Genomic DNA, 140,546 nt, shown 5'->3' on the forward strand with positions numbered 1-140,546 from the left:
TGACCTTTTATGCCATACTATACTATGATGTTGTTTGTCATTTTATGCCATACTATACTATGATGTTTTTTTGCATTTTTATGCCTTTCTACACTATGTCGTTGTATTTCTTGCCATACTATGATGTTTTGATAACCTTTTACGCCATAATATACTACGATGTTTTTTTGACCTTTTATGCCATACTATACTATGCCGTTTTTTGGCATTTTTCTGCCATACTATACTATGACGTTTTTTGGTATTTTTATGCCTTTCTATACCATGTCGTTGTATTCCTTGCCATACTATGACGTTTTTGTGCCCTTTTATGCCATAATATACTATGATGTTTTTTTGACCTTTTATGCCATACTATACTATGACGTTTTTTGGCATTTTTCTGCCATACTATACTATGATGTTTTTTTGCATTTTTATGCCTTTCTACACTATGTCGTTGTATTTCTTGCCATACTATGATGTTTTGATAACCTTTTACGCCATAATATACTATGATGTTTTTTTGACCTTTTATGCCATACTATACTATGACGTTTTTTGGCATTTTTATGCCTTTCTACACTATGTCGTTGTATTCGCTGCCATGTTATGACGTTTTTGTGCCCTTTTATGCCATAATATACTATGATGTTTTTTTGACCTTTTATGCCATACTATACTATGACGTTTTTTAACATTTTTCTGCCATAATATATTATGATGTTTTTTGGCATTTTTATGCCTTTCTACACTAAGTCGTTGTATTCCTTGCCATACTATGACGTTTTAGTGCCCTTTCATGCCATAATATACTATGATGTTTTTTTGACGTTTTATGCCATACTATACTATGACGTTTTTTGGCATTTTTATGCCTTTCTACACTATATCGTTGTATTCCTTGCCATACTATGACGTTTTTGTGACCTTTTATGCCATACTATACTATGACGTTTTTTGGCATTTTTATACCATACTATACTATGACGTTTTTTGGCATTTTTATGCCTTTCTACACTATGTCGTTGTATTCCCTGCTATACTATAACGTTTTTGTGACCTTTTATGCCATAATATACTATGATGTTTTTTTGACCTTTTATGCCATACTATACTATGACGTTTTTTAACATTTTTATGACATACTATATTATGATGTTTTTTGGCATTTTTATGCCTTTCTACACTAAGTCGTTGTATTCCTTGCCATACTACGACGTTTTTTTGACATTTTATGCCATACTATACTATGATTTCAAATAAAAATAAACAATCCTGAAACCATTTTCTAAAAACTTGCCAGCTTTCAGAAACACGACTGGAGAATTTGGAGGAAAAAAAAACAACACTGACACTGATGAGCGACATATTTCTCTATTAATCCTCATGAAATCTTTACAAAATTGACATTTACAGGGTCATCAGTGCTAACCATAGAGCAAAATCAAAAAGTATTGTACTCTTCTGAAGTCGTAGCAAAAGGTAACAGTCTTTTACATCAGTCTCATTATTTACAGCCTTGACACCTGGACTACAAACAGATGACAGAAACAAATGCACAATGCTTCTGAGACACGCATTACTACAGATGTGTACAGACATGATAATGGGTGGAACAAGCAGATAATAAACATCATTTGCTTATGAAGACAGTCTGATGGCAACGTGACAGGAAGTTGATAAAAACTGGAAAGGCATTTCTCAGCCAGTGTGGTTTAGAGTTTTTGGCTAAGGGAAAGATGAGTTACCTGCAGAGTTTAAGGCCAGTTTCACTATGTTCTTATGCTCATTACAAGATCATTTTAAGTGCAGAGAAAAATAATACAGTCTGACGGGACAGTCAGAGGCAGACAAGGACAGTTCTTTTTTTTCGTCTTGTCATTTCTTCGCCTTGCCTTTCCCCTTGCCTTTCCCTTTGCCCTTCCCAGACTCTTCTTTCTTCTCTGTCTTTGACTCCTTGGTGGCCTTGGCCTTCTTCTGCTGCAAAGAGCAACAAAAGATAGACGAGATATAAACTGAGAAACATAAAGAACACAATGTGGGTTTCAGTTTGCACATGCTTATCGCAGTTGGAATGTTCTTACCTTGATCATAGCGTCAGCTTTGAGACCTTCTCCTTCATCCTCAGACTCCTGAACTCCGTTGTCCATGTCATCTCCTCCCAGCTCTGATTCCCCACCACCTCCACCACGGCGGCCCTTCTTCACAGCTTGCAGGGAGTACGGCGTCAGGTGAACTTCTTTGTTGTATGCACGCGTGAAAGCTGCTTTGACCTGGGAGGATAGTAACAGCATAGATGTCAAAATTCACTGCTTGTTGAACATCAAACAGGGAAGAGATAAAGTCAGTGTATTTTATTTTCTGACGTGCGTTAGAAGGCGTAGGATTTGTTGAACGCAGATGATTACAAACATGATCATCACAAATACTAAAACACAAAGGGGAGTTCAACACTGTGGAAATCAGCATCAGACAGTGCCGGTATCACACTCTGTAATCTTTGCATCTTACACCGCGATACATGCAGCTGTTCATTGTCATATCTTGGGTTACTTTTTGTGAGTTGTTATGATCTGTCTATATTTTGTGATGCTGATTCTGTGTACTGAGCATTTTCTTCTTCCATTTTGTACCAAAAACAAATTCCAAGAACTCTATCACATGGCCTTTAACATAGGGCTGCAACAGAAAATAATTTTCATTATGGATTAATCTGCTAATTATTTTTTTGACAAATTGATGAATCATTCTGTCATATCTGAAAATAGTGACAAATGCCTGTTATAATTTCCATCAGCCCAAGGTGATCTATTCAAAAGTCTTGTTTTTTTTGACCAACAGTACACTTAGATATTCAGTTTATTATCATATATGACAGAAAAGTATCAAATCCTTACATTTAATAAGCTGAAACCGGCAAATGCCAAACAAAGAAAAAACTATAATGATTATTTAAGTGATCAATTAGTCAATGGATTGATGCAGCTTTACTGCCAGCCAACCAAAAAGGCCCAAACTAACTATGGTATCATTCCTTACATTTCATTTTTAACCACTGTTTCAAAGCAAATCACTAGACTCCAAACTATACCCGACCCCCACCTCCTCCTAACCTTAGAGTCCAGTTTGGAATAGGGGTCAGGCTGTCCACCCCAGACGCTGATCTCCATGATGCTGTCCACGTCCTCCTTTATCAGCTGGTAGTCATTCAGCAGCTGCACAGCTTGACCGGCACCCTCTGCTCCGTGCCTCTGAAGTGGGCTCAGCAGCGCCTGCCTTAGGTAGTGCAGGTAGTCCAGGTTCACCGCCTGTCTGCTGCTGAACGTCCTGCAGGAGCCAAACAAGTTAAACATTCCGTGTGATTTTGTGATTGATGAACTGTAAAAAGTTTCTTTTTAAAAAAAAAAAAAAAAAAAAGGTTCTACTCACTTTAAACTCATGTGTGAGGCCAGCTCCTGAACAATACGGGAATGTTTACTGGTGGAGGAATTCTTGCCAAGCCAGCTGGGGAATGTGGGGAACTGACTCATGTAGCCTCTCATGAGCTCGCCTGGTAACACACTGGCATAGATGGCCTACGAACACAGAGCAGCACAATGATGAAGCTCTGGTGCCCCAACGCATAAGCTTGTGTCCACTTAAATGCCATTGCAAGGTCATTAGGTCAGTGCAAGAATAAATTTGTGATAAGGTGCAAGTGTGTATTTACAATAATGTTATATTATATTACTTTTAGTGTTTGCTTTAAAAAAAAAAAAAAAAAAAAGCCAGTTTAAAAAAAGTAAATGCCAGACGTCACATATCAATCTCACACATAATAAAGAAGAGCAAATATAATGACAAGCTGTACTTAGAGTATGTACTGTTGTGCATTGAAAAAGAGCCTATTTCAGAGGCCTTTGATTACTCGATTATGTCAAATTACTGTTATCAAAAATATGCCATTCCTCCGCAGTGTTCCTGTAAAGCATCAGAGACAAAAATGCAAACAGCTGCAAGTTATGGGGACCCCAAAACTGCAACTACACTTCAGAGCTACGGCGGCAATGTAGATACCACATGGAGACTGGTTTTAATGGTTCCAGACTTGTGAAAAGCTTTTCAGCCACATTATTCAGTCGTCTGTTTCGTGCCTGTTTGACAGGAGAGATACACTTTTATTGTAAATCAAAATCGTGTTGTGCCTGAATGCATCCTGTGTTAGAGGGTGGAGTCGGATGAAAAATTTAGAAAAGATGTTCAGGTTCGTTCTCATAGGCCATTTGACGGTCATTTACAAGGTGCTTACCCCAGGGTAAACAGGCAAGCTGTAATCATGGTAACAACAACTGCGTGACAGGGTAACACAAACTCAGTGTCTCAGCTTACACTAACGGCGTCAGGCTCGGTTCGGGTTTGGACATAAAAACACAGAATGCCTGTCAGAATGGGGCCAAGCTCATGTACAACTCTCTCAGACTTGGGTCAGGTTGGTCTTGACAGAAATATGCAGCCTGCACTGCACTCTATCCTGTGTAGACACTGATGGAGGACTGAAGCTGCTGCTGCTGCTAACGTGCTGCCTTCACTACACCGCCTGTGTAGACATGCGTCTGTTGTCTTCTTTTCAGTAACAAACAACTAGCATAGGCAGTTCCACTGCAAACCTTCTGCTCACTGTCACCATCGCTCTCCACCACAGTGAATAAAAGAATTAAAACAATTACTTTGGCTTTCAATAACTGTTCACCACTACTCTCCTACTGAGTGGTGAAACAAGGCCAACTGTTCCATCACCATTCTATATCAGTAAGTGAATGAAACAATGTCATGTTTCCTTTGGGGGACATAAAAAAAGCACAGTGTGGCCTGATAATGAACAACACAACCATCTACTTTAATGTTAAAATATACATCGGTCCTCACACCAGAAAATGGTATAGGAAATGGATAATTTCCCCTTAACCTCTTTTGTTTATATGTGTGCATGTGTGCGTGTGCGTGCATGCGTGCGTGTTACCTGGGTAGGCAGCAGTGACCAGTTCTGCCCAGAGCGGATCCGTCTGTCCACCAGGTCTCCGTCAGAGATGGAGTCCGCTGTCTTGCTGAGCAACACCAGGTGGGACTTCAGATCTCCACTGTGGCAAGAGACAGACAAGAAAATGCAGGAACATTAAAGGAATAGTTCATAATTTTTGTGAAATATGATCATTTGTCCTCAGGTGGAAGCAGCTGGCCTCCCTCACCCAGCAGCCGCTGGACGGACATGCAGGTAGTTCTCTTGGACGAAGAGTGGTGATAGCGAGTAGTCGTGGAAGAAGAGGTCAGACTTGTCGATGAGGCTCATGTGGGCAGTCTCCTCCCCCTTGGTAAACACCTTCCTGCAAACGTCAAATGGCCCCAGTTTCATGTCCTTGCGAGCTCTGGCTGCGTCAGACTTGCACTGGTCATACGTCATCACCTTGTCTTTAGCTGACCACATGCTCAGGTTGTGGATCACCTGGAGAAAAAACAGCAAGCATGGTTAGAGGGCAGACTGAGGAGTTAAAACCTCGGTATAAATGGACTTTTATGGTACTTTGTCGTTGTTACCTGTCGGACATCCTGATTAGAAGCAAGGATAATTTCATTAAGAGCTGGGGGTGGGATCTTAATTCCTTCTTTGAAAGCGATGGACATCATGGCTCCCTGAAAAATTGAAAAGGAAAGGGAGAGGGAAAAGAAATCATGCAAACATCAAAGTGTAAGGAGACACCTGATCCCAACTGTCTGTATTAATAAGTATCTTTAAAAAAAACAGTATTATTTTATAGCCTGTTTTAAGATATTATCCAATTGCTTACCACCAGTCATTAAATACACTACTTGGATTCACTCAGCGTTAGTGTCTTGTATCAAGTTTTAGGCGTTTTATTTGAATTTACTAACAGAGGTTGGACAGAATGTGTGTGTGTGTGTGTGTGTGTGTGTGTGTGTGTTTACCTTTATCTGTTCCACTCGCGGCCTCTGGAAGCGCAGATCGAAGCAGTAGTTGGCCAGTGACCTGATCTTCTGGTGGTTACGATCGTTGCACATGCAGATGATGGGAATCTTTGAACTTCTGATCAGGCCGATCATCTCCTTCAGGAGGCAGGAGATCAGGGGTTAGTATCAAGAACTCATGGTGGAGCTTAAGGGCAGCTGGAGTGGACTTATTATCAGACTGAATTTCTATTTTGTGTCACTTCATTATTCAGTCTGACATTTTGCTAATGTTAGTCGTTTTCTAGACAGAGTTTGGAGAGAATTTTGCAGTAAACGATCAATAGCAAGTGATGTATCCATCTCCTAGCTGTTGCTAGGAGAAGGTAACTTTAATAAAACATCCTGATTACAGAGTTGTTATTTCTGGAAATGGACAAAATTCTGGTCGAACTATCATAAAAATATGTTTATTTACCTGGATTCCTCCTCGGTCCTCATTGCCAGCCATGCCATCAACCTCATCCATGATCAGGACGTGTTTAGTGCTCACAGTCTGAGACGTGCCTGCAAAACACACACACCAACAGTTACATACACCACATAGCGTACACTTGAATGAATCACATGTTGCGTTAATTCTCCAGGAGAAAGGAATTTAACCTCTGCCTGAAAAAAACACCTGAACAAGACAAATTTCTGCAAATGTTTACATTTCAGCAGCAGACTGAAACACTAAGACAGTAGATGTGATGTGCTATAGTCAAAGTACTGTCAGTATTGTTTTTGCTCCCTTAAAAAACTTGGGGAAAATATTAGCACACTGCATCACAGGAACAAGATGATGCTTTGCAGGAGTAGCAGCCAAGTAGCAGCTTCACAATAAAAACCTTTCCATGAAAATTGTTTTTCTTGTGAAACAAGCATAAAAATGTAGTTACAGTCAGTGGAGTAGAATAGCTCAGTGAAAAATTAAATGTTTAAATCTGTAAAATTTAGCAGATAATACAGTGATTAAAAATGTACATGAACCAATGTTTGTTTATTGCACAGTTATCCATCCATACCACTGTATTTTGGAAAAATAGCTTGTCATTTTTATGTGCATTTGTATCTATAAAGGCTGATGTGGGTTCAAATTTGAAATGGACAGAAACACAGAGAGAGGGACCACCTTTGTAAAAGTTCTCGATGCTGGTGTTGTTAAGTGACTCTGCGACGACTTCCTTCAGACTGTTTTTGCTACGAGTACAGCTGGCATTCATCTCCACATAGCTGAAGCCCAACTCCTACAGGCCGACACACACGCACCACATGCACACACGCACAGACACAGAGTTAAAAGGAGGCTGAGGTCAGAGCAAAAAAAATTCTAAGGTTAAAACATTATTTGACATAGCTTGGAGTAATGGCTGCAGCAATACTTCAAAAGCACTAAAATGTGGATGTTTCCAGACTGACCTCACAGACCAGGGCAGCAGTGGTGGTCTTCCCAACCCCCGGAGGACCAGAGAGCAGAGCAGCTTTAAATCCTGATCCATCATCTTTCCCTCCTCCAAACTTACCAAACCTTGCTAATGTGCATTAAAAAAAAAAACAGCACAAAGCACATAGTCTTTAGCACAGGTACATTTTTCAGGGCTAAACTCATTGAAACAAATTGAGTTCTTGTTTTTAGTTTGTATCATTGATACAAACAAAGATAAACTGCTAATCTGCTACCTGCTGGTTTGGAAGCAGTGCTCTGGTTCTTGTGCCAGTTCTTCAGCCAGCGCAGCAGCTTATTGGCACAACTCTGGTCACCCTGCTGGCCAATCACAGTCTTCAGAGAGTGTGGGCGGTACTTGTCCACCCACAGCAGACTGGCATCCTCCCCGGTCGGTGATGGGGAAGATGATGAACAGGTGGAGGAGGATGAAAGGCCCAGCCCCCTCCTGGCCGTGTGACCTGAGCCTCTCCCAGGTGGAGTGCTGCCAGCTCCAGTCTTGCCACCATAACCTTGTGCCAGGCCGGTCTTTGACGGGCTCGGGGTATGAGGGGACCTGGAATTACCCTTGGAGGGAGATATCTTCTGGGCTTTGGGGGTGCTCTTTGAAGTCCGGCTGGGTGGAGTCCTGGTCTTTGAGGCTTTGCTCTAATTGACAGAGGGGTAACAAGAAAACATCCCAAAAACAGTTACAGCACATCTGAATAAAATCCATCCATACATGTAGAGGTGAAATAATTAGTCATTTGATGAAATCACAGGAAAATGATAACATGATCAAAGCAACCATTTTCAATAATTGATTAATCTTTTAAGTCATTTTTCAAGCAAAAAATTCACTGGTTTCTGTTTTAAGTTTTACTTTACCATCTGTTGGGTTCAAATTTTGACACCACAACTTAAATTACCCTGTAGACAGCATGATACACTATATTTCAGTAGATACTCTGAGTGCTGACCTCAGCCTCTGCAGCAATCTCATACTTGGACTTCTTTCCTGGTTTGGTTCTGATCAGCTCCAACAGACCATCCTCATCCAGGATCTTGGTACCAAGACTCTCCGCCTGAGCAGAGTGGGACAACAGACTATAAAGCCAAGCTCTAACAGTGTATTTGGAGGCAGGAAAATGAAACAAAGTCTTAAACTGGTGTGATTGCTGCTGCTTGTGTATTTCTATTACTCTATTATCCGAGTCAGAAACCATAGATGCTATATAAATTATTCATATATCAATATGCGTGTAATTTCTTGCAGTTTGCTGCCTTTTAACAATATTTGCATATATTTGCACACTAATGTTCTAGTAACGAAAACCACAACATTTGAAAATTAGTAATTGCTGTGAGTTTTTAAGTTTTAAAAACCCTATACACATCCACTGTATTTCCAACAGGTCACTTGTGTTCAGTAGAAACTAGATTCAGATTACAAAAACACTCAGTATTGCATATAGTGACTGTGAGAAAGCTTATTATTATGGCATGTACATCTTATCAGTTACATACTGTGAAGTATTAAAGCCTAATGTAGAGATATTTTACGCTCCCGTTCACTCCCATTGCATCTTTAAGTCAGTCAAGATATTAAGGTTGATTAGTTTTCATATGATTATAAAGTCATTAACTAGAATTACCGCCTTGCAGTTGTAAGCCTCCGTCACCCAGCCAAGTTGCAGGCATGTTCACAATCTCCCTTTCCTGTGTTTCAGCATTGAATAATGGCCAGAAGTACATATGTTACAGTGAAGTTGACCTTTGACCATTTCGATATAAAATATTGTCACTTCATTATTCTGTCTTATTAGACATTTGTGTTAAATTGTGTCATAATTAGTGCGTGAATTCATGGGGTTATGGCCAAAAACGTGTTTTGTGAGGTCACAGTGACCTTTGAGCACTAATCAGTATTAATAATTCTGATCAGCTCATCTCTGAGTCCAAATGAAAGTTTGTGCCAAATTAAAAATCAAAAATTAGAAATTTCCTCAAGACGTTACTGAGATAGAGTTCACAAGAACGGGACGTACGTATGTACATACATATGGACGGACATGGATACCTCTGGCTGTCACTGGCAGGGAGGCATACAAAAATCATGCCAGTCAGTATCAGTGCTCACAGCAATCACACACATTTTCTTGAGGAAATTAATTTGTTTGTTGAAGCCAGGTTGGTCACCTTCTCCAGCTTCGAGACTCCGCTGTCCCTGCCCTGCACCACATAAGTGGTCTTTTTGCTGACGTTGCCCGTCACTTTGCCTCCATAGCGCTCGATGAGGGATTTGGCGTCATCTCTCTCCATGGACTCCAGGACCCCCGTCAACACAAACACACAACCCTCCAGACAGTTCTCTGCTCCCTGGAAAACACACACAATATACAGTCAGAGATTAAGACCGAGACAAAGACGGTGGTCAGCAGCTTTTCTGAAGGTTGATGTGTGTGTTGTTACCTGCGGGATTTCCTTGGAGCCCAGAGCTCGTGGTCCATCTCTGTTGAGGTAGTTTCTGTAAGCTGAAGAGTTGACTTTCTTCTTCTCAGGGTCATCAGGACTCGTGTTTGTGCTCTGATGAGAGACGGAGAGGAGGACATTTAACTTGCTCTTTTAATTGTTTTAATGTGTACTTGTGTAGATTTTCACTACGTGTTTTTGTGTTTAGTATTTTATCCCTAGTTTCTGTTTCAGTGCTGCACAGCCAATTGGCCTTTGGGGAAAAATGAACTGATTTATTGATAGATTATGTCCATTATGATCTGGATATGATACATTTCAGCTGTCAGACAAGGCATCTGCAAAACTCACCTCTGGTTTCTTGGGAGAAGTTTTAAGTGCAGTGGGTGTTGTTCCCGTTTTGGGTGTGAACTTCATGTCTGAGCTCGACGAAGTGAGGGGCTCCTTTCTGGGAGAGGTTTTAATTTTTGTGGGTGAAATGGGGGTTTTGCCCTTTGTCCCTACATCTTTCTCTTCATCCTTTTTCTTCATCATGGCCAGTTTGGAGCTGGCTTTGGCAGGGGCAGGGCTCTTCTTAGGAGACGGACTGATCACATCCTCCGACACGCTGCGGTTGGTCTTTGTGAGGCTGCTTGTGCTGCCAGCAGCAGAGTCTGTGCAGCTCTTTTTGGGAATTGTGGCAGGTGCTTGTTTTTCATCAGAGCCTTTACGAGCCTGGATGAGGACACACACAAATTTATATTTAACAACCACTAACATCAGTAGTGAGTTTGCCTTTTAATCATTGTGTTCTTTACCTTCTTTGCCTGTGGCTCCTCGTCCAGCATGGCCAGTGTTTTGGCAAACTCCTCGTCCTCATGGACCTGCTTTTCCATCTGAGTGAAGTCAGAAGAAGAAAGCGAAAGCATGAGAATAGAAAAGCAGAGGCCAAGTTCAATGACAATTAGCAGCAGCAGTGAGAAGATTTTTTCTTTCAAGTATTCAAGCAAACATTATATCCCCATTTAGAATTTCAGGATTCCTCTAAATGATTCATGACAACTTTTATCCCTTCACAAACATTATCAGGCTTGGGAAACACGGACTCCTCCAGCCATCATACTCCAACAGGCAGACACAAAGGGTCATTTTTAATTAGACAGTAATAATACTTCTTTTCATTATCAATTAATCTGCACATTATTTTTTTCAGGTTAATCATTCTGTCTATAAGTTGGTGAAAATTTGATCAAAGTCCAAAGTGACTTCATCAAATAACTTTTTTTAACCAACAGTCGAAAAAGCACAAGAACTGGTTCAATGAACAAGCAGCTGTTATGCCGATCAACCTACCTCCATGTCCTCTTCCATTTGCAGCTGTCTGGCGATTTCCTCATCACTGATCAGATCATCTGTGTCCTGAGTTGGCTGTGGAGGAGATGAGTTTTTACAAAGTCAGTTGGTTGTAAAATAATGATTCATTTAAAACAGTAATGAAAGACTGACAAAAGCGGCTCAATAGGGAATCAGTGGGTAACACTCAGAGACAGTCATGACCTTGATTGTTTTGGATATAGAAGCAGTGCATTATCATTTGTCTGTACTCACAGCCTTTCGTTTGGTGCTGGCCACCAGCTTCTTGTCTGAGCGCTGAATGGTCCCTCTACCGAAGTAGTCAAATACTGAGGTGGGGGTTTTTTTGGGCTGAGGGGGTGGAGCTGATTTAGGGGTGACAGGTTTGGGAGGAGACTTCACCCCAGTTTTCCCTTGTGTGGAGAAGGGCTTGACAGGAGTCTCGGCCCCTGAACGAGGACTCCCTGCATCTGACTTTGTCGGTTTGGACGTGTCGTTCTTCTTGGTCTTGGAGACCTTCTTCAAGGATTGAAAGTTGTCACTGTCCGAGTCTACAATCAAAAAAGAGAAATACCCTATTAGAACAGAGCTTTTCCTAAATGAACCACACATCATTCCTCAACTTTAACACTCTTGAGTCTCCCCAGTTTTTAACATGAATATTTGAATGCTTTTATTTTGTTCATTCCAATTCTTTACCTATTCATTTTCATTTAAAAGCTGTTTGAAATTTCTCTGTAGTGATCGTCATTTTTATTTTTATATGTGTGCTAGAAATAAGATGGTGGATTTGACAACAGTAAGTAAATATCCATAGAAAGGACAGAAAAATCATGAGTGGAGATGTATCTAAGAAGATAGATTTTCTTTTAAGTTAGCCAGGAAAATACGAGAAGTAATCAGAACAGCTCCAGCATGTACAATAAGTCTGAAATGTGATGACAAACCATCACCTGTTTCAGAGACATACTGCACAGGATCTTTTTTGGGAGGTGTTGATGTCTTGCTGGTTTTCTGTTTCTCTTTGGGGGATTTCTTTGACTTCTTCACGGGCTCCTCCTCCGAGTCTGGACAGAAAGACAAAGACGAGTGGTGAAGAAAAGATACAGGGACAATGAAGAGCAACGTGTCAAGCTGATGCTGGTGTAAATCATCGCTGATGAAAAAATAGTCCAGTATGTGGACTTCACTTGAAGTATCAGCTTTTTTTTTTCCAAAAACAAATCTCTGACAATCTTTAAAAACTCAAGAGATAGTTCAACAGCACTTCCATGTGTTTTAAGGTTTTTTCCAGTATCCTCAAAGACTGTTCAAACCATCTGGATGAAAAACATAGTCATAAGGGGAATTATGTAGCAGCTCGAAGTCACACTTACCTGACTCTATAACTGCATGCTTCTTTCTTTTTTTCTCACTATCCTTGCGCTTCTCGTCAGTTTTGGGGCTTTTGACCTAAACATCATAAACCAAATTTAACCCTGATCAATACAACAATGAAACAGAGGAATCCTTATACAATAAGGAAGGCAGAACATAACAATGATGCAAAAGTTATCTCACGATGCGGGAGTTAATAGGAAAGTTTAAGGATACTTTAATGACAATATGGAGCAATGGATTGTCAAAGTGCTAGAAATCTGAGTTAAAGCCTTAACCTGTTAGTTTGGTGAAATCTTTATTTTTTTGAAGATAAAATATACATATAATTTCTCCATCCAGACAACAACAGACCTCGTCTAGCTTAAAAAAAACCTACATTTATACTTATCAGACCTGGACCTCCAGACAAGTCCAGACTAGACTGTTATAGAGTGTAAAGACTGTTCAAAACACAATATGCATTATAGATTTGTGGCAGTGTCATAAGTTAATATTATTTCCTTGCCTTCTTGGTCTCTTTCTTTTTCTGTTTTACCACCTCATCTGGAGACTGAGGCTTCTTCTTCTTCTTCTTCTCCTCCTCTGCCTTCAGGTTTCCATTGGGGGCTGGTTTCTGCACCGCAGCCTTCCCTGCAGTCGGTGCAAAGAACCGCCTGATGTCCTGTGTGCACACAGACAACATGTATGAGAAGTTCTCCATGAAATCAAGCACACAGCCAACCGTGTCCATGTGTTTACATTTTGAGGGTTTCACTTTGTGGCGTGGGTTGAGGAGGAAAACGTATAGTATTAAATGAACACACCAGCAGATAAATATCAACACGAACGAAGACGATCATTATGTGTTCATGGCTAAACTTAAAATAACAGGTTGATAAGTCTATCCTCTTTAGCTGCAGCTAACCCCGCGCAGCGTCGTTTTCACTTTAATTAACCTTCTACACATGTACGGCTCACTGTCAGAGCTGTGGCGTAGTATTAAAATCTGTAACGTACCATTGTGAAGACGTTTTTGTCGCAGCTTTAGTTTCAGGTTATTTTTTTAGAAAAGTCGGACAATCCTGTTTGCAGCCGCTTGGCGCGAAGCGGGACTCTGTGGTCGCCCGGAGATGACGAACAACCGGGAGTTGGTCTGTGTGCGCGCTGTGCGTCATGTGCGTCACTTAGCGTGTGATTTGTTTTTTAATAAATGCAATAAAATAAGGAATCTCCAGATCAGTAAATGTGTCATTGTCACTCGGTGTCATATATTACCAAGGAGTTGCAATGTATACACGCACATATACATATATACATTAATAAATGCACATTTATTATTAGAGATAATGATATATGGAATAAACTGTACAGTAACAGCCACATAAACCGTGAACTATGAGTTGAACTATGTTACATATCCTGCAAAAAAGCATATTGGTTTTCTATTCTGGGCGATATACAGTAGAAAATAGCCTTGCTGTATTCAAAACAAAAACTAGACAACTATAGATTATGTTTATGATTTTTTTCTATCAATAGGAAATGGGAATTAAAGTGCAGATTGGTGTATTTGATGTGATGATGTCTCTTGTGAAGTTGTATCTTGTGGTTAGTGCAATACAAGTGAATTAGTGAGTTATTGTTGAACTCAAGCAATATGGCACTGAGAAAACTTTCACTGATTAATTCTCTTTCATTCACCAAGTGAGCATGACCTCACTAGAGAGTTCGACGTGTTGGCTGGTGCAAACTTGACTGACTCCTGTGTGTTTGGTGTTTAAAGGTGGCAAATGCTGGGACGCAGATACTGGAAACATGTGCCAGGACATCCTAATGATTTCTGAGATGACACAGAGGCATTTGTTACCATCAAACACACCTTACACATAAGATACTGTAACTGTTCAATGACTTGTACACGCCAAGAGGCTCACAATGACAAAGTTGACATGCTGATGTTTGGCAGGTGAAATGTTTTGGCCATTCTCACATGCACCAGGTGTGTTGTCATGAACCAAAGTATTGGACAAATTCGTATTTTGACCCGATGATGTGCTTACATGAAAAATCATCCTGAAAACTTGAACGTCTATCATTTGAACGTCAAGACAATCTGTGCAATGGCAGTCAAGACTTCTGAAACATTTTAATTTAAAACCAAAATGTCAACCTCATAATGGGGCTAGAAGAAAGGTCAGGGAACCACCAAAGTAGGGAGAATACAGGGGCCACATATGTCTGTACAAAATTTAATGGCAATCCATTCATTAATTTTTGAGATGTTAGACCAAAGTGGTGGACAACTGACCAACATTGCCATTTCTAAAGCAAAAAACAAAAACACTCCCAATTACAACCCTGTCTTAAAGAAATCACATTTGAATTAGACTTTGTAGTTTATTTTTTGAGCTGTGTGACACTGCTCTGAACTTTGGGGGGAAGCTGCACTGCTGCCAGCGAGTAAAATGACATTCAATTTGTTTGAACATTTATCTACTGCAGCTACTACAGACAATCACTAGAGAGATGGGACTGAACTGTTGTTCACAAAGTATTGATGGTATGTAGCCTTGTTGATATAACCTCATAGTAAAATAACACAAGCAGAAGAGAGGGGACACTGGGATTAGAAGGAGTTAAATCTGACTGAAGACTGGCCATGAAGATGGTCAGCTGCAATTTACTTGGCCTTAAAAGTTGTCAATGAAAAAAGTTAATTATAATTATATTGTTTTACATTTGATCCATAAAAAGGGTGAAATACTTTTAGGAAACAATCATAAATGTTCCCATTTATTCACATGTACATGTCTAGGACACTACAAATGTGAACAGCAGCAAAGCAACAGGTTAATATCAGTTACCCTAACTTGTGATTCTAGGCTGCAGATTCAGTTTCCTTTGTTCACCATTTAACTATAATTTTGTATTAATAGTTTTGAGTTGATGTCACTGTTGTTCCATTTATATATTATCTTGCATTTTTATTCTTACAAAACTAATTTCACAAGTGCCGTTTTAATTAAACCCACTTTGACCTGCAGCAGAGCAAGTCAAATAAAGAAAGGTGACAAACAACCAGGAGAGATAAATTGGAAAAGTTGGTAATTTATTGGTCATAAGAGAACATGGTGAATATTTATTCGACTTCTGGCTCCACCACAGTGGTCTTCTCGCTGATGTAGATGCCATCCAGGAACTTCCTGATGTCTTTCTTTCTGACCGTGGTGGCCTGTTGGATCAAGGCCGCTGAAAAACAGAAGAGCCCAGTGTGAGGGGAGAAGAATGATCACATGCAGCAAACGGGCCTGCATGACATGAGCACCATTTAAGATGAGATAATTTCTTCAGATAATAAAAACAAGACTTATCAACTTAGATTTTAGATGCATGCTGTGGTTGATGTTGAACTAAACATCAAAAACAACAGGGCATCTTTCAGAGAAATAGGGCTGGGCAATAGTTTAATATTTGTAATCAGACAAATAATCAGACACTTGCTGACTCTTCTCAAATGTGAGGATTCAACACTGTTATATGAGAGCCAACTGAATGTCTACGTTTTGGATTGATGGTCATTCAAAAAAACATACATTTTTCTTTGGGAAATTAGAAAAAAATAATTTCACCATCTGATGGAAAACAGGATCAGCATATTGTTTTTAATCATATTGCCCTGCCCTAAAATCAAAATAGAAACAGTTTCTTTGAAAAACCAAGAAGTTAGAGCCACAACACTTTGCATAACTTGAAATTGCAGACATCTCTGGAACAGAAAAGAAAAGAAAGAAAAGAAACATGCCTTTACAATGACAGAGTGTAAGGACCATGGAAGGAAGGAAAAGAAAAGAGGGCTCCCCTGTAGGCTACAAGGGAGAGTTCGACGGCATTGTCTAACCTCTACGACTGCAGATGTAACTTTTACTGATCCGGTTCCACTACTGTTCCCTTCTCAGACACGTAAATACCGTCCAAGAACTTTCTGATATCCTTATTTTTGACTGTGGTTGCCTGTTGGATCAGAGCAGCTGGAACAGAGAGAAGTTGGGGCGATGAGCAGCACATCACAACACACAGGGATCACAATAATTACAGAGGGTTGAGGAGAGAGACTGTCAGTTTTGTTGTTTAGGCTCTGTAACCCAGTATACTGAATTTAAAATGAAACAACTAAGGTTTAATATGCAGCTTTAATGTAAGGCTATTTATAAGGAATAATTGTAATTAAAGTATATCATGTTTTGTATTTTAGAGTCAGTTGTACTCAGTTTCTTTCCTGGTGATGCTCTGCCAGGCTTCTACAGCACATTCACTCACTGCTTGTTGAAATACACAGGTTACAGTCAAGACATTAGGTTTTGGTCTTTGTTCAGGATCATTGTGCTGCTGTTTTCTCACTTCCTACACTGTTGACCTACAGCACCTATAAAGCTGAAAGTCAGCACTTCATCCACAAAGCAACTGTTGTATTTTAAGACCAATGTGCTGGAGTACAGAGCCAACAACAAGGAAACATGTCACTGTCCTACTTACAAACAGTACCGTTCTGTATACCAGTGGACATGGGGGGGGGTCTACATCAGTTGTCAGGGTGAAGGTGTTGGATTCTTACAGTGAAGTCTTACTGACTGGGTAAGAGAAACTGAACTGAGATCCACTGATGGCATGTTCGTACAATATGTTCCAATGTAGAGAATAAAACTTAAGTAAGTAGCTCAACCAGGGATCCAGGATCCCAGCCCCCAAGAGGCTGCGAGGTACATCTGAGGCTTTGAGATGATTAACAATTTTGTTCAGTGGAATTTTCAAATTTTTTTTTTGGACATTTATCATTAGTTTTTCCTGGTGAAATGATTATTATTATTATTATAAACTGTCACACACCAGAAATGTTTAGGAACCACTGACTTCTGATAAACACTAATACTGCTGGAATTAACTTAAATTTTACATCATGAACACCAGATCACAATTTTCTACATCATTTTTTATGTCTCCTGTCATAAAACCAGAAAAGTAAAACTCAGTTCAGGGGAATAATCTTTTCTGTAGAACAAAAGGGGGGAGGACTATACATGAAATCAGGATCTGACAGGATTAATTACTACACCATGGGACTGATGTGAAATCACTCTGCCAATCACATGCCACCAAGTTCATCATTTGTTTGATAAAACTGAAATTATTTCAGGTAACCTGCTTGAAGAACATTGATAATCTGCAGCATTCTACTGAATGTGGGCTCAAATATTGGGAAGGATATCAACAGGGGATAGTGCCGCAAATCATTCTTGTTCTAATGTGCAGATAAATTATTGTGCCATGTAGAACAGCTGCTGAGAAAAAAGATGAACAACGTACATGAGTTTGACACCAGCTCAACGTCGTTGCCCTCCAGCACCAGCTCGTCCTTCTGGGCAGCTGAGACTGAGCAGACCACACCTGAGATAAGGACAGGAAAAATGATTGTCACATGTGATCAAACCAATTATAGGAAGTGGAACAATGGACATATACAGCGCAATTTTCAAGCCAAAAACAAAAAATAAGTTGCTCAAAGACACCTCCACATGTTGACAGGATGCCCTGAGGATCTAACTGCAAACCCTCAAAATCTTAGCCACAGCCACCACAAAGAACTGACTCAATGGAGCATTGTAATTAATGACTTCTCAAGTATTTAATTCTAGACCTGAAACAATTAATTGGATTACTGAACAAAATATTATATTAAATTTATGTCACCACTTCTTAGAAAATCACACCTTACAGAAAACACTAGTAGTTTTGATAAGAATGCATCTAAGTTCCAAAACTACAATATTACTATAACTGGCACTCACCAGGCCTCATTCTGACACGGCGGATGTACTTCTCTCCCAGGAAGTTCCTGATCTCCACCAGAGTGCCAGTCTCCTGAATGACAACGTTGATGGGGAAATGGGCGTACACGGAGCGCATTTTGTACCGGAAACCCTGCAGTCAGAGGACAGGGAGTCACTGAGACGGACTGTAAAGGCTAACAAAATAAACTGTTCAACAAAAGCCAACATGATTTTTACAGCTACACAGCAGAAATCATGACTACAAAATTATACTAACTTCACCATCAAGGCTGGGTACAGAGATTATTATACCAGTTTGACACTGGTCACAGTCAATAACTCAAGACTCCATCAGAGAAGTTGAACTGAAATCTCACCAAAGTGACTCCCTTGATCATGTTCTGGACGTGGCTGCAGATGGTGCGCACTGTGGCCAGCTCCTTCCTGTTTCCCCACCATTTATCCACACGAAGCTGAGGAGGACAGCACAGCAACTCATGTCACTTTCATTAAACTGGACTAGTGCTGATACAGTTAATCTGTTCGTCCATTAACAAAAATTGTTAGCAATTTCATTCATTATTTAATCAGTGATTTGTCAAGCAATAAAGACACTTTTGAATTTTCTGCTTTTTTCCCCCCTTAAGTCTTTGTAATTTGAATTGTATTTGAGTTTTACTGGTCAGGAATGGAAGGACGACAGCGACATCTCTGGGATGTGACGATGGATATTTAACAAGTTACTGCCATTTTTTTTTAATTATCAAGTTTTATTTAACAAAATATTCATGTTTCAATCTATATTTATCAGACTGTTAACCCATTACAATAGAATGGATCAATAAGCTGAGAATTTCAGAATCAAGTAACTTCTTTCTAAACAACACTTTTGAAAAACACCATCTACCTGCCACTCTGCTCAAGTTAAGAAAATGTTAAGCTCACTTTAGCGGTCATTTGTCTTTTAAAATAGCTGATTATTAGCTACTTGGGCAGAGCAGAAATAAGCTGCTAGCACAACATATAATTAATCTTTAGGTTGATATAATTAACCTGTCAAGTAGATCTAGAGCAACAGTACATTTGGAGTTGTGTTTCTGGAGACCTGGCAAATCTAAGCTCAGTTTTCACTCTTCAGCGTTTATGTCTCCAATCAACTCCTGAGGAAAATATCAGGCTCTTTAGCTCCGACATGCTCTACTGTTTTCACCAGCTAGTGTGTGTGACGGCTCTTTGGTGCTGGACAGGTGTACAGTGGGTTATAAGAACTTTTTTTACACTGAAAAGAGCTGCCTGCTGCATCCAAAAACAATGCTATGAGAGTTGCAGGCCGGACAACTAAACAATGAGCTGAAAGTCACTATAACGCTGCATAAAGCCAAGGACAGCTGCTGATTCAGGTGATGATTCTTTGTAGGTTTGTCACTACATGGGATCCCTTTAACATGGACACTGTTAATCTAAAGTAGAGTATTTTTCCAAGTGCACTGTATTTTCATGAAATCTGCCTTCTTGCTCTTACCTTCTTCTGTTTCTTGCCCAGCAGGCTGAGCTCCAGGTTGATGTGGTTGAACTCCCTGACGAGTTTGCCACGGGGGCCCTTGACAATCACTGTCCGCCCCTTCAACCTAATCTCGACTGCACCACCACACAGGAGCAATGAGTTAAAAAAAAACAAACAAACAGACAAAATGGATGAGAAGCCACTCTCCATACAAGTTATAGAGATTATAAACAAACTTTTAGGATCATCACGATTGACTTCATAGATGACCAGTTTCTTACCATTGTCGGGGATGTCGACAGTCTGACTGCTGAGAATGGTCTTCATTCTGTAAAGAGACAGACAGTGTGTTTAATGCTCTGAAGCCCCTTACATCTCACATGTACCAACTGTCTTATCTTATAAGCTATACAGTGTGAGGTCAGGTTACAGCGTGCAGGCAGGTTATGCAGGGGTGGAGTGGCATGTTAAACACCTGACAGCTAGAATATATAGCGTGATCTCGTGTTTACAGATTTCTGATAGAAATGTGCTCAGTGTCAAACTGAATGCAGCCGAGCCACACTGCGAGAACTCAACTAGCGCTAATGCTAACGTGGAGCTACCGAACGTAGTCAGACCGGTGTTTCACGTGTTATTACTACACAGTTAAACTTCTCTCAACACGTTAGTGGCCGTAAATGACAACTGGAGCCACCCGAAGGTCATCTTATATAAATAATATTGTTCAACAAGCTGAGGCCTCAGCAGCGTCAGGCCTGAAAACAGACAGCGGAAAACTACTAATATATTTCCTCACAAATCTTCAAGTAAAGCCAAAATACAGCCTGTGTTGTGAACCACAACGCTCTCTGTGACTGACGATTTGAAATTAAAACAAAAATATGTTTAATTGCCACAGATGGAGTTAGATAAAACTCCGTGAACAATTTCTTGGATATCCTCACCTCGCCGGTAGCAGAGGAAAGGAAGAAGGAAGGACGTCACGACGCTGTTGTAGAGCACGTACGCGTCGTCATCAGGCATTACCAGACGATCTTAGTGTTGATCACAAATTGACGAAGTATGGATACACAATACTCCCGTCAAAAGTGTGGCTAAACACTTTAGAGGTAAAACTGGCAGCAAATACCAACTATAGACGCAGTTAATTTTTTTCTAGTTATTAGCAGCATTTTCTTCCACTTACCTGTGCCGCGTTCAGGTCATATCGGAAAAACTGCAAGCTCAGTGCGATCTTTAGTCTTCAGGAGATATCCTGATTTTTTTTGTTTTTTTGTTTGAGCTGTCACCTATGTTTTGTCTGCAACTTTTATGCTGCTGTTTTTGTTGTTTTTAACCGTAAGACGTATGGATATCGATTAACTCGGAGGTTTTCATATTTTCCTACTCTGCAGACATTACGTGAATATAACACCAGACCAAAGCAGCCGTTCGTCCAGGGTTTGTGGCTAATGACAAGTCGCCTGCTAACTAAAGTCATGGCGTTGCTGAAACAAAGTTGCTGCGTTGCTGGTCGTTTCTCCACAAACCACCTGTGGCTGAGTCCCAGATGCATCCCACATGTGAGTATTGCCACTCGGACATTGTCCAGTTCACGAACAGCGATGGTGTGGGTGATCTGTTAACGGGATCCGTCGGAGGTGAAGCCTGTGTCACGGGCCTTGACGTACAACCTGCAGTGGTGTATGTTTTGCAGCTAAGCTGCAGTGACTGTTCACATCAAAATAAGTGGCCGTGAACATTATGACCGTGTGTGAATTTAAGAAAAGACTCAGTAAAGTTGAGATACCAGAACTAACCCCCCGGTCCTGCCTCTACAGGTTTATACCAGCAGTCTATCAACTGTGGCCAAATCCTCCCCAGACCGGGCTGACAGAAAGAAGGAGCTTCTGAGCGACGACGGGCCTGATCTGCAAGACTTTATTTCAGGAGATCTGTCTGAGAAAAGCAAGTGGGCTGAGTACAGAGGCGCCCTGAAGAGACAGAAGGGAGAGAGGTAAGACAGAAGAGACATTGCAGCTGTGGTAAACAGGAGAGAGACAGTCGGGATTTTCAGCTCTTGCAGGTTCAAGAAAACCGTCTGTGAAGTGCGGTATGTTTGTTATCAGAAGGGTTCAAAGACCAGATCAGACTAAACCTTATCCCAGACTGTGTTGAGCTGAATCAACATGAAGGTTAAGTGTCCTTGAAGTCATAGTTTTAAGAGAAATAGTTGAAGGCGGGATATAAAACAGGATATAACATTACATTGATGCAATCGTTTATAAGCAAGCAGACAAAGTTTTACCGCTCCATTTGGCATCTTGTTTCTAGATCATCATTGTTATTTTAATTATTAAGTTGGACTCCTTCATGTCAGTATGGATACACAAGATTTTTTAATCAGTGTAAAAAAAAATCCTCATTGATTTACATGATTTTGAGGTTACATTACCATCTGATTATCGTATCCTTAAATATTTTTTCAGTTGAATTTCTGCAAAAGTTACCGTACCACAATGCGAAGGGACATATACTATGATAGCAGATGTCATCCACACATACATTGCACATTTACTGAATAGCTCTGTTATATCAATACAGGCTACGGCTTCCTCCTTGGCTCAAGACAGAGATCCCCATTGGAAAGAACTACAACAGGCTGAAGAACACACTGAGAAACCTCAACCTGCACACTGTAAGTTTCATATCTGTGAGTGCATGGATGTCAGTGTTGTCTAATTGGTGTGCACAGACATATTGAGACGTCTCAAATATGACCTTGGTATACGAGAGGCCAGGCGATTTATGGTACCACTGCTTATGTGTTACTGTTACAAAACTACTTGCCTTTTGAATACTGTTAACAATTTAGATATTGTTTGTCCACAGGGTATCTGCCGGTCTTGAAACGTGGGTTTTGTAGTTGTTTAGTCTGTCTTTTGTTCGTTTTGTCATTTTACACCCTGGGTCTAAAAGCCCAGTTCTTGGGCATTTGAAGATGTGTTTCTCTTGTCTTTGTCCTCAGGTGTGTGAGGAGGCCAGGTGTCCAAACATTGGGGAATGCTGGGGAGGAGGAGAATACGCAACGGCCACAGCCACCATCATGGTCAGTCTCCTGGCGAACTGTGACTCTTTGATGTGCAGCTGAATTCACTGCCAGTTATGGATTAACCTCTGATTTTCAACAAAGGAGCACTTTGATATCGTTTTCTGTACACTTGCTCTCTCTCTGTATACAGCTGATGGGAGACACATGTACCCGTGGATGCAGGTTCTGCTCGGTAAAGACGGCCCGTAAACCCCCACCTTTGGACCCAGACGAGCCATACAATACAGCCAAGGCCATCGCTGCCTGGGGGCTGGACTACGTGGTTCTCACCTCAGTTGACAGAGATGGTAATGACCTCCTATAACAGTGTATCCTCCCAACTCTTCCCTACTGTTACTGCTACTTTACATCATTGGCAGCAAAGAAACCTCTCTCAAAGCTGGAAGATAAACTGATGTAAAATTATTATGTATTCTGGACTTTTCTTAGCAAAGTAAACTCAGAGCTTCAGTCCATCTCTTTCCACACTCTTTTCCAACACACCATGCTTTATGTACAAATGTTTTTTTTTTGTTTTTTTTTGCCAACAATATCTTCATCAGGATGGAATCTGAGGTTGTTTCTGATTTCTTTAGATCTGTCAGTCACATGACTTATAAATCAGTGTAAATACCAACTATTCAGAAACATTAGTTATTTTCCCACAGATTTTAAATAAAGTTCACAAAAAATACAAATGTCTACAAATTCAAAATAATGGCAATAATGGCCTGTTCTAATGCCAGTTTTTCCTTTTTGTGCAGATATTGCTGACGGAGGGGCAGAGCACTTTGCTAAGACTGTCTCTAACCTGAAGGAGAGGTAAAGTGTCCCATCCCTTTTGGATATATTGGGAGTTTGTGTCTTAATATTTGTGCAAAATTAATAAATAAGCACCTTTGTCATCCTCATCCAGAAATTCTCAGATCCTGGTTGAATGTCTGACCCCTGATTTTCGTGGTGACCTAACAGCTGTAGAGAAGATCGCACTGTCTGGGTTAGATGTGTATGCCCACAATGTGGAGACAGTGCGTGAGCTGCAAAGGTACTTAGACTCAACATATTGCTTCTGTATTTTACCAGCTTGTAGTTTCTGTGTTTTTATAACATAATAATGCACAAAGTTAGAGGCTAAGAATCTATTTTCTGTTGAAAGTCTTAATGCCTTAAATTCATCAGATGTTCAGGCTGATATTAGTGAAATTAATCAAATTCATTCGATTAATGACAACAACAAACAGTTTCAATGAATTGTCTTTTGGTATCCTCCAGAGATGTTTCAAGAAAGATAAAAAATAATCTGCTCAGCAATATTATTTGTGTCTGATAGGTTTTTTCTCCAAAAAGTTGAGTGAACTAGTTAAAAAAAATCCTTAAAATGAGATCTGCTCTTTTTCCCTCATTGTAATATCCAGAATTTATGAAATTTATGAATATGCGAATATTGTTCATTTCAAAAGTTTAACTACTAGAGACGATATTTCCTACTGAAAAGTCCGTTCTCAGTGTATGTGAAATAGAGGCTTGAAGGTTCCATGTCGCAGTTGTTTAAGTTGCATCTTGACCGCAACTGGCTCCAAATTTGTTTTGATGTCACAAAATCATCTCATACGCATCCTGTTAAACAAATGAAAACAAACTCTGCACAAACCTGAGTCTGCACAGTGAAGATCAATGTATCCAAAGTATCTGTCATCAAGCCCAGCTGGTAAAAAATATTGTTAATATTTTCAAGATAGTCTTTTGTGTAGTTGTTTTAGTCTGTGTATAAATAAAAAGTTATAGTGTTGGTTACAGCTCTGCCACAAGAGGGACGTCTGTCACATAGAAGGAAGAAGGTAATACACACTACGACCAGCAGGTGGCACATCAGAGCCATTTCCCTGCTGTTAGTATAAATACTAGATGAACTGCAGAAGTGGAAACCCAGAGAAGACATTGTAGTGGTTTGGTAATCTTGGTATATGTTATCAGTGTAGGGATATACAGGATATTTACCTTTTGGATGATTTATTTCAATGGCTCAGGATGTTGTTCTGTCCCATCTCTTTCCAGGCATGTGCGTGACCCCAGAGCGAACTTTGACCAGTCTCTGAGTGTCCTGAAGCACGCTAAAAAAGTCAAACCCACTGTGCTTACCAAGACTTCCATCATGCTGGGACTGGGGGAGACTGACCAACAGATACGCGACACCTTGACCGGTGTGTACTTTCACTAGTCACACACACAGACACACTTAAAACATTCTGACGTAAACTACAATGATTTCCTGATCGCGCTGTTGTGCTGATGTTGCAGAGCTGCGAGAGGCAGGAGTGGACTGTCTAACACTTGGGCAGTACATGCAGCCCACTAAACGCCACCTGAAGGTAAGCTCCTTATTCTCTGTATGGGATTCTCCATTTACTACGGCAGCAGGGAAAAAGCACTTTTAGTAAAATGACAACACGTGTTTTGGTTTAGGTGGAAGAATACGTCACTCCAGAGAGGTTCGCCCACTGGGAGAAAGTTGGGAATGATATGGGCTTTGTTTACACAGCCAGTGGGCCACTGGTGCGATCCTCCTACAAAGCAGGTGAGAAACTTTACATAGCACATATACCATACATGTACAAGTCATAGAGAGCCCAGTCCAGTGCCATAAAGGACTACCTTATTCAAAATCCATTTTATTCTAGCTGAAACTCATTACTAAGATTGAGGCAGCAGCATAAAAGGTCAATTTCCCCAAACTGGAAAAAAAACCTTTCTTAACCCACAGTGACATCTAGACATGCAGATAGTTTGAGTTTTTTTGCTCAGGTTTTGAGATTGAGACCACGCTGAGGTCTGATACTCAAGACTACCATTCGTTATACTGATGTAGAGAGAAAAGGTGCAAAATACAAGAAGACTAAATTTGTACATTTTTCTAAACCAAATCCATCAGTTTTTTCCAAATTATTTATTTTAAGTTTTATTTTGAAAGGTGATACAGGGGTGTGGGGAGGGTGTGGGGAAAGAGGCATAGACATTATGATTTTCTGATTTCTTTGGGAAGTAATTATTGTACTGAATAATAACTATAATAGTAACTATAAAATGAAAAGTCTCACTACGATAACACTAGCCTTAAGTTGTTGAACTGAGAGGACATACGATTCATGTAAAACTAAAAAGTATGAGTCTAGAAGGACAAAATTGATCAGTTTTTTTTCTTTTTACAGGCGAGTTCTTCCTGAAGAATCTACTTGAGAAGAGAAAAGCAGAAGTCACTATAGCAGAATAAAAACCAGCAGCTTCTACAGTCTGCCCTGCATATTACCTTCATATATACTTTTAACTACACGCATTTAGTTACAAAATCAGCTTTACACTTGCAGCGGCACAATGCATTGTTGTAAACCATAGCACAGGAAACACATTTATCATAATGAGTAGGAACAACCTGTGCAGTTAAAAAGAAGCAGGTGGCAGTAAATAAGGGTACGGCAGTGAGTTGTTACTGTCTACCTGTGGCAACCCAGAGGTCTCCTGTACATTTTAGAAGGAGATCAAAGGGAACAAAGCAGTAAGAGGTCTGCAGATATGTAGATAACCAGGGTGCAGACTGTGTCCACGTGACCCTGCCAGGAGAAAATACAACCTGGTGTGAGCGGTAGCTGTAATTTGCCATCTCTGCACCTCAGGGGCCCCTAAATTACACCCACCATCAACTCCCTCCCCCTCAGGGGCCATGGACTTCAAGTAAAGAGCTACTGACCTTTCACAGCGAGCACTCTGTTTATGAGTGCTTTGATGTCTGCAGTTTCAGGACCAATGATTTAATCAAGCAAGAGGGGTTTTTTGCTGTTGGTTTGAGGATTCTTGCAGCAACTCAGAGGTAAAATTACATGATACTATAACAAATCTATACCTGCTAAGGACTCCCTTTAAAATTTCTATTTTATTACACTAGGAAAAAGAACAAGTAGAGCCCAAATTGGCCTCTCGTCAGGTACGTCATATCAAAAGAGCGACTTTTGACACATCTGTATCTAAAGAAGAGGTCATTTGGGCTCAAACAGTGCTTATTCTAATGTACTAAAATTTAATTTTACACCTGGACAAGAAAGATGTATTTATTTTGCACACTGACTGTTTAGACAAAACAAATCTTTAAAATGTACATTTATATTTAAAGAATTAAACCTCCTCAGTCTACATTTGCTGGTTTTCACTTCTGTCAGTTTTTTAAAAATCAGTTTAGAAGGAACAACACACCCAAATTAAGGACACACATCACATTTTATTGCATTGGCCCTATTAGTAAACAGTCACTGATACAGAGGACACATATTGATTAACATACAGTAAGATGATTTATAAAAATATTTTAAAATATAGTATAAAAATTTGCAATTTAGCAATAATACTTGATTATATAGTAAATACTGTAAGAAAGTAGACTAACACTAACTAGTGTTCCTTTAAAACTGACTGCAACAGACTGAGCACATACACTAACTGCATCTGAAATGTTTGGTTCATAAAGGCTATTTAACATGAAATGTATAAAATGAACTGTTGCTGGAATGATTTATCACTGAATTTCTTCCACACAATTTCGTACCGAAGGCTTAACAAACCTTCTCCCCTTGAGCAGTAGGCGTGTACTCACGTTTCACCAACAATAAAAAGGTTGAGAGAGGAATGTGGTGTGTGTGTGTGTGTGTGTGACTGGTGAGGTCAAGTGAGGTTTAGACTTTGGCTTTCTTGGTGGGAGGTTCAGTGGCACTGATGCGAGGACAAACAGCTGCCGGGGTGTAGGGGATTCTTGTTGCTGTCACCTTCTTACCGATGGTCTCGATCTGTGGAGAGAAAACGTTGGACGGTGAATGGCAGATGTTACTTGTGGCAGTCAGTTCATCAGCTGACGTTTTTTTATATGAGAAGCGTGTGTGTGTGTGTGTTAGTGAGTGAGGTGTGTTTTCTGTCTTCTTACATGGAAGCCAATGTTCTGGAGGTGAGGGTGGAGGTGGTCCAGCACTCTGCGACCATCAAATATAAAGGCTGGCTTCAGCATTTTCTTATAGATCTTCTCGTAGTCCAGTTCCTATGGTGGAATTAAGGGGGTGTGACTTTGAAATTCATGCTCCCAGATTCCTCCAAGATGAAGCAATTCATAACATGAAAAAAATAAGTTATTCTGACCTTAAACATGTCCCATTCAGTGCAGATGACCAGTGCATGTGCACTCTGGCAAGCCTCATAAGGGTCTGAGGTTACAGTCACCAGCTCCGACACTAAGAAAATATCCAAAACAAATGAGTGAAATGTTTGAATTCTGAACATCAAACAGTGTAGTATCTACTAAATCAATTACTGAGCATTTATAAGCCGAGTGTCTGATTTTACATTACATTTACACAGCAGTTAAAATGTATTAGGAAAAACTGGCAATTACTTGGGTTTTGCTGATTTCAATTTCTGGAATTTCTTCTTAAAATACATAATAATACATAATGTTAATCAATCAAAATAAGTTCTATCTAAGGTTGTAACTAAGTTATTGGCGTTTGGTCAATAAAACAGAAAATAGTAAAAAAGATAAAACCAAAGGACACTGAATTTACTATCATAGAAGGCTCAGAAAATATTCAGCATTTAACAAACTGTTTAAGCATTTTTGATTACAATTATTTAGACAATTGACAATTACCAAATAAATGACAATGGCTCTTTTGTCAGTCACCTTTAGCAATGCTTATCCTTACTAGTGCATACTCTCTCCAAGTTGTGCAGGGTATTTTAAGGTTGTTTCACACAGTTCATAGTTGTCCATGACTTTTATTTCTATATATTGTTTTATATATTTACCAATATATTGTTTACCAAATTTGAATATTTTTGTTGCTGAATATGTTTGATATGGCAAAAGGGTAAAATTGGTTATTTTTATGCCTTTTAATTTGTGGTAGTGATTAAGCTTATTTTCTGGGAGAAAAGAGTGTTGCAAGCGGGTGGTGGGGATGGTACTGGAAGTGGCCTAAGGGATTTAAGACACTGACCATGTAATCACAACTTTCAAGTCCAGTCTATGTTGCATGCCTTTCACTCTCTTTCTATTCTCTCACCTCCTGTAAACTCTCTGCTCTATCTTATGTAATAAAGACAAAAAAATCTTAAAAAAAAAAGAGGCTTTGCAAGCCTTTCAGAGCTGCTTTGAACCTTTGTTAACACACACACACACACACACCTCTTTCTGGGTTGTCCTCTGAGATGCTGGGCTGGGAGAGGTCATGAATGATTTGTTCTTTAAGAACTTTGGGGTCGTAGATGAACAGCTTGGCTCCCTCATCCATCAGATACTTGGAGATGTAGATACTGGATGACTCCCTGGAGTTGCGACACGAACACACGCTCTAGTAAGGTAAGTGTTGACCTGACCGGGGCCATAGTTCACCACGTGTGCGCATTAAAATGTGATCAACTGTGACTGCATGTTTTGTATGTACAAAGGGTATATACAAGGGTTGACAGGGCTCTAGAGGCCTTTCATCCAAACAATGCCAAGTTAATGAATAAACTGACAAAGCTGATATGGAAGAAATATCAAAGACAAACAAATAACCTATAGATTACAAACATCTACAAGGGTGTGAGAAGGCAATGTAAAAAAACAAACAACATGAAAATAGGCTCACCTTGTGTCACCTGTATCTTTTTTGAAGGAGAAGCCAAGCAGAGCAATCTTTTTGCCAGTAACAGTGTTGAAGAGGCAATCAATAATCCTACAGGCAAACCGCCGCCTCTGGTACTCATTCATGTCTATCACCTGAGAAAAACATAGACAGACATTGAAAATAAGGTGAATACAGATAGAAAAGACCTCCAGAAAAGTCAAGGTGCTAGCCTGTGTAGTTCTCACCTGCTGCCAGTAGGAGGCGACCTCAGGCAGGTTGAGGGCCTCGCACAGATACACCAGATTCAGCACGTCCTTCTGGAAACAGCTTCCACCAAAACCTGGTCAGTGTTACAGAGGCACATATATGAAAGACAAAAATGTACCAATCTCTTTACATAGAAGCTCACTTGAAACATCTTATGGCCACTCCTCTTACCCACGCTGGCTTTGAGAAACTTGCTGCCTATTCTCTGGTCCATGCCAATTGCCTTGGCAACCTCCTCCACGTCAGCTCCGGTGGCCTCACACAGAGCACTGATACTGTTGATGCTGCTGATTCGCTGTGCCAGGAAGGCATTGGCTGCCTACATACACAGACACACACACCATGTTTTTTTTTTTTAGATTGTACAACACTAAAATACAAGAGCCCACTCAAAGGAACACTCATTTAGAGCTGCAATGATTAGGTGAGTAATCAACAGAGAAAAAAAAACAGGCAACTATTAAGACAACCGATTCATAGTTTCAGTCGTTCTTCAAGCAAAAATGTGAGATGTGATGCATGAATGTGAGAATTTTCTTTGTTATATATAGAGCTGCAACAATAAGTTGTGAGATTTTGCTGTTTTTCTTGGTTTTGCATAATAAAAAACAAAACGTTTTATCAGTTTGATTGGCAAAACAAGGCATTTGAAGACATACTGTGACAGTCAATTTTAATTGTTGGTATTATTGTTGTTTTATAAACCAAATGATTAACTGATTGACTGAGAAGATAATTGTTACTTACAGCCATACTCATATATGATAGTAAGATGATTATCTTTTGGTTTTGCATTGTTGGTAGGATAAAACAAGCAATTTAAATCTGTCATCTTAGGGTCTGAGAAATTAATGGGCATTGTATAATAAAACTGACTTTATTGACAACAAGATGATGGAGTAATGGAGACAATAACCAGAAAATTAACTGATAAAATAATCCTTAGTTATAATCCTACACTCACCAGTTTGGACAGCTCGGATGACCATGTGTTGGTGGTGATGATTCGTGCTTTGGGAACCCAGTGTTCATAGACGGCACACAGAGCTCTGATTGCTCTATAACCTTCAGCTGTTTCATCTCCACCAATCAAGACACGGTCTGGCTCCTTCAGATCCCGCACCGCTGTTCCCTCTGCAAGGAACTCTGGGTTGGACAACACCTAAAGCAGCAACACGTCTTTAGAAACATGCGACAACAGATCAGAGAGAGTTTTGTACATGTAATAATACACACTTGTAGGTTGAGGCTGGGCTTGGTGTTGGCATCAAATATCCGTCGAATGCTTTCAGCAGCTCGAACTGGGACAGTGCTTTTCTCTGTGACAATCTTGTAGCCATCAGACACCTCAACAATCCGCCGAGCACACGCCTCGATGAACTTGAGGTCAGCCGCACGACCCTTCCCCATCCCATAGGTCTTTGTTGGGGTGTTCACCTGTGGAGCAGGTGCAACCAATGGTGTGTTAGAAATGTCAGATTTATTTCTTTAGCTATCCAAACAGCAGAAACAGTGTTGCCATGTGTTGTCAGGGGGAACCGATGAACTCACAGAGATAAAGACGAGGTCAGCTTCCCTGATGGCTGAGTCTATATCCGTTGAGAAAAACAAATTTCTCCCTCTGCATGATTCAACCACCTCTTTCAGACCCGGCTGAAATGAGAGGAAGTGGGAAAACGAGAAATGGAGGGTGTGTCAGTGGATGCGTAGGAAAAAACATGGCATGGTTACAAGTATAATACAAGTTCACAATGACTTGTCACCAATTTCCATTTAGACTAGTTATTCATGATGACGCAATACCTCGTGGTTGTGGTTGACGTAGAGAAGTTACGAAACAGTCTGGAACTAATTTATGTTTCATTTTAGCCCACGATGGAGTAATACAGTACAAAAACAGTGGCTTTGCCTAGCAACATCTACTTTTTCAACAAGTTTAAATAATGAAGCAACAGTTATTTCATAGATGTCAAAGGTGAGATAAGAATGTAGGGGAAACACACATGGCATATCAGTGCTCCTAGAAAATTATGACTCATGCCTTGATAAAGTTTCACAAGAAATTACACATTCCGCTGCTATAATACCTTTAACTCTGATTTTTTTTTTGATAATAACATTTAAATGCTACCTCATATATGGGCAGAGTGTCTGAGTTCCAGGCTTTGATGCGGGACTCATTGACATCCACGACAGTCACTGTGATCTCTGGACACATCTGGGCGATCACACTGCATGTTGGACCTCCTACATATCCAGCACCAATGCAACAGATCCTTTTTATCTGAAACATCTGGAAATGTAAAGACAGGATAAAAAAAATAACATAAAGCACTCGAAACACAACTTTTTATTGGGCTGATTTAATCCTAAAGCCAAGGCTGCATCAGAAAAGTTAGTTTAGTTTCTTTCAATATACCGTAACTATTCTCAGTCAACAGTTCTCATTTTGAATAGTTCTGCTCAAATCAGTTAACATGGTTCTTCTTTTACCTTGCCAAGCTTTTAGAGCTTTTAAGATTAGTCGATTTATCATTTTGTCAGGTGTTGATATTTTAATAATTGATTAACTGAAAGATTTGCTGCCTTTCTGTGTCTTATATGACTTTTAATTTCATATCTTTAGGTTTTTTAATGTTAGTTGATCAAAAGCAATTTAAACACATTACCTTTGCGATTTAGAAATGTCTGATTGTGAAAACAATTAGCACATGAACTGATATTGTTTTCAATATCAGTTCATGTGCTAATTGCTTGCTGATTTATGTGATTGATATTGATTAGTTACAGCCCTAGGCTACACTGTACAGAGTATGTTCATTCTGTCCATATACACCCAGTTGCCAGTTCATTAGGTACACCTGGCCAAAACTAACCCAATACAACAGAACCAACATAAATCCTGCCTTAATGAAGGTTATATTGTTCAGTTTGTGTGAAGTGTTGATTAAACTTTATGATAATTGCGGAAGCTGTAGTTTGTCTTGCTGTGTTCAGCAACAATTATACATTATTCAAAGAAGAGTTTCTGTTATTTAGGCTACACTAATTGATATGAATAGGGTGGACAAAATGATAGAAACATCCGTCAGTATAAAAGTACGACATCACCACAAACGACACACTACAAAATTGACCATAAAGTTGAATCAACACCTCTTTCTCTTCCTCTAACATCATAATCTTCATGGTAGGAGGATTTATTGCAGGGCTACTGTTTTAGACTGCATTCATTTTAACTAGGTGTTCCTAATAAACTGCCAACTGAGTGTATTTCACTTTGCTAATAACTGTCTCGACATCATGAATTTAAGCTACATGGAGCTGATTTACTACAACATGCAAAGCTCTATCAGAAAAGTTGAGCTTGGTTTCTTTCTAACAATGTGGTTTTCCCTTCGTCCTGTTCAGGTGAAATAGCTGACCGGTGCTGCATAGTACCAGTCGTACCGTTACAGCCTGGTAGAAGATAAAGAGCCTTTCATTGCAGCTCAGCCACGTCTAACACAGATGAAAAACGACCTTTTATCCCATGTACCTTTCAGCTAGTTCACGTTAGCTGTGCTACAGAGCAAGAGTCACTGCTTGTAGAGTAACATTACACATGCACAATATCACAATTAAGATAGTATACCTAATTTTTCTTAACGCGGCAAAGGCGAACTCATCACAAGAAACAAATGAATGGACGACTGTGTTGAATCAGCTAGCTATCTTAGCTAGCAACTGTTAGCTAACGGTACATTACCTTTGCCAACTCGACAATCAGTAACTTCAGGAAAGCGCAGATTTTGTTTTCTCCTGTCTTCAATGTGCCTTGTCGAGACAAACGCGGAGTCCGGCGCTGCTGTTCTGTTCCACACTGTAGACGTCTTTAACTAGAGGTAAACCACCGCCCGACGAACAAGTAACTCCTCTTACAACTTTTTAAAGCACCACCTTCCACCGGCCTACACTGAGGCACTTCTGTCAGGGACAACCACATTCTCCATAACACCGAGGAACAGAAGAGGTGCTTCCGGAGTGGTATTTCAAAGTAAAAGCAAAGAATTATTCCGCCTTTCTTGATATAAATGGGTTACATACTACTACTTTTATTAGATACACCTATCCAGCCCTGCAATAAAGGTTATAAAGTTCAGTTTTGCTGATACCATCTCAGAGAGGTGCTGATACAGTAGTCATTTTTGAAAATCAACACCTCTCTATGGGGCCCCTTTACCCCCCATCTTCTGAATATGGACCATGCCACCCTTAAGTTCCCATTAGAGGGAAATAAGTATTTTAAATCTGTGTAAGAACAATAGTTAGCTGTGGATATGAACTCTGATATAGGTTTTGCTTTCTGTAACATTTCCTCCTGTTCATCCTAGCCATGAACACGTTTCTTCTTAAAGTGATTTCAATGTGAGACATGGTAGACAAAATTTCCAGTCCAGTACTTTTTAGTATTTAATTCCCTCCTGTTTCCCTGTTGAGCTGCAGAAGTGTGATAACAACAAAAAGAGGACATTTTATACTAGAAAGGCTCGAACTTTGGTACATATCCACCTTAATAAACTAATATGGATAGCTGAAGCCTCACATTAGCCTCTGATAAACTCCTTGAAAACATGACTTAGGATTCTGTCTCCATACCTTATATTCAAAGTGTATCAGGAGGGGATTGTTTAATGGCCAGTATGAACAGTTTCTGTTTCAGTGTTTATATGGACAGCTGACAATTCATTTGAAAATGTGAAACTATTCTTTAAGTCTAGAGCAACTGTGCTGGAACAACACCTTTGGGATGAAATTTTACATTTCAACATGCATTGTTTTCATTAGAGTCAAACAACACTGGCATGGATGTGAACATTTCCAAGCTTTGTGGGAGTCTTTTACTGAATAATGGAGTAGGAGCAGACCCAATAGCAGGTCACAAACAAATGCCCTGACAGCACTCATTCCTTAGGATTCAATGTATTTAAGCTGTAAATTGAAAATGCTTCTCTCTATTGAAAAGTGTCATCCCAATGCTGAGAGGGAGAATTTTAGTTTATTGTGTTGTTGCATCACCTAAGACATTATTAAAGACATTTTTTAAATCTTCAATGTTCAGTAGCTCAACAAAAAGCACTGACAGAGAAGTCAGCGGACCTTCTACATCAACGTGCTTGCTGCGTAACATTCTCATGTACAACATGGTAATAACGTACCAACACATTTGTAAAAAGGGTTGTGATATTGCAAGCAATCACGTTAGGTTTCCTTTCATATTGATATGTCACCCTGTCACATATAAATTACATTGTACCACTTTTCTAAACATACTGTAACATTTCATCAAAAAGCATAAAACATAAACTTGCACTAGATCTGCTGGCTAATACAAAACCCTGACAAAAATATAAAATTTAACAGGTTTCATCAACTATGTTTAAATGCATACTTTTGATACAACATACAGTACAAAACTTGTAACTTAAACTGTAACATAGCACCCAGATAGTCAAGCGATGCTATGTCACATTTCAAATGTTATTTTCGAAATGGTATTGTTTTATTAGGAGGGCTCCACGGTGGAGGAGGACTGTCTCTGAGAATTGCTTTTATACGCCTTTCTTCTCTTTGTCTCTTTTGTTCTAGATCTTTTCTTGCCTGTTGGGAAAAAGAAAATCAATAATAAGAACTAGAAACATTTACAAACACCACCACCATAAGCACCTCTGAGTACTGCCCGATCTAAGAGAACTGTCAGCATTATGTAAGAAGTCACCGTCAAGAGCTCACAACGCAGGCTGGTGGGGACTTCTTATGAAACCATCTTCCCCAAAAACAAATGAACAAGCAGAAGCACCTTGGGTACCATTAATCATTGGTATCCCATGTCATTGCACTTACCAACCAGTTTTCATACATCTCTAAGGCCATTTTATCTTGCTCTTCTTTCATGTATTGTTGTTCCTCTGCCTTATTTTTGATTTCTTTGCGCTCCATCATGACTTTATCATGGAGATCATCTTTCTTCTTTTCACACCTTAATCATTTCAAGAAAAAGGTAACAACAGATTTAGAAGAGGGTTACTTCACTTTTCTTGTTTTTATCATAGAGGTTTGGTGATGACACATCGCTAAACATCGGACTTTGGCTGCCATCTAGTGGCTGATCATTTTCACACCCAAACTGATTTGAGTGTAATGGGTTAGTACTATTTTTGACCCTGTAAACGCTGGGATGTTTACTTTCAGAACCCAATAAAAATGTTTAAAATCAAGAAAAATAAAGTGATGCAATCAACAAAAGTGCTATCTCTCTATTAAAACGTTGAATATTTCATCACTCTTTAAATGAGAGAAATAAATAATAAATGAAAAAGTAAGGCATTTACACTCACCAGTTAGAGAAGGCTGATTTGCTCTCTCTCTTTCTTTCCTCCTCCTTTTCTTGCTTTTTTAGCTTCAGTTTATTTTCCGCTTCTTTCTGTTTTCTGCACTTATCTTTGAGTAGATGATCATGCTCATGTTTCCATTTTTCAAATACCTGTAATGGTTATTAAATTATTAATTAACTTTCCTCCTACACACACAAAGGCTTGTTATATATTTCAGAGTAATACACAATTGATCAGTGACATACCTGTTTAGCAGACTGCCTTTTTTCTTCTTTCTCTTCACTCGCTCTCTGCTCTTTTCTGATCATATCTTCCTTTTCTTTGGATTTTGCTTTGAGACTTTCTCCTTTCTTTTCTTTCCAAGCCTCATATGATGCAACAGCATCTTCCTTTTTAGCTTCTTCATCCTGTTTATTTTCAGAAACATGGTGAAGATATATCTTTAACCAACACGTGTTTCTTGTAATCTTTAGACATGGTATGTTCTGTACTGTACTGTAATTCCTGTCTACAAAATTGATTATTCACCCTTTTCTTTTTTTCTTTGAGGATTTCCTCTTTCTTCTTCAGTTTCATGTTCTCTCTTGACTTTTCCTTTTTCTTTTTAAGCCATTCCTGGTAAGAGTGGACAAGGATTTTTGTTGACTGAGAATGCAGTGTAGATGCTAGAATGCCCTCTATTGACATAAATAATCAGTGTGCAAAACTTGCACATATCTTTCTTGTGGAGGAGTCTAAAAAAACTGTAACTGTGATTTCTGGCCACCTGGACTCGCAAGACTGTTAAATGTTCCCTTTAAATTTTTTATTTTAGTATATCAGTAAGTACAATGTTTTGAACCCAAATTCTGTACCTGATACATGAGAGTAATGTAATAAAACCTGAGAATAATGTGATAAAATAGAAATTATAAAGGGGGTTTTTAACAGGATCTAGTCCTTGGATAGCAGAAATCACAGTCTACTTGCAAATATCGACAGTATACTCTATATTTCCTATATACCTGTACTGTAAAGGTATAAGCTAAGGGAAACTGCACCAATTCTGTAATGTTCTTCAGCATATAACATAGAACACAGAAAAAACATGTCTTATTTTAGACTCTTACATGTGCGTTCCTCCTCCATATTGTTTACATTCAACATACTACTAAAAAAGAAAACACCGGCTTGTTATCACACTGACCTGGTAAATGGCAGCTCTGAGTGCATCTGCTGCTTGTGGCTGAGACTCTTGTAGTGACACCTTACGGTCCAGAACTTTGAGAGTTCCCAAATACCTTGATTCCACGTTTCTTGAGCATGCACTCTGAGATCTATGGGTGGTCTTTGAGTGAGAACTTGAAGTCCTAATTCAAATAAAATAAAATGATGGTGATTCAAGTTATTATCCTGTTTTATCCACGAGGATCTGTGCTGCTACTGGTCTAGCTTGGAGAGAATTACCTACCTGGTGTCAAATGACTTTTCCTGGGTGTGAGAGAGTTGAGCAACAGAATGATCTGAGTGATCTCCTGAGCCTTCCTGAAAGAAAACAATGAACAGATTTTATGAAACTAAAAATAATACGAACAAGAGGCAGAGTATATCTTATATGAGGCTAACTAAAAGGTCAAAGGATAGCATGAAGAATGTCTTACATGAAATTCTTCAAATGATGTAGAGTACTTTCTCCCATGCTCTTTGCTGTCATCAGAAATAAAGTCATCTGAAATGAGAAATCAAATATCAAGAGGATTAATTGGTTGAATATACAATTAAAAAGAATAATGTTATTGTGCTGAACATGCCAATTATTACCTCTGGATCCAGAATCAACCGTAGACTTGGTGAAAGGCTGTGACTGGTCACTCCTATATGTAGAGGATTTGCTGAGGCTATATGAAACTGTGTGATCCCCGTCTGTCCACTACAATCAAATAACATAACAAATGTGCTCTTCTAGGAAAACCATTCTGAAATATAAAATGCAGAATAACCAAGCAATGACACACACTTGTGGACTGCAGCTCCTCATGGCGGTGTTGCTGGATGTGTCAATGGAGAAGGGAATGGATGCAGAGGAAGTCTGGGGCCTGCTGAGATCCTGAGACTCAGTATCTTCAGCCAGCTTCTCTGCAGCGTGAAGGTTCAATCCCAGAGTCCGTTGTCTTGGTTTGGGTCTGGGTGGCTCCATCTCAGTAGCACTGTCTGAATAATAACATAATTTGTGGAAATATACTTACATTCAAAATTAGGACTGATAGTTAGAAGCATGAATTGTAAAACAGTGTAAACAGACCTGCTGCTGGCACATGTTTGAGGTCTGATCCTGATAGGTGCGGACTCTGGGAGTTTTCTTCCATAACATGGTTGCTCTTCTCCTCAGGACCTGGAGTTTCTGTCACACTGCTGTCAGATGGTAAAGGCAAAGACATGTCCAGAAGGGCATCATCTGAGGTTTGGTATGACAGAGATTTACTTGAGCTCTCTCTTGTGATTTGGGGATCAACAGACTCCACAACACTGTTTTTAAATTGTGTGTCATCTTCGCTGACATTTGTGGAGTGTTGTGAGGAAGATGATTTGGTGTAATTATCGTGTCCACCAATGGAGGACTCTGGTCGCTTGTTTTCACGCGACTCTGATGCCGTTGTGTCTTCTGAGGGTGAGTGGATTCTTTGGGTTTTTAGGAATGAAACTTTCTTTGTTCTCCCGTGTTTTCCTTCATCATCTGAAAGCTGAAAGTCGTTGATTTTGGCTTTACTCTTGCCAGCCTTAAATGCATCAGTCCTCTTCTTTCTTGATTTGAGGAGTTCATTCAAGAAATCTGTGAAATATAGAAATTTAGTAAATGAAAAAAACAGACCTAGAGGTACAACAATTAGTCAATTAATTAATTAGCTGATCGATAGAAAATGAATTGGCAATGTACAAATATTTTAATAATAGTTTTAGTCATCTTTAAAGAAAAAACATCAACATTTGGTGGTTGCAGCCGCCAGGATAGACTGGATATTTTTGGGTTTTGGACTGTTGGTCGGACAAAACAAGACATTGGATGACATCACCTTAGCCACTGGGAAATTTTTTACAGGCATCTCCGCCTATATTTTGACATTTTAATAGTATAAGATATATTAGAGGTATATGAGAAAATAATCATCATATCAATTGGTAATGACATCAATTGTTAGTTGCAGCCCGAAGATAGAGCCATCCATTAAACTGATGTATTTACAGGAAGTTGACAAAACAATTGTGACTGAAAATCCTCTTGCTAGCTTTTTTCTCGAGCTTTCAACTGCATCACAACATCCCTCTCAAAGCAGGTGCTTGCTGGCCAACTGAGCAAATTCCATCCACTGAGCAAGACTGAGAGATGTGGTTGGAAACTACAGACGTATATGAGTAGTAGACTGACAATGAGTTAAGATTTCTTAGTCACACAATTCCATCAGGGAGGTGTCTGGTTGGTCCCAAATTCATTCTGCAGCATGACAACAATCCCAACCATACAACTAGAGTCATAAAGAACTATCTTCAAATACTAGAGGAACAAGTAGATCTGCAACAGATGGTCTGGCCCCCACAGAGCCTTGAACTCAACGTCATGGAGCCAGTCTGGGATCACATGAAGAGACAGAAGACTCTGAGACGGCCTAAATCCACAGAGGAGCTGTGGCAAATTTTCCAAAATGTTTGGAACAACCTACCTGCAAAGTACCTTTGAGAAGTAACTTTGTGCAAGTACACCTGGGGGAATTGGTATTGTTTTAAGGGAAAAGGGTGGTTACTTTTCCACAGCATTGTAAGTACCCCCTAGGGTACAAAGAATGATTCATAGCTGCTTAAAAGGGAGAGACAATAAAGCACCCTAAATCTCGATCTTGTGTACGAACCAGTGTTGTATAGATATTTTGATGTTCTGCCATCTTACCATCGTCATCCTCATTGAAGTCATCAGAGTAAGAGTAGTGATCTGTTTTCGTTTTGCTTGCCCTGGCAGAGACAGCAGCCTGAAGTTCATCCTACAAAGACATAATTTCAGATTGACATGACACCTCATAAAAAGCTCTTCAGAAGGCTATCGGTTTAACTACTCCACTCACTTCATCATTTCGCTTTTGGTAGGATATCCAGAGTACATGCAATATTTTTTTCTTACCTGAAATGTTGTTCTTTTCGATGTTTTCGGGCTTTTCGTGTAAGCCAGTGTGCTGAACCGCTGGTTTGACATCCTCAAAACTATAAACACGTTCCTCTGGTAGCGCTTACTGACATTAGCATGCTAGCTATTGTTCGTTAAGTTCATTGTAACAAGTAGACAGCTACTCGAGCTTCCCGTGCTACCATTGTGGTTATATCGCCATTGTGTAAAGTCTGATTGCCACATGATTATCGTCTGGTTCATTACATACCATACAGCTACATAAAAGGTGTTATCGAAAGGCACACTCACATAGCTACAGCGTGCTAGCTAACTTGTTGATGGTAACCCAGGGAAACCCGCTTCCACACTGCGCATGCTCAAAGAATACCAAAACAGATTGGACTTGGAGCGGCTGAGTGACATGACCATGGATGTATTATAAGAATATAATATAAATATAATAAGTTCTTATAATACATCTATGGAAATTACTCATGCAAAATGGCCGAGGTTAGTATAATTTATATCATTATGTAGTAATTATTTATGCATTAATATGTACTTGTGTACCCTCCCCGTTTTATTTTCTTGGTATTACATCATAATTTATTTGTTGATTATGTTTTATATAATTAATTTGAATCTGCACAGTTACTAAAGTTACTGTTAGTTGTAGTTGTGTAAAGGAATCAAGTAGCAGAAAATGGAAACACTCAAGAAAGGTAGGAGTTCCTCAAAGTTGTGCTTTAATATAGTACTTGAGTAAATGTACTTAGTCACTTTTCCTTACAGGCCCACACAGAGCAAAGGAGTGAAGTTATCCTCAGTCTCGCATGAATACACCAGTGTATTATACTGACATTTTCAGGTCCTCTACTTAAATAAAAGTGGAAATACCACAATTCTCCATTACAAGTGTTCAAAATTTTTCTAAAAGTATAGCGGTATCAACAGTTATGTGCAAATTCAATAATTAAGTATCAAAAGTAAAGGTTTTGCAGAAGAATGGCTCCTATCAGAATTAATAGTATGTGCTGCATTAGTGGATCACTACTACTGATAAATGAGTAATAGTAATGATAATGTGTAAAAAATCATTCTATTTTTATGACCATCACACATTTTGTATGTAAAAGCTTAATCTGCACAGTAATATAGGTATACAATGAATGTAGCGGAGTAAAAAGCAAAATATATTCCTAAAAATCTAGTGAAGTATAAAGAAGCTTAAAATGGAAACACTGTACACTAACATTACAAATTTTCCTGGTTAAAGTTCACCACTGTATATATATATATATAATATATTCTTATATTGCTTTGACAAAAAATGAATAAAATACTAAGTAAGTAATTCAGCAGCAGCTGTGTGTGATAAGTTCCAGCCAGAAAAAGAACTCTTTTTCACTAACAACACTACAAGTGTGTATATATGCTTGAGTGAACTGAGGAATACAAGCTTCAAACAAAACAGAACCAGGCAGTAAGACTGAATTCTTTTTATTTTTTGTTTTGTTATAGGAAAAGTGCATAGTTGAAGCCCTTTTACTCTTAAACAGTAACAGTGTAAATCGAGGTCTCCTGTGGTACCAGATAGTCCCGCTGTTCATCTCAACCATCTAACATGGCTTCCCCTTCATTATTTACAACTACTTATGATTTACTGAATATTTTCCTTCTCATATCTCCTCCCTGCCATATCCTTTGCAAGTCTAGTAAGATGTATTAAAAAAAATTGAGGACATTTGCTGATATGGAAATGAAGAGTAGCCAGCCACTGAAGACAGTTGGTATGAACTCAGCCCACAGTTGTTGCAGATCATATCCTTCAATTGTACAACTAATCCAAGTAATTTCTGAAATCACAGATACCTTGGAAAGTAACACAAGACCAAGATGCACTTTAATAACCATGTTTCCTTCACAGGGGCATGACAAAGATCTTGACAAAATACAGTCAGTGACTAGAAAAAGAGGAAACCCTTTGTCTTAAGTGTTGATTCCCCTCTGTAATTCTGAGGCTGTAGTTTGTGTTGCTGTTGCACTGTTATAAATATGCACCCACATTTACATACAAGTATCTTTCACCACTGGGGTTTCTATTTTTCTGTTCACTAACTGCATTTCAACCTTTAATGTAGCTGAAACACCTATAAAACTGTTTACATTTAAAATCAATCACATATTTAGCAGAGCTCCGAATCAACTGAGTTAACAAATATAAGAAAATAACCCTTTGATGTAAACCATGCTAATAATAAGGAAACATCACAAAATTTCTACTGCAGATGATTCCATCGTCCTTTCCCCAACATAAATCTAAAAATAAAAATGACCTCCAATATTGCTGTTCTTTCACAAAACGTTGTTCTCTATCAGTACTGAGAACGGACCCATTAAACTACACTGGCACTGTTTGAAAATGCACCTTTTCATTTCTTTCCTTTTCATTGGTTTGACATTAGTTGTGAAGTATAAACTTTGGATTGCTCCCGTTAATCACAGACTGCTGTGATTCTCAGTAAGAGAAGAACAGGCCCCCATCCCCACAAGGCCACCATTTTTAGACGGTAATCAGTACAACACACCTTCAAAATGAAATAACATACCACAACAAAAGTGCTAATAAAATATGATTCTCAACTACTAATAAGTCAGTATACAATGACCATTTTCTTCTTTTAACCACAAAATAATTACAGTACACAGAATCACCTTAATATGATTAAAACGTATTTTGTTTGTGCCAAGTATACTGTTTTACTGTTTTTACTGTTTTATGACCAGACCTATTTAACCCTGTTTACCTGCAGTTTGTTTCTTTTGAATCATTTAAAGAGACTCTTGACTGAGGGGGATTGTTATCTCTGTTATGTGCATCAAATATTATGTTCACATTTTATACAATAACCCATAACTTATTGGAAATTTATTGCCCTCTTCATCACTTATATTACAGGAACCAAACCATCTGATACTTAAAGTGGATGTAATCAATATTCTTATGATAAAAATGTATCAAATGGCAATGTGAAAACAATGTGAAGACAATGTGAAGACAATGTGAAAGGGGTTGCTGGTAGTGATGAACATACACAGAATTATCACCTGAAATCAGCAGCTCCAGTCAACTTTACAGAGTTTTATAGCAAGTTCCAGCTCATTGTTTAGCTGTCTGGCTAAAAACCTTATTGTTTTGGTTCACTCTCACCGCTCTCATAGTGTTGTTTTCTGTTTTCAGAGAAAAGCTCTAAAACCCCACTATGCACTACCTGCTCAGCACCATTTAGCATTTAGCAGCTAAAGAGCCTGACATTGCCCTCAGGAGTTAGTATAGACCAAAAACAGAGCTAAAAGAAAAGTGAAAATTAGGCCTATATTCATCAAGTGGATACAAACAGGACTCCATGTGAATGAGTGCTAATGTTGCTCCATGACTGCTGGATGTGTAAATAAGCAACCGTTTGCCATATGAACATTATAGGGTGATAATATGTCATTGTTGAGCTCACAACCTGTTTTTGAGTTGGCAAATAAAATCAGTTTAAGGGACAGGCATGTTATTGGAAATATAGTTTATAGTATATTAGAGATCTGAGTATTTGTTGGCTCAGGAGAATATGTAATCTGGATGTAAACACATAAGATTGATTAACTGCATCAAAATCAACATGCCATATTATCGTGCATGAAATACTAACTCAGACTTCAATTTAAGCAAATAAATCTATTGAAGTCTGTCATTGTGCTGGTTTAAATATGCTATTAAAAGTGATATGACATAATTACTATCACTGTTTAGACTTGTAACTTTAAAGTGGAAAGAGAGGAATGTTTTAAAGAGTCTGAAGAACCTGCCACCCTTCATTACTCAGCAAAAACCAGAACAACAATTTAACTGCCCAAAAACTTCTCTGCTGCCCCTCTCCCTTCTCCCCCAACCCATGTGAAACATTCCTTCAATTTGAGCTCATGTCTGAGTTTCTGAAGATCTGTCTGCACCAGAGCTGCAAAAAGGAACTAACTCAGAATGATGCCACACCTCTGGATTAAAGATGTGATGAAACACAACACAGAAACCCAACTGATGCATTAACACACTGATATTGTTGGCTAATATTATCGGTCAGAACTGGCTTATCACAGGTACATTATATCACCATATATGTTGGCAGATATGCAAAACCAAGGTTTTTTTGTTTTGTTTTTTGTTTTTTTTGTTTTTTAAAGATGTGTTTTTTGTGGTTATTATGAAATTTCCTGTCAAAAATGACCAAAGCTGGAGCAGAGGCAGAATAACTGCCACCATTGTTCATGTTGTGTGTTTGTGTCAAAAAATTAATATTGATCATTATATCATCTAATGTTTTTCAACACTCAAATGTCATATATCCATTGGCATCATCAATCCATTATCAGTTGGGCTCTAGTAACAAGAATCAAAGACAGATCTACCCAACAAAGATGTGTTATTAGAAAAAGAAAATAAAGCAAAAGATATTTGTATGAAGGTTGACAGGGAGATGACGCTGTCTTGGTCATAGTTACTAGCTAACTGTGCAGCTCCAGTCAGAGCAGGTGGAGGAGTGCTGGTAGAGTGGCTCCTCTGCTAGTCAACAGGAGGTGCTGGGGGCTCTCTTCCATCGCTCTGTAACCCAAGACAGGAAGATATTTAGTCTGTCAAATAAAAACAACTGAGCTATATTTGCAGACAGATTATCCAGTATGATTATATCAGTATGAAAGTGATGTCACTACTTTTAAAAAAAAAATAGCAACTGTAAAATACTCGATTGAATATATTTAAAATGGTTTCTAGCTGTAATGCACAGCATGAAAAAGTAATTTTTTCTGATTACATATTTATTTGCAGTTGCCAGCACTTGCATGCTCTGCAGTATAAGGTGTGCACAAAGTTTTTTACTACTTAGGCATTCATATACCAATACATGCACGCACGCACGCACGCACACACTAAATAGTTTTAAACAAAATAAATATTTATAAATTTGGGCATATGAATGCACTTCTTATTTGAACATTTCAGTGTTTCGTCATGGAAACAAGGCAGTAAAAAGTTCAAACTTTACAAGACATATTACTAATAACTAGCATACACCAATTTAAGTCACCATTATTTACCATAGCTGATAATGTGGCTTATATCTTTTAATTTATATTTTTTTTATCCAGTGTTAATATAAATCAAATAGAATTTTGTTTTTGCATTTGAACAAAATTCCACAAATTATCTTTTATTTAATTTCATGAGAAGCAGATTTCCATTCCCTCCTACATTGTGAGTCATTGTCCATGAGATGCTTTAAGTGCCAGGCAAACCAAAGTGGAGCAGTGACTACATGTGAGATGACATTGTTTGTGATATGAAATATGTGCGGTAAGTACTGACATTGTGGGGTCCAGTGGGTTTGCCTGTGGGACGGGGACCCCTGAGACTGGAGGGGCGCAGCAGGAACAGGACCAGAGCCACCACCACCCATCCCATCAGAACCATGGGAAGGGTCAGGTCACCTCCTCCGCCCACTTGCCCGCTGGGACCTGGCACTGAACACAAGCACATCTTGGTCACATATACAATCTACACTAGTATTTCTGATTTGCGAACATGTTTGAGTGCGGCAATGCGTCCGCATGCTATGACACAATATGAAAAAAGATAAGGTCTAATGTGAACTAAGTGAAGAAGTAGTCATACATACATTCTTGAGGGCACTCTGTGTCTGTGCAGTAGGACTGAGATTGCCTCAGCTGTAAAAGAAATTGCAGAAGAAATAAAGTAGATGTAACAGAGAAAAAGAGTAGGAAAAATAATATCATTAATTCTCCCACTCTGACTTTAATGACTGCATTATTTACTCTGGTTACCACTGCCCTCATCTGGGGAGACAGAGAAACACTGCTAGAGACACTGCCAATAAAACTTTGTGAGTTCCTTATTACATCAGGTGTGCAAACACATGACCCCCTCACCGCTTAATATTATCAACGGCACGTATTCACATGTGGATGGCGCTAAGCAACCAGCTGAGTTTGCCTGCTTTCTAAAATATACTGTAGCTTTCTGACTAAAAATGCTGTGCAAATTCTTTCATTATTTGGACAACACCCTTTCCTGCTGCTAGCAAATCAGAAAACCCTCAGGGTGGCTTAAGCTCTGAGCCAACTGCAGCTTGCCATGCAAGTTACACCTGTGCACAAAGAGCCAATGAGGTCACCGGAAAAGTGACACACATAACTACAAGCTGTAATCTTTGATACCCTCAGAAACTCATTTTAGCTAAACAACACTTTCCATTAAGAGGAGCAAGAGGATATTTCCAAGCACAATGCAAACCTGACAACAGACAGTGCAACAGAGTGAAATGTCTCTGCGTGGCAGAGCTGATAGGTTCTCAAGATAAACACTGAGCAGGAACCAGGATATGTTGCCTCAGTGTCACTCGGTGGCTTTTCATTTCCTTCTCCCCTGCTTTTCTAGAGACTTTCAATTACCTGACAGTTGTTAATCTCTTTGCTTCCTTCTCTTGACTTCAGCAGGAGATATTTTCATTTCACACTGCAAACTTGGAAATACTTTGACCTGTCCCTGCACCTTATTTCTGTCACAATGAAGTCTGCCACTCAAATTTCCAACTGACATTTCAATTACTTACCAGGTTGATGAGGCGCCTCATAGCATACTCTTGGGTGCAGATGCACTCACAAGGGTCAAAGCCTCCCTCTGCCATTTCTCACCGGACAGTGTTGTCCACCTTGGATCAAAACAAAAGTACTGTATTGAACTAAGACACACATGAACATGAGAGAGAAACCTAATGCTGCCTGTTGTTAGTGCTGTGCTCTATTGTTGTTTCACAAGCACACACGTATTAAGGGAGGAGACTGTTCAGTTAGGACAGTCAGCAGGCTCTGCGGCTTCATGTAGTACAGATTTAAAGAAATCATAAATCTCATTGTTGAGATTTATGTGCAGACATTACATTTTCCATTTAAAAAATAAAATATATAATGTACAATATAGGGAATTTTGTACTGTTCTGTCTTTGCACTATTTTACACCCGTTTGTTTCTGTCTTAGTGGTGTTATCTTTTCGCACTTTATGTTGACTTCCTTGTCTACACTGTTAAACATAGTACCATTTGTCTCTGGGAAATTAAATGTCTTCCCTTATCTGTCCTTGCATATGGATGCATTAACAATAAAATTGTCTTGAGTATTAAGTCATGGTTTATACATAACCTTAAAAATCTTTTTCATCTTTGTTCTGCACTTTCTTGTTATTTACTGGCCAATGTACAGTGCTGTGCACTTATCCATCACACAGTTCCAGTTACAGTCAGGGTTATAAAGAACTATCTTCAAAGACAAGAGTAAGAAGAAGCCCTGCAACAGATGATCTGGCCCCCACAGAGCCTTGATCTCAACATCATGGGGTCAGTCTGAGATCACATGAAGAGACAACAACCTACCTGCCAAGTACCTTTGAAAAGTATCTGTGTGCAAGTGCACCTGGGAGAATTGGTGCTGTTTTAAAAAGGAAAAATGTGGTCACGCCAAAGATAGATTTAATTTAGGTTTTTCTGTTTACTGCACTTTGTATGAAGTTAACTATTCATGGTATTGTTTTTGAAAGCATTGTCACTTTACTTATGGTGCCTCAAACATTTGCACAGGTCAGTGTGTGGACGGACTGACTGATCACTGTTTCTACATAACCTTAAACACATCTTTAGTATTTCTGCTCTGAAGCTTATTATTATTATTATTTTGACCAACGATTATACCCACAGCAATATATAAGCAATAAGCCTATCTCGTCCGATATATCAGTCCGGCCACTTTATCTGTTTAGCTGAACAAGTAAAAAAAAGTCAAACATGTTTTAATCAATGTAAGTATCGCAGTTTCTTCAGTATATTTCTATGGTCAGTGTTCGTACAATGGAGTATCGACCCCAAAATGCTAAAAATGTAAACTGCACAAAAAACACACATGACATGCATAGGTTGATCTTATATACATTTTGACCCAGTTACAGACAGTTGTAGTTGCTATATACACATGTACACGTTATATTTTCCGTGGGTGGCCGCCTGCATATTTCTAGAATGACGAACAAACCAAGTGCCAGTTTAACTCGACCCTGCAGAAATCCAGTCAAAGGCAGCTATAATCACTTCTTAAGAACCAACTCCGGGGTTTTACATCTTACTCTCGAACGAATTCAGCCAACGTTAGACTAGCTGCTTGCTAACCTAGCTAGAGAAAACTCACAGCCATGTCCTTTTCATGAACATATGATTGGAGACAGATGTGGCTGCGAGCGGCACCGAAACCCAAATCACTTACTTGAGCTTCGTCGATGTTCGGAAAACGTCTCCTGTTGTTGAAAGGGTCTGGGAGGTGGAGGTGCTGCTGCTCCTGCTGTTGCACTGTTGCACTCCAACGACACCGTTAAATCGCAGACATGTCAACCGACCGTCTGTGTTTTGTTTAATACACGTGAACCAGCCAGCTATTCTTCACGACGCACATCCGGGACCTTCTCCGGTAGGCGGGTTAAACGTTTCTTATTGGGCCAGAAGTTTGATGAGCGGGCCTTTGGACCAATCACAGTAAGGAACAATTAGAACGTCTGCATAGTAAACAAACAGTGCAGCTGTCTGTCATCATACATAGGCAAATAAAGACTTCTAACATCTGTACAGCTGTTTAACCACATATACAATGGTGGGATGTAACTGAACTCATATCGACGGTGAGTCAAACTCTATGTATAAATTAATAAATGGTTATACCAAATTCTGTAGTTGTAAGTGTTAATAAGCTGTTTATAAATGGATTTCGGTCCAGATGTCATGCAGCCCTTTACCAGAACTGTTCAAAGTCCATTAGAGGGACCCACTGTTTTGTTTTTTAACTCAACATTATTTATATAGCAACTTTCATACGAACGTGTAGTCCAAAGTGCTTCACAGAGCAGGATTAAAACAACCACCACACTACACTAAACAAACACAACAACCACACAACACACACACACACCACACACACACACCACACACACAACACACAACACCTATAAAAATGATTATGTAAGATTAAAAATTTACTACCATAAAACAGTAGAATGATGAATAAAAGTCAATAAAAATAAAATAAACACAAGGTATAAAAGTCAATCAAAAAAAATCAATAAGAAATTAAAAACGGAAGCAAAAGTTACAATATTACTCTGAATTAACATTACTCCAATTTAACATTACTCTAAATTAAAAAAAAAAAAAAAAAAAGGATTAAAGGATAGGTTTTTAATTTATTTTTGAAAATACCAAAAGAACTTGCTGTTCTAATATCCACAATTTGGGGATAAACAAAAATAAAAAGCAGTTTCACCAGTATTTTTATGGAACACATTTAAAAACACAGTGACTATCACTGTCAAATAAATATATAATAAGATTGTTTTGATGAAAGTTTCTGACATTAAACTGTTGTAATGCATTTTGGCTGCATCTTCCTTAATTTATTCAATTTTTTGCAATTATATTTTCACAACCATCTGCCAGCCTGTTTATCAGTCAGTGCAATAACATGTGATGGTTAATAAACATTTCCGTACCATGTAAAATGAGAAATGGTTTACACAATTTCATATGAGAACTTGCTTTATTTTAACAATTATTTTTCGTGCGATGGACATTAGTTTCTTAATGACATATGATAGCTCCTTATTTCAAATAAACACACTACCTTGTCAGGGCAAAGGTATATATTTTACCTCATGGTATGGAAGCCTAATTAAATGTAGTAATACCGCCATGTAAAAACACTATTACAACTAAAAGTTCAACATTTTACTAAGGAAAAGTACAGAGATATCAAGAGCATATTGTGTTGTATCAAAAGTACATACAAATCAGAACAGTCATTCAGAGTTTTACTATATTATATTATTGGATCACTTATCTATTAATGTGTAAGTAGCATTATAATGTATCATCTCAAGGAGGAGATAATTCTGTTGGGTAGTTGTATCATATTTTCCACTGGAATGGTCTCACTAAATAATTAAAGACCTAAAGACAAGAAGAGATGTGCCATGCTGGAGGAGGATTTTCCACAATCTGGCAACCCAAAAGTTGTTATTATTAATGGTTTCTAACTAGTCTATACAGCAGAAGGAAATGACCATTAACACTGAATAAAGTCATTTATTACAGCTTATAACTTTACAAATGGTGCCGTATCAGAGAGTGGTACACGTCTGTCATATTTGTTTACATTTATTTTTCTTACTAATTCTAATTCATAAAACCATAAATAAAATGCCCACAACAGATCACAGTCAGAATGAAAATACTGAGTGTTAACAGTGCTAGAAATCAGATGTGTTCAGCACATGATGAGAAATGTCCTGAAGGCGAGTTTGAAAAGAACATAAACCCATGTTACTCTACCCCCGGAGCTCATTAATGAAAGTTCCAGCTTGTACTGTATTTAGCCGCACTGTGTGTGCATGTTCTGGACTGACTGACTGACGCTGTCCGCTGGCAGGCAGGCAGGCAGTCCAACAGCAACGGTGAGCTGCCTCTGAAGTGAAAAGAAGCGGTAGACGGTGAAAGTGAAAGGAGGGCTACATAACTGTGAAAAGCACCGCGCACGCAGTCCCCATACAGACAGACAACACAGGGAGAGAGGCCCCGGGTCTAACGCTTCCAGGCAGCAGCAGCAGCTCAGCGGACACAGCCATGGCTAACATCGCGGTTCAAAGGATCAAGCGGGAGTTCAAAGAAGTTCTCAAAAGCGAAGAGGTGCGGTAACGTTACTGGCTTTTTTAGTTTTTTAGTCAAGTGCAGCTCCTTCTTTGTTATTGTTTCAACTCTATTGCAACGTAAAGTGTCAGCAGACCTAAATTACCTTTGCTAACGTCGGGTCCCAGTCCTGTGTAGCAGTAGGTCAGGCCTCAGCAGGAGAACTTCAGCTATAGCTTTAGCTTGATTATCAGTGTCTGGCCGAAGCACTCTGGTTATGTCAGGTGGGTGTGTTCAGGAAACACCGGGGATCCAGTTTGACAGGCCCTCTGTTCCTAACAAGCAGTACCGCATACCTTTGGCTAATTACCTAGCTAAAATAAACCTGGCTTATATGGGCTACAGCACACGCCTCACTCGCGACACGGTAGCTGTCTATTAACGTCAATTTAGTTACTGTCAGCATGGTTGAGCAGCCTTTAGCCTGCTAACGTTATTTTGACACCTCCTCTACAGTTAGCATTAGCTTGTGGTGTTGTGCTATAATGTTCACCAAGTTTACAAACTTATCAAACGTTAATCAGCTGTTGGTTTCAATGCAGAGGGGTTGTGGATACTAAAAGTGTGTGTTTTGTCTGCTAAGCCTCGTTTTTGTGGGTTTGTAGTTAACTTTTGCTAGCTTGGCTCTACTAGCAAGCTATCTGTGTTGCTAACGTAAGTGTCCTAACGCTTCCTGCGAAACTCTGTAACAGACTGTTATTTCTTCATACAGAAAATGGCAATTGCTTTGTCTTAAGCAGCCAACATGTCTGTCGCTCCACATTTGTGTGTGATTTCATACTTGACAGAGATATGTCAGGACTCAGGCTGAGACCTGTGAGTCCATAAATACCAGGGTATTTCATTGTGTCCCTCTCATTTGTCCCAACTTCTAGACAAGTAAAAACCAGATAAAAGTAGATTTGGTGGATGAGAACTTCACAGAGTTGAGGGGGGAGATAGCAGGTCCTCCAGACACACCATATGAAGGTACTGCCACATGCCTTATGACCGATATTTGCTACAAGACTTTCCTGTTATGAATTCTCATTCTAAAACATTTTTTATTGTTTTTCTTTCTTTTTACAGGTGGCAGGTATCAGCTTGAAATAAAAATCCCAGAAACCTATCCTTTTAACCCACCAAAGGTATATGCTTCAGTATCATTGATGTGGTCCTCTGTAAAATGAAGTACTTGCTATATGTCCTTTGCCTCTTTCTCTCACTCCTGCCTTTACATGCACACTATTATCCTGGTCAGCATAATGGTTTTGGAGAAAAAGTTATATTCACACTTCATAAAGCTTGATATCTTAATCTGTTTTTGAAAAACTTAAATATGCTAATTGAGGTACTCTCAAAGAAAACAGGATACTCTGGCTTGTAAACATCTTATTCAGGTTTCTGATTGCTGTCTGCCATTTGCGCAAGTTTGTAACTCCACTGAAACAATTGTTTGTTGGTGGAAGAAATACTATAGTAATAAATTATACAGAGACAATCTGAGAGTCTGATACTAACAATGTGGATGCTAAGCAGTATTGTTTCTCCAGTCTTAGGGAATTACTGTTGATCCAATGGAGAAACCAAATCAATCAGAGCCCGGCAATAGAAAATGAAACTGTGATTTATCCTGCACTGTAGAGGGAACCCCGAAGGGACAGAACAGATGGTGTCTGAGATCTTGAGGACTGAAAATCAGGATACCGCTGTGCATATACATGTACCCAATGTAACTAACACTAACCATTACCTCACTATTATTATCTAGATAACCTCTCCCATCTGTCTTTCTTAGGTACGTTTCATCACTAAGATCTGGCACCCTAATATCAGTTCTGTGACAGGAGCAATATGTCTGGACATTTTAAAAGACCAGTGGTGAGTGAGATGTGTTTGATCCTTCTGACCTATAGTGCTCAGTGTTCCAGCGTTTACATAAGTGAAAAACCCAACTTTTGATCTGTGTCACCCAGGGCAGCTGCTATGACACTGCGGACAGTGTTATTGTCTCTACAGGCTCTCCTTGCTGCAGCAGAACCAGACGATCCACAGGATGCAGTAGTAGCCAACCAGGTGAGAGAGACATTTTGTGTTGTTTGATACAGTAATACTGCCCAGCACAGCAGGAGTACAACGAGGGAGCTTTTTGTAGGATCATATTTCAGTAACAATGTCTGGTGCTGTCATTTTTTGCCAGTGTTGTTCTGTGGACAATTCAAGGCATTAAAACACAGTCTGTCTCTCTCTGTACTTTGGTGGAAATCTGAAAATAAAGAGTTGACACATGACCGAGTTGTCTTTGTGTCTTTTAATAAGAACTTTGCAAAGGATCAGTGTACAACAGATTGTAATTGCAAACTGATGTCGAACAAAGAATGTACATGCACTTTATAGAGGAAAGAATAGAGGAGGCAGCGTCAGGATGTGTGTGTGTACAATTCTGGGTACCATCAAAACTGTCAAACTGTCAAGGAAGAAGCTGCATTTTTAAGGAGAAGCAACTCCTTAGTTCGTACCAGACAGCAGCAGATAAGGAGCATACATGTGAGGATAGATTTATGTCCTAGGTCATATAAAGTCAGGTCATGAGAAATACAAAACCAGGTCATACAAAGTATAAAAAATTTGATTTTTCTATCACAGTACCTTCACTTGTTGCTGTTTTTTTTTTAATATATATATATTTAACCATGCTCACTGAGCTCTCTCTCTCTCTCTCTCTCTCTCTCTCTCTGCATCCTCAGTATAAGCAGAACCCAGAAATGTTCAAACAGACCGCGAGGCTGTGGTCTCACGTCTATGCTGGAGCTCCTGTCTCCAGTCCTGACTACACACGTAAAATAGACAAACTCTGTGCCATGGGCTTTGATAAGGTCAGAAGCACTCTTTTTTCTTTTTTTTGTTGCACTGTAACATTCATATATTGACCATGGTGTAGGAGGGGAGAATTTTGGGGGGCAGTGTTGGTTTGGCAGTAGAGATTAGATCAGTTGATTGTCAGAAAATTAATAAGCAACAGTTTTGATAGAACTTTAGTTTTGACTGATTTTTTTCTGACTTTAACTGAAGCATTTGAGTGTAAACTTTGATGGTAAACATATGATAGTAAGTGAATATTTTTGGGTTTTGGACCATTGTTTGAAAGTCACTTTGGACTTTCAACTTTTTTTGATAGTTTTCTGACATTTTATAGACTGAGCTACTTAATAGAAGTGTTAGTTGCTACCATATTTGATAGCATGCTAGTCAGAGTGAACAAGGCCTTGTGTAAGCTCATTTAAGTAAATATCAAAGGAATTACTCATAACGAGGCACAATTTATTCAGACTTAATTACCATGGAAAGCATTTCTTTCACTTGTATCATAAGGTTCACACAGTTGATGGTCATGAGAGCATGCAACTTATTTCCTTTCAAATTGTTCTTTCAGTTTTTTTATGAGCCTGACATTTGCAAATGACACAGAGGTTACAATAATTCTTAAATTCTTGTTTCCCCTCATACAGAATGCAGTAATAGCGGCCTTGTCTTCAAAATCCTGGGATGTGGAAACAGCGACAGAGCTGCTCCTCAGCAACTGAGAGCCAGCCAGGTGTGAGGATCCCAAACCGACTCCCTTCATCACAACATCAGCTCCTCCCCCGGCACATTCCGCCTTTGCCTTTTGTTACACAGACAACACCCCATTCACCACAGCAGTCGGAGTCTTCTTTTTATAACAAAATTTATTTGCTACAAACCTAACACCGGTAGCACCACAATCGCCAATATGCACACTACACTGTTGCCTGTCTGATCCCATGCCGAGTCTCACGAAATCAAAAAAGTTTATCCTTGTAATAAGCCCTGAAAACTTTGTCATGCATCTTGTTTTCCATGCCTTTTAATCATATTGGCTCTGAAACTTTTTTCACAAATTCGTGTTCCTTATTATTGCTAAGAATCAAATGTAACTGCCAATTCCTGGTGGATTTTCCAGGGTAAAATTTGAAAGGAAATCCTGCACACTGCTCTCACAGCACATCACCATTTACTCTTTCAGCAGCGAGTTGGACCTTGTGTTAGATTATTATCTCTCGTATGGACATTTAATACGTTAAAGGTTGTAATTTACGTTTACTTGACGGGATAGTGTTCTGTATGAGCAGTGTAACGGATTTTTCCTGAACAGTTTAATCAGAGATGCTTCAATCATCAGCAGATGTTTGGATGTACAAAAGTTTTTCTTTCTGTCTGTAGAAGTAGAAAAGATCACACAGACATCCTCAGACATCCGCACACATGCACAGAAGAAAAAGGTTATCTGTAAATAGATGCGTGTAAATTTGAAAATACAATGGGGATATACTTTTTTTCTTACATGGCATTGTAAAACAAATTATTTTAAATATAAACTATGCCTAGTTTACAACAATATGGAAGAGATATCTTTTTATGCTTTTGTGACCCATGAGAACTCCCTCTGAATGTCCTGTTGTGTTTTCTCTTTAAGATTGTTGTTTAGAGGTGGCACAGCCAACATCCTGGCCTTAAAGGCACAGAAGGTGACAGCCAGCTCTGGCCCGTGAAGTTCATTACATGCCACCTTCTCTGCTACACCACCACCCAACCTTTTCATGTGTCTTTTATTGTCCTTGCATGTTCTACGCTGCCTTTATATTTTGTTTGGCTAAATGATGTGGTGATGGGGGTGTCTGTTCGATTCAACATCCCTTCAGACTTGTGGAGCCCGCAAGACTCTCTAATGTATGGAAAGAGACACCTGGAACTTCTGCTCGGCAAACCACTCAAGCACACCCAGTTTGGCGTGAAATCAGTAGGGAACCAAAGCCTTTTCTGTTGATTTTACGAGTATGTCGCTGGAAAATTTTCTCCTCTCTGAACAGATTTGTCTGGCACACCTCAAGATGAAATGAGTGTTTCTGAAAGTTATTAAGGATTTGAGTTTGCAATGCAGTGGTTGTATTTATTTATTTTTTTTTTGTACTCATTTCAGAGCAATCATTTTCAACAATAGGCACAGATTAAGGATTTGCTCACCCTCTCAGTCCTGAGGGGAAGCTTTATCACTGCAGTGGTGCAGCAGTACTCAATCAAAACTTTGGCCATATATACAGGTAATATAGGTGATGTCCTATATTCCCAGACATGCTTTACTATACAGCCAAATAAAGTGCTCATTGAGGTTGTCTTTGAATGATGTCTTCTGAGTTGTTAAAGAGGCTGGAACTCCTCTGTTAATCTATAAAGCAGATAGCAGGCCTGTATAGTGTTTTCACACATTTTGATTTGAGGTACATGGACTGTAAAGAAATGCTTAGTATATAGAGCAGTGGGGTGTTGGCGCATCCTCACACATGGCCTTTCTTTTTTTTTTTTTTAAAAAAAAGAAGAAAAGAAACAATCTTCCTTTTGCTTGCCCACCAGCTCAGTCCCCACCAATACAGTGGCATATTACAGTACTACATGGAGTAATCATGCAACCATCTCTGCTGACATTGAACGAGTTTCCAGCCAGAGCCAAAAAAAAAAAAAGTTCATAGTTAGGGGATAGAATGCACACACTATCTCCTTTACTTGTAAATAGTCAGGTCCTTGATAATGAGCCATCTCATTATCACTAGAGTGCACCATTGATGGCTGGATCTATATTTTGTAAGAAAAAGAAAGGACAAAAAAAGGAAAGAGGCCCCCCTCCTCCCCGTCTTCCTGGTGTTCTCACTATGTACAATATTGCACGATGATGAAGCATTAAAAAAAAAGACAAAAAAAAAAACGGGGCTGTTGCATCTCAGTTTCTCCATTTGGATTGAGACTTATTTTCCTCTTTTGTTTCCTTGGAAGCAAGCATCAGCAGTATAAAAAGCATGGTTATTTATTGTGACAGTGTCATGTTTCTTTGATTAAAAAACTGGAAAATCAAGTTTGCTTGTGTTGTGCCTCTTGCTTCCACAAGTGCAGCACTTCAACAACATGGTGCTCAAGACAAATGCGCTACACAATAACATCTAAAAGCATTTATTTTCTGGAAAAAAAAATTAAATATGATCATGAGAATAGGCATACTTTAACTACATCAAAAATAAGTTGTCATCAACAAAACCTGCAAAGTTTCCACTCACTCAATGCCTAACACCAGGCTTTAACCCAACAGAAAACTGACAAAAGTACAAAAAATATTTCATTGTAAAAGATGAACAAAAACCTTGAACACATACTTGTATAGTAATATATCATTTATGCATTCCAAAGTACTGTTACATACTTCAGCAGTAAAAAAACAAAAAGGTAATTCAAACCCAGCTCGGTTTCAGAGCCCCTGACCAGTCTAGGGGATGAGGAGGCAAACAGAGCTTGGAACACAGTATTCAGAAAAGTTTGACAGCTTAAATTTGTCCATGAATACACTGGAAATGAATCAAAAGGCCTTCAAAAGCATTACAGGTGGCAGTTAAGAAGCCACTGAAAGTTTCTACCTGGCCTTGTAACGCTATAACCAAACTAAAGCACCTAAACATACCAAAGTTAGAAACCTAAACATACCAAAGTTTATAAAATTTTGGTGCCGGTACATCTGTTTAATGTATCGATGTTCCCATATCTTAGCCATTTGCTGCTATTTTTAACTGTCTTGGATATTTAAAAAGTTTAACTGGAAAGTTGCACATGGTTATTTACAAAATACAACTGTGTTAAGTAAAACGGGTGAACTCAAATAAAACTATTGTGCAACAGAAGACACAAGGAGGAAGAGGTCAGGAGACATACGGTAGGATTTTTCCCAGGGAATTTAATAAGCAACAATCATAATCAGATTAAAATGTTTGTAAAATGTCCATCCTGTTTTTTTTTTCTTAAAAACAGCTCCACAAAAGAAGCAAAGAGCAACAAACACAAAGGAAAAAAATAACATGTTTTTTGAGTAAGACCTACATACAATGAGCTTCAAATCATGACTACAAGGTGTTCAAAACCTTCTAGGATGTCAGTGGTGTGTGTGTGAGTGTGTGTATGTGTGTATGCATCCTTTATGTGTGTGTTTTACGAAAGGTCCATAATGTGTCCAGGAAAGCTTTAAGAGTCAGAGGAGCATGTGCGTAGGGTTGGGAAGGTTATGAGGAGGAGTCTGGCCCATTCTCTACAGTCTGGATTTCACCTTCACCGGTTTTCTCTTTACCTGAAAGACAATAAGGTTTGAACTCAGCGTTGGTCTCGGTGATTTAAAAGACCATGTCAACAAAGAGAGTTTGCAGGTAAAACAAACTAAATAAAATGTGTTACTTAATAAGCTTTTGAGGAGTTAGTGTATTTCTAAAAATGGAAACGCAAACTCAGTGTAGTATTGGGGGGGTTGATTGACACATACAAGACGCAAGAGCTTGTAGCTGTAGTGAGATTCTGTGTTTAGAGACATCCTGGACTAAACCACCTCCCTGCCAGTCTGCCTACGTTCTCTCCACTGTTGTGTTCTCCCTGCCTGCCAAAGGGAACTCTACTCCATGTGGACTTCGTATCTCCCTGGCTATTTGTGTTGAACCTGGCTGCACAGCTGGTCTGTCCTTGGGTGAGGGGGTATCTCTCTCTGTCCCTCCTGCCACAGATAACACCCCCCAGGCTGGACTCTATCTCAGTGTCCCCTTCGCTCCTGGCGACTGTCCCTACATCTCTCCCTGTCTCCTCTCCAGGCTCCCTCCTCCTCACTTTTTCCTTCTCTCTGCTCACAAACGGCCCCCACTGAGAAAAAAGTTGACACTTGAAGGACAGTGGGACTCCTGTGTAACCACAGGATTAAGTTATGTTCATTACCTATTGATTAAAAAGACACAAACTGGGACTAAAAAGTTAAAAGCACCACTCTGAAGCCTTTCCGTTTGGCCTTTCAGTTTTCTCTAGTCTATTATTTATCCGCTAATATGGACTACTTTACTTTATGTCATGCCTGTTCTTTCCTCAGCTCCTTTTTTCACTCTTACCTCTGTAAGTCAATCTGTCTCTTTGTCCCTTCATCATTCTGCGGCTGCTGTTTTGACATCTTGATGTTGATTGACTCTGCAGACGGGTTGGAGTTGGGGTCAGCTGCTCTCTTCCTGCCTCTGCCAGCTCCACCTCCTGTTGGTGCCGCTGCTCCCTCTTTTTCAGCCGCTACAGGAGCGGCTGCTGTTTTAGGCGGACGGCCACGTCGCTTGACAGGCGACGCTTCTGTCCCGGCATCAGGGGTCACATTTTGACTTGGCTCCTCCTGAGAGACAGTGGCAAAAAGCTCAGTCAAGACAACACAGCTTTAAGCTTGAGTATGTGTAGTTCCACTTCCCATCTGGTTCTCCTTTCTGAACTTACTTTCTTCACCTCGTCATTCTTGATCACTGGGTTCTCGTTGTTTTCCTGCGCTCTGCTCTCTGATGGCTCGGTGGCAACATTGCTGTTACTACAAGACAAATTTAAAAATCACTCAGTTGAAATATACATTATTCTCTGTTTATGTGTACATGGGAGTGAGTGCTTGATTACCTGTTCTTGTTGATGGTTGAGGAGCTCAGTGGAGAGGAGTTGGTGCTGGTGTTACTCGCTGTGTCTGAGGCTGGGGTGGTCTTGGTGAAGAGCCGTCTTCCCGGTACTGTCAGAGGCTTGTTCACAGCTCCCAACACTGGAGCTGTTTTAGGCTGCTTAAAGAAAAGGAAGGAGTGGTGAGGTGTAATGATGGGGCTTCAATATATCACTCAAGTCTATATTAATGCTCTACATGTAGCCCTCTCTCAGACATGATCTTTATACCTGTATAATACAAATGTTGTCATATGAATATTTGAACAGTCAAAATAAAATGATAAGATATATTTTCCCTTCTTTAGCTTGACATTATAATGTACTCCAGTTTCGCAAATTAATGCTAAAAAGGTGGTGGTGCCATCTTGTATTCCAGCCCTCCACCCACTCTTAAAACAAACCTTCTAATATTCAAACATTACAAACTCTGACACGGATTGCTCAGCACTCTCCTGACAGTATGATACTGTTTACAGTGGTTATAAAAGCATGACGTGTTTTGTATTTACCTTTCCAGTGAGCAGCATTTGTCTCATGTCTGCCAACAGATACTCTTTATCATTTTTGAAGTCCTGTTGAAATAAATTACAACAGAAAATTTTATTAGTATAAACTGCTAAACCACAAATTTCAACTACAAAGGTCATGATTCTGGCTTTAATCCTCAAAGCGTGTGCCCGTATTCATCCAACACTGAGTGGATTTAAGTGTTGCTTAAGAAGAGTTTGAAATGTTCGGTGTTGTGGGGCCACTCTCTCCAGAAGGAGAAGCAAAGGTTGTATTTATGTTTCTTTTGAACAAGATTCAATACATTATGATTACACATATGATTGTGTGTGTGTTTGAGTCTGTGTATTGCCTTGTCCTGTATGAGGAAGAACTTGGAAGGTAAGACGGGGTCTTTCGGAGAATCCAGGTGACATGCGGTGCTCTTGTTGGCGATCACGAAGAGAGCAACATCACAGACAATATACAGCTTCTGTAGCCACAACAACACAAGAAACAGGACAATAGTTTGTGCTTCCTTTCTTTTTAGAAATAATACCTACCATTAACATAAAACTCTTCACATTTTCAACAGCCTTCTGACCCTGTGTACGCTCACATGCATAGCCATTTTCATGTTGGCTCTTTCACTGATTTAGGGTCGTGTTTTATCCCTTTTTTGTTTTAATTTATTCATGAATAAAAACATGTGTTAGTGTGTACCTCATTGGCCTTGGCATCATCAGGACACTGTGCGTCCTTGGTCTGTTTGATGTTCTCTACCATCTTTCTAAGAAAGGCATGACTGTTGTTCTCATTCTTGGTCATCAGCACTTCCAGCATGAACCACAGGCACCTACACAACACAAGCACGCACACAACAACACGTTGTATATCACAGTTGTAATCACTATCACTTGATTATTTGTGCATCTTTATTGTTATGAATCTAAAACGTTCTTATAAAAATTGAAAAATTAGGTTACTTTTTAAAAGACAAATTCTCAGCTGTATTCTGGGAGTCAGGGACAGTGTAGGCCACAAAACCAAAACACAGTATGTCAACACTCACTCTTTGATGTCTTTGAGCTGTTCATATTCATGTGGTTTTGTGAAGTCTGGGTCATGGGCCAGCAGGTGGATCATATAGGGAACGACATACTCAGGAAGGAGGGAGACAAGTTTTTCTGAGGGGAGACAGAGAATACCTAATTTTAATGTCCATAAGTATGTTTCCATCCAGTCATCCTTATGTGTCTGAATTATTGTGAGCTGAATATGAAACCGTGACATGCCAACAGATTCAGGGTTAAAAAAAGTACTTAAAGAAAGCTTGTCCTAGATATAGCACTTTAAACCTTAGCAAACTTAGCTTAGCAAATTAATGACATACATGCGACTTCAATATAAACTGGTATAACTTCTGTTCCACTGGAGGGATGAGAAATCTACGTGGAGCAATAAAGAGACTAGCATTCCTCAAAATTATATATGAAATAAATTCAAATGACATACTTCCATCATATTTTTATTTGTTCGAGGTTTGACTGATGCTCTTTTAATGCAGTTGTTTAATGACCTCTGACTAGAGAATGAGCTTAGCTTAAGTCTTCGCTGGCGTCCAATAAAGACCATGTTAAAAACTTCAGAGATGTTGTGTTTATGCTCTATAAAATGAGAACAGTGTGTAATCATGGAGCACCAACCCTGAGCAAGTGGGTTTTGTTTGATGTACTCTCTGCGGACGGAGATGTTTTTGAGGAGGCACTGTCGGGCGTGGGCGCGGCGCTCCTTCACTGGGTCCTTGGCACACAGGGCGAAGACAGCCAGGTACTCCAGTGGCAGCATCAGTTTGACAAGAGCCAGGTGCAACTTCTGAGCAAAGATCTGACGAACCTGGTAGCACTCATCCTGTAAGCAGGAGGGGAGAAACGTAGTGTTAAAAGAAACTCAAATAATGTAAAGACTAATGTGGATGTTTTCTTCCCATTAGGCCTGGAAAAAAAGGATTTAAAGTTGAGACTGACATTGATAACAAGGCCGCAGAGTTGAAATTGTTCAGGTGTGATGATGTCATGGTAACAGGGCTCCTGGGCCAACTTCATTATGGCTCCACCTGCGGCCAGCCTCAACCGAGACATGTCTGATTTACTACAAGAAGGAAGGAAAAAGCAAAGGGAAGAAGGAAAAATTAAAAATTAGAATACATTTATAACTCACAAATCTGTTCCCTAAGTGTAAATTTCAATTTGTAATAAATCAATAAACTTTATGGACACCAGCTTGTTTTTTTCCTAAGGAGCTGTTGCCTGTAATGTAACTCCTGAAGCGCCATGTTTTAGAATAAATGAAAACTATTGTTCGGGGATATTGTAGTCACACACAGAGGCCTGCATCTAAAGTTTGCCATTTTTGAAATCTCCCACATTAGCTCTAACAGCTCTACTCTGACCCAGCACAGTGACCTTCAACCCAGGAGCTACCTGATCTTCTTCTGCTCTGTGAGGTCTCCCTCGCTGACCAGCATGGCTGACAGCAGGCGCAGGGTGGAGTTTGCTGACTTGGATTGGTTGTTCTTCATTCCTAGTAACCAACGCACCAGCAGCTTGATGGCCTGTACCTGTGGAAACAGGAAGAGCATGAATAACTAGATACAGCGGGGCCCCTTCATCTCGTACAATCAGTCTTCTTTTATTTTTAAAACACAACCACCACCACACAAATTGGGAACCTTTGTCATCAACACTAGATCGTCCATGTGCATTCATGAAGTAAAAACGAATAATCAGATTGGACTAAAGTGAAATGTGGAAAGCAACATGTTTGCATCTTACCTTAGCTAGAACCTCAGGTGAGACTTCCTCATCAGTGGTCCACAGCTTGCCATTCTTGTTTCCCACTGACTGGAGAGACAAAGGGATATGACACACATCTTCATCTTCTTTTATTTTTAAAACACAACCACCACCACACAAATTGGGAACCTTTGTCATCAACACTAGATCGTCCATGTGCATTCATGAAGTAAAAACGAATAATCAGATTGGACTAAAGTGAAATGTGGAAAGCAACATGTTTGCATCTTACCTTAGCTAGAACCTCAGGTGAGACTTCCTCATCAGTGGTCCACAGCTTGCCATTCTTGTTTCCCACTGACTGGAGAGACAAAGGGATATGACACACATCTTCACTCTTTTCTTTGCTTATACACATGTTTACAACAATCCACTGTTTATTCATGGCTGGGCATATTTGTTAAAGGTTGTAGTTTATAAACTGTCTCCATGACATTGCTATGAAAATAGAAATACAATACCAAGTGAGTGATTATATATGCATGTTAACATGTGTCTACTTTGGAGCAAAGATTGATCTACTCATACTCTGTCATTCATGAGCAAGTCCTTCACGATGAAGTTAGCCACAATGGACTTCATTGGTGAGGCAAACTGATCTGGGGCCAGCATGGAGATGTGGCCCAATGACACAAGGGGAGTGATAAGCTGTTCCGGGACGTCTGCGTTCAGACTACGTGACAGAGGCTGGAGGTGAAACAAAACACAAAAAAATGTCACTGCAATAAATGATATACACGGTGGAAAAAGAGGAGACAAGATCATAATGTACAATGCAAGTTGGCATAAATAAAAACATTCAAAAACACTATCTTCCATCTATAACACAAGGGAGATCCTTGCAGGTTCAGTAAGTTGGGAAATGGTCTCCTACCTCAAAAATCTGTGCCAGTTGCACTTCCTTGTTGTTAAAGATGGCATGGATACAGTGGACAGCCTGCTTGGCCTGGTGAGGTGTGCCCCGCTTAGCTTTCTGATGGAGGATGGGAATCAGGGTCCTGATGGACACAGACGATATTAAAAGACTTACACAAAGCAGACTCTTAATTCAGTCTACATCTGGACTGGTGTGGACCCAGCTGCTTTCACTGTACAGTTGTCATAGTGGAACACAATTCTCCTCATCTGTAGTTATATAGACAGACTCCTTAATAGATCAAAAAGAAACCTGTAAGTCAAAGTCTGATTAGACACTGCCCTAGAGAGATGTTCAACACAGGCACATTGTATAGTCTCATCATTTGCACATATTCACTTCATATTCATTTCTCTTACGATCTTATCTGTTGTAACTCCGTCTCGATCTTTTGCCCAGTGTTTCTGAAAATCTGGATGGCTGCCTCTGCCACTTTATCATCCTCCATCTTCAAACACTGGAGCAGAGACTCGTAGGTCTCTGCTGAGTGGAACGCTGTGGGGTGGGTGAACGATAGGACCTAGGAGGAATAAAATAGGGTAGATATAATTTACTCTCTTAAATTTATTCATAAAATCACTTATCCAGAAATATGTAATCCAGCCTTAAAAGACAGTAGCAGTGTTTCTTTTATGTTAAAGCCACCCCATTTACTACAAATCATGCACTTTGCAATATGAAAATGAACTTGTGCAGACTTGAAAGCTCCATGCTTGGTCCATGTCATGTACCTTAAGGAGCTCCAGGCCTGAGCGGATGGCTGTATCAGGGGTAACGCCCTCCTCATCATCATCAGCTGTGCCCTCAATGGACTTGTTAAGCAGCTTCACCAGAGCACTAAAACAAAACATTGTAAATTATTACCATCCTTATATTAACCTTATCTAAAACTGTGTGTTTTCAGACAAAATGAAGCACTTTTAGGTATCCTAGGACAACATAGTGGCAAGAATTAAACATTAAAAAAACCTGTTACGCTGCGTAACTTAAGCACTAGGAGTCATTCAGTTCGAGTGCTTCCTTTCTCATGGTGTTTTTCCATAAAGCAGAAAGGGTTAAATACGTGCCCTCACTGAGGCTTGCAGTTACACCTCACCCCCACTAGGTGTCTCAGTGAATGAGAAAAGCCTGGAAATGGTATTACACAATAGCACAGACACAGAGTACATGAAGCAATTCATCAGATAGGGGAACACACACTACTGGTTGTCCTGTGTTCCGGTGTATTGTACAAAAAGCCACTTAAATCTCATGAAACAGGATTTACAATGTAACTTCATGCCTTTCAATTATAATAATTTGGGATTAGAATTTAGCCTTGAACATGTGCAAATATTTTTGATTTGTTGTGAAATTTAGAGAATAAGACCAGACCAAAATACTTGGTGTGCTGAAAGCACTGAGAATTTTTCTGACCTGATGGCCTCAGAGTCGATGTGGACAGGAGCGATGCGCTCCAGCAGGAACTTAACCATCTCCAGGAAGGGGTTGGTGGGCTGTTTGGGGAACGTCAACTTCCGAGTGATCTCCCTCTGCACAAAGCACAAACAGCAATACCGTTAATACCAACATTCATGGATTTGTGCTTGTATATGTGCATGAGGTTTTTATTCCTACATCTGTGACAATCTTCACGTTTGATCATATCACAGTTTCATATTAATCTAATTAAAATTCAAACACATGAGGACGACAGGTACATCCGTTATTGTTTCTTATCTCTGTACCGGGTTCATGATTAACACACTTTACCATGAGAGGTGATCTCACCAAGTCTTTTATAATAATTACATGATAGCAGATTAACATTATGAGAATAAAAACAAACTAATGTCATTTTCTATGTGACCACAACTTGAAAACACAGAAAAATTAACTATTTTCAGTTTGTAACACAACTTCTCTTTCTCTGAACAACTACATAGTCCCCTGGGATTTAAACCTGCACTGATTAATTTCTGAATTAGGTCAAAAACAAACTCACAGCACTGAGCCTAATCATGTTTTTGTGGATGATGTGTATGCAATGTTAACACTTGTGTGTATGTGTTAAAAAGAAAAGATTGGCTGTCAGTCTGTGAGTGAGTGTATACGCTAGATAGACAAGTGTTCAGTGTCCTCTCACCACACAGATCTCGGCCTGTTTGCAGGAGCAGGTCGGACTGATGAGCATCTCCAGCTGGACCCTGAGCTTCTCGTCCTCCCCGAGAACCTGGTTGAACTTCTTCATGAAGTCCTGGGCCTTTCCTGCATCTGGCAGGTTCTCTGGAAACACCGAGCAGGGTTAGGATTAAGTGTTAAGATTAAAGTAATGAGGATGCCACTCACATAATTAGGAAGAATTAACCTTTACCAATTTAAAGAAGTGACAGAGTGCAAGAGTTGAAAAGTTGTTTGTGTTAGTGTGTTTCCAACTTACTGGCAATACTCATCAGCTTTCCAAACATGGCTGTGTTATTGGCCTCAGACTACCAAGGGGAAAGAGACAGAAACTAGTCATAGATATGTTGAGACATTTGCTTCAAAAGACATGGAGGAGATGGTCAGTTTTGTGTAATTGAGTGAGGTTGTCAGCGCACCACTGGCAGCTTGTGGAGGTCCAGCAGCTCTTTGACGAGGCCTCTGAGCATGTTCTGACACTTCCACATCTCATTCAGAGCCCTGAAAGCAAAGATCAATGACAAAAAGAAAAACAGGAGAAACAAGTGAGACGTGGCGTTATGCAGTCTTTATATGTACTTGTTGACCCGTTAGTGTCATGTTTGAGTTCATGCTGTTTAAATGAAACTGAGTCGGGTTTTATGCCATAGAGCAGTTTGGTGTTTTATAAAAAATATAATACATTTACAGCAAATATACATTGAAACAAACAGGCCAGTATTTTTGTGTACAACCTAAAATGTGTAGCTGTGTGTGTGTTGAGGGGTGTTGATACTGCAGGTTTACTGACTTGACAGCATTTGTGTCCAGGCAGGCATACAGGTAGTACAGACATTTCATCTTCTCTTCTGTGTCAAGACTGTGAGGCACCATGTACTGGGCGAAGATCTTCTCTACTAATAATCTGTAGAGAGGAGGAGAGAGCTCATAGTGAATTATGTAAAAACAGAGAATGAAACAAGTAAAGATTCTACATTAATTTCATTGCACAAATAAACATGAAATTTATCAAGATCAATAAAGATTTGCATCTTGTATCACCAATGTTAACTGGTCTACTTCAACGCTTTGTCTCTTTCATACTGGCTGCTCATAGAGGAAGAAGATTTACTACATATCAGATGCAAGGTCCCTGTACTATTGGCTGTTTCTCTAAAAGTTAACGCTGTTTCTAATGGCAACAGCCACAAAGTGCATGCTGAACAACAGAAACAATCATCCATCTATACATGCAGTTGAGCTGATATGTACAGTATGAATGTTCTCACTTGTCATCAATGCTGTTCTGATAGTATATGTGCAGCAGCTTGTCCTTGATCCAGCTGATCTTCTGGGCAGACTCCTTCCCGGCCTCATGGTGCAGACAGTATTTCTTATAAAGCTGAGCCAGGCCCATCATGGCCTCCTTACGCACACGCCACTATAAGAGGAGGGAGAACAGGGAAAAAACAGATCAGGCAGGACAGTATTAAATTAAGATGAGGAAAGTCAATTTACTTGTCTTGTTTTATGAAATAAGTAATCTGGTGTTGGGCGGAAATTCCTGTAGTGTTTGTACTCTCAGACAAAAGCAGGTTCTAACCTAATGAGAATCTACATGTTAATGTGGGTGAGATGTGATTATGGCCTCAGAAATTTTATTTTCCATGTCTCCAAGGTCCATGACTGATGACAACCAGAATGAAGCAACATAATATTTGTAAACTGCTTCACTACTACCCAAAATGCCATCTGAATCATTTCCTACATGGCTATAATAATATCTGCACCACTCAGCCACCATGTGAGTGCACAGTCGCCTCACCCTCTTGTCCAGAGTCCTTTCCCGTACAAAGCCCAACAGCTGATCATTGACCAAGTTGAGGTCTTTCTTTCCGGCGTTAATGATGGTGACAATGACATCATGGCGGATGGCTTCCTCTGGGTCATGGGAACGCACCTTCAAATACTCTGAAAGACAAGTAACCACAATATTGTTCAGAGAATGATGTGAAAGAAAGGACTGAATTAAAAGGGGAGAGCAAGAGTGAAGAAGGCACAGTGAGTCAGAAAAACAAAAACACACAAAACCTACCTGTCAGGTCTCTGGCCAGGTCTGGGTGGTTCATGAGGCAGTGGCTGGCAAATTTTACACACTCTAGCCTCACTGGAACATGGATGTCATTGAACCTGGAGAAAAAAACATCAGTTACACATCTAATAAATTCAACTGAATTATGCATCATACTTTGAGAAAGCAAGTGAGTGATCAATGAAATGCAAAAAAAAAAGGGTCTAAAAGAAACTAAGCAATTGTTGTACTAGGAATACTACTCTTCATTTACTTGCTCCTTTTGTGAATATACACACTCCCTGCAACTGATTATGAGGGTTACCATGGTTTATCTCAACCAATGCTCCATTAAGGAAACATCTTGTTTTGTTGGCTGACAGAATTTTCAGCTTTTCTTCACTGGGATTCTTTCTGTTGCGATTTTCGCCACCTTTTTGTCCACTAAATGATATTGAATTCAGATCCGAGTCCAGCGCTGACTTTTACTTTTCAAATCAAAATTTGTGTAATTCACTACACACCATTCACTCCTTAAGATAACTTGAGAAAGATGCCTCGCGAATTAGCAAATCATCTCCAGATATCAAAACTCCACGGGGGGAGATTCCTACTCTGGCTCCATGAGTTTACCAACCCTTGAAAATTACAATGATGGGGTCTTTACAGAAAAATATTTTATATATCTTCAGAAAAATCTAATGTGTATTCAAAAAGATATAATAAAGACATATATAGTTATAACATATCTTCTCACTTTTCTTTTAATTTATTGTCCTGTTAGAACTGGCTCATCTTTAAGCATCTCTATGTGTTTGTGTGTATATGTGTAACTCACCGTCCCAAGAAGCACTGCCACAGTGGTCTGTTCTGTGAGGCCAGCTCTGAGTCTTTGGCCCCAAACAACTTAGCTAGCAACCGTACAACAGCTAGACGCTCCTCGCCATCATTGCTCTGCAAACAACAAAATTGGCAAACTGTCAACCACCTTCATACAGTCTGAGATGAGGTGTTTAGGGTCAAGTGTGTGTGTGTGTGTGTGTGTGTGTGTGTTGTATTTACCTTAAGTTTGAACTCCAACTGTGGCATGACAGAGGTAAGCAGCATAGGGTCGATGGCAAACAGTTCCTGGATAAGGTCAAAGACGTGCTCTGACAGGTCGCTGACAGATGACTTACCCATCACCAAAACCTGATTGAAGAACTGAGGCAGGAAAAAAAAAAAACAGGCAGTATTAGATAAAGACTTAGTTTGAACAAGACACAAGACAGATACAGAAAGTTGTTCGTGTTGACAGATTCTGAGGACAAGAGTAAGAGAAACAAAAACAAACAGTCAAACTGAGAATAGATAACTGAGACGTGGAGGGAAAATAAACACAGTGGAGTGCAGGATGCTACTCACGTTTGCGATGCACGTCTCTATGGTCTGGACGGTCCTCTTAAGTAGAGTCTTGGCAAGATCGTACGCTTGCTTGTTCAAATTCTGTTCCAAGGAAAGTTAAAACACTGATTAGTTCGTTCAATTATGCACATTGTACTCTTTCACATTCAAAGATGTAAAGAATTTCCAAGTGTTTGTTGCATGACATCAGCTAACAGTGCAAATATGCAAGGTTCATTGTTGTCATTTTTCTAAACAGACAGCTGTGTTTCTTGCTCCAAAAACACACTGTTCAGTCATAAGGGTTCTCAGCTCACGCTAGGTTCCTATTAACAGAAAGCAAAGAAAATGCCTCAAACATGTTGTTGATGTTCTGCCTCACACAAAGTATTATAATATCAAAATGATCTCGTGTGCTGAACACTGGAATTTTATAATCTCATTTTAATCCAGAGTTTTTTGCTTGTTTTGTAATATTCAAAATACATTTTTGAAAATTAAAAAAGAGAAAAATACAAATATGACCATGAAGATTACTCTAAACAATGCAAAATTAACACAAAGAAATAATATAATTTGTGTATGTGTGTGCGTGCGTGTGTTATGCTCTAGCTGACCTTGTGTGCAGGGATGAGGTTAATGAGGATGGTATCCAGGAGCTCCTGTGTGACTCCATCTCCCTCCATGATGATAGAACTCATCAGGTCCATCATGTGCATCTGAACCTTCTGGTTATGGCTGTTACTGTGGACAGAGGAACAGAGAGACTGAGACACAGATATTCTGCCCTTGAGTGTTACCTGATGAAACCAGGAAGAACAAAAAGAAAAGAAAAACAAAATGAACGATAAATTAAAAATAAAGAACTGTTTATTGTTTTTTTTATAACCCCGTCCTACACATGGTGTTAAAAACAGTACTAGTGGTAATAGAAAAGATCATAGACACTAGGACTGGCCGATAATCGTAAAGTAACCGAAAACAACAGTTTTACGCTCTAACTGACCTAATTTTAGTCCTATCAATATCTTTGATAAATTCCATTCCTTCATACAGGCTGCCACCAAAGTACAAAGAATCTCAAGGGTCGAGTCTTCCATCAGAGGTTAAGTGATGTAATTAACCAAGCATGTCCCCTATAACACAAAGGTTAGCCCCAAGGTTAGCTACAACTGTGCCCTGGCACTATAGAGGCACCGTGCCCCCGACCACAGTCTGGAGGCTGAATAAGGTCATTTCAGATGCAGCACTATATTATACAAGCATGTGTTAAAATAATGTAATTCCATGTCGTAAAAGTCTTCATGTTTCATGGTAAGATGTTAAGACATGTTAATATCAGGTTTCAAAAAGGAGCAAGTGACAGTTTCAAGGGCTACCAGAGGCAGAGGGAAGATCTGATAAACAAGGATATTTCAGAATGTAGAAGGAAAATAATGTGAAGGTGCAAGCTATGAAGAGGAAAAGACAAAAAGGACACAGCAGGAGGTAACAGGGGCCTTACTTGATGACAGAGAAGAGTGTTTTGAAAAGCTGGATGAAGATCTCATTGCAGTCCTCCAGTTCAAAGCATATGTTGTATGACTTCACCCATGCCAGGTTCTATGGAGATGCATGAGAAAAATCCACAAAAATGAGATTCTTTCATCAGTGGTCAATAATTCAACAGCATGCTTTCTCTTTGAACTACAATCAATAAAACACAAGGAGGACAGCAACTAATTATTATTTTCATTAGCGATGAATATGCTGATTTTTTCTTTGATTAATTGATGAATTGTTTGGCCTGTAAATGTCAAAAACCTGTGAAATAGTGCCAATGACAAATTCACAGAGCCCTAGGTGACGTCTTGAAAGGCATACACTTTACTTTGATATATGACAAATAGAAGCAGCAAATCCTGCCATTTGAGAAGATGAAACCTGAGAACTTTTAGCAATGAATTGTTTTTTTGCTTGAAAAATGACTGAAACAATTGATTGATTTTCACAATAGCCTTACTTCCAGCAGGTAGAAGTATCTGTTGAACTGAGGGCTCTTCGTGTCCTCTAGCCCCTTTAGTTGCCTGGTGATGAACAGGAAAATGTCCTGGAGAAAAGACAGGAAAAAAACTTGAGCATATAAGTTAATTGTTTTTTATGTTGAATATTGGTGATAGCTCAAAAAAGAAAGCTCTTAACACAGCAGATTAGTTCAGAGGAAGCGGTGACAAAGCTGATCTCTCTGGTTTTGTAGGAAACGCTTGTTAGATGTGGATAGCACCTTGACACTGTAATCTTGCTGCAAATTCATTTTGCAAATATTTGTCATGAGTTCAGACCAAAACGCTACAATGAAACCATTTTTAAGCAAATTGAAGATTAATGACTTAGAGAGGCAGTCAGGGCCTTCTTCCCTCACATATTATATAAAATTATTTGGGACAGGTGAACGTTAACTTCCAACTAGTTGAACACACTTTTACCTAAGAATTAGTACAGACAGTGACTTAGATTAACCAACAACAGCAAAGAATTGTATTTGGTCATGTTAGCGTAAATTAACTGCAGCTCATAAAATAAAAAAATTCATTTCAACTGGTGTAATCAGCAAATCCGCGAAGCTTGGGCTACTTTTGAACACCATTTCTTTGGGGTTAGTGCTTAGTCAGCTCCTAACCTTGAGTTTGTCGTGGGAGGTGTAGGGAGCCTCGGGAGCATAGATCCTGAAGATGTCAGCCAGACAGCAGGCCACCAGTAGCCGTACATCTTTATTGGGGTTCCTGAGGAAGAACTCTGAGGCGAGGTGGAGCGCCAGGCTGAGATACTGCTGCTTCTCCTCTTCAGAGTCTTGATCCATGTCCATGTAGGTCTTCACCACCATCTGTCAAACAGAGTGACAAGAGAAGAGATAAAAATTAAAATTAGAATTACTAAGGTGAAATGTTTGGCAGCTCTGCCTCAAGAAAATCAAGTTGTCCAGTGTCCTTCGTGTGAAGGAATTCTCTTACTTTTCAGCTTCTTTCCTTATTTTGTAGGCATCACTAACACTGAAAGAGTTCAGATCACAATGACCACACATTGTTAGACACTGGTTCAATGTCTAGCTTCTTCTTTAGCCATCTTTATCCTCCATACTTATGTTAACCTAGGTCTTATAGATCTTATACAATGTAGGGAGAAGCACAACTTAGTAGTACAGTAGCACTTAGTAAGTATAAGTGAAGAAGGACAAAAAGAAGAACACACGTAACAATGGTTAGATAAGGACATGTGACATCTGGGTTACATATGCCCTGCTGGACAAGACATCTTCAGAAATTGGAGTGGCATTACTCTGATTCACAGGCTGGCTTTGTATTGCTCATAATTTTCTTCTTTGCACCAATTTTATAATAAATACTTCTGTCTGAGACATTTGAACTCCTGGTGATCATCTTTTTCTTCAGCTCACAAGATTTCAACCCCACATAGTGTTTTGTAAATTGCCTGTTGAGAAAGAAGTATCTGTGGAAAACTGTTGTGGCAAAAGGTTTGGACTAGATCTGGACAACATCTTTGTCTCTAACATGAAATACTGAAATTACTTTAGGTGGAACCTGTCACTTGAAAAAAGGGGCAAACAACTATTTTTTTTAACCCACAGAGGCTTTACCCGTATTGCTGGCTCGCAGGAATTGTAACTGTTAGTTTCTTTTTAATCATTTTGTTTAACCAAACCCTCCAGAAACATAGCTAGCCTTTTTATAGTGGCCACAGTTGGAATAGCAGGTCATTACATGAACATTGTAAAAATAATGGTTGAAAAATCAAAAATTAAGTTTTCTGAGCGTCACAATTCCCCTGAAAAATGACTTTAGTTTATCACAGCCACTAAATCCAATAAAAACAAAATCTCAAACACTTTATTATTACAATATTAACTAGCTCTAGTCAGATAAACAATATTTGCATATTGAAAAAATATTGGGATTGGCACTACTCGCTTTAGGTACCAGATACTTCTTTTTCCACTGCAGATAATACCCTCTCAATGCGGCATCGTTATTATAGCGATGATACAAAAAGCTAAGGTGATGTCATCTTCAACACAATACACCCATTACCAATGGTACTTCAATATGTACCTCTTTTTGGTGTAGCCTCAGCTCATTTGGAACCTGGTGATACCTAACAAAATATCAGGTACTAGGTACTATCCACAACTTTTGTCCGAAGGAAAACCACATCAAATACTAAATAGTTCCATACACCAGCTTTGGCCTATTTTTCCCCCACAAGTCGCAGCTGAACTGTTGCTGCACTCTCACTTGCTGCCAATCCATGTGTTGTTGTTATCGTTTTCTGTGCCTGCCTCCTTCTTCTCTTCAAGTTTGATGTCAGACTAGAACTTATAGGGCTATTATACTGCCCTTGTCAGTCCTGGAAGAATCAAATGTACAGTACCAACATTTTCGGTACCTATGCTACTGTGGAAAAACAAGAACCATAACCTTTTGAGAATTTTCTGCATCAACTTGTCACCGAAGAATCTGTGACTTTTAGAGGGTTAAATCACCAAAATAAAGGATTTTTAATTAATTCTTCTTTTTTTTTTATTAGCCTTTGCCCATTTCAATTATCTCATAGCAAACAAATAATGTTAAAATTATAGGATTTGTTTTTCCAGTTTAAGCATGAATGCTAATATATGAGGAGGTTGTATACACACCAATCTTATAAAACACCTTAGTTCTTCTGGATAGGAACTAGGACACTGTGCTTTAACCTACCATTTCCTCTACGAGAATGTGTGTGTGTGTATATGAAACAGAGCAGTGGAGCTCACGAACAGCCAGGCAGCCAGCTGGGGTGGGGGATGGGCCAACGCTCCAGCAACCTGCAGAGCACCACACTCACTCCTACACACACACACACACTCTCCCTAACCCTCTGCTGGTCTTACCAGAAACAGTCACAGCCCAGCCGGTAAAGACTCTCTACAGAGACGAGTGTATGGGCCTTTTGACCTGCAGAGTGTGCGCGTGTCTCTGAACCCTACATTTATTGCAGTTTATTTGGACAGTATTTTAGCTCTGTCTGAAAATATAAGTGTTTTCAAATATAAGATGTTTTCAAATGGCTGATGATGCAAAGACTGAGGCTCTTCAACAGTTGTGCTTTTTCTGCACGATGTTAGATCGAAATTAACCCACAATTTAACCGTTTAATTCACGCAGGCAGCTTTGATAGCATCTAATAAACTGTAAAGCGACAACCATTTCCTTCCACAGGGAGAAGTCAAAAACATGCCCCCTCCCCTTCTTCATGTCTTTCAAACAGGTTAGCAAGGATATTGAACCCTTCGGCTCTGTTCAAACAGACACTGGAAAAAATGCAGCTCCTCATTCATTTCAATATGACCAGCACAGAGGAGTGCTGGCACAGCAGGCTAGGGAAAAAAGCAAGACCTGGCTCAAATTTTGCCACAATGCAATGTAGTGTTGTATTTGGCAACGCTGCTTGTGGGCTAATTGAATACATGCAAGCAGGTACTCCTGGTAGATTACTTTGGTTAATACACAGGGCAATTCTCTTGTTTACCAGGCAATCATCACCACGGAGGATAAAATTGTTACTGTGATGACTTTCCAGAATTGTAAATCTTTTCCCCTTAATATAAATATCTGAGCAGAGATATGGCACCTGGTACAAAACTTACTGATCTGTTACTCAAACCTCCTGGATTGTATTTCATTGTTTAGCCGGTAACCAAAGCAATAAACCACACCACCAGAGACACTTGCGCTTTTGAACACAGGGCTGTTTGTTCAGAGCAACATGCAATCACTATAAAAGTATCTAAAATAATATGAAACTGAATTAGATTGTATACACACAAGTCTTAGTCTTAAGGGAATATTTCAACATGTTGTGAAATACCATCATGAAAAGATTGATACCACTTTCATATCTGTACAGTAAATATGAAGCTACACCCAGTGGCTTGTTGGCTTGGCATAGCATAAACACTGAAAAGAGGGGCAAACAGCTATTCTGGTTCCGTTTAAAAAGTTACAAAATATTTCTACCAGCACTAATTAACCAAGAGGGGGTTATGTGGGGCACCATGTCTTGGCTGGGTGGGGGTATTTCCCAAAATACTGAAAGCTAAAGGAACTGTTTTTCCTCTGAGAAATAAATGCGGTTTGAAACAGCCATCTCTACAATATAGTCAGATCAAGCGGATGTTGTGTCCTGATTCTGCATCCTCCCTTCTTTCCCTGAACACAGAGGTTTTCTTTGATAAATCAAAGAAAACATGACCAGTCTGTGCTGGTAAAAATACTTTGCCACTGGGTAGGCCTAGTTAGCTATTACCCTTTCAACACAATAAACATCCTTATTTAGCCTATTTCACCAACAATGTGAAGTCTGATGATGTTAACAGTTCATATCTGTGTACATGCCTGAAACAATCTTTACAATATCATTATTCGAATTTAGGGCTGGAATGACTGTTACTCACTGTACACTTCTATCATGATCCAAAACAACTACCTCATTACAATAAATGCAGTTCTACAAAACCCAATGTACACAAACTCATTAAGATAGTTATGCAAAGAGCATTACATTTACCATCTTTATTTACTGAATTATTAAGTGGAAGTAGATGTTCATGTACACAATCATCAGTGATTCTGTATAGTGGTGGGAATCTCTGCCTAGGGACAACAGATGTAAATTAGCCACTAGATAAAGCTGGTGCATTTACTTTAATCGTGTGCTATCCCTGCAAAAATAAACAATAAAGATAAATTTCGCCTGAGTTCTGATTTGTGGTGTCCAGAATTGATTCAGAGTTGATACTCGATTCACAACTGATTCTTGATTGAATAAATAGAAAGGTGGACACTGCTTCCAGGAACTTATTCCACTGAAATGCAAGATGACACATAACTGGCAGTTAAGTCAACTCGTCTTGAAGAAGGTCATTTTGAAATGAAACCGGCTACAAATTGAGTTATTTTCATCACCTGAAGAGTTTCACAAAGTGCAGTAGTGTGTATTGGTTAGTCACAAATACTTCACCTTGCTCTTGGTCTGGCTGACTAAGAAAATGTTCCTACAGTGGCCATGATGGGTGCATATTATCAAATGTTATTAAATGTAATTTTTTCCCCCAAAGTAAATACATCCTTATTTTTTAGAATTGGTTCAGGAAAACCCCCCAAAATAACCCTTTAACGGAAAAAATGATAGAAACCTTAGATGAGCAACAGAGGAACGATCCCTCTTCCAGGCAGAATGCAATAGATCTTGTGTGTACAGAATACAGCAACATAGTAGATTTATAGTACGGACAACCAGAATGACAATATAAATAGCTTGTAAACACACGTGAGGAACATGATATTGAAATATGTCAAGAAACTTCCAGGTGCAGCAAAACAGACCTGAGCCATATTCAAAAGAGCAGTCTTTAGTCTTTCGACAAAAACATCAATTCAATTTCAGTGAGTAGAGAAAAAGTTGGAATTAATTACAGGATGAGATATCCATTTCTCATTCGTTTATTCTTTAATGCTTAACACAGACTCAGCCTGTTAGTTACACTCTCACAAACACATTGACCTGTCTGTCATAGTGAGGCAGGCCATTGGGAGTACTAGGACAAATCCTGCCACATCAGTGGGCTGGTGGACTGTGAAAAAAAAAAAAAAAAAAAAAAACCTTCTACCGTCTCTGTCTATCTCTCTTTACCAGCTCTCTCTGTGTGCCTATCATTCTGGCCATTCTGGCAATTAAAATATTTGCAGCCGAGCACCATACATAGAGCATTGTCTAATTATCAATTTGGTGGTCATCTACCACCACAAACAGAATCTAATTCTGTGGGAGACACTGCATTCTACATATTGCAGCACACAAAGTGGACAAAGCTCTGTCTAAAAGGAAAGAAAGAGATTAAATGGAGTGTTGCATCTGATGAAAGCCAAAGAAAAGTCAAAGCAAAGTTTTTTGTTAACAACAACAATGCAAGTCCCAGACTCCATATAACTCTTCCTTAACTTAATGCAAGCAATCCAGGCACAAGGCCAACACAACAGAGGGCAGGGTGAGGCTCATAATGAATGAACAGTCTCTACAAAACAGACCTGTGGTGCGAAGACTATGCTTACAAATACACTGATAACAAAGCAGCTCGGACATATATTCTCATAAACATTAATATTCAAATATAAGAAAGACCTAGTTGTTACATTAATGAAAGCTGTGACAAGCCTGGTGCTATACGTACTCCCTCCGAAATCAAAACATGCAATGCCACATGTGCAATGAAGTTCTTTTGTCAATTTTTTGACCTATTGCAGGTATTAGACTAAACTATAGAATTACTTGTATTAGTGGCTGACTGTAGATTAAAATAACTGGGGATGTCAAAGTTGATCAAATAAGCTGCCTACTCACTATTTGCTCTCCTGGTGGTACAACACCAATCTTAAATCCCTTCCACAAAACGATCAGCTACATAACTGCACATGTAATTAGTCCCAGTTTTTCTAACTTTCAAACAACACACCGCAGAGATTTAATGTATCTGTAAACATCTACATAGGCAACAACACAGTCAACAACCTGCTATTCAGCACATTTGTCCATCGTGTTAAGACCAAGGGCTGTATACTTTATGGTTACTATGTAACACTATAAATACAGTTCTAGGATGTCAGGAGACAATTTCTGTATTGGTGTAGTAAACAATCTAATGCGATTATGAAGAGTCACAGGATCCCATAAACACAGACAGACACACACCAACTTTGAAACTGCTGTGAGGGTTTGAAGTGCTGTTTGAAGGGGAAGGGTTGGATATCAGCATGCACTCTGAGAAAGTTTAAACCCCTTGTCTGAAGTGGTTATAATCAATACCTCTATAAAAGCAATGATGACAGTGTGAAAAATCACTTGTAGTGATGAACCTACAGAACCTATTATCACTGGAATCTACAGCTCCTTTACTGCTGTGGTTCACTCTCACTGCTCTTACAGTGTTGTTTTCAGACATAGCAGGCAGCAGCCAGAACCAAACAGAAGACAGTCACAGTTAAAAAGGCCCGATGCCTGCCTTAGGAGTTGGTAGAGACCAAAAACAGAGCACAGGAGAGTGAATATTGGACTATATTTGCCAGAAGCCCAGAAACATGACTTCAAATTAATAATAATATTTCTCTGTAACTCATGAATGTGTGAATGAGTAACTGTTTGCTAACAAGTTTGCCATGTCAACTTAAATGTGATGATATGTCAATGTGGTATTGACACTGTTTCCACTTCCCAAGTGGCCAAAAAAATAAATTCTGATATAAGAAGTGGTGAGTGATAGGGTGATAATGTTGAAATCGATATTGCAGTATTGTACGTATTTTCCCAATACGGAAATATATCGCAGTATGACAAATCTAACAAAATCCAATATAAACTTATTCAACATGTTCACTGAACCGAGTTCCACTGTTATGTATTACACAAGATAAAACTCATTAAATACCTAAGACAACAACTTCAAAAACTAAAATTTAGATGGACTGTATTGATGTTGTGACTACTACCCAATCTTACCTTACAGTGAACTTGGGCATGGACGACAGCTTACTCCAAAATTGCAACAAAACTGACAAACAGACCAGTGCCTCTTTGTATGTTTTGCATTTCCCCAGTTTGCTTTTACGAGTTAAGATTCAAATTTGAGGGCATGCACTTATCATATAATGCATATTTTGAACATTTTAATATTGAACATGCTGGTATACTACATTTAGTCCTCCTCTGACTACTTGAGTCCAGTTGATATTCAAAACTGTCAACAAAATCTCAGTTATCTGTTCCATTAGTGCAGCTGTTTTCTTCAATCTCCTTTAAACATGAGTCACTGTTTTGTTCCCTTACAGTAAAAATAGCTTCAGTATGTAATGTTTGCTTTTCTTGTGTTCAGATTTTGGGATCATCCCATTTTTCCAAGCTTGAGGGGAAGGGTTGGAAACGTTGGAGCCATCAGCACTTCTGAACAATACTATCTCCTGCTTTGCATCATGTCACACTGAAGCTCAACATAATCATAATACTCTGTGATGAAATGATGAGTGTTGTGGTACAGATTGAGAGGACAGAGGATTGGGAAAACAGTCTGCCATAAGTGAGAGGTCTCTTGTTACTTAATATCCAGTAGTTTGCAAAGTTAGAAGAGTCTTGGCATTGTGCCAGGGGCTGGACATTGATACATGAGGATAGGACTTGCAGCAAAAGTATCTTGGCAGCAAGAAACCCCAACAACATACCTTCAATCGCTTGACCACCTCATCGTTGCTGATTTTGTCCGTAATCTCTTTTACTCCTGGAGGATAGACGATCTTTCCGTCCCCCGCCGGTTTCTGCTGTTGCGGGAACTCCATGCTTGTTGATGTATGATCCACACGGTCTTCTACTGGCCTCTATGGGTCAGAAAACAAAAGTTCAACACAACCATGCTACCGCACTTACCAAAAACCTCGTTTTAACCATGATTCTTATTTGCTAATCATCCATTTTCCCAGTTAAAATTGACAAAACCGTGCGTGTATGTTAAACGATATCCTAGTCCAGAGAACTTTTCAAACAGAAAGCCAACATTAAACCAACACTGTGCATATTATTAGCTTGCATGCTAAAATGCCCCAGCTAAACATCAGCTCCATATTTCCCGTAAATTTCTCACCAAACACCGTGTAGCTACAGAAACAAGCTAAACTGCTATTTCGGTAACCTTACAGCTTGTTGCTGGAAACCCACTTTAAAAACAGCAGGGGACCCGCCGGTGTGTGGCTACTGTCATACAGGTTATCAAACGAGCTAGCTACTTGCAGTGCAAACATCATTGGCTAGCGCCTAGCATTTTGCGGGAAGGAAGTCGTGTTAGCAGCGAGTGGCTAATACACGTTAGCCGCTCAAGCTAACTGGTTAGCCTACTTTGCTAGCCTAGGCCGCAAACTACTCAGGTACCCATCACATCTCCAGCTACAGACAATCACAGAGGAAGTGAAGTACCCAATCATCTCTGCCTCAAATAGCTCTGCTCGTGGTCAGTTCCTGTGGTTTCCGACAAATGCAACTACTTTGTGAAGTTTAAAAATGAAGCTTATTTACTTGTTACTGTCTTTTTTCAACTTCAACGCATCGCTCCGTACTGCCGCTAGTTCACAGGCGAAGAAGGGCTGCTGCTACCGTCGCCCTGAGCCCTCCTGTCTCACCACTAACTTGCCCCCACGAAGGATTTTGAACACCCTAACAAATGCAGAATGCATCTGTTTTCAAATATACAACTACGGCTAAAACCCCCAGGATATTTGCCAAGCGATTCCTCGTTAGTATTTACCTCTCAAGTGGGCCGTTTTAATTCATTAGTCTGACACAGGTTGGGTTTAGTTTTCGGCACAAAGCTCTCTGTCCGTTCAGTCAGTGCTGTCTGTGTGAAGGCTGGGTGCAGAGCGCCCCCCTCGGTCCCACAGGAGTACTGCACCACCAAATACATGGCGGGAGTCAGGCAAAAACAGCTCCCTTCAACTTTCTGTTTGTTCACCACAACGTGGGGTTTATTCTTAAATTATCGCCCTGTCACCCCCACCACCCCACTACTAATATTAATCATCATCATTATTATCATCACCAGGATTGTAGTAGTTGTTACCAGTGCAAAGTTTTATTTCAAAGGGCTGAACTGATAGTCTTCAAACACTTATTACTCCTAGCTATACTTTTACTCGCATTACTACTTGTTATTACCGCTAATACTACTATAACTGCTAGTGGCAGTGACAAATTTAGCACCTTAACTTTCTAAATGAAATAGTAAATTGGAGAGAGTAGTGACACCTAGTGGTCAACTGGCAATTAACTGAAAAAGTGATTCAACTTTAAAGCAGGTGATCTACTTTTGTTTTAGAGTTGAGTTGATTTATAGCAACGACCCTGACAAACTGGTATTTTATCATTTACTACCATCTGACACGATACAATATTCATTTTATTATATGCATCAGTGATAATAGGGTCTAGCTGAACTGAAAAATGGACTAAGTTCCAAAAGTCAGGTAGAGAATTAGAAAAAAAGACAGAAAGAAAATAAGATATGGCTGAGGTGAGGCGTCACTGTATTGGTCATAACTCTATTCGTAATTTCAAAGAAGTACAGTAATATGTGTTCCATGTCGTCCCTTTAGATGGGTGTTGATCTATCACGAATAATAATCCAGTATAATAGTTTATAACACATTCACAATAACAGGCGGCATGTGGCTGCATATGAGTACTTTTACTTTTGATACTTTACGTTTTGCTCATAGTATAGATAGGTATTTTTAATTGTTACGTTGCTTATTAGATTACCTCCAGACGTGTTTCTCAAGACATATAAAAATATTCTTTGAATAATAATTTGTGTTGTAGTTTTTTTTTCTACAAACAGTTACCTAGTTAAAAAAAAAAAATCTAAAATTCCATCTTATCCTTCTTTATTGTAAAATGTACAATATATGACTATGCAGATATATTTCATTTCAGAACTTTTAACCCTCCTGCTGTCCATTCACAGTGTTTGTACACTGGAAGCTTCAAGTGTCCACTTCTAGTGTTAACTGCATTTGGAAATACCTCAGTGTGCACGGCGAAGATTAAACGTCCAAGACACGTTTTTGAGTGAAAGCGGAACCACTGTTCAATCCTCAGCAGTTAGACATTTTAAGAAAAGCCAAGGACCATGCGTTTTATTTTGAAATCACAATCTGGATTTCCGGTGTTAAGGTCCGTGTTAGAGTTGGCACAGTTTATGTTTTCCAATGTATTTCCACCACTTGGAGTGCTGTTAGTTATCATAACCTTGAGTTGCTGTACTTTCACACTCTAGCCGATACGACAGTAGCATGTTATCAGCTCCGGTCCACCCTTTTGTAGCTCAGCGGCTACTTAGTTAGCTCCGTGTAGCTGCTAATGAGAGCAACCGGCGGTGACACCTGGGCCACGGAATGCCTCGGAGAAAGAAAAACGGCCAAAGCCCAGCCAGAGTTCCCGGCGGGCCGTCAGAGGGGGGAAGCCTCGGCCATAACGCGGGTTACCGACTACCTCAGGGATCTGACGGTGCCATGGCGAACAACTTTCCATCCAGCGACTCGCTCTCCAGCTCCGCAAAAGAGAATATCGTTAAGAGCATGCAGGAGATGTTCTCACACCTGGACCCCGACGTTATATACATCGTGCTGTCCGAGTGTGATTTTAAAGGTACCACAAAACACGGAAACCAGGCTGTCCGACCTGCGCATGTGACTTTTGGGAATGCTATTTTGGTTAACCAGTTAGCTTGGTAGCTTGTTAGCAGTGTGTTTCTGACAGGGTTGAAGCATTTTACTACGAGATTACTTCACAGTGGAGGTCCCATGTGTAGGCCTATTATTGACAGTACCTGCAGTCATGTAAAACTGCACCAACCCGCTCATCTTCTTCCACCTGTTGTGCGTGTTCAGATCAGATATGGGAAGGCCAGCCCCTGCATTCCCAGTACGTTTGAATGACAGATACTTTGTACTTCGTGTACTTTGGTAACTAATTTTAACATCTATAAGTGAGACCATGTGCTTCTCAAAGCAGGAAAAATGGAATTAGTCAAGACCAAACCAAACCCATGAATATATGTACAAGGCATTTTCCAGACACTAGTTGAAGCTGTCCACGCTGCGGACTGACCTAATATTTATACAGAATAAGATTGTTCCAGAGTCTGGGGGGCACAACAGGAAACATTTAACCAAGGTGCAGTCAAAAGTGCTCTAAAACTTAGTTTTGATTTCTCAGGAGAGAAATATTAAGTGAGTTACACTTCTCCTGTCTTATAAATGCATAATGTATTAATCTTGTCCTTAAAGACACAGTAATAGCATGAATATTTATTTCAATTTGAGTATTTTATTCACAAACCCTTGTACTATGTCATGCCCTGAGGTTTCTGTTTTTGGTTTTGTTCTATGTGAGGGGACCAGTCCAAATTCCTATCAACTGCATTAAAATGGCAATCAAGAAAGAGTCATGAATTGTAAAGATTAAATATTGTAAAATTGAATCTTACTCTCTTCTTTTTTTTCTTGGCGTTTTTGTTTTTTCTGTTTGTGTTTTAGTTGAAAATGCAATGGACTCCCTGTTGGAGCTGTCTGTGGCTGCTGAAGTTGCAGCCCCTATCCCCTCTCCTGTCTCTGGCTTTGAGCGCACTGCTGCAGCCTTGCTCAGCCCTGGACACTTCTCTGAGCCTAGACCAGTCCCAGACTCCTCCAAACCATCACAGCAGCCCTCCTCTCCTCCCTCTGCCAGCCTCCTGACCGAGGAGCTGGACCTGCTAGTTGACCAGGAGCTAGAGACACTGACCACGCAGAAAGATGATAAGGAAGAGCACCACAGCAGCCAGTATTATTCTGCTGGTGCATCCCTTTCCTCTTTCCTGCCACCACCGTTTCCAAAGCAGCCCCTTCCTGAGCTACTTCAGTCTAGTTTGAAGCCTAGATCTAGAGGGCCCTCTGCTGAGCAAGCATGCCCAGAGGGACGCTTGTTAGAGCATATGTCTGGAGCCTCCTCTCCACTGGACCAGCTCAGCTCTTGGGATGATGAGACCTCTGAGAGGCAACAGTCAGTGGTGGATTTCACACATCTGTTGATAGAGACACCTGCAGACAAGCCGAAACCTCCTTTGGACCTTGCAGCTTCAGGACGTCCCTCGGCTTTCCAGGTGTATAAAAAGAAAGACTCATCACACAGTCTTTCAGAAGGGGCTGGGGTCATGCCCTCTGATGCGATAGTTGGAGGAGCAAGATCTAAGGTGAGCATGTTGAATCGGGAGCCACTTGGCTACATTTCATCACCCTGGAACCTGGAGGCACCAGTGTTTTCTCCCCGTATCCATGGAAACCAGGGGCCAACCTTCATTACCCCTGTGGCTCAAACGCCTTCCAACTGGCCCAGGCAATCCAGGCATACCTCTCCCTGGATGAGCCATGCTCCTGTCAGTCAAGCGCCTCTCAAACCTTCGGCAACTATTCCAAAGTCCTGGGCCCTGCCTGCTGCTCCACAGTTTCCTGGCCGGTACAGCAGACTTCATTTGGAAGGGAAGGTGCTCGTGCTGCTTCGTGGTGCTCCGGGATCTGGCAAGTCAACCAAGGCAAGGTAAGAATGTTGGGATAATCTAAATAGCGAAACACCAGGCTCTATAGTAATGTGTGTTGTTTAGAAGTATAGTCTGCAGTGGTATTACAGCTACAGCCGGCAGAGTGGAGACTAGGTTGTGTGTCAGTAATGCCAGAATATTGAGAAATAAATGAATAATTCACTAATTTTCTTGGCTTGTTAAGATTTATTTTTTAGGATTGATTTTTAAATTTAATTATTACATACAAGTAACATGGCCAGGGACCTCTTACCAGTGGGAGGGGCTCAATGTCTTACAAGAGCAGTGTGATGAAGGCTGTCTAACTGAAGGTGATTACTCTTTGGATTTTTATATCACTCTGAAACAGCCTCCCACAAAGTCTTTGGCTTTTTCTTGAACATTTATATTTTGTGGGCTTTACACTTATCACAATTGTGAGCAGTGATAATTTGATCAGATTTGTCAGTAGTGAATAACCAAAAGTATTACAAAAGTAATATTTAGTCAAGATTTCAGAGTCATAAATTTAAAAACAGTGTTGCAGCCGCTGTAGCTCAAGAGCCATGGACTTATATTTCAGCAGTCACAACCTGTGATCCATCACTTGAAACTCGTCTTTGTGTGTGTGTCTCTCTGTAGAGCCTTGTTAGAGCATAACCCAGGTGGAGTCATACTGAGCACTGATGACTATTTCACTCGCCATGGAGAATATCAGTTTGACCCCACTGCTCTGGGGGAGGCCCACGAGTGGAACCATAACCAAGGTTAAGAATACACACAAGCACATACACACATATATACACATGCACGCACGCACACAGTTTTGATAAGAAGTGATGCAGCCGTAGCAACATTCCTGTTCAACCTCTTTAAAGATATTTTTTTATCTCTATAATTGATTGCTAAATTTCCAAATACCATCTGTTTGACCCCACTTGTACTAAAAAAAAAAACAAATGTTTTTTTTCTCCTGTGTTGTCTCTTATGCAAACGTTATCCCATAGCCAAGGAAGCTTTTGAGAGGGGCACTAACCCCATCATCATTGACAATACCAACATGCAAGGCTGGGAGATGAAACCTTATGTGGTTCAGGTCAGTCAGCTTGCCAGCAATTCATCCAGTACTGTAACAAAGCTCATGTGAATAAATTTGCTGTTGGACTAATTGCTCTGGAAAAGAGCTTATCTATCAAATTCATGATACTGTAATTGTGTTAGGAAGTGCTCAGACCGACATTAGCCCTGCTTGAAAAAACACAGCCTTCTCATTAATTTAACAGAGCCACTCAGGCAATGTAACAGGATGCCAACGCAGGGGGCTCTGGCAAAACCATGCAGAGTCATCGTGCAAAAAGATGAATCTGGCTCAGCAACACAAGCCTCTTTTAAACAGATATCCTGCTATATTGCATTTAAAAGGAACTGGCATTATGCCTGCAATGCTTGTTTACCCTGAACCAAACAAAGCCAGTATAATGCTGCCTCAGTGTGTGATCTTACACAGCCGTAGATCCAGCTCCGTGACTACTTTTCTACCAATGCAGTTCGGGGGCTGGTTCAGAGCAGGTGCCTACCCTTGAACCAGTTGTTCACGTTTTGACAGCCAAAGAACTGGCTCTCAGCCAAGCAAAATGCTTCAAGAGTGGCACCAACACTTTGAAGAACCGCTTACAACAGGGGCCGGGGTCAGGATTATCGTGCCCAACAAGACCAAAAAAAACTTTGTGAGCTTCAACATGGATGTGAAATTGAAGCAAAACACAACAGACGTGATTGTTGTTGTTGTTATGCTTAGTACTAGTGTTGCTGGTCACGTTGGTGGAAAGGGGGCATTCCCACTGTGAACATCCCACAAAACACTGCAGTGGCTAAACAAATACATGCAAAGTAATCTTGGTAGATTACTTCATAATTTCAATGTTATATTTCTACCATTTACCTTATTATCATCTCAACAAAAAACGAAATACTTACTGTCTTGATAACTTAACTTTCGAGGAATGTTGCTGAACATTGTTCACATAACTTTGCTATGAACAGCAAAAAATGATTGGTGATCATATCTGTTCTAGGCGCTGAAACATGGATATAAAGTGCTGTTCCAAGAGCCAGACACCTGGTGGAAGAACAAACCCAGAGAACTAGAGAGGTGAGAAAGAGAGGAATTACAGTAGTATCTGTTTTTAATCTAAAATGTTAATATAATTTTTTTGTTTAGAACATAAAGTTTATGCATTCCTGTTTTTGTGTCCTTAATCTATTTGTTTCTGTGTGTCTATGTGCACGTGCAGACGCACAACACATAACGTGCCAGGGGAAACAATTCGCCGCATGCTTAATGGTTACGAGCGCTTTGTCACAGTTCAGTCTATTATGGGTTCACATATGCCTGAGAGGAAACAGCGCCTCATTCTGGAGAACAGGTGCTCACAGTGAGTTTACCGAACAAACATCTGTTCTGATACAGCTCAAATTGCATTCATTTGACAATTATATTGTTAAAAGAAATGAAAGTGCATTTTTATGCACATGTAGTAATAATAATAATAATAATAATTCTCAAAATATCCTTGATGTATCTTGCATAATGTTTATTTGTTCCAATTCAATTATATATTTCTAAGAAATTATTGTCCACTATGGACCAATATATCGCACAGCTCTCGTCAATTATGGTAACTACCATTTATACCTCTTTTTTTCTCTAGGCTGGTCTCCTCTGAAACACCTTGTCCTGATCTGGTAGGCCAGCATGGATTAACTGAGGCGTGTAAGAAATCACGCCCTCAGCTGTTTTCCTCTCTCCCTGACGTGTCAGCTATTGGTCAAACTAGTGAGGTGGGAAAGTTGGAAGACGGCACACACAAATCCACTGAGTCACTCAATTTCCAGCCTACTGGAAGACCCACGGAAAACCCTGAAATTTCTGATGGGGATGATGACATGGATTTGGGGGAGTTAGATTCTGAGTTGGATGCTCAGTTACAGCTCAATCATTCAGAGGTAGATCAGAGAATCCCCGATTGTATTGTAGAATCGGTGATGAACGAAGATCACCATGGGGATGAAATACCTGTGGCTTTCTGTGAGTCTATTGGACAGAGGGTGAGGAGAGAGAGGCCAAGCAGGAGGTCAGGTTTTGACAGGATGGAGCCTGCAGATCTGGTGAAAGATGCTAACCAATCAGAGAGCGAGGCAAAAGAGAAAGAAAAGACAAATGAGGAGGAAGCAGGAGGAAGGGATGAGGAAGAAAAGGGAATGCCTAAAATGTTGGATTTTGAAGGGGATTGGCCTTCTGAAGGGTCCCTCCAGCAGCGACAGGTGAGGAGAAGAGAAAGGCATAAAGAAGCAAATGGGAAGGAAGATGACGGTGTGTCTCAAGAAGTTAACGAAAATAAAATGACGGCTCAGCCTGGACCCGATGTAACAGAGTTTCAGAAGGTTCTCGATCTCATTCAGACAGGTGTTGGTGCCATTCAGACCGGTTCTTCCTGTTCTTCCTCCCTTTCCCTCAGCTCTGGAGAGGAATTACCGAAAGAAGAGGAGACAGGTGGCAGGTTTGAGGAATCCTGTGGCAGTAAATCTAACAGTGAAGAGAGAGAGCAAAACATGAACAGGGTTAACAACAGCAGAGGTGAATTACCTGACTGTGTGCTAGACTGGAAGGCAGCTGACTCTTGTAGGGACAGGGAATCGAAAATTGATAATTGGGAGGAACTTAAAACTGAAAAAGAAGTGAGCAGTACACATCCTCTCTCAGCTATCTCTGCTTATTCATTAGGTATGTCCGAAGCTGTACTGGAAAGCCACAGTACTGAGGGGGAGGTTGGTATGGAGTCTGGTGTTATGGACACTAATAGCTGCGGAGAGGATGGAAGAGAAACTAGAACTGAGGCTGATGGCAGCCACATTAGTGAGGTGTGTCAGAGTCCTATGTGTGAAGGCTCTATGGAAGCAGAAGGCAGTGCTTTCAGTGGAGGCAGTCAGGAGAGAAAGCAGCGTCAGGGTCGCAGATCGGGGAAGCAGTGCAGGTTAGCCCTCACCTTCACTCAAAACTGCCCTGGTAGTTCACTGAATATTCTTGATTCCCCCACTACCACAGCTGAAAACATAGACAGTTGTCAGAATAGCTTTAACACAGATGTCGAACCTAGCTTTAATCCTAACTGTAACACCAGCGATAACCTTAAACCAAACTTTGACCTGTTCACCGAGTCCAAATCCGAGGCACACCTGCAGCCTCCCTCTCCTCCTCCCTCTCTGGTAAACATATGCTGCGTCACCCAGACAGAACCTCAAGACTTTGCCCTTCTTTGGCGTCTCAGTCGTCAAGACAGCCCTGGTGATACAGTCGTCACTGGCTGCAGCCACTTCAGTGACTTCACAGTACTCTATGGCGACTCTTCTCGCTTTGTGCCGGAGCTGTCCTCTGCAGTTTCTGCAGCGGTTGCAGTTCACCCATCTGGCCACAAAGAGGTACCCTACCGTGTGGTGCATGAGAAAGGCACACAGGTGGAGGAGAAGGAGCTTGGGGAAACTCAAGACAGGCTCGAGAGCTTGTGCATCCTCAGCCGTCATTTTAAACTAGTTAGTTTTGATACGTTAGAAGATCTGTATGACAAATGCAACCAGGACCTAGAATGGACGACCAACCTGCTGCTGGACTCTGGAGAGAGGTTCTTTAAAGATGAGGATGGTGAGGAGGAAAGGGAGGAGGAGAAGGCTGAGGATGTTGCTGGGGTTGAAGATGATCAGAGAACTTTAGGCGATGTTGAAGAAACCAGGTTGAGTCCTAATGTGTTAGATGAGTGCCACTCTGAAGAGTTGCCAAAGGAAGGGCCAGCTGGGTTTGAGGAGGGGACTCGGCAGTCATCCCCTGGGACAGTTAGTGAATCAAATGAGAGCTCCAGTAATACTGAAGTACCAAGTTTTCAAGGTGTAGCTGCTCCGATTAGAAACAAAGATCGTCCTGATGCGACCTCACACTCTGAAGTAACTTCTAAAACAGAGCAAAGTCTGCCTACAGCCACACAAGAACGAGATAACACTGAGCACAGAGTGATATCAGAACCGGACCTAGAAGGTGGCGCTTGGGGTGGGAGCTTAGATGATGGAGTGATAATTGAAGAGTCAAGGACTGAGATTGAAGACGAGATTGCTAGCATGGATGAGGTTCACCGGCTGCTCCAGGCTGAGCTAATGGAGCTAGAGAGAGAGGACAAACAGAGGAAGGAGGGGATGACTGAAAGGAGGCACATAGAGGAGAGAAGGAGCAGACACCTGGATATTCAGAGTGTGGAGCTGAAACTACCCACTGAGCTGGCGCTACAGCTAACTGAACTGTTTGGACCTGTGGGATTAGACCCAGGTAACTAACACACAGGTATCACACTGACATGTTTTGCAAGCAGTACATTTAATGTTCAAATGAATATACAAGCCTTAAGGCGTTAGTATGACTCAAATGAACTGGGTTGTATGATGTGTTGTCCCTTCACATACAAAAAGGAAAGTGTTTATACCCAATCTGATAGCTCACACATGGAAAGGGGTGAGATGTGGTTATTTGTCCAGATTGGGGTAATGGCACACACACTTTGGGACAGTCTCTCCTTACAAGCATTCATGGTGTTACACTCGGCTGTACACACCAAAAATGATGAAAGTAGTCGTGTGAGAGCTTTAAGAGAAGTTCAAACTCTGTTACAGCTCCAGTTGCTCCAAAAGTACATTCTTACATGATCTGACAAGCCTTTGAAACATACCTCAGTATGTTTCAAAGGCTTTGAAACATACAACCTTTGGTGTTCATTAATCAGTTGCTGAACCAACAACCTTGATGGTCTTTATCCTTCCCTGCTACTCTGAACTGACGTACCTGTCCTCTCTGGTTCACTGTGTTCAGGTACATGCTCCTTTGATGACTATGCAGTACAGATGGACCTGAACCTGGCTAAACTGCTCCACCAGAAGTGGAAGGAAACAATCCAGGTGAGTTCTTTACCAACATCAGTCCATCAACTGTACGTCCACACTACTATGTTTTCGTTTTAAAACACATCTGTTTTGCTATGTATGTACAGGTGGTGAAAGCAACTTGGATAATGAGAGATAAGGAGTTTGTTTCTGATACTGAGCTAATCCGGTCATCGGGACAGAGATCATTTTCGTTTCAAAATGCAACTGTTGCACGCTGTTTCAAAATGAATGAGTAGTAGTGTGTACGTAGCCTTAACTGATTCACTGTATGACTTTTAGTTGGTATTTGCTGGTTAATCTGACTGCAAATGGTATATTACAGGAGAGGCAGAGACAAGCAAATCTTTCCTTCCACTTGCTTCAAGAAAGTAAGTTCACACAGTCACTCACGCTTTAAAACACAAACGTAAAATCCATGAAGCATCATGGAATCACAACAGCAGCATGCATTTGCTCAGTATATGATTAATACTATGTTACATGCATACACATTACAAACAGTTACACACCTGTTAAGTCAGTACATCGAAACACACATATGTTTTTATCAGCTCAGTTGTTTAACCCTAAATCTTTTAAACCATAAGACTGCCTCACCAGAAATTTGGGGGGGGGGGGTAACTTCCAAATAAAAATGTTTATATATTTGTTTGATAGAGACAATATAGACAAAGTACACCAAGTATTTTGATTTATTGGATTACTTTGGGGAACAACATTTTTCTGACTTTTCTGTTCTGAATTTTTTTTCACAACCCTTAAATGTCGACTGAAGGTTCATCACACTGGGGTGACTCACAGGCGACCAAACCTGGGCCACAAGAGCGAACACCGCCACATTTCCTCATTAGTGCAGATGGTTACATGTCACAGGACAGCCAACCAGAGGGCCGTGGTCGGATTCCATTCATGGACCACTGGAGCGTGTCTCGTCCACATGTCTCTCTTAGAGATATTATAAAAGAGGAGCAGGCTTTGCAGGAGAACGTGCAGAAGGTACTGCGCACATCTACTGTACCTGTAGACGTTACACAAGCATCTCGAATCATATTATCTTCGGTTGCTCTTCTCTGTTACCATCATATCATCATCCTAAACACCCTCCAACCCTCTTTGTTTCAGACCAGACAAAGTCGCACAGACCTCGACCGGCGAGATGGAGCCACCCTGTTGAAAGAGAAGCAACTGTTCTCCCTCTTCCCCACCATTGACAGGCATTTCCTCCAGGACATCTTCAGAGACCACAAGTGAGACACAAGCATATCTTTAAGGCTGTTACTATTTGACACACGTCAACCTCATTTACTCACAAGACCAGTAGTAGATTAATCTACTGCAACTGTTGAAATACATTTAATAGATCATTTGCCATTCCAAGGTAATAAATGCAAACAGACTCTAAAATGCTCTGAATGTTCTGCTCTTTTAGTAGCAGGTTAAAAGATCATTGTCTTCAGTGACAGAACCATATTTGCTCCAGACTAATTTCTGTGTGCTCACACTTGTGCAGTTACAGCCTGACCCAGACTGAGCTGTTTCTTCACTCTTTACTGGACGAGGAACCCGTCAAGACGGTTGTTGCCCCAGAGGCTCCTCGGTCTGACCACCACAGAGCAGCCAGCAAAGAGAGGGAAAAGGTATTCACAAACACAGGCAGAGAGAAAAACAAACAGCGCAACAGACCAAATGTATACATCCGTTTTACATGTGCAGTAACTATGTATTTTCATCTATAAACTCTGTATCTTTACTGTTTACTTTAGCACTTATTTGCCATCTTCAGTTGTTGATTTTGGAATTACATTGTGTTGCTCTACAACATGCTGTTAAGATATTTTGACAGTAATGGTACCACCGTATTTTGTGATTCATGATACATTGCAAGTTTATCTACGATACATCAGTACTCAAATAGTACATGTAAATGTAGTAAATGCCATTACATCTAGGATGAAATGGTGAACCGCAGTAGAGAGAATGAATTAAAGTATTTTTCATTTACACACAATAACTGAAACACTTGTGCCATCATTTACATCTAAAAACAGCTGCAATCGTGCAGTAAAAAAAGTAAAATCACCACCTCTGTATCACTACAAACAAGCTAGGGACCACAATATACAAGTTATTTATTACATTTTCCACCCTTAATTAGCTGTCAGTATCACTCTGTCCTTCTAAATCTTTCAGCGGCAGAAGCCTCTAGAGTCAACCATACCCAACTATCAGGATGTGGAGGACCCAGAATACGACGACTTCCGGGCCGAGGCCAGCCTGCAGAGGAGCCGACAGCTTGAGAGTTTCGCCAAGGCTGCTGAGGCCTACAAGCAAGGACGCAAAGACGTGGCCTCATTTTACGCACAGCAGGCAAGTGGCTGAAGCCAAATGTTTCACTCTTATATTATGTTTTCTATCCCAGGTTTGTTTTCATCTGAGAAAAAACTGAGTATTTTTCAAGTGTTATATTAAGTTTTTATGTGAAAGATTGTTTGTGAAAATATTTTGTGTTTGAGGTAACATCTCTAACTTTATTACTAACATTTTCTCCTTGTTTGTTTTGAATTTGTAGCGTGTAATTTATTCATGGTGATAAATGCTCTTCTGAAGGGTCAGTTAATTTTACATCAACTCTTTTCTTAGGGACACATGCATGGCCAGCGGATGCGTGAGGCTAATCACCGTGCAGCGGTTCAGATTTTTGAGAGAGTCAACTCGTCGCTACTGCCCCAGAACATCCTGGACCTCCATGGACTACATGTAGATGAAGCCCTGGAGCACCTGGCCCAGGTCTTACAGGACAAAATCACAGGTATTTAACAATGTACTGTATACACTTGCTATAGCCCCTTCCAAACTTGCACCTTTATGTTAATCTGATAGCAATTAAACATGTTCTCATGTTTCATCAAGGACCACGGTCACTTTTACATAAAATTCACAACATCCATCATACCCAGTTGGACCCATTAACATTTCTGCAACACTTTCAGCAAGGCACAAGTCTGAATGGAATTCTGTCAAATTAACTTAAAGGCTGTCGCAGCACAAAGGAAAATATGCAGAGATATGAGACTACATGTGCATCTTATATCGTTGCCGCCTTCTAAGATCACTGTATAACATTTATTATCTCAATCTTCATCTCATCTCAGTCTCTCCTCTGCTCCCTCTCATGCACCAGGTGCCAACTACTGCACAAACATAGTGTCTCTTTCCACAAATGTGCTATCATGTCTGACAGAAGCTATAAAGACCATTAACATAACAATCCCTCATGTCTGAGTGACAAAAAGCCACCACTTCCACAGATAGCTGAAACCAGAAATGTTATATATTCCATGTCTGATATTGACTTAAAAGTACAACATTGGCTTCTTAGGTCACTTTCACACCTAAAGTACTGTTCACCTGGTCTGGACTAAAGAAATGAGCCAGGGCTATTTAGACGTCTAGTCCTCAGTACGGATCAAACTCCTAAAAATCCTACACATTATCAGGGTTATATTGTCAAACTTTGCAATCCTTCCTCCAGAGAGACAGAATATATTATTAAACAGGTTTTACAGGCTGCACGGCACTCCTCATGACAAGTTAAGAGTTCCCCTTTAAGTCCAGACTCCAACCAGGGGTTTGGGGATGTACATCTGAACCATAAGTGCAATCACAATAGCCAGCAAGCACCACTGTCTATCATTACTTTCACTTTCAAGTTTGCATTGTTGCCCCTTTCACAGTTCATGTGTATCCCTCCAGTTAACGCTTCTGTGTTTTGTTCTTTTTTGCCCCTTTTCTGTGTAGAGTGTGAGCAGGGTCTGTGTCGACCTCAGCTCTCTGTCATCACAGGAAGAGGGAACCACAGCCAGGGGGGCGTGGCCCGCATCCGCCCCGCCGTTATAGACTACCTCAGTAACAAACACTACAGGTATACTCACACTCACACTCACACTCACACATTTGCACAATGTGTTCATTGCCACCCACCTTTTCTCCTATCTCTTGATCTCTCAGGTTCACTGAGCCAAAGCCAGGTCTTGTGTTGGTCTCTTTGAAGTGAGAAGAACCTGGTTTATAGGATTCAAACTAAAGCAGCTAAGGAGGACAACACACTCTCTCTCTTCATCTCATCCACATATAGTTATTACAGTATATACAGTATGATACACTCAGCCTTCTTGTTTCTTACTTCTGACAGTCAGGTCTGGTACTTTTTTTATACATCCACTCTTTCTCCATCAGTCATTTAGCCGCCATAAATTTAATCTTAATCTTGATTAAATTGAGGTTAATTTTAGTTAAGATCTTAATCTAAATTCAGATGTTAATCACAATAGTTGGCATGGAACACAAATAAGGTATTTCTATGAATCTGTACATGTACTGTATATTTTATATTTAAAATGTTACATAGTGTGGTGTATTTTGCTTCACATTTTGTCTTTATGCCTTTTAAAGAATACAAAAGTCCCTATGTTTAGAAGGCTCCATGTTGGATAAGATGTTGTTTTATCTTTTAAATATTTACTAATTTGGAGTCATGTTTGAGACATAATGCAAGTATTTTATGAAACTTATTTGAATCATGGTCACAATCTGTGTGCGTGGAGGTTGTTTCTCTGGTTTTTAAATATAACATTCTTTTGTTGTTGTATTTGGTACAAATTTTACATTTACTGAGTACAGTAATCACATATTGTCCTCTGAGAAGTCAAATGCTTAGAGGGAAGTTTTTTCTCTTGGTTGAAGTGTTATAGTGCGTCATGTTCAACATGAGGTGAGCCTGAAACTTTTGAGATGATCAAAGGCAAATAAATAGATTATCAATAGTTTAAACAGTCTCCACTGTAAGTTCTGCAGGAATCACTTTGTCTTAGCAGCTGCCTGTGCAGCATACACTGCAACTGTTCATTTACTTTAACTTAAGTCCAAGCCAAGATTAGCTGCTAACGTATTCATATTCAAACTCAGGTAAAGATTCAACAATGTTGAATCTTCTTCAATTTAAATGCCAATTGATTGTTTCTTTGTAGTTTTTCTTTAGCACGTTGTGCCAAATTTTGTAGCAGTTCTATTAATCAGGTGGCTACACAAATTTTGTAGGTTTAAAATCGCTTCTGTTTCTCTATATGTACAACAGCAGTGTTGACAGATTTTACTGATTGTACATAATATTGTGAACACATGAATTATAAAGAGAATATTGTATTTTTTTATTCATTTGTTCAAATGGTTTTATATTATACTGTGGAATAAAATTCTATTTGTTTACAGTTTAACACATGTTTGTGTGGCATCAGTATTTCTCTTGAGTGAATGCAGCTTTGATAGTTGTTTATGACTGATCTGTAATTTTATGACCATATAAATTACAGTTTTCTTCACTCACAATTGGACAAGTTTGTATTTCTCAACTGATAATAATGTAAAAATATAAGTATTTGTGTATTAGTGCCGTGTTAATAAAACAAACCGTCACAAAACACTGATAACTAGATTTTGACATTTAATATTGGTCTGTGCATCAAAACAGCTTCCAGTTTGTGATGGTGCCTTTAAAGTGGTAATGATACTGATAAAAGAGGAAAAGTATAATTTATGCTATTTACATCTTATATCTTGCTTTCCATCTCCACTTTGCATCTAACTTCTATGTGGAGTCATGATCCATGAGTCCACATAGTCATTCTGAAGAAGATTTATTAATTTACTACTAATTTTTAGGCTCACTGTCCAGCTGTACCACCCAGCTTCTACTGAGCTTGAGCAGGTGGAAAGCCACACTTACATTTTCCTGTAAGATACCTTGATAAACTTAGGAGTTCATTTTCCCCTCTCATCCTGGTAACTTAGACGAAATTCTGACTGAATTTATACACATATACATATATATTTCGTATAGATTTGTACATAGTTATATATTAGCATAAATTATTATTAAAAAAATAGAGCAATCGTTCCTACTGTTGTACGCTATTTTAATTACCTGACTTGTTGCTCTTAATAGTTTTCAATCCATGAAAATATGCACTCAACATGACATCCCTGTCACCAGTATGAACATAATTTCAGAGTAGAAAATAGATGGTTGTGTAAGAACTGTTTAATGTCAGTGTAAAAAAAGTTTCATTTATCAGCATGCTTACCATGAAGTTTGCTGAGTGAGACAAGCGCAATATAAGATCTTTGTAAATCCTTTATGTGCGCCAGCTGCGTAAAGCTGCAAACCAAATGATACGAACGCACAACAGAGAGAGAGAGAGAGAGAAAAAAAAAACCCATATTGTAAAGCACAGCTGCTGTGGGGGAGGCGAACTGAAGCCTCAGTCAGTCACACCTCCACACTTTAACAAGCGGATGCGTTGTGCTTGTCTTTGCTCTCCTTCTTCTTCACTTCCCTCCTCAACTTACACCAACCTCATCGCTGTCAGGCAGGTGCTGAGATATTTCGCCTGTGTGTGTGTTGGCCAAATTAATGGATGACCTACGGTAGCTATGGCGTCCTAAGGTCTGCAGTTCAGCAGGTTGTCGTGATAAACTTTTTCTGGAGTTTGAAGGCTGTTTTTGTCGGCGCCGTGAAGTCTTCAAAGGCGACAGCCAGCATCCGCCCGTTAAAGACTGAAACCGACAAGAAAGGTAATTTTCTTTTTCTTTGTCCCCAGTTTACGTTACAGCGTGTAACAGAGGCCTTCGTGGTTACTGTTCATTTCTATTTTATATTAATTGAAATATGCAACATATACATCAAGACATAATGTGGGGACAAAGCTAAACCTGTTTCAAAGTTAAATCTTAAAAATGAGCAAGTTGAGATGTACAGGATGTATTCATACTCTCAGCATAAAAATACAATTGTTAAAGTGTAAAATGACATTTCATTGTAAACTTACAAGATAAACGTGCAGTTTGCAGGCCAACATGAAGTAAGAGTTGAACAGCTGAATAAGTTGAACTAAGGATTTGATCCTTGTTTTCTATTTTTTTTAGTTATTTTTTTATTCCTCCTCTGACAGACTGAGAATATAAAACTAAGGCTTCTCCTTGTGACATAATTTAGAAAGTTCAGGTGTGGAAAAACCAATGATTAAAATGTCCCATCTACTTTTCAGGGGTCTTTCCACATAGATGACTATGTGCAACATGGCAGGTGGTTTTGAGGTTATGACTTGTTGTCTCCGTTACTTTTATACAATTGTCCAACTGTCAGAAACATGATAAGTAACCACTAGTAGAGTTTATTTTAACATAGCTATAAGAACCATGAAGATTTATTTGTATCACTTTCAAACAATAACACACAGAGACATCCTCATACATTATCAGATGTTCGTTTATGGTGTAAATTGCAGAACCAGGACTGGTTCTTCCATAAGGTATATTATATATTAAAGTTACAGGAGACAGACATGTCATAAGGTAAGAGCCTAATAATACAACACACCAATATGTGTTGATATAGAGCACCTGTTAATGTCGTCAGAACCAAGCTCTGAATTCTGGGTCACACCCAAACATATGAATCTTTACTTCCGTATTTAATCAGTACTTTGTGTCATATATCTGAAGCTTTGTACTCTTACATTTCTCTGTGAATATATATTTTTGCTGTTACAAAATGAAAAGCTGATGTCATCTGCCACATTCAGTAGTCTAGCAGTTGATTACGTTGATATTGTTTAAGCAGATATTTCGGATTTGTCACACAAAATGTATTGTATTGAGAGCTAGGCTGCTGTTATCTGCCACAGTAGGCTTCATGTTGTATGAGAACAATCTGTCGACTGTCTGGAGACGCGTCTAAATAGGGGTTCAGTTAAATGAACAATTTGCTGAATAATTTCAGTTTCTAACCGTTCTGTCCTTTTTAAGATGACTTCCACAGTACAGATACCTCATGTTCATAACCTCCCTTCGTTCCCCTTCCTCAGTAGATTTCCCTCGTCAATGCTGAGAGGTTAGATTTGTCTGGACAGAATGACGGTCTACAAGATCATCAGAGAGAACGACCAAAACCTGGTCACCACCCTGCCGTGAACAACCGGAAGTGCAGCGAGCCGAGAGGGCCTCAAGAACTAAGAGGTTATGTGAAGCATATGTAAAGCTCACAGCTCGAGCTGTACATACCTACTGTGTACTAGAGATGTTCACTCTGAAAACAGACATTATAGGTCAGTTTAATAAGATGAATGACCACTGAAATATCCAGGAATGGAATTACCACAAGGCAGGGCTGCAAATCGCCTGGTATGAAAACTAACACCTGCACGCGGAAGTACGGCACACACGAGTACTACCTGAGCGATTACTGGATTTGACTACTTTGTAGACCCTGTGTCTCTCCAGATCAACAAGTCACAGAAAAACCACCCCTAAGACTTATTCCAAAGAATCACAAACATCTAGAGTGAGATTACCAGTGGCAACCATGAATGGCCTAACAGAGATGTCGGTCAAGTGCGTCCTAGTTGGGGACACTGCGGTCGGCAAGACAGCCCTGCTGGTCCGCTTCACCTCAGAGACCTTCCCCGACACCTATAAGCCCACAGTGTTTGACAACACAGGGGTGGAGGTGTACATGGATGGGGTTCAGATCAGCCTGGGGTTATGGGACACGGCGGGTAATGACAACTTTAAGCAAATCCGCCCGAGATCGTACCAGCAGGCCGACATTGTCCTCATCTGCTACTCCGTGGCCAATCCTAACTCGCTTGCCAACGTCCAGCACAAGTGGATTGCTGAGGTTCGAGAGAACCTGCCCAGGGTGCCAGTGCTGGTCGTGGCCACCCAGACGGACCAGCGAGAAATGGGGGCACATCGGGTCAACTGCATCTCAGCAGCGGAGGGGAGACGTGTGGCTCATGATATCCGTGCTAAAGGCTATCTGGAGTGCTCCTCCTTAAGCAACCGAGGCGTGCAACAGGTGTTTGAGTACGCCGTGCGGACAGCCGTTAACCAGGCCAGGAAGCATGCCAGGAGACGCATGTTCAGTATAAACCAGTGCAAAGTCTTTTGACCTTCGACCTTGACCTGGTGGCGTGGCTTGAACTGTCATGAGATGACTTGTGTGTCCAATAATGCGTTAGTGTGCTGTTCAAACTCAGTCAGGGTTTGTAAAGATACAAGAACCCGATTTGTGTCCTCTATGTAGGGTTCTTTTTCACTAACAGGGTGTCCTGTCCGCCCATGACCCAAGACCCAACCCATATTTATAACTGAGAATACATTGATTTCATCATAGACCTAATACACACTCATGCAAATGTACAGATGGAAGTTGTACTTTTGTTTGATCCCGGGAGCGATGGAAAGAAAAGAGTTACTTTGATTCTTCTGATCTGTTTTTTTTTAAGTGAACCACATTACATTACATGGAGGTATTTCAAACAGGGCATCAGAGGAGTTTCTTTTTTTCTTAGGACTTTTACCTAAACGAGAGCATGTAAAGCTTTAATGGAGACATACAGCATAAGTTTTTTCTAATTATTTTACTAATAACTAATGCAAAGAGAAAACAATATTAATATGTAAGTTTGGGGCTGCATCAGCAATGAACTTTTGAATTGCAGCGTAAACCAAATAAGTGCATTTACTACCACAAATAAAATTACACAACACACATTTTTTTTTCTTTTACAGTTGTATGGAGCCTTTACAGTGTGATTTGAATATTTGCATCAAATGAGGACAACTCTAGTCCTATGCTCCTAAAACATTTTATTCGCTGAATCAGTAAGTAGTAGTGTGTAAGTGCTGCCATTTGTCCGCAATTAATTCAACTTTTAAGAATAAGATAATGTGGATGTTGCTGTATCAAGTTCGAAATACAGCATATTCTCTATTTTCTTTTTATATTAGACATGATTAGCAATTACTGTCAATAGGTCAAATGAGTGTTTGTATGCGTGTGTGTGTATGTGTGTGTGTGTGTTTTTAAAAGATACCTGTATTTGAAATGTTTACTCAGACATCAGTTGCATTGAAATTAACTAATACATGACTGTATTTAAAACTAAAAAATGCGCTCAGTATAGCGCAGACATCCGCCATGGCCAATGTCGGAAAGCGGTTCTTTTAACGTAATCCTGCTGACAAATAAACAAACACGGGGGAAAACATAACCTCCTTGGTGGAGGTAATGAACCAAAAAATCTAATGGTGTAATTGAGAAATTTATTTTATATCGTTAGAGAAACCAAACATTTAAAACATGTTCTAAAATAAAACAAAGGAACATGTAACATCAACATTTTTTGTGCATTGTAATTTATTGTATTGAACTGTATACCTCCTTTTAAAAATAAAAGAAAAAATATTAAGACATGACATGCTACCTGTGTATCTTGCAAACTGTCCCTGTCATGACTGGTTTCTGGAATGACTAATTTTATGACATAAATCAAAACTACAGACTTTACCATTATTGAGCAACTGAATATAAGGGGAAGGTCAAACATCTGGTTGGTTTTTGAAATACATCTGGTTATTTTTTCCATTAATGTCTGTGTTATCTTACTGTCATGGCCAATTTCAAGCAGATTTTATTATACTATATGTCTGATGTACATGCCTAATATAATACATGTTTATCACATACATACATACAAAACGTATACATTATGGGGTATTTATGCTACCATTTGCCATACCTATAGTATGAAAACTGTATTAGAAAATACATTATATTGTATGTTTATATACAAAAATTGTATATAAATTGTACATATGATTGTCATAGATTTTTTTGGTGTGTAGGCTGCAAGAAAAGTCACATCATTGACTTTGACTAGATTGTTCCAGGCTATTTCTTGAACGATGGTTTGGTCAAAGAATTTTGAGCATAAAGCCATAAAACAATGCTTTTAGACATGTGTGTTGTGTGTCTGTAGTACAGTATTCATAAATGCAAAGTATGAACCATGAAATGAATGGAATGGCTGTACACGTAGATAAATAAAATGATCTTTTGTTTTTCACGAAGGCAATTTCACAAGGATTTCAAGAGACAGCTTGTTGAGAACAATGCATCACACACAGATAAGGGGGGTGGCGACGTAAAATGATTGCTCAGATCACAGATGAGACTTTAAACCTTTGTATCTATCCTAGTCAAGTCAGTTTTAATTATTTAGCCCAAATTAAGAAATTTGCCTGAGAGCATTTTAGGACTTGTACAACACATGACAATGGTTTATCCCAATCAAAATAAGAAAAAATCTTCCAACATTTAACAGTCATATACTCTGAAAATTGAAAATCGATAATGAAGGCGTAAAGAAAGACGACCAGGAACAGCTACTAAACAGAAAAAAAAAAAAAGCTCTGAGAAGCAGCCCCCCCCCCCATGCTTTCTCCTGCTCTTTCTCTACATATCTGTCTCGTGGTGTTTAGAGCTCCTAAGGATGAGAGGTACAGCACAGGCTTGTCAAGGATATACTGAAAAACACTTAACCACATGCCAGCACACACTCAAATATGTACATTAAACTGTGCACACATACATGAAGCCACTCGTTCACTTTGACATGCACTTACCCATACACTCTCGCTCATAATAGATTTATGTAGATCACATACGCAGGACACTCAGACCGCCTAAACAGAGTATGAACTTCATGAAAGTCTGCATGTCTTCCTACTATATTGCTTGACGTAGTATAACAGCGGATATAAACTAAAATAGATTACTAAATATTAATATATATTATTTTTACTAAAATAAACAAATGCTTATTGTCCTTTACACGTTGTTTGTGCAGGGCACTAAAGAATGTGACACAGATGGAAAGAGATTGCAGACAAATTCATTTGGAAAACAGCTCTCTTGTTCAAGAATCCAATAATACAGTTAGAAAATCAAGAATGAAGTTAGCGCTTAAGCACATTTGACTGCCTGCTGTCTCTCATTGTGCTCTCTCCCACATCTACCACAATACCTTACCCCTCTCGCTCTCTCTGTCTCTGTCTGGTCTTCTCTTACACACACACACACACACACACACACACACACACACACACACACACACACACACACACACACACACACACTACAGAAGTGTGCACAGTGTGGTTGCACTTACTTCTCAAGGGCCTCTGATGCGTTGAGCTGGTTGATGAGGTGGTAAATAGGCGCTTTCCACAGCAGACACTGTCATAGCAGAAGAGCCACAGGCGTGACTAATAACATTAATAATGGCTGCATTTCGTTGAGGCGGTGTTTATTCACGGCTCCGGCACTGTGCACGCTGGCTCACTGACTCGGTTTTCACTGGTACAGCCAAACTGAGGAGGGTCATCGTTAATGTTATTCGCCGCACCTGTGCTTTTCCTGCTGTAGTAAATCAACATGTCTGCTTCTTGACGACAACTTATCAGCCTTGTACTGCTCTATGTTGCACGTACATCTTCACACTCAGATGCCTTATTATTGACAAAACAGCAGTGCTGCTTTTAGAATTGCCAGCATTTCAAAAATAACATAATTACTTGTGAACGGATCCCATTAAAGACCAAAACCAACAACTTGTTCCGTCTCTCAACACTTTAAGTTTTAGTTTGTGTTGCTCAGGCTACACTGGCAGCTGGAGTTCCCTGCAACAAAAACAGGCATTTTGACCTGTTACTAATATCATTAATGATGGCTCTGTTCTGTTCAAGAGTCCCAGTAAACCATGACCGAACTCATTGAATTGAGCCACCAATTTACTTTATTATTTACACCTGTGCTTTTCCTACTGTAACATGTCAAGGGGGAACATGTGACCCAGTGCAACAACATGGTTCATTGATGTATTCTGTTTCTGGACAACAATGGAGCTCTAAGGCAAAGAGGAATAAGATACATCAGGCTTTGGCTCCACAGACAGTACATGTTGGTGGGCTCAGTTCATTGTTGGTTTTGCTCTTTTCACAGGATTTGTTGACAATATGAAAACTATAGAATATCACCAGACTTGTCCTCTAACAGTCAAGTCAACCGCATTTGTGTTGCTCACCCTGCTCAAGATTACTTAAGTACTATATAGGTGAAATGACTTCTATTCTACAGGCGATCAATGTTCACCAGACATTACTGATCATTGTGGGAGGGCGATAATCATGGTATTACACAAACACACTTCCTTAGCTGTTACACCAGTGATCTTTGTGTTTTCTGCCGGTCTCTGTGACCCTACCTCCGTGTCTTTTTCCTTTCTGCCCGTCTCTCCCTCATTTACTGCAAGAGCACAACACCCACACCTGATCTATCATCATCATTTATTGCAAACTCACAGTTTGTACAGTGCATACATTATACTGTGATTTTCAAAGTTCAGCATACAAAACACAGTATCTGTCTGTCTCACTCATACGCACAGACACACACCAACAGCACACACTGAGCCCTTCACACAGATTTACGAGAAGCCCAAAAACAAACCATGGTTTACAAAAGCTCATCTTCAACTTTAACACTTGTACATTGACACTATTTCTCACTTTCTTCCCTCTCTTACTCACACACACTCACACACACACACACACACACCCACACACACACACACACACACCCACACACACACACACACACACCCACACACACACACACACACACCCACACACACACACACACACACACACACACAGGAAACACCTGTCCTATGCGCGCTTAGTACCACAGAAACTCAGTGACACATTAACACATCACATGTGCCTTACTCTGCAGAATACGTGGAACAATGTCAGTAATATCTCTTACTGAAACAATAATTACGTGAGAGAAAATCGTTGATATACTAAAAGCTACAAGGACACAGTCTGCTGCTTTTGAAGTGGTTTAATCCCAGCTCTGATACAACTTAAATTATGAATTAAATAAAAAAAAGACTGCTGAAAATGAATGTGATCTTTTGTTTTTTCAGGTTTTTAGTACAACTAAAACACATTTGGCCTCAGTGGTCCTCGTATTAAAGACACATTATGAATCACATCCAATTTCTACTCTAGAACTATATTGACAACAATACTGATTTCTCTGGCCTCTGAAGATATACTTCATATTTATACATACGTATATTTCTGTATATTTATGTTCTACATAGATTCTAAAACTAAGAAAACACATGCAGATACACACAATACAAGCAAATTAAGAAAGCATGTTCATCAATTTGACAACACATGCGCCACAAATACACCAAACACAACCAAAATTTCTCTTTTTATCAGCACATTAAATCCAGAAATTCTAACCGCATTCACCAATTTTAGCTTCCTTTCACTGGCTCCCTATCCATGTCAGATCAGACTCTCTTTTTTAAGGTGCTTCTAACAACATACAAAATCTTAAATGGGCAGGTCCCTTCTGTATCTGTAGGATCTCCGTACACCTCATACTTACAACCTGTGCTCTGTGGTCTCGGAATTTGATTCGAGGATCTAACGACAGAGGGTGTCGCAATGCTGTACAGATTGTTAAGCCTCTGATTTTTTTAATATACATAAATAATTAATGTTCGTACAAAAACTGTGTCCCTCTAATTTTTATAGCGAATTAACTTCCTGTACATCCATTCTTCTCCCTGCTCATCTTTTTTCCTTGTCCAAATGGAGACTTTGGGGGTTTGGACATACACATTTCTGCATTTTCCTCAAAGAATGACACTTTGAATATTTTCTTCTTTTCTTTCTTCTTAGCAGTAATACTATTTTAGTAGTATTATTTAGTATTGTCCTTCAATACATGATTCATCTGAATCTGACAGGTTTTTAGAAAAAAAACCAAAAACCAAAAAACACGGATTCAATAAAGCATGGGACATGGACATGTGACGATAATGAGATTGAATGAAATAAAACAAAGTATAAATATGTATCAAGAGTTCTTCTCAGTAGCGGTTCTGGCTGTATGATTAAAATATTCCATTTTCAACTGCAAATAAAATAGTGTAAACATTTTTACATTTACTCATTTGGCAGATGCTTTAATCCAAAGTGACTTACAAGTGAGGGACAACACTACGTCTATTCAATAAGGTGAAGGTAAAGGTAAGGTGATCAGGTGAAGAGGTGCACTGACAGTGCCTAGTAAGTGCTAGTTAGGCATGTTGGGATGTTTGAGGTTTTAGACATTTACACTGCTACGTTTTAGTTTTAAAATGCATGACTTCTGCGTTCTAGTTTTAAAACTAAAACATGGATGGAAGAGATGAATCTTCAAGAGATTCTTTAAAGACAGAGAAGGAAATCAGCATGTAAAGATACTCCTAAACCTTAAAGATGTCCACAACTGCTGGACAATATAACAAAGTTCAATTAGTTGGCCTCCGTTTCTTGTTACTGATCTCTTCAACAACTACAGACAAAGACAGGATGAAACCCACTCTTATCACTGATCTACAACCAGTGTACAGCTTTACTGTCCTTATGTCAAAGATTCGTATTTACAGAGTGAAACCTGATCCTGGATCTGTGTGAAGTTCATGCCATGCGGCATGTATGACATGTGTCACATCGTCACCGACGTGTGTGTGTGTATTCATCTTGAATGACCTGAGCATGAGTAAGAAAGTGTCACTGTATGTGTGTGACTGACACATGTCATTACCTGTGTAATGCAGTAAGGTTCAGTGTGTACGTGTTTGTGCCTGTGTGTCGTACAGCTGGTTGTGGTCATGTACACAAGTGGATAAGGCTACAGGCATCACATTTCACCCAGTGCCTGTGTGCTATGTGATACTGCAGTGTACCTGTATGTGTGTGTGTGTGTGTGTGTGTGTATGAACGATAGCCCCCAGGTCCTGTTCCAGAGCAGCGATCACACACAGAGAGACAGTGACAGAGGCGAACTGCAACTAACAACCAGTGAAGCATTCAGAGCTTCTGACAGGATGTAAGATTTCGAGAATTTTCTGTGGTCTCGGCTCGCTCCGCCTCAGCAGGGGAAGATGGAGATCAGAATAGAGTGACGCTCTGGATTTGGACCCAGGCTGTCTCAGCGAGTGCTTCGCTGAATAATTGATCCCTCGGCTTGTGACTTGTTGAAGATGAGGAAGGCAGCGTTGATGGTTTGGATCAGCCTTTTGGTGCAAGGTCGGTTCTGCACGATCAGTTTGATGTTTATGACTTATAGTTTTGTTTTGTCTCTTTAAAACCTACTCTGCGCTGTTTGTTTGTTACTTTGTCTGTCTCTTTGCTTTTGTCCTCACCTTTTTTTTTTTGTCTGTCGTAACCTTTCTTTCCTCTTCATGTGCCTTTTGACCTCTCAGTGTCCCATGGTGCCCAGGGTCATTATGCCCGCAAACTTCTGAATGACCTGATGGAGGACTACTCCAACGCTCTGAGACCTGTGGAGGACACAGACAGTGCCCTCAATGTCTCGCTGCAGATTACGCTGTCACAGATCAAAGATATGGTGAGCAGAGAGGAAACTGAAATTCAACAACAGATTTAGAGCTACAACTGCAACTGCACACCCCTGCCACAGATACAACAATTTAACCCCACATAAAGTTCTCTTTTGATTCTATGTCTATAAATTCCTCCATTCTGGTTGAGAATATCAAAAACACATATATTCTGTACATTGTTGTGTCAACCCTTAAAGTTACAGGAGACTACACTGAGTTAATATTCAAATCCAAGACAGCATATGTTTCATGGCTGCACCATTACATCACATAGAAAATATACATAATATTTTGTGAATCAATTACATGTTATAAACCTCTAGAGGGATCAGTATTTGCTTCATATTTTAAAAAAGATAAACCTCAATCTGCCAAACGATGAAGGTGATTATGAAGACAGAGATCTGTTGTTGCTCGTGGCTCTTCTAACTGCCTCATAAAGGCTTGCATTTGTCACATGTTCATATAATATGTGCAGTGAAACGCAGAGCGGCATATTCTTGATGCTGCGCTAAAGAGGCCAGTGTGCAATGCAGAATTATCATTAGAGTATGAGTAGAAAAAAAGAATAAAAGTAATCAAGATTAACCAGCAAAGATTTATCATACATTAACAAATCACTCTAAGGTGAAGATGCTCCAAACAGCAGAGATGTAGATATAGATCTTTCCTTCCAGGATGTATCAAACATATGTCAAGATTGACAGAATCATGTTGATGAGGCATACACACTCAGTATCCACTTAATTAGTTAAACATGTACAGTCTAATGCGATTCAATATGACTTTTCTCCCATAAAGTTTACTTTTATCAAGCCTATGGTTTTATAGTTTTTAAGAACATAGGTCATAGATATTGATAGTGTTGCTTGATATTCAGAAGCATTTCTAATATTCTTCTAACTTCATGTATTTAATAGGGAAGACAAAAAACCCCCACACTTCTCAATATGATGGAGTCCAGTACAACACCACCTTTAACCATGCCCTCAGGAATAAACATATAATTGAATCTACACATTTCTAACAATGTCACTAGATTGTCATTTGATGTCATTAGACTCTAGATGTTTACCTAATAAAGGCGCAACTCACTGGAAATTAAAATCTAGGTATAATTAGATGCAGCACAACGTCCAGTGCCAGGAAGTATTCAAAAAGTATTAAAGTATTGCACTTTCAGAAAGGCAGGGAACTTGCTAAAGAAATATATAAAAGAGAAACAGTTGAAACTGATCCAGCAAATGATTTTCGTGCCTAATATTTTGTAGGTGAAGCTCCAAAAACACATTAACACAAACTCCACATTATGCACTAAACAGCACTGTTCTGGAGATGATATTCAGTGACAACCTGCAAGTTTAATGCACACCTCTGTGAACGTGTGTGTGTGTGTGTGTGTGTGCAGGATGAGAGGAACCAGGTTCTTACCACGTACCTGTGGATCAGGCAGGTCTGGCATGATGCCTACCTGAAGTGGGAAAAAGAGGACTATGACGACTTAGAGATGATCAACATCCCCAGCGACCTGGTTTGGAAGCCGGACATCGTCCTCTACAACAAGTCAGTAACAAGTGATGGATGTAAAACAGGGAACAGAGAGAGGAAAGTCAAACAAATAGAAAGAGACAGAGAGGGAGATATGAGGGGGAAGTGTTGAGTGCAAGCATCTACAAATGTGTACTTTCCACTTGATGTCCATGCAGGGCAGATGAGGAGTCAGGTGCATCCAGCACTAATGTGAAGCTGCGTTATAATGGAGAGATCGTCTGGGACTCTCCGGCCATCACAAAGAGCACATGTGTGGTGGATGTCTCTTACTTCCCTTTTGACTGGCAGCAGTGCAACCTCACCTTTGGCTCCTGGACCTACAATGGCAATCAGGTGTATTAACTGTTTCTGCTTCTCTGCTGTGCGTCTGTACAACTGAAATACTCATAGTATGTATGCGCAAATACTGGTAATTACTTAGTCACTTTCAAGTTTTGAGTTTCAAGAAGGGCAATAGTACAACAAGGAAGCAATAAAAGGTCAAATGACAAAAAAAACCCCACACTTTCTTTCATACCTTATGTTTTATAATTTAGATGAACCAACATTTTAAGTGACAAAAATCCAAATAAGATCACAGAGAAAGATCTTTTTGTGTCCGATTACCATCGTACCATCTTGGTCTGTCTTGGTTTCCATATTGTTCTTTTGGTGGAATGGAAACTCCAACTTGTTTATTGTGTCTGTTTGTCTGTTAGGCCTGGTAATCAGTACAGGGGATGTACCAGCCTCGTGTCCACTATGTTCTCCTCAATATTTCAATTTTTCATAACTCTTGATTTAAAACAATATTTATGCGGGATTTCATATTAAAAACTTCCACTGTATGTGTGTTCTCTACACAGGTGGACATCAGTTTGGGCATGGACAGCGGAGACCTGTCTGACTTTGTGGAGAACGTGGAGTGGGAGTGCCACGGCATGCCTGCAGTTAGAAATGTTATGATGTATGGCTGCTGCTCTGACCCCTACACTGAAATCACCTACACCCTGCTCCTGAAGCGCCGCTCCTCTTTCTACATCTTCAACCTGCTCCTGCCCTGCTTCCTCATCTCGTTTCTCGCCCCGCTGGGTTTCTATCTGCCGGCTGACTCCGGGGAGAAGGTTTCCCTCGGGGTCACAGTGCTTCTGGCGCTCACTGTGTTCCAGTTGCTGGTGGCTGAGAGCATGCCTCCTGCAGAAAGCATGCCCTATATAGGTTTGAATTATTATATACTATTCATAGTATGAAAGCCATTTTGCCACCAGGAAAAGTATAAATTGGATGAAAAGTTTATATAAGGTCAGAATGTTGACTCAGTGTCTTATAATTTAATCAAAAACTTTATTTATAATTTTGACTTAATATCTCATATTATTGGGCAGCATGGTGGTGCAGTGGTTAGCACTGTTGCCTGCAGCAACAGTTAAGGTTAGATTAACTGGTGTCTCTAAATTGCCTGTAATTGCCCGAATGGACGGATCTCATGAAGTTGACTTAGTAGGTCATGGATCATAGGCTTCCATTTAAAGCACAGTTATACAACTTTGAGACAAAATTGGCTAAACCTCTCAATAACTTGGTTAAGAAAGATGGATATGTCTTTGTATCATGATATAAATGGGACTACAGATTTCCAGATCACTGGTGATGAAGTGAGGGAGTTGAAGGAGTATGTAAATGTGCAACCCTGTATTGTACATATTAGAGCTTCTATGCAGATGTTGCCTTTCAACTAATTCCCCTTCATAAAATGATCTTTTTCTCTGTTTTGTTCCCAAGGGAAATACTATATTGCCACCATGACTATGATCACAGCCTCCACCTCTCTCACCATCTTTATCATGAACATTCATTTCTGTGGTGCTGAGGCCAAGCCAGTCCCTCACTGGGCTAAGGTGCTCATCATCGATTACATGTCCAAAATCTTCTTCGTCTACGAGGTGGGGGAGAACTGCACTACACCAGAGAGCGAGAGGACCCCACTGTACCCCGAGGAACCCTTGAGCGATAAGGACTGCTACCATGACGACCGTTTTCATGACGGCATCTACCATCACGACAGTGACCCGTACAAGTACAGCAATAGCCACAGCGTGCACCACAGCAACAAGCATCACAAAAGCCAGGCGAATGGCACCGCCAACGGCAGGAGTCATCATTATAACAACCATAACAACCACGCTTCCAGATTGGAGAGAGGTGACGCAAAAAGAGAGCCAACCCAACGCTACCACCACATCAGGAGGGATGAACTGGACTACCAGGCCCCCCCCCATCCACAAAACCTCCAGCATCTCAATGGTGGGCTGAAGGAACAGCTCCTCTATTCCACAGAAAAACATCAAGTCCCTGCCTGCCCCTGCTGCTGCCCCTGCCTCCAACATAAACAGGTGCATCACCACTGCTCGCCGTTTCTCCCTTTACTCACTTTACCTACTTATCTGATTACTGCTCTTCTTCTAAAGTTTCTTTAAGTGCTTGCTTGAGTTTACCTATCTGTCTCTTCCTCAGGTGGTGAAGAACATCCAGTACATCGCCAACTGCTTCCGCGAGCAGAGAGCGACGTGTGTCAAGGCAGCAGAGTGGAAGAAGGTTGCCAAGGTGATGGATAGGTTTTTCATGTGGATCTTCTTCGTCATGGTCTTCCTCATGAGCATTCTCATTATCGCTAAGGCCTCCTGACAGCCTCCTCCTCATCTTTTCACCTCCACTGTAACATTCATCCTCCAACACTGCTGGACCTCAGTGTTACTCCAGAGTCACCTCATTTCTACTTTAAAGCGACATCAGATGAATCAAAACAGTTTTGTCTACAAGGAGACATTTGATATGTCAGTATTGTGTTTTGTGTATGTGTGTTTGTGTAGGGTTAATTGTTGTTTTTATCTTGCTCTGACATAAAGAGCACAAGGTCACTGCACACACATTGACCATTTAACCACACACACACAACGAAATTCATCAAAGCCTCTCGGTTAGTTAACATCAGGTGTGCTTGCATGTGTCGCAGAGCAGTGGAGCGGTAAGACAATCTAGGCCTCACCTTGAACATGCATGGGCTCTCCATTATTGATGAGCTAACAGCCAGACATCCAGCTATAGGCATTATATTACTTGCATTACGTTTTAAGCAACCAGATGATGCTGTTTTCCAGAGTCGGTTACAACGAGAGCGCCAGCAGAGGAACCTTAAATACTTATGAAACAACAACCTTATGTATGATCTAAAATAGGGCAAAGGTCGGTGACACCACACAGAATCACACACGTCCTCATAAGGATTGTCACTAATAGAGATAAAAATGAGCTTAATACATTAAAGCCGGGGGAAACTGGAGAAGTGGTTTTTTAGTTTAGATGTCAGAAATCAGTTTACATAAGTTGTGAATACTTGAATTTGAGAAGTGAAAGGATGAATGTTTACTTTTCTTTCATAAGATCCCTCACTTTTTAATGCAACATTTGGACCTTGCATCCTACCTCCAGAGAATGAATGGTGGGTATATTTTACCTGTTGACATTTTGCTTATTGGTCCAGTAAAAAAATCTTGATATCTTGTTATCAAAACAGCTTTTACTCATTGTCCCAGCAGTTTGCGCTGTGGTACAAACCTAATTTGTTATATATAATGTGTGTATACATTTTTGCAATGCCGTCCATTTGTTTTGTTTTTTTGCATATAAAATGTTATTTCATTACTTCATACTTTTTTCTGCAAAATCATTGCTTTTATACAGGGTGTCATCTCCATTGATTTGTTTAATGAACAAAAAAAAAAAAGAACAAATATCCAGCATTAATGATCATACAGATGCGAGTATAAATCACTCAGTAACAGGAAGGTGTGAATTAGGTGCAAAGTGCAGGTGAATGAATGAGCCTGGGTTTGTGTCCATTACCAAAATAGCCTGTAGAGGGCAGATAAGCTACAATCCACATGGTAGTCGGTTACTGAATGACTGAATAAATGAATAGATGACGGTATAAATGACTGAAGGAATGCATGAATAAATGAATGAATGAACTCCATGCATAACAAAGTGAACATCTAAGTACATGTATACAGAAAGTGCCCAATGGACGGCTCAATGACACCAAAGGGCATAAAAGACAGAATCTGTAGAGTATCAGCTCATCCTCTTAATGGGCTATAATGTGTAACACCAATAAAGTATATTTCAAAAACTGATTTTAAGGATACATTAAATAAATCAGTAAAACATTATTACCTCCACAAGTGAAGTGTATTCTGATTATGATTTGAAACAATAAACAAGAGGGTAAACAGGAGCATAACTGATGCAAAAATGATTCTGTTACAGTAAATAAAATCTCACTGCTGGCCTGATTATTTCTAATGTAAGAAATAACATCAGATAATCTGAATATTCCAAGCTCAAACTGAAGTTCATTAATTTTTCTACAAATAGGTGTTCCCATTTACAGACTCCAAATATATACCCTCCTACACTCATTGAATATCTTTCTTTAGACAGAATTAAAATAGATTAAATTAATAACATCACAAAAAACAGAATAAATACTGACACAACTGTTAAAGAAAGGGGAATCCATTTAAAGTTTACTCTCTTAATCTTGAGTCACTTTGTCCTTGTGATACCAACGTATTGATAGCAGGCTGTCTGTAGTCTCAGCACCAGCTGCATCAACATGATAAAAACTGTCAATAACTTGTCTTGTCACATCAGGCAGACTAACCTCTGCCTCCATCTAGTGGAATTTAGTCGAAACAAATACGCAGTTGTATAGTCTCCTGTATTAACTCCTGGTTTAAAGGGAAATGCCACAAATTTCTATTTGCCACAATAGTCTATTTACAGGTCCTGGGAAGTACTACTGCTTATATGAAAAGAAAGCATTTTGTGTCTCCAGTTAGGAGTCAAAAAGTGCCCAGTGAGATTACATGAAAGTATACTGTACCTACAAATCATTATATTCATTTGAAATTTTTCCTCTCCTCTGTATTACATTAAATGTCAGCAGTTTTGTCTAGTCTCTAAAATTCTGCATGAAATCAGTAAGGTGACTCACTTATTGATTCCTGGTGGTTTGTAAACAACAGCTAATCAACTTATTTTTAAGATAAAGCAACACGACAATCAAATGACCCCAAATAATCACATTACCCACTCATACAACCCCCGACCTTACACTCGGGCTTCTTCCTGGATCTTTGACTGTGCTGGACAATGCCCCCGTGATGGAGTGTGTATAGTGAGAGATAAGGCCTGCTCTGCTGAGTGTTAAAGAGACAGACTATTGGGCCACACTTTCTCCAGAGTGACATTACAAACATGGTGATGACGATGGTTAGAGTTCAGAGGGGATTCATGTGTCCTAAGGGCAGACACACCCACAATGTTGGGATCTATATAGAGATGCACTGCTCTCATTTGTTCTCAGTTTATGGAGGATAGCGAGCAGAAACATGTCATCTATAAGCAAGCAGCTGTCTTCCATCAGCTGCACAGGTAAGTTCTGACTTTTTGTTTTTTTGTTTGTTTGTTTTTTTCTTTTTCGTTCTTTTGAACATAGCCTATCATTTCTCTTTTTGTGTCTCTTCAGGCAGGAGGCCATCTCCCTCCTTCACTGAGATCAGACTGGTTTTACTTGGGAAGACTGGTAGTGGAAAAAGCTCCACTGCCAATTCCATCTTGGGGCGTAAGGTCTTTGACGCAAAGGTCAGTAGCTCCTCAGGCACTCAGCGTTGTCGCAGGGCCAGTGGAGAATTTCGTGGGCGACACCTGACACTACTGGACACCCCAGGGCTGCTGGACACTCATCAGACTCCACAGGAGGTGCAGAAGGAGCTGAGGAGGAGTGTTAGCCTCCTGTACCCTGGGCCCCACGTGTTCCTCCTTGTTGTTCAGATCGGGAGGTTCACTCAGGAGGAGAAGGAGGCGGTGCGGCAGATCAAACAGGCGATGGGCTCTCAAGCTTTGAGGTTCTCAGTGGTGGTTTTTACCCATGGAGACCTTCTGGAAGAAGGGACATCTGTGAAGCAGGGTCTGATAGACGGCTGCAGGGATCTGGCTGAGCTAGTGGAAGAATGTGGGGGCAGGTATTGTGTCTTCAGCAACTATAGCTCCAAGAGCAAGGAGCAGGTGTCTGAGCTGCTTGCCTTAGTAGACAGCACGATGCAGGGTAATGAAGGAAGCTACTACACCAGCAAGATTCTCCAGATAGCAGAAGAAGATCTGGATCGGGAGCTGCAGGAGGAGAAGAGGCTGCTGGAGGAAAAGGAGGAGCTGTTAAAAAAGAAGCAGGAGGCTGCAATAAAAGAGAGGTACAAAAGAGAGCTAGAGATTTGTCAGCAAAAAAGCAAGATGGAGATGGAGGAGATGAAGAAAAAACAAGAGCTAGAGAAGCAGAATGGGGAGAAACTGGAGAGAGTTCGAGAGGAGGCCTTTAGAAGACAGTTGGAGGAGAATGAAAAGAGGGAGAAGGAGAGGAAGATACAAGAGATGGTGAGAGTGATGGAGATATGCAGACAGGAGGAGGAGAAGAGGGAAGTGCTTCACGAAAAGCTTAACAAAGTTACTAAAATGCTGGAGGAGCAGGCCGAGTGCGAGGAGAGAACAATAAGAGCAATGGAGGAGAAGATGCAAATGGACAGAGCGGAAAACCAGAGGAAAGAGAGAGAGAAGGAACTTCAGCAAATACAGAAAGAGCAGGCCATCAGGCAGAGGGAGGAGATGAAGAGAGAAGCTTTGCAGAAAGAGCTGGATAAACTCTTGGAGGAGCAGAGCAGGAAGGAGGAGGAGAGGAAAAAGCAAATGGAGGACATGCTCAGGCATGAGAGGGATGAGAATCAGAGAGAAAGAGACATACAAATGGAGAACCAGAGAGCAGAGAAAAGGAGAACAGAGGCTCTGAGGCAGGAGCTAAAAGTCCTCAAAATGAAGATGGAGCAACAGAAAGCAAGAGAGGAAAGCCTCGAGAGGCAGCTGGAGGACAACCAACGCAGGGGGAGAGAGAAGTGCAACAAAGAAATCACAATGTTGAAAAAGCAGTGCGACAGGAAGTGTTCAGAGACAACCAAGATGAGATCTGCAGAGAAACACAGCACAGTGACAACTGTGTCCGGATATGCGCAAGAGATGGGACTGGTGGTGCTGAATGCAGCTTTAGAAAGTATTGGAGCTCCCTGTTGTATACAGTAACAGCGAGAACAGTCTATTTATTATTTTACACTTACTGTATGTCAGGACAAATAAACTCGTTATAACTGTGTCTCTTTCATGCACGTTTGGGCTGTGACCTTAATTACAAGTCATTTTTCAGGAACGTAATGGCACAATATGTTGTGACTTTTAAATTATCATTATTATTAGATACAACCATTAACTCACAGTTAGGAAAAGAAGGGAAATGAATGCCCATGTGAAAGCAATTTCATTTCAACAAATGGATGTAATTCCAGTGTGTCCTAAATCAGCAAATGCACAAAAATAGTACAAATTCTCAAAAATGATGGAGATAATCTGATTATCAGATCCCGCCCTCTGCTTCGGACTATCTGTCTCTGTCTCCATCAGCTAAATCTGTATTCAAACAAAACCCTGATGCCATTAATAAAGATCAAATATTGCTTGAGTGCTATTTCAGCATTCCTCACTGATGCTCCAACTTCAGCAGCGCCATCTGGTTCTGTCCCTGGCCAGAAAGTCTGCTTTTATCTACAGAAATGTCTTTTGTGTGTGTGTGTGTGTGTGTGTGTGTGTGTGTGTGTGTGTGTGTGTGTGTGTGTGTGTGTGTGAGAGAGAGAGAGAGAGAGTTCCGGAAGCAGGGGTATTAAATTTAGAGTGCAGTATCATGGCAGTATGTTGTTTGAACAATACTGCCTAAAGGCAGCAGGTAGAGGAGGGGCGACGCGGTCATATTACAATTCACTGTATCAGGTTAAACAAAACTTAAAGGAAAAGTTTGTCAATCTGGAAAATATGCGTAAAGACTGGAAACAGGGGGAAACAGCTAGCCTGGCTCTGTCCAAAGGGTGGTTTGTGGTGTACCACTACCTGTCTTGTAAGACTCTGTGACGACAAGTCTCCAGGAAGTTATTGCTTCTAGTCTGTCACTTCACCCCCCATATGAACATATTAATGGATTAAACAAACAAGATATAGTGTGATCTGTCCAGCTGCTGATAGGCTGATTTTGTTACTTGTTTGCAAACAGTTGCTTGAATACATCCAGCAGCTATGGAACAAAATTATCATTAATCTAGAGTCGTGTGCTGGCTACAAGGTAAATGCAATATTCACTCCCTCATGGCTCTGTTTTAAGACTCTACCAACTCCTGAGGGAAACATTAATTTACTTTGGTTCAATTGTATTTATATAGCACTGAATCATAACATACATTATCTTAAGGCACTTTATAGAGTAAGGTCAAGACCTTACAATATTATAGACCCAACCCAACAGTTCCGACCATGAGCAAACACATGGCGACTGTGGAGAGGAAAAACTCCCTTTTAACAGGAAGAAACCTCTGACAGAACTGCCTCATGGTGGGCGGCCGTCTGCCTCGACCGGTCAGGTTCAGAGGAGAGAAATAGGGGATGGATAAGAATGAGTGCAGAGAAGGGGAGAGAGAGATCTGAACAGCTGTATATAGCCTATTGTCGTATTGAATCACTGTCAGACTGGTTGTTAAGATAACACCATTTAGTCACTAATTGTGTGTCTGCTGATTGTTGCTTAGCAGGTGGTTTACACTGAGATTTTAAAGCTTTTTTTTTCCTGAAAAAAGAGCTTCCTGCTGTGGCAAAACAAGATGGTGCAGTAAGAGTGAACCCAAACAGTAAAGTTGCAGGCAAGACAGTTAAACAATAAGCTAAAATTTGCTATAACATGACATTAGCTCCGGTAAATAGAGGGAGACCCTACAGCTATTCATTAGGTGCTAGGATAGGAGGGTCGTTGAGCTCGTTTTATACGCTTTTGAACATATCCATATTTTTTAGGAGGAATGGAAAGTGCATTAGCAACAAATGCTCTTGTAAGAAGGAGTGCTCTATTTGAAGAAAAGCGTTTCCAAGAATCTGGAGAAAATCATCATGTCTGCTATCTCCGAGAACCTCAGTCTTCAGAAGATAGTCAAGAAGCACTATCTGTCGCTTGCCATCATTGCAGAGTGTCAGGTGACATAGTCTGGATTGATGAAACTAAAGAAAATCTACAGGAGGTGTGATTATGAAAATATTGGATTGATCTAGAAAAACATATTGCGTATTAAGAGTGTTAACAATTCATTTTTATAGTTGAAAAATGTAGTATGTAATATTATAGCAGTAATGATTCAAATTCTTATTGTGCTTTGTATTTGTAACTGTTTCCCCATCAACTCTTGTTTTGTGTTAGTTCTACTCCCAGTGGCTTGTGCTGTGGGCATTAACAAAGTGTATGGAAGAGACTGTGTCACTACAGAGCCTGCCTATATGCTGGTGTCAAGGTCTGTGGCACCAATGCAGAAGATTTTGCCTCCCAGGTATGAACAGGTTGTCTGACTGGTTTTGAACTGTTTTACCACCATCATATACATGGAGCGCAGACAGAGCTTATATTCAATAATAAATGAGCAACATTAATTTATTAAAAACTATTTTACTACTTTTGATTTGCTCATACATTTATTTGAGTCTAACCAGCTGCAGCTGAAAACGCTGAGAGTGGTGAAAGTGAACAAGAACAGTGGGCTGAGCAGCTAAACAGTGAGCAGAAACTCACTTTATCCTCCATAATACTTAACATAGCTGTATATTCAGGTGCTAATTCTCTGGAGGTTCATCACTACGAGTGACAGTGTCACACTGTTTTCAGTAGTGGACAGACAAACGTGGAGAGAGGAGGGGGATGACATGCAACAAAGGCCCTAAATTAATCACTTGAGTTTCATATGCACAGGAAAAGAAATTGTGTTAAAAATATTGTTTCATTTAGTGCCTGTTAGTCCAGTGGTAAAGAAGCATAACATAAAACTTCAATGTCCCTGAATTGATTCTGACTCGGGACCTTTGCAAATAATTTCCCTCTCCCCATATTTCCTTTCTGTATCTACACTGTAAGGCCCAATAAAGACCAAAATAAATGGCGAGTAGATCAATGAATAAAAAAATTACTTCAAGGCCTCACACAATTTACACTCCAGGACATTGTTGTGTGATTGTTCACACAACCAGAATGAAGGACACTAATTACAAATCCTCAAATGTCTCCTTTGCAGTGGGAGTTCCAGGTTGGCCCGTGTGAGGGGGCTGAAATGGGGGATCAACTGTGGATGGCCTGCTACATTCTGCACCGCGTCTGTGAAGACTTTGGGGTTGTTGCCTCCTTGGATGTTAAACCCATTAAGGGAAACATTTACACATCAGGCTGTCACATCAACTTCAGCACCAAGGAGATGAGGAGCGAAGGGGGACTTAAGTATGTTTCAGAACATGGAGTCTCTCTCTCTCTCTCTCTCTCTCTCTCTCTCTCACACACACACACACACACACACACACACACACACACACACACACACACACACACACACACACACACACACACACACGATCCACATGGTGGTGCTGACACAATATTGTTCGCCTCACGGGTCAGAGCACTACCTGCACTTTCCATGACTTCTCTACAGCCCACCCCCTCGTAATGTTAGTGTTCGCATCCCTGGCCATGTCAGCCTCATGGGCTGCGGGTACCTTGAGGACAGACGTCCTGCTGCCAACTGCGACCCCTACACCGTGATGAGGGCCCTGGTTGAAACCTGTCTGCTGGGAGCCACTGGGGAAGATGATGATGAGGAGGAGGACAAGGAGACCACGCCTGCCTGTAAAGGGCGAAAAGGCATCTAAAACACCACAAAGTGCAACAATGTATTACACACTTTGCATGTAGTTAAGTACCCTTGTGAGATTTTAAAGAAATCTCACAAATTTGCAAGTTCAAATCCAGAAAGTTTTTGTTGCATGAATGAAGTAAAATAATTGAAAATAAAATAAACTATAAATCAAGCTAACATCAGGCCTGTTTTTTTTCTGCAAACTCATTAAGTCTAGTCAAGTTTATTTGTATCGAAAACAACTCAAGAATACAAAGTAAAAGCAAATACACGTGCCTTACTACATCTGTATTTCTGGCAGTAATCCTGATGAACTCTTGCAGAAGTAACAGATTTAGTAGCAATGGAGCAAGCAGCTTATGGCCTCCAACAAAATCACACTGGACAATATGAATTGTGCACACATATAAATACATACTATAATCAATAACAAGAGCTGTGGCATATTATGTGCTCAAGAAAGAAGGATAGGTCTATAATTTAATAAGACCTTCTCCTCCTTGGATGGCTGGTGAAATTAACAGAAAATTGCAAAGTTAGGAATACAAAATACTGACAAGCAGATTAAAATGCAACAATAGCATTATCATAAGTCCAATACCTGGTCCCGTACAGAAAAGATAAGTTCAAGGAATGAGTCAAATGAAATAAAGACAGGTCTTTTGTCAGACACTACACAGCCTGTGGCATTTATATGTAGTTTATTGTAGATAAATATCAGGGTAGATGGGTTTGTGTTTGCTCTACCTTGTTTCATCTTACTTTGTAGTGTTTCCCTTAAATAAGTAAGTATCATCTGTTTTATTTGTTTATTTCACTCTTTTTTCTTCTATTGTTGGGTATTTCTTTTTCAGTACCCCTATTTAACTTTTTTATTTCATTACAGTTCTGAAATGTAAAGCACCTTGTAACTTTGTTGTGAAAGATCCAGTATTCATAAAAATGACTCATTATTATTCTTTGATGTGGCAGTGTTTTTACAGCACTTTCTCACTTTTAGCAAGTCAATCCTAAATTACAATGGAGCCACTAATGGCGTGTCTTTTCCCGTGCAGAGTGGGAATCAGGACAAGTGGGACAAAAACATTGGGATGAGAGAGGGGACATAAAACAGTAATGCAGAGTGAAAGTAAATTAATACAGACATCATGGCTTGACACGGTTGTCTCCTCTCTGATGGGAAACTTCTCTCTGCCCTGTGCGTCTCTGCGCTGTGTTGTCAGCCGTGAGTAGCAGCTGGTGGTGCATGTGGTCCCCAGTAAATCTGCTCTGCACTCAGAGCAGTAGCACGGAGCAGTCAGGACGCGCGGTCCACGCTCCCGGTGACTATTTTGCCCCTCGTCTTTTTGGAGTTCATGGCAGGAGTACGTAACAATCTCGTCCTTGCAATTTGACTTATGGCCGAGCCCAGGACCAGGCGATGAATAACACAACCGGCTTGGCACTGTTAGGAGCTGGCAGCCGGGAGGAGTTACCGGCACACCGAGCTCTAACGGGCTGTGTCCTGGCGCTGCTTATCATTTGGACGCTTTTAGGCAACTTCACGGTATGCGCAGCCGTTTATCGCTACCGGCACCTGCGCGCCAAAGTAACCAACATCTTCATCGTGTCCCTGGCTCTGTCAGACCTCCTGGTCGCCGTGCTCGTGATGCCGTGGAAGGCTGTGGCTGAGGTGGCCGGTTTCTGGCCGTTTGGCGGGTTCTGTAAGACCTGGCTGGCCTGCGACATCATGTGCTCCACGGCCTCCATCCTCAACCTGTGCGTCATAAGTGTGGACAGATACTGGGCCATCTCCAGCCCTTTCCGCTACGAGAGGAGCATGAACAAGAAAGTGGCTTCTGTTATGATCGGCGTGACCTGGACGGTGTCCGTTGTCATCTCCTTCGTTCCCGTGCAGCTGAACTGGCACAGGGCGGAGATCGGTGAACCAGGTGGGGAAGATTTGGCGCTTCACGGTGAGAGCATTGATGGGAGCTGTGACTCCAGCCTGAGCCGCACGTACGCCATCTCCTCCTCCCTCATCAGCTTCTACATCCCCGTGGCCATCATGATTGTCACATACACCCGCATCTACCGGATAGCCCAGATGCAGATCCGCATGATATCCTCCCTGGAGCGTGCGGCGGAGCACGCGCAGAGTTGTAGGTCGAATGTAAGCCCTGAACTAGTATTTCCTCACCTGTGCACGGAAATCAGTGCCAACTCATATCAGTCTCATATCAGTCTACATTCAGTTTCTCAACGCACTAATCAGTCACACCGGGAGCTCAAAGTCTCCATCAGAAAAGAGACAAAAGTCCTCAAAACTCTGAGCATCATCATGGGTGTTTTTGTCTGCTGCTGGTTGCCATTCTTTATCCTGAACTGCGCTCTGCCCTTCTGCCCTGGACCAGGGGTACCGGGGGCACAGCGGGGCCCTCACTGCGTCAGTGAAAAAACCTTTGATGTCTTTGTATGGATCGGTTGGAGCAATTCATCTCTCAACCCGGTCATCTATGCGTTTAACGCGGATTTTAGAGACGCCTTTCTGCGCCTGTTGCGCTGCCGCGGACGAGGCTGCTGGGCGGCTGTGAGCGCAGCGGTGGAGACAGTGATGGCGAGCAACGAAGCCGGGAACCTGAAGCAGGAGAGCCCGCTGAATGTAACGCTGGGCGTCTCCTGCGCCACGAACACCAGGGGAAGTCAGGACAGCGGGAACACCACGGTGACTGTGTGTTACCACAGAGGGACAACCTCGGAGCAGGTGACGGACACCGAGGAAAGCAACGACAAGGACAGACTGACGCAGATACCGATATGAGGGGTCAGGGAGCCGGTCAAATATGCAAAGAAGGTGGATGGTGTGCACATCCAACCCCAAGTGTAGTTGTGGGACAAACAAAAAAGCCAATACAGACAAAAATGACAACTCCACCTTGGGTCTCCTGACAGAAACAGCTATTATTCATATTTTACAATGCATATGAAAAACACATAATGTCCTTTTTTTTCTTGAGGATGTGTTTTCATGAATTTGGGGTAATTGTAGGTGGAGTTGTCACTTCCTATTTATCTATAGGCTTTTTATAGATTCATTTTTGTTTATACCCAACAAAGATTTTATGGGTTGTGGGTCATAAAATTTATTGCCAGACTGAAAATTTCAGTGAGGACTACCTCTCTTTTTTCTTAAGATGGACAGATGAGATCTGGGTAAATATAGTGAGACCCTACAGCAAGATTAAGCAAGGAGTGTTGTTCAGCAGGATTTACAATTATTTTTCTGTAGCCTCAGTTAAATCAAGTGGAAAAGCAACTTCATTATTCCTGTATGTGTTACTTATTTGAGAAGCAGTCACATATGACAAAAAGGAGTAAGGCAGATGCCTGTATGGGCTTCAAGCAAGATGGGGCAGGTGTATAGTTTTCTTACTCTGTGTTAGATTAGAATAGATGTTGTACATGGATGATAAAACACCTTAAATTCACATTGCTGAAGTAATTTCAGGAAAATTCTCAGATGAAATTTATCAGCAAACAAGTGAAATTATCTCACCCACTTTTACATGAAAAACACGGAATGTTAGATCTACCAGGGACAGGGTTTTGCAGTATATGGCCATTCAAGGCCACGTCGTTGGCTTTGCTCACTCTCTCTTTCCCCATCATGAAGAGAGAGTTACCAGAGGTCAGGATTTCTCTGAATCTCTAGAAATGGGATTATGTAAGTAACTCACATTAGCACCCGTCAGCTGTGCATCTTGGTGAATGCAGTGTGCACTCTGTTTCCCCCCTCTATCTCCTGAAAGAAACAAACATGAATAATTTGTAAAGGTTGTTCCTGTGAAAGATGCCCTGACCAGTGAGAACACAGAAGCTTTTATGGTGACAACCCTCAAAAATACAGGATGTGATTATTGTCTATGCAGTGACGCTGACGCAGCTTCATATCCTGCTCCGTGATGAACTTTCTACAGATTAACATCTGATCATTGTTGTTTAATGAGACTTCCTTGTTAGTGTTAAAAATGAAAGCGTGTGTTATAACCTCAAGGAGCCATGAGCCTTAATGGAGTCAACAACAATTATGAGCTTATCCTGAGCTGCAAATATTTTGTTGGAGTTGATTGAGATTGATTATATTAAGATTGAGAGAAATAGTTCTGTTGGTAAATACACTTATTTGCATTTTTGTTGAGAGTTAGATGAGCAGACTGATGTCCCTCTCATGCCTATACGCTAAATATGAAGCTACAACCAGCAGCTGGCTCTGTCTGAAAGTAAGGAAATAGTTTGACACATAACCTCCAGTAACACAAGAAATTACCATTTTTTACACTTTGGTTTTCATACAAATGAGATACAACTTGCTAATTATGATCTGTAGGCAGATTTTGTTACCTTTGGACTGAACAAGCTAGCTGTTGTAGCTGTTAAGCTAAGCAGCTACTGGCTGTAGCTTCACTTTTAAAAAGGTGCTATATGTAAGTTTTTTGTATCGCTGCATAGCCAATGTTAACATTAACAGCAGCTGTAAACTCACCAGTCTAGAAAACGTTGCAATTATCCTCAAACTTAATTTCTTTACCCACCAGAACTGTCTCCACTGTCGGAAAGCAGCACCAATGCTAACTTTTATCTCTTCTTATCTCTCTTCTGTACTTGTACTGACGTTAGCATGCTAACCAGCCCTAGCCTGTCCCATCGTAGCCTATTGAGTCACGAGCATCCAGTCTGTTCTCAGTTCAGCATGAGCGGATGAAGGGATAGTACTGATCACAGGACGTATTCTAACCTCTTATCTTGTCAATTCAACAACGGTTGAAGCTCTTGGCTAGCAACCATCACCATGCAGCAGAGAAAACTGACATATGGCACCTTTAAAGCAATACTTTGACATTTTCTAAAGTACACTTATTTGCTTTAATACCAAGAGTCAAGTTAGAATTATACTTGCCTAGGCTACACCTAAGCAAACATGCAGAGGGGTCGTTTGCATATGTTTGCGTCGCTGCTTCTTTTAACACAAATTACATACAATTAGTTGCTTTAGATTTGTTTTTCGTCTATGTTTAGAACCCACCTCCTTCCGACAGTTTAATCAAACAATCAGCTTGCTTAACATGCAGGTCTGCAGAGTGTGTTGATGAGATTTGGGAAGTGTGTGTTGGCCCCTCTGCGAGCCACCACTGTTATCCGTAACACACTGCGCAGGTTCACAGAGATATTTACATGTATTTTTGGAGAAGCATAATTACAGCTTTAGTTGAGAAGCCTGATACCAATATCATGTCTGTACAATAATTACAACAATTAGCTTAGCATAAAGACTGGAAGCAGGGAGAAATAGCTATCAAGGCTCTGTCCAAAGGTAACAAAATCCACCCAACTCATTATATCATTTTTGGCTTTACAGGGGATTAGGTGCAAAGCTTTTGAGAGCACTTGCTAAGAAACCAGCAGACTCCAGGAAATTATTTTTTTCACTTGGGTTTTTGAAGCAATTAAATGAGCCAACTATTACTTGTTAATTGGGAAACTTTAGTAGTTCTTTAGTAGTTTTTTGTTACCATCCAACTCTTGGCAATAAAGCAAATAATTGTATTTCCCAAAATGTCAAACTATTTCCTTAAATTACACATATTATGGATCAGTGCAGCAACAAATAAAAAGTCATATTTTTTATTTTTACTCAAAACATATACAGTTAACAAATGTATGATCTGTATTAGGCACCAGTGATAACATGTTTGTGTCTGTGTTTATTCTGATTATGCAAGAGCAGAAAGACACAGAGATGGTACAGTATACTGTACAATTGTTTCCAGATGGGAAGTGTGTGTGCAGCCTTATGGTATTCGCTGTGTAATGGGCTTGTAACCTACATAGAACATCCATCGGCTGTAGGCGTCTCCAACTGTATGTAAGAATAGTCACCATACCAAAGAAGATTAATAAAACAGAGGTCAAATGAATTTTTAAAAGCGTGTCTCCCATTTACAGAAGTTGCATGTAGGTTACTGAGTGAGAAAAGTCATTACAGGCCTGACTGAAGCGCAGTTCAGAGAGAAAGTGTGCAGGGGTCTTTTCTCTGAGGAATGAAAAAGTGATTACACCTATTAATATTGACTGACTAATGACTGCCTTTATTTCATTCTGTTTCCATCTCATTCTCATGTGGTCCAAAAGGAGCTCACTGCATTAATGTGCCTCCCAGGGTAGTTGTGTCCACCTGGGGATGCTTTAATGGGCTACATCTACCCACCTTGAATGTGCGAGAGTCAAATGAGCCCTCGATGCCGCAGGTAAGACATACAGATTGAGAAGGAGTTTCAGAAAGAGGTGAGAAGAATCAGTTATCAGCAGCCTATTAACTATCATGCATTGGCCAATGGACAAGATCACAGACAGTGTCTTGTGACCCCTCCTCACAGGTTACTCTAGTTGTCTCACTTGAAAACCTGTTACAAGGCTAAAGAGATCAAACTCAGATTTCACAAAAAAGCAAATCAATGTCCAAAAAATGAATACAATTTTTTGTAGCAGAATAATGTATTTTCTTTTACCATGAATCATCTTGTGACGATCTCGTAGACCCACTGGAATTTGGAAAGCACTGCTTTTAGGATCTATAATTTTACTGAACACATATAAAGGTTGTTTAAAGAACACATATCCTTGCAAGCATCATAATGGATGTAGTGTCCCTTTATATGTCATACACATAGATATTGGCTAATGGATTTGCTTTACCTCACACAGACTGTCTTTTCTCCTTTGATCCAGTTTGTGAAGTCTTTCCATGTGAAAGACCTAATCCTCTCTGGTCTCTTTGGGGACATGGGATCAGGTTGTTGCTGCGTTTCCTGCAATAATCCTGGTTCTCCAGAGGGAGACGTCCCCGGTCTCAGCATTACTGGAGATATATGAAGAACATTTTACACAGATTTAGTCCTCTTATATAAATGATGAAATCCTTTATGTTTAAGAACGGTCAGAGCATGTCTGAAAACTGAACACTTTGTGTTTGTATGTTTTATTTATGAGTGTGTGTATTTAAGTCAATGAATCTGAATTATTTCTGGCAGAAAAATGAATTAGGTCAGATAAGATGAGCAAACCGGACAAGACTGAGAAAGGAAAAAGGAGAGGCGGGGGGGAGGGAGGGAGAGAGTGTCTGTGTGTGTGTGTGTGTTCGAGAGAGTGTGAACTATAAAAGACGACAGAAGATACATGAGAATTCAAGAGAGAAATATGGAGATTTTTAGGGTCAGGGGAAATGCAGGTTCATAAAAAGGTTACAGCTAAACCAAAAATAAGACAAAAACAGTTACACAATAATTAACCTCTTCAAACCCAGTGTCTACTTTAATGGTCATCAATATTCATTGCTCTCATCCACTAAAACTGCAATGTTTAAAATTCGACTCCGCAGAGAAACTTAGTGGCCTAGATTTAACCAATAAATGTCATATATGTATGAATATTAATTTACAGGTTATACATGCATACCTTACTTTCTTGTTTCTTGAATCTTAAAAACACAGGATATCAGGTCTTTTTCTTCCAATAGTCATTTTAGAATGTATCAAGTTAATAATCACTTTATCAAGTTAATTTAATAATATTTTACTTATATAGTATAAAGCTACAGAGGTTATTGGTTATGTAGCACATTAACAACCATATCCACTACATTTGAGATACCTCCAAATGAAGTTGCTGAACATCTAAACCATATAAGTATTATGTAATGCAGCACACTGAGATGTTTGACCTGATTGAGGACATGTCCAACATACACTATACTTTGGTTTTCAAGAGACTCTTGGCTTGGCAGACATCAGAACTCTAACTGACCTTAAAACAGCTATAAAATACAAATATAGAGACAAATCAGTCAAAGTTATGTTGTTTTCTAAATAATTCTAAAACAACACATTGTAGGCCTACATATATCCATTTTATATTAACATATTACAACTTATTAAAACAACCATTATTGGGAAAATCCATTGCAAAGTTTATAATAGTTAATACTGTCCATTGTAGAAAGTTAAAATTTTTGTTTTAACCTTGTTTCTACATGGGGTAAGACAAAGAAAAAACTGAATGGAAAAAAGTAGCTCTGAAAAAAAGATATGGTGAAACACATGAAAGGGCAGGAAAAAGCCAGAGTTAATTATCCCAATTATTTATTAATAAGAAGTGAAAATTTCCTTCAGATAGCCACATGTGGTCGGTGCTGCTGGGAGAGCACAGCTGGCTGCTGGTTTTCATTCCTGCTGCTGCGTGAAGCAGCTGAATTATTAGTGCGAGGAGGCGTCAGAAAGCCTGCCACTCCGCTCTCACAGTGTCCCTTTACCCCCTAAAAATAGATCAGAGAGATAGAGCGAGAGAGACAGAGAGGAAAAGAGTTGTCATGGTTTGTGCTTTACTGGTCAGAAAACAATCCTGTTACGTTCGAGAGGACAGTGAAATCTAGTGGTAGTGATCAGATATTACATGCAAGTTGTATTACAGGATTTATTTAATAAAGTTCAATAACACAAAAACCTGTGTTGGTGCAAGTGCACCTTTTGAGAAAACAAAACTATAAAGAACCTGTACAACCTTTTCCATATAAAACAGTTTCTCAGTCAAAGAGTTTAAGAGTGCCTGCTTGTTCACAGGTCATACATAAACCAAAAATAAATTGCTCATGGGAAAGTGCAAGGAATGTCAGTTTTGGTTTTGTAAACAATTATTGCTTGGTGAGTCTTCCTCAGGCTGAGATTCAGGAGGTTTATCCATGATGATGTTGTAGCTGTGTGACCATTGAGCAACGCCCGCCCTTGTCTTTTGCACATGCACTTCACAAAGGTCAAGTATGTGGTGTGGACTGCCTGACAAATGCATTACCTGGGTATGTCTTCACATAGGTCAGGATGAAAGAAAAACGGGGCAGGGCTGATCAAGGTGGGTTCAATTACAGTAGAAAAGCAATGGTAAAATAAAAAAAATCAATCCTTTCATTTAATGGGCCAAAACTAGTTTCAGTAGTTAACTACACAAAAATGGCAAAAAAAGTAATTTAACTGCATGACTCCCTATGCACATACAAATGTAACTGAACTACAAGCAGGCTACTGCAAAATGTAGTTAAAATACTCATTTCATTACATGTAGTTCATTACTCCACGACACAGGAAACAGCAGCATCCCATCAAGGACAGTCCAAAATCTGGCAACAGTAAAAAAAATAACATGCTGAAGTTGAGGTTAATGACCACTGGCAGGCACTTACAGTGTTCAGGACTTGCTGTCAGCCTGGCTTAAACTGCAAAATTTGCTCACAAGTATTGTGTGAGCATAACTTCCTCTGTCAATTGAATAAAGATCCTTTTTTCACGTGCAAAGAAGACATCGTTCAACCCAGGACAGAATTTAACATGGGGGTTACAATTTTGTATATAATAGAGGTGAAACAAATGATAAAATATTTTTAAAAATTTGAATTTTGTTCAGGTTTTCTTGTTTTCTAGCACACTCGTGAACTCATCTTTATTGATGAAGAAGGATCTGTTACCAAAAGAAAGACAAGGGAGAGGAACATCTATGACCAAGACCCCTACAACTCCGTTCACCTCTTCAGGCCATGGAGGAAACTTGTTCAGATATTAAAGTGATTATGGTGACAGATATTGAGCGTGTATAAAGCACACAAGGGTTTGTTTCCCCCACTACCTGACTATTGTTCATTGTTGCAACTAATTGTTAGTAAAACAAAACCTAATAACATCTGTTTTCTAATGCAGAGCTGTTTACTTCTTTACTACTTAAGCCAAATATAAAATCTTAAGAGGGGCAGGATCGTTGGTATTGTTACCGTTACTATGTCAACAAACTTACAGACCGTTACAGACTTAGGTTGTGTAAGCGATCGACACTGCCACGAGATGTTGCACTCAACCCTCCCTCCCTTCACGTACTCAGTCAGCAAGATGTTACTAAGCACAGTGAAAACAACCACTAAACACACATAAAGTCACACAAGACTGAATAAAGTTTCCCTGTGTACACGAGAGTCAACAAAAACAATCTAGCCACAACATTAGCCCACGCTAGCATTGCCATGATAAACTCCAGTAAGCCAGCCAGCGATTGCAGCATTTGCCAGACACATTCATAATATTGCTAACAGCAAAGTTAGCTAACGTTTGCAAGCCTTCTGTAGCCGGTCACTAATGAAAACAGACATGTAAAATGATGAAGCCACCAAGTTACTTACACAATGAGGAGAAGAAAAGCCAGTTCCGAGTCAAACTGGAGCTCTTCAGCAGCTTGAGGGGCTCTCCAAATCGGTGTTAGCGTCCCAGCTTTTCCCTTTAAGGACAGGTGCCTTGTGGGTAACCTGTGTGTGAAGTGTCATGAGAAGTAGGCCCAATCTCAATGTCCCGCCTAAACCCTAAGCCCTGAACCCTGAACCCTCACAGACTTAATTGACGTCACCTGCTGACTGATTGACTGTGAGAGGCTGCAAGGGCTCACAATGGTATAAAGAGTTACGGGATAGTACTTATATCAGTTACCTTAATGATGCCAAAACATATGCATTCAATTGTGGGTTTGGGACTTTTTTATTCCTTCCCTTTGCTCCCTGTTTGTTGGGTCAGAACTGATCCAATTTAGATATTTGGAATTCATCATCATGTCATCATAGGACAAATAACTGCAGCCCAATACCAATGTTCTGGTTCTGGCTCTGAATCACCAGTGAGCTCTGTGTTTATACTGTCATATACTGTCTTGTAATGCTAACATTAGGCTTCGTTCCTTTCATGCTTGTTTGTTAACCGTTCTTCTATCTTATTATTTCTTGCGTTTTATGGCAATTGTTTGCCATTTCTCAAAGCTACAAACTTGGGTAATTCCTTCAGGCAAAGTCTGCAGAAATGCAGACTTACGTAAAGTACACATAAAGGGCTCAAAGTGTCTGCTGGAGAACCCTCATGACCTCAATTGTTTGTCAGTGGGACAGCACTAAGCCCTTATGAACTTACCAGGAACACACCTTCAAGTTTGTGAGTCTGTGAGGGTGGACATTGGTATTGGACTGTAGATCTCTCACTTGTGTCTGAGTGAAGGTAGGCCACAGTATACTATTGCAGCCGCAATAAAACTACATGCCACAGGTAGTCAGAGAAAAGTATCTAGATAAGCTTAGGATAGCGGCAGTGGTGTGTGCACTTTTACAGAATCCAGGTTACTATGATATAGTAGCAGAAGACATGTCTCTGTGGCATGTTCTCAACAATTTCCCATTGGAGCACTGGAACCTGGCGGCCATCCTCTTCTACCACACTGACAACTGTTTTCTACGTCTGTGCAGACGTGCTTCAGGGTAACTTAGTTGTAAAACTTAATCAATACATATAAGGTAGAGAATATAACAAAAATACATACATTCATCCAGCAATATCCAATGAGATACAACGTTGGCTCGTGCTGCAACAGACGGCCAGCTATTCCCATTGTATATATCCATGGAGACGGAAAGTCTACTAGAAACTTATGGACCCAATTCAAAAGGACAAAAAACACATGTAGCAAGAGGGAAATGGAGATAATAAAGAGTTTTTCATCATCATGGATGGATGTGAATATCATTCTGGATTGGTGCTTGGGGCCATTCATGTCTAATGAAAAATTTTATTACATTTTCTGAAAAATGTGTACTGTATTGAAATTTATCACAAATACGGATGAACTTTGAATTATAAAATGGGTAAGAAGCTGAAACTGGTGAATATATTAATGATAGATGCAACAATATCAGCAAGAATGAAATGCTGTTGTAATCAAGGTAGCATTTGAAAAGTGCATTATGTTTTATTTTGCCTTTTCAAAAGTGGAATTTGAACCAGGTGCCATCACATTCAGAGTAATAAACAATGAACATGCAGCCATGGGTTCTGTCAGTCAACAGAGCAAATGCTACATGGTAAACTAATCCTGTTTGTATGTGTCTGCACTACTGTATAGGAGAAGGTGGATATTTCCCCCCTGTTCAGTGAGGAGACCTGCCGTCCTTGGACTTGGACAGACTGGCAAGGTCACAAGGCTGGAGTGCATCCAAAGAGATGAGTGAGGCTGCTCCTTTACTGTTCTACTGCTGAGAGGTTTATTTGAACATGCAGTTTATACTACACTAGTTTACATCACAACAATCCCAGTTGTAGCCTTTTAGATGCCAGTTCAGATTTATTTGTGTATTCTTTATTACAGCATGTTACAGATGATGATCCATGTGCTTCTGCTTTTGTGTTTGATCATAAAGAACAGGCCTGATATTACAGTAAAAGTGTCATTTGTAATTAAGATGCACAACAGCAGGTGGCGTCATAGAACTGCATAGGCATTGTTAAAGGATTTTTTTTTCTTTTTCTATGTGGTTTTGAGGATCTTTATACCTCTAATACAGACAATAGAAAGATGGTATGAAATGAAGGAGACAGAGATGTAACAAAGCTGGTTTCTTGTCGGATGTGGACCAGGGAGTTGCAGTTCCTGGTCACCATCTTAACCTCTAACCTCTGGAGGGACTGTTTGTTGAAAGGTATTTTAGCTGAGAGTGTATTTATTTCCTGCATGTGCATTTGCAGCTGCTCAGAACCACAAGCTTTGGCATCCTCTTTCAGGACCCCCACCTCAGAACTGTGGCTGTCTGTCTGACCTTTGATCTGTGGTGTCCTGTGTGCCTGAGTGACCCACAAAGATCTTAACTCTGCTGGGCACACCTTCAGTTTCATAGTGAGGCTGGTTTAGAGCTGGTTTCCTGAAAAATGTTAATAATTTTGGGCATAAATTTACATATAATTGTCAACCAATCCCAGTAAAAGACCAAATGAGCAATGCATTACAATGCAAACTTTCCCACTCTGTCTGTGACTACAATTTGTTCCAAATGAAGATGTCATTTTTTAATAACAGTATATACAATAGGATACAGTACATCAATATATACATAGTTGTTTATTAATAAAAAGCAAAATAATTTCCATTTTCCTTTTTGGAAATGTTACTTAAACACAATCAAATAGTGCATTTGTTTGGGACTTTCAGCTGCGGATTAATACACATGTATGTCAGATGAAGGAACATGTCAGTCAATAAGACAGTGGACCTTATTGATGTGTTTTTAGTAGGTTTAGTAGGACAGTGGTACACAGGAGTAAAGTATATCATGCTTTGGGTACAGAGATAATACTTGCTGTCTAATCAATTCATTCATTGTCTTTTTTTTTTCAAGGGGTTTATTGACAATAAGGAGCACAGAATACGACCAGAGTTACATAGAAATATATAAATAGCTGTTGCCTCCATGATAGATATCTAACTTACAGAGTATCACCTTACAACAAATGTTTAGGTAATATGACTGTTTTTGTTGGTATAATCAGTAAATTGCTGGGTTTGGTCTTTTTGTAGATGGGTAGAAAAATATAGAATATCATCAGACTTAAACTTTAATATAGTGGGACTAGACAAAGCTGGTCTTACACTTACTGTATGTGCATGCTCCAAAATTGCTCACAAATACTAAGTGTGGAAGAGCATATAGGATTAGCCAAAGTCTTCGATCAGTGACAGAAAAGGGGAAAGTTGAGGATGAAGATAAATTTCACAAAGTACAGTGCCATATTCTCCATTTATAAGAATAATGGAAGATTTCTGTTGTGCTTCAAAACTTTATTAATCCTTCTCCTCAGTATGTCATGGGGGAACATTTCTGACATGGACCTCTTAGTGTGACAAAAAAGGCAAAGGTGAGAAGTGTGAGGTAAATATTGTGTTTAATAAACAAACATCAGTCAGGGAACTGACATTAGTCTGGGGATGGAGAAGGGGGGGGAATATAAAGCACAATGCACATGTGTAGAGGTGGGGGGAACATATTTATCTGTTACACAAGGTGCCCCCCGTACAGTAGGAGCAGGAAGTTCTATATAACATACAGATCAGGATCCAAGTCTACGGTACAAAAACTTAGCAGCAACATGTTAACATCGGAGACCAAGGGGCTAACAAAGTAGTTTCATTTAGAAAAAGTCACAGTATTCTTAAAGCATAAATTTGTTAAAAAGGTAAAAACAGTTCTAAGCATCCTCTAGGGTCAATGCTACTCACAAGATCTGTGTGTGAAATACATAGGTAGGGAAATTATCTATACATTTATACTCTAATATAAAGACCTTCTGGTAATGGCACAGTACAAACTCTCAGGAAACGCGACAAAAATATACAATGTCTTCACGTCACATTTGCAGATTAAAATGTAACTAAGGTCTCTGGCAAGCACAATAGTTTCAGTGATCAAAAAACAACTTCTCTTCAACCAAAATAAAGGACACCATTTTGTTAGTTCAGCTATCTTGACAGATTATGCCTTTTTAATACAAAAATAAGGACAAATATAAATTAATATATATTAAAAGAATCAGATTGATACATGGGGGATCTACTGAATAAGCACAGGTATTTATGATACAATAAATACTTGTCATTCATGACTGGGGGTAGATAAACAGAGAGTAGTGTATTTAACCTGGCAGGTAATATGTTTAACTCTTCTACAGGTGAGAGCATACAGTATGTATGTGTGTGTGTGTGTGTTTGTGTGTTGTTCAGTAGCTGTATAAAATACCACAAGTTTGAGCACAGCTGTGTGTAGGATCGTGCACACAGTCTCAGAGGGTTCAGGAGGTCTGTTAGGGGAGACTGGACACTACAGTGGTGGTTTCTTGTGTTGTAGGGGGTTATCACTGCCCGCCCTCTCCCATGCTTTAATGCAGCTCCTCCTAGTGGTGAGTCTGTGGTACTACCAGTTAAGGTTACTCCTAAAACACACAACTCACAGACAGGAAGCAGGAAGTCTACAGGAAGCGGTCAGCCGTCAGTGACCGGTCAGTCCTCCAGGGAAGAGACAGTGTGGCACACCATTGGAGTCATCATGACCAACAAAAAGAAGTAGATGTAAGGAAAAGTCAACGCTTGTGTTTTTTTTTTTTTGTCTTTTTCTCCACTTCATAATAAAAAATAAGTCTGTTTTTGTACTTTACAATACAATTCAACATCCCCACCGAGGAAGCATCAATCATCAGTCCAGCACTGACAAGAAAAGAAACTCTTTTTTAGTTGTTTCTCTTGTTTTTTTGACTTTTTTCAGGGTTTTTAAAAAAAAAAACAACAGAGTTGGTGGGGGGGAGGACTGTAGAGGGTGGAGGGGTTTCTCAGGAAGAATCAGGATCTTGGACAATGGGGGACGAGGATCAAGTAAGGCGGGCAGGAACACAGAACATATCTGGAGAGGAGGAAATCTGCCAAGGGTATTGTCTCTTTTTTTTTCTTTCTTTTTTTTTTTCTTTTTTTTTATGAGGAGCACTTTGTACAGCCGCACTTGACCACTTTCTCTACTTCCTGGACAAACGAAGAGCCGTCAGTGCACTGGAAGGTGTATTTCCTGCGTTTGCTGCGGAGGGGGGTGCAGCAGGTGCCCTGTCCTTCTGCTCCCCCCGGGCAGCTGCCCCGACACTCTAGACGGGAGACCTTCTCCTGGGTTTGGCACGCCGCGTAGCCTTGCTGTCTCTGGTAGACATCTCGGACCCGTTCACCTCGGCAGGCCACCTCTGCAGGGATGAGCGAACAGAAAGGTTACAAGTTACCCAAGCTTTTACCGATGTTCTGGAGCGGCAAGGACATGTGAGAAGTAACTCTGCAATGCTCTTAACTGGAGGTGGGGAAATTAAGCAGATATTCATTTTGCCAACTAGTTAGTCTTCACCAAAAATTAGGAACGAACTGGTTGGGTTGCCAAATGTGTGTCTGGTTATCCTCCCCCACCTCTGATAAAGAGCAGTGCACAGCTGCTTCCCTGAGCTTGTCTATGGTAACCATCTGTGGCTGTTTCCATGCAGTGAATGAATATGGATAAGGGACACCATGACTGATGACGCACTACATAAATCCTTCAACAAAAAAGGTAAGTCAAATCAAGACCAATTGCCTTAAAAAAATGTTTATACTCTAATGCAAATGGTGCTTGGCTAGATTTTCTTAGATGACAAAAAAATAAGAAATTGTTCTCCTACATTACGATATTATGACTTCCTTGAATAGCCGTTTTTGCAGTACACAATTTGAAAGAACAACTTTAGCGACATGTTGCATGAGGTGAAAACAAGGTGAGGTAGAGACAGTGAGTAGAGGTATTTTTGGTTGCACTGGAGATGAACCAAGAAAAAATATCAGAAAAAAGAGGCAGACAGTAAAATGTGACCAGGCAGTCTCACCTGAGTAACTCCCCGTGTGGGATTAAGAGGAGGCTCAGGAGATGCTGGGTTGAAAAAGCAATGGGGTTACGAGTGTTAAGTGCAGAAACATAAAACACTGTTAGACACACACATACTACTGCTGAGAGACTTTAAATGAGAGTTTACAAGTAACAGAGCAAAGCGGAAGCGTAGAAGAGGTTCTGTTAAGAGAAACATACTAGATTCAAAAGCTTGAACAGCATTAGATATTATTTTAAAAAATGTGAGAAGTTAGTACAGAGCACAGACACAGCCAACATACCCCCGTGCACCTCTTCCAAAGATGCCTCCATGTTTTTCTTACCTCTGTCACACGCCTCTCCTGTGTATCCGCTGTTACACTCGCAGTATGCTTTGCCCAGGCCCGACACTCTGCATTTGCCATGTTTGCAGCGAGACAGACTGCAGGGGTTAGCTGCATCCTGGTCCTGCTCATCACAGAGTACGCCGACAAAACCAGGCTGGCAGCGGCAGGAGTAAGAGTATGAGTTGATTGGAAGGCAGGTACCATGGATACACCTGTAGGGGGAAGGAGGGAGGGACAGGGAAAATAAAGATGTGGACAGATATACAAATCTTCTTAAGTCCCTCTTTTGATTCAAAAGCCTGAAACACTTGAGCTGTAGTCATTCTGGTTTTCAAGTAATACAAACACAAAAACCCACTCACTTATTGCCATCGCAGGGGTTGTTGACTTGTTGGTCACACAGGGCTCCCGTCCAGCCTGGGTGGCAGGTGCACGTGAAGCCGCGGTGCCCTGTTGCGTGGCAATCACCCTGGACGCAGGCGCCTCTCTGGCACGGCTGGCAGCCTGGCTCCACCCCGTGGCCCAGCCACTGTCTGGTGGTGCTCTGTGAAGTCCCAGAGCCTGGAGCACCTGGCCCCAGCCCAGCTCCCAGGTCCTGGAGCTTTCCATTAATGTACAGGTTACGGAGGCAGCCGTGGAAGCTGGTGCCGTTGCGTCCACCTGAGCCTTGCTGCAGGGCTGACAGACCCCCAGAGGCTGAGGCGCGCTCTGGCATCCCTGATGGAAGAGAAGATTAGTGATTAGAGAGATCACAGCATCACGAATGCATAGATACATTATTTTGAAGTGATGAAGAAACACAGTGAGGGGAGAGATGGATTAAACAGTAAAACTAAAACAAATATATTAAGGATTTAATTTTAAAATGATGACTGTTTGTAACACTTCTTTCCTCTTGCATCCAGGGGAACAACCAAAATGCCCGAGCCAGAGGATCAGACATGATTACTAATTACTAAACATGTCTTACATATATTCTAGTCCACTGACAGATTTAAATCCCAGAAAAACTTCAAACCAGTTATAAACCAACCAGTAAACACACTGTAAAGGTGTTCTGTGTGCTCCCTTTCTGGTCTCTCTTGGCACATGTGCTGCAGTGTTTTGAATAAATCTGAAGTTTATCTTTTTCTTGGATACTCCCACTGAGAGAGTCTTGCAGTAATCAAGACAGCCAGTGATAAAAGGGTTTCACAGTACCTTTCCGTGACGAATGGCTGTACTTTGGCAAAACGCCTGAGATGATTAAAGGTACTTTTAGTGATATTTCTTGTGAGCTTTGAATTTCAAATCAGGATCAAAATGCACATCAAGGATACTTGTGGTTGGATGTTTTGTGCCAGGTATTTAAGTAAGTCTATCTATCTGGGCCTTTGCTCTGATAGAAAACCACCTTTTTTCTTATTTTTGGCCATCTGTGTGACAATCAATTCACCGAACCACTAAATAATCAAAAAATATAACATGCACGAAGAGAAAATTGAGGAGAGCAACTAAAAATCTGCCTTATGTCTGATTATTATATGATATACTTATTACTTATACTATTTATCACACATAACCAACAATGTGAATCAGGAAATTATATAAAATTATATAGTGAAAACATTCACACAGTCTTCATAAAGCTTTTAGTGCATATAGTGTTTTCTTTAAAGCTTTATTGAATAAACCAGATTTTGCTGATGAATAAATGAATATATGCAGCAAGGAGCTTGGATTCCAATCACATAACCCTCTGTGACCTGCAGTAGGATAAATGAAATATCTATTGTGTATTTGCGTGGAGTGATTCACACACATACATACACATAAATCCAAACTGTGGTCCTTACCTCCCAGGTAAAGTGGGGAATCTATGTTGAGTGTGGACTGTTTGCTGATAGAGTTGATGGATTTGGGCGGCCCGCCATCGATGGACAGAGACAGAGTCTGGTCTGATGCTACCAACTCCACTGCATGAAAACTACCATCATTCACTGTCTCCACGCTGAGAGAGAGAGAGAGAGAGGGAGGGAGAGAGAGAGAGAGGGAGAGAGAGAGAGAGAGAGAGAGAGAGAATGGAGAGATTCTGTCTAGATATTTGGGTCATCCATCATGTGAATGTGGCATCAGTGACATTTCTGCTTGTATTAGCAAGTACCTGTATATAGCAGAAGGAGGGTAGGACCCAGTATCGTAGCTGACCCTGAGGCGTCCCCTGTACAGCTCCATGGCAATGTGATCATTGTCCCCTTTGTACAACAACACGCCGCTGTCCTCATCTGTAGCAATCTGAAAACACAGCAGGATGACCGTATAAATGACCTTATGAACAGGGGTAGAAGAAGTGTTCAGGTTCTACTTAAACCTGCAGCAGCATTTGTTTTTTACCCACTTGGCAGCGGAAACAAATTCTGAACTCAACACTGACATGTTAGCAAACAGCTGCTTAACAGTTGCTGACGTTATCATTAATTTAGAGTCGTGTTTCTGGCCACCAGGCCACTCTTAGTACAGGATTCACTCTCTTTTAGTTCCTTTTTTGGTCCCTACTGACTCCTGAATGAAGTATTTGGCTCTTTAGCTGCTATTTGCTCCATTAGAATCACAAGCTTTTATGTATGTATTTATGCACGGCAGAATTTCTGTGTTGTAGCTGGTTGAAGTAGAGCTAGTTTAAAATACTTTAAAATAAAGTTAGGTATGTCCAGGCGTTACCAGTCGAGGGGGTTGGACCACCTTCAAAGGGTCACAAAATAAATCTGAAGGGCTGTGAGATGATTAATGGGAGAGGGAAGAAGAAAAAAGGTTCTGCTTCACAAATCCTCTAATATATGCTTATTGAGATATTTATCTCTTTGGACCTTGAAAAATATTTAAATGAAACCATCTGTGAAGTTTAGAGGTGAAATGTCTCCTTGGTTGAACTGCTGCCAACTCACAGACATCTGAAATATGACAAGGGGCTCTAACTAGACATTGTTTTTCATTAGGGGTTAAGGGCCATAAAGGCTGGGCGCCACCTGTATAATTTGTTAAAACGCATTGTTCTTGTAGGCGTTGTAATCTGAAAAGTAACTAGCGACTATTGCTGTCAAATAAACGCAAATGTAAAAAGTGCAATATTACCTCAACAGGAGTAGAGTAGGGTAGAAATATAATGTGGCATGAAATTGTAATACTCAAGTAAAGTACAAGCACCTCAAAACTACTTCATTACAACTGTAGTATATTTAAGTACATGAGGTTTTGACTGAGTGAGTGCGCACCTGTAGACTGATGTTGGTGTGCGGTGAGAGGAGACTGGAGGGAAGCTGCAGGTAGGACTCCCGGTTCACAAAGTTGACACTGACGAGCGTCTCACAGCGTTCGCCCTCGTAGCCATGGAGACACTGGCAGCGGGGGTCCGTTCCCACGACGACGCACTGTGCGCCGTTGAGGCACTCATGGTTGTCACAGGGGCTGGTGCGAGGAAGGACCATCGGTGGAGAGAACTCGCAGAACAACCCGCTGCAACACACACATTGAAATGTGGCCTCATACGTGATGCCTGAAATGGTGTTCTTGTAGATTGTAAGGTTGATACAAAAAGTATGAGGTGCAGCTAACAGCCTTTAAAGTTTCTAATATTTTCACTGAGCTTTGAACTTCTTCCTCTAGAGACTTAAAATTAGCTTGAAACTGGAAGTCCATGTGAATGGGAACGTGCTGTCTTTATTTCTGTTTTTCTGGTGTTTTAAAATACAGTCAGACATCTGAGGTTTAAAAGCTGAGTTGCTTTTTTGTTTCTTATTTTAAATTTATACGCCAACTTTTTGTCCAAACATATGTTTGTCTCATTCAGAATAGTTTAACAAGCTAATAAAAAGTGTTTAACATAGTTTCTCCTTCCAGAGCCACCACAGTTTACCACACAATGAAATTACTCCAGTAACGAAGAAGTAGATAATAATATGTTCTTTGCAATAACTGACAATGAACACAAGGGGGAGACCTTCCAACATCACACTGTGTAAATATATAGTATACACATTTAGCATGATGTGTGGGGGAAGCTGCAAAGTTTTCTGGCAAAAAATTGAAAAAAAACCCAACAACCTTACTTTGACTTTTTGCAATATAAGATCATGGTTTAGCAAATGTTGAACCTTCAGTTTGAACATGCAGTACACAGTAGCGGTACAGATGCTGTTGATCCACAGAGAAGTTTGATGTGATTCAATATGTGTGAGCTCCTGCTGAGGTCTGTGCCTCACCTGTATCCCTCTGGACAGACGCAGGTGTATCCGTTGACGGCATCGATGCACTGACCTCCGTTCTGACACTTATTCTCTTCACAGTCGTCATAGTCCAGCTCACATTGCTCACCTACGTAGCCTGGAGTGCACTCACACCTACAATGTGTACA

At 40.1% G+C, this 140,546-nt stretch overlaps 14 protein-coding genes and 1 pseudogene across 16 annotated transcripts in view; 8 read left to right on the top strand and 7 right to left on the bottom strand.

The window, feature by feature from the left end:
* Positions 1-1,342: 1,342 nt before the first annotated feature.
* rfc1 (replication factor C subunit 1) lies at positions 1,343-13,659 on the bottom strand. Its single transcript, XM_022758519.1, has 23 exons — positions 13,568-13,659; positions 13,110-13,232; positions 12,568-12,619; positions 12,145-12,258; positions 11,447-11,742; positions 11,192-11,266; positions 10,657-10,734; positions 10,211-10,573; positions 9,860-9,973; positions 9,587-9,766; positions 8,368-8,472; positions 7,645-8,056; positions 7,384-7,496; positions 7,097-7,211; positions 6,401-6,489; positions 5,944-6,081; positions 5,554-5,649; positions 5,208-5,461; positions 4,982-5,099; positions 3,412-3,557; positions 3,096-3,309; positions 2,067-2,255; positions 1,343-1,962 (listed from the first exon to the last, which is right to left on the bottom strand). The coding sequence occupies exons 1-23, from the start codon at positions 13,568-13,570 to the stop codon at positions 1,861-1,863; spliced, it is 3,489 nt and encodes a 1,162-aa protein (XP_022614240.1). The 5' UTR covers positions 13,571-13,659; the 3' UTR covers positions 1,343-1,860.
* A 1,979-nt stretch (positions 13,660-15,638) lies between these two features.
* rpl9 (ribosomal protein L9) lies at positions 15,639-20,268 on the bottom strand. Its single transcript, XM_022758545.1, has 7 exons — positions 20,161-20,268; positions 19,898-20,013; positions 18,753-18,848; positions 18,394-18,526; positions 17,912-17,992; positions 16,449-16,578; positions 15,639-15,799 (listed from the first exon to the last, which is right to left on the bottom strand). Exons 1-6 carry the CDS (start codon positions 20,204-20,206, stop codon positions 16,472-16,474), a joined length of 579 nt encoding a protein of 192 aa, XP_022614266.1. The 5' UTR covers positions 20,207-20,268; the 3' UTR covers positions 15,639-15,799; positions 16,449-16,471.
* A 659-nt stretch (positions 20,269-20,927) lies between these two features.
* lias (lipoic acid synthetase) lies at positions 20,928-27,136 on the top strand. Its single transcript, XM_022758482.1, has 12 exons — positions 20,928-20,991; positions 21,277-21,444; positions 21,703-21,878; positions 22,466-22,559; positions 22,890-22,970; positions 23,104-23,260; positions 23,717-23,774; positions 23,869-23,997; positions 25,008-25,153; positions 25,251-25,321; positions 25,416-25,527; positions 26,159-27,136. The coding sequence occupies exons 2-12, from the start codon at positions 21,334-21,336 to the stop codon at positions 26,218-26,220; spliced, it is 1,197 nt and encodes a 398-aa protein (XP_022614203.1). The 5' UTR covers positions 20,928-20,991; positions 21,277-21,333; the 3' UTR covers positions 26,221-27,136.
* A 104-nt stretch (positions 27,137-27,240) lies between these two features.
* Positions 27,241-33,837, bottom strand: ugdh (UDP-glucose 6-dehydrogenase). The gene is made up of 12 exons (XM_022758481.1): positions 33,612-33,837; positions 31,995-32,156; positions 31,415-31,516; positions 31,100-31,300; positions 30,828-31,025; positions 30,035-30,182; positions 29,842-29,936; positions 29,618-29,748; positions 29,170-29,309; positions 28,125-28,216; positions 27,916-28,026; positions 27,241-27,781 (listed from the first exon to the last, which is right to left on the bottom strand). The coding sequence occupies exons 2-12, from the start codon at positions 32,154-32,156 to the stop codon at positions 27,671-27,673; spliced, it is 1,491 nt and encodes a 496-aa protein (XP_022614202.1). The 5' UTR covers positions 33,612-33,837; the 3' UTR covers positions 27,241-27,670.
* A 1,076-nt stretch (positions 33,838-34,913) lies between these two features.
* On the bottom strand, positions 34,914-40,614 carry map9 (microtubule associated protein 9). The gene is made up of 13 exons (XM_022758480.1): positions 40,385-40,614; positions 40,157-40,247; positions 38,519-39,046; positions 38,234-38,427; positions 38,038-38,146; positions 37,878-37,945; positions 37,688-37,761; positions 37,424-37,586; positions 36,766-36,852; positions 36,483-36,644; positions 36,241-36,386; positions 35,747-35,882; positions 34,914-35,503 (listed from the first exon to the last, which is right to left on the bottom strand). The coding sequence occupies exons 1-13, from the start codon at positions 40,454-40,456 to the stop codon at positions 35,384-35,386; spliced, it is 1,950 nt and encodes a 649-aa protein (XP_022614201.1). The 5' UTR covers positions 40,457-40,614; the 3' UTR covers positions 34,914-35,383.
* Positions 40,615-43,412: 2,798 nt separating this feature from the next.
* Positions 43,413-48,923, bottom strand: smim14 (small integral membrane protein 14). Its single transcript, XM_022758587.1, has 5 exons — positions 48,741-48,923; positions 47,044-47,142; positions 46,090-46,138; positions 45,780-45,934; positions 43,413-45,017 (listed from the first exon to the last, which is right to left on the bottom strand). The coding sequence occupies exons 2-5, from the start codon at positions 47,116-47,118 to the stop codon at positions 44,979-44,981; spliced, it is 318 nt and encodes a 105-aa protein (XP_022614308.1). The 5' UTR covers positions 47,119-47,142; positions 48,741-48,923; the 3' UTR covers positions 43,413-44,978.
* Positions 48,924-49,084: 161 nt separating this feature from the next.
* On the top strand, positions 49,085-56,731 carry ube2k (ubiquitin conjugating enzyme E2 K). The gene is made up of 8 exons (XM_022758441.1): positions 49,085-49,149; positions 50,949-51,205; positions 52,081-52,174; positions 52,274-52,332; positions 52,983-53,065; positions 53,161-53,260; positions 53,932-54,060; positions 54,694-56,731. Exons 2-8 carry the CDS (start codon positions 51,143-51,145, stop codon positions 54,766-54,768), a joined length of 603 nt encoding a protein of 200 aa, XP_022614162.1. The 5' UTR covers positions 49,085-49,149; positions 50,949-51,142; the 3' UTR covers positions 54,769-56,731.
* Positions 56,732-57,189: 458 nt separating this feature from the next.
* Positions 57,190-81,054, bottom strand: pds5a (PDS5 cohesin associated factor A). Its single transcript, XM_022758440.1, has 33 exons — positions 80,956-81,054; positions 79,883-80,035; positions 72,241-72,444; positions 71,584-71,670; positions 71,086-71,183; positions 70,199-70,325; positions 69,603-69,683; positions 69,261-69,401; positions 69,037-69,152; positions 68,223-68,317; positions 67,953-68,098; positions 67,417-67,568; positions 66,939-67,052; positions 66,568-66,649; positions 66,408-66,456; positions 66,114-66,253; positions 65,405-65,520; positions 64,720-64,825; positions 64,348-64,508; positions 63,947-64,070; positions 63,601-63,759; positions 63,305-63,373; positions 62,701-62,837; positions 62,245-62,368; positions 61,924-62,128; positions 61,290-61,404; positions 60,941-61,073; positions 60,591-60,710; positions 60,241-60,303; positions 59,696-59,850; positions 59,525-59,612; positions 59,161-59,426; positions 57,190-58,364 (listed from the first exon to the last, which is right to left on the bottom strand). Exons 2-33 carry the CDS (start codon positions 79,994-79,996, stop codon positions 58,361-58,363), a joined length of 3,891 nt encoding a protein of 1,296 aa, XP_022614161.1. The 5' UTR covers positions 79,997-80,035; positions 80,956-81,054; the 3' UTR covers positions 57,190-58,360.
* A 1,433-nt stretch (positions 81,055-82,487) lies between these two features.
* On the top strand, positions 82,488-95,981 carry n4bp2 (NEDD4 binding protein 2). 2 transcript variants are annotated; one of them, XM_022758528.1, is made up of 16 exons: positions 82,488-82,853; positions 83,744-84,779; positions 85,402-85,526; positions 85,767-85,855; positions 86,835-86,911; positions 87,054-87,194; positions 87,471-90,130; positions 90,668-90,753; positions 91,064-91,109; positions 91,517-91,737; positions 91,864-91,988; positions 92,252-92,378; positions 92,932-93,108; positions 93,382-93,550; positions 94,540-94,663; positions 94,750-95,981. In XM_022758528.1, exons 1-16 carry the CDS (start codon positions 82,601-82,603, stop codon positions 94,793-94,795), a joined length of 5,502 nt encoding a protein of 1,833 aa, XP_022614249.1. In that variant the 5' UTR covers positions 82,488-82,600; the 3' UTR covers positions 94,796-95,981. The 2 variants fall into 2 exon arrangements, with proteins under 2 accessions (XP_022614249.1, XP_022614250.1); XM_022758529.1 differs by lacking the exons at positions 92,252-92,378; positions 93,382-93,550; positions 94,540-94,663; positions 94,750-95,981 and having other exon boundaries at positions 92,932-93,038.
* Positions 95,982-97,085: 1,104 nt separating this feature from the next.
* rhoh (ras homolog family member H) lies at positions 97,086-100,977 on the top strand. Of its 2 annotated transcripts, none has more exons than XM_022758598.1 (2): positions 97,086-97,371; positions 98,664-100,977. In XM_022758598.1, the coding sequence occupies exon 2, from the start codon at positions 99,161-99,163 to the stop codon at positions 99,746-99,748; it is 588 nt and encodes a 195-aa protein (XP_022614319.1). In that variant the 5' UTR covers positions 97,086-97,371; positions 98,664-99,160; the 3' UTR covers positions 99,749-100,977. The 2 variants fall into 2 exon arrangements, with proteins under 2 accessions (XP_022614319.1, XP_022614320.1); XM_022758599.1 differs by having other exon boundaries at positions 98,667-100,977.
* Positions 100,978-106,670: 5,693 nt separating this feature from the next.
* On the top strand, positions 106,671-112,325 carry LOC111231439 (neuronal acetylcholine receptor subunit alpha-9-I-like). The gene is made up of 7 exons (XM_022758532.1): positions 106,671-106,803; positions 106,980-107,125; positions 108,529-108,683; positions 108,827-109,004; positions 109,517-109,868; positions 110,433-111,043; positions 111,165-112,325. Exons 1-7 carry the CDS (start codon positions 106,758-106,760, stop codon positions 111,333-111,335), a joined length of 1,659 nt encoding a protein of 552 aa, XP_022614253.1. The 5' UTR covers positions 106,671-106,757; the 3' UTR covers positions 111,336-112,325.
* A 5,412-nt stretch (positions 112,326-117,737) lies between these two features.
* On the top strand, positions 117,738-119,531 carry LOC111231392 (annotated as a pseudogene).
* Positions 119,532-120,938: 1,407 nt separating this feature from the next.
* LOC111231393 (D(1) dopamine receptor-like) lies at positions 120,939-122,318 on the top strand. Its single transcript, XM_022758468.1, has 2 exons — positions 120,939-121,670; positions 121,773-122,318. The coding sequence occupies exons 1-2, from the start codon at positions 120,939-120,941 to the stop codon at positions 122,316-122,318; spliced, it is 1,278 nt and encodes a 425-aa protein (XP_022614189.1).
* A 3,475-nt stretch (positions 122,319-125,793) lies between these two features.
* Positions 125,794-134,510, top strand: LOC111231394 (intelectin-like). Its single transcript, XM_022758469.1, has 5 exons — positions 125,794-125,802; positions 130,735-130,858; positions 130,921-131,012; positions 131,343-131,480; positions 134,397-134,510. The coding sequence occupies exons 1-5, from the start codon at positions 125,794-125,796 to the stop codon at positions 134,508-134,510; spliced, it is 477 nt and encodes a 158-aa protein (XP_022614190.1).
* Positions 132,588-140,546, bottom strand: part of slit2 (slit guidance ligand 2) — a 93,179-nt gene continuing 85,220 nt past the window's right edge. Inside the window, exons 30-36 of the mRNA XM_022758483.1 lie at positions 140,395-140,532; positions 139,408-139,648; positions 138,300-138,430; positions 137,992-138,146; positions 136,519-136,873; positions 136,154-136,368; positions 132,588-135,165 (exon numbers count right to left, since the gene is read on the bottom strand). Coding sequence (XP_022614204.1) covers positions 134,909-135,165; positions 136,154-136,368; positions 136,519-136,873; positions 137,992-138,146; positions 138,300-138,430; positions 139,408-139,648; positions 140,395-140,532 — 1,492 coding nt within the window. The 3' untranslated portion in view covers positions 132,588-134,908. The remainder of the gene's footprint in view (positions 135,166-136,153; positions 136,369-136,518; positions 136,874-137,991; positions 138,147-138,299; positions 138,431-139,407; positions 139,649-140,394; positions 140,533-140,546) is intronic.

This window comes from Seriola dumerili, unplaced genomic scaffold, assembly GCF_002260705.1.
Source record: "Seriola dumerili isolate Sdu_G_001 unplaced genomic scaffold, Sdu_1.0 BDQW01000301.1, whole genome shotgun sequence".
NCBI classification, from domain to species: domain Eukaryota; kingdom Metazoa; phylum Chordata; class Actinopteri; order Carangiformes; family Carangidae; genus Seriola; species Seriola dumerili.

Excerpts from the sequence above, each read along its gene's own strand:
- rfc1 (XM_022758519.1), bottom strand. Across the intron at positions 10,735-11,191 it reads AAATGGAAGAGGACATGGAG|ATGGAAAAGCAGGTCCATGA; the intron begins GTAGGTTGATCG and ends GACTTCACTCAG. Across the intron at positions 3,558-4,981 it reads GGTCACTGCTGCCTACCCAG|GCCATCTATGCCAGTGTGTT; the intron begins GTAACACGCACG and ends CTGTGTTCGTAG.
- rpl9 (XM_022758545.1), bottom strand. The coding sequence starts at position 20,206 with ATGAAGACCATTCTCAGCAGTCAGACTGTCGACATCCCCGACAATG. Across the intron at positions 20,014-20,160 it reads TGTCGACATCCCCGACAATG|TCGAGATTAGGTTGAAGGGG; the intron begins GTAAGAAACTGG and ends GTGGTGGTGCAG. Across the intron at positions 17,993-18,393 it reads CCGTGTCAGAATGAGGCCTG|GTGTGGTCTGCTCAGTCTCA; the intron begins GTGAGTGCCAGT and ends TCCTTATCTCAG.
- lias (XM_022758482.1), top strand. The coding sequence starts at position 21,334 with ATGACAAGTCGCCTGCTAACTAAAGTCATGGCGTTGCTGAAACAAAGT. Across the intron at positions 21,445-21,702 it reads GTCCCAGATGCATCCCACAT|GTTTATACCAGCAGTCTATC; the intron begins GTGAGTATTGCC and ends CTGCCTCTACAG. Across the intron at positions 25,154-25,250 it reads GATACGCGACACCTTGACCG|AGCTGCGAGAGGCAGGAGTG; the intron begins GTGTGTACTTTC and ends CTGATGTTGCAG.
- ugdh (XM_022758481.1), bottom strand. The coding sequence starts at position 32,156 with ATGTTTCAGATAAAAAGGATCTGTTGCATTGGTGCTGGATATGTAGGA. Across the intron at positions 31,517-31,994 it reads ACACTCTGCCCATATATGAG|CCGGGTCTGAAAGAGGTGGT; the intron begins GTAGCATTTAAA and ends CTCTCATTTCAG. Across the intron at positions 27,782-27,915 it reads TCCAGAACATTGGCTTCCAT|ATCGAGACCATCGGTAAGAA; the intron begins GTAAGAAGACAG and ends TTCTCTCCACAG.
- map9 (XM_022758480.1), bottom strand. The coding sequence starts at position 40,456 with ATGTCAAACCAGCGGTTCAGCACACTGGCTTACACGAAAAGCCCGAAA. Across the intron at positions 39,047-40,156 it reads CTTCAATGAGGATGACGATG|ATTTCTTGAATGAACTCCTC; the intron begins GTAAGATGGCAG and ends TATATTTCACAG. Across the intron at positions 37,587-37,687 it reads GAAAAGTCATTTGACACCAG|GACTTCAAGTTCTCACTCAA; the intron begins GTAGGTAATTCT and ends TATTTGAATTAG.
- smim14 (XM_022758587.1), bottom strand. The coding sequence starts at position 47,118 with ATGGCAGAGGGAGGCTTTGACCCTTGTGAGTGCATCTGCACCCAAGAG. Across the intron at positions 46,139-47,043 it reads TGAGGCGCCTCATCAACCTG|CTGAGGCAATCTCAGTCCTA; the intron begins GTAAGTAATTGA and ends TTTCTTTTACAG. Across the intron at positions 45,935-46,089 it reads CACAGAGTGCCCTCAAGAAT|TGCCAGGTCCCAGCGGGCAA; the intron begins GTATGTATGACT and ends GCTTGTGTTCAG.
- ube2k (XM_022758441.1), top strand. The coding sequence starts at position 51,143 with ATGGCTAACATCGCGGTTCAAAGGATCAAGCGGGAGTTCAAAGAAGTT. Across the intron at positions 51,206-52,080 it reads AAGTTCTCAAAAGCGAAGAG|ACAAGTAAAAACCAGATAAA; the intron begins GTGCGGTAACGT and ends CCCAACTTCTAG. Across the intron at positions 53,066-53,160 it reads GACATTTTAAAAGACCAGTG|GGCAGCTGCTATGACACTGC; the intron begins GTGAGTGAGATG and ends TGTGTCACCCAG.
- pds5a (XM_022758440.1), bottom strand. The coding sequence starts at position 79,996 with ATGGAGTTCCCGCAACAGCAGAAACCGGCGGGGGACGGAAAGATCGTC. Across the intron at positions 71,184-71,583 it reads GATACTTCTACCTGCTGGAA|AACCTGGCATGGGTGAAGTC; the intron begins GTAAGGCTATTG and ends GCATCTCCATAG. Across the intron at positions 63,760-63,946 it reads AACTGGCACAGATTTTTGAG|CCTCTGTCACGTAGTCTGAA; the intron begins GTAGGAGACCAT and ends TTTCACCTCCAG.
- n4bp2 (XM_022758528.1), top strand. The coding sequence starts at position 82,601 with ATGCCTCGGAGAAAGAAAAACGGCCAAAGCCCAGCCAGAGTTCCCGGC. Across the intron at positions 86,912-87,053 it reads AAACCCAGAGAACTAGAGAG|ACGCACAACACATAACGTGC; the intron begins GTGAGAAAGAGA and ends GTGCACGTGCAG. Across the intron at positions 87,195-87,470 it reads CTGGAGAACAGGTGCTCACA|GCTGGTCTCCTCTGAAACAC; the intron begins GTGAGTTTACCG and ends TTTTTTCTCTAG.
- rhoh (XM_022758598.1), top strand. The coding sequence starts at position 99,161 with ATGAATGGCCTAACAGAGATGTCGGTCAAGTGCGTCCTAGTTGGGGAC.
- LOC111231439 (XM_022758532.1), top strand. The coding sequence starts at position 106,758 with ATGAGGAAGGCAGCGTTGATGGTTTGGATCAGCCTTTTGGTGCAAG. Across the intron at positions 107,126-108,528 it reads TGTCACAGATCAAAGATATG|GATGAGAGGAACCAGGTTCT; the intron begins GTGAGCAGAGAG and ends GTGTGTGTGCAG. Across the intron at positions 109,005-109,516 it reads GGACCTACAATGGCAATCAG|GTGGACATCAGTTTGGGCAT; the intron begins GTGTATTAACTG and ends TTCTCTACACAG.
- LOC111231393 (XM_022758468.1), top strand. The coding sequence starts at position 120,939 with ATGAATAACACAACCGGCTTGGCACTGTTAGGAGCTGGCAGCCGGGAG. Across the intron at positions 121,671-121,772 it reads CGCAGAGTTGTAGGTCGAAT|TCACACCGGGAGCTCAAAGT; the intron begins GTAAGCCCTGAA and ends CGCACTAATCAG.
- LOC111231394 (XM_022758469.1), top strand. Across the intron at positions 131,013-131,342 it reads GACGGCCAGCTATTCCCATT|GTAGCATTTGAAAAGTGCAT; the intron begins GTATATATCCAT and ends GTTGTAATCAAG. Across the intron at positions 131,481-134,396 it reads AACAGAGCAAATGCTACATG|ACAGGAAGCAGGAAGTCTAC; the intron begins GTAAACTAATCC and ends CACAACTCACAG.